This window comes from Lathamus discolor, chromosome 7 (genome assembly GCF_037157495.1).
Source record: "Lathamus discolor isolate bLatDis1 chromosome 7, bLatDis1.hap1, whole genome shotgun sequence".
In the NCBI taxonomy this organism is placed as follows: Eukaryota; Metazoa; Chordata; class Aves; order Psittaciformes; family Psittacidae; genus Lathamus; species Lathamus discolor.
The window spans coordinates 20,023,972-20,168,150 of record NC_088890.1 but is presented as its reverse complement, the minus strand read 5'-3'; the positions used below and the strand labels follow the sequence as shown (position 1 = coordinate 20,168,150).

The 144,179-nt window shown below is 41.0% G+C and overlaps 1 protein-coding gene and 1 long non-coding RNA gene across 2 annotated transcripts; both read right to left on the bottom strand.

Moving 5' to 3' along the window:
• Positions 1 to 27,570: 27,570 nt before the first annotated feature.
• On the bottom strand, positions 27,571 to 123,214 carry SLC6A11 (solute carrier family 6 member 11). Its single transcript, XM_065687004.1, has 16 exons — positions 123,149 to 123,214; positions 121,892 to 122,066; positions 121,206 to 121,436; positions 117,288 to 117,422; positions 116,985 to 117,125; positions 115,417 to 115,507; positions 93,581 to 93,713; positions 72,613 to 72,747; positions 40,211 to 40,314; positions 37,031 to 37,155; positions 35,832 to 35,944; positions 34,337 to 34,474; positions 32,577 to 32,679; positions 31,696 to 31,796; positions 30,215 to 30,385; positions 27,571 to 28,438 (listed from the first exon to the last, which is right to left on the bottom strand). The coding sequence occupies exons 3-16, from the start codon at positions 121,423 to 121,425 to the stop codon at positions 28,286 to 28,288; spliced, it is 1,863 nt and encodes a 620-aa protein (XP_065543076.1). The 5' UTR covers positions 121,426 to 121,436; positions 121,892 to 122,066; positions 123,149 to 123,214; the 3' UTR covers positions 27,571 to 28,285.
• A 7,248-nt stretch (positions 123,215 to 130,462) lies between these two features.
• Positions 130,463 to 143,625, bottom strand: LOC136018098 (uncharacterized). The gene is made up of 3 exons (XR_010614236.1): positions 143,393 to 143,625; positions 134,678 to 134,754; positions 130,463 to 130,737 (listed from the first exon to the last, which is right to left on the bottom strand). It is a non-coding gene; the product is annotated as an uncharacterized LOC136018098 (long non-coding RNA).
• Positions 143,626 to 144,179: the final 554 nt, after the last annotated feature.

Genomic DNA, 144,179 nt, shown 5'->3' with positions numbered 1-144,179 from the left:
GCGTATGAATGTAGCTTAAAAATAAACTCTATCCCATTAAACCATTTAATTCAGTCATACGTTATAGTCATACACAGTCATACACTGAGACAAATTCTATAGAATCATAGAATCATAGAATAGTTAGGGTTGGAAAGGACCTCAAGATCATCTAGTTCCAACCCCCCTGCCATGGACAGGGTCACCTCTCACTAAACCATCCCACACAAGGCTTCATCCAACCTGGCCTTGAACACCGCCAGTGATGGAGCACTCACAACCTCCCTGGGCAACCGATTCCAGTGCCTCACCACCCTAACAGGAAAGAATTTCCTCCTTATATCCAATCTAAACTTCCCCTGTTTAAGTTTTAACCCATTACCCCTTGTCTATGTATTTGATTTTCACTCTGTTCATATAATAAAAATCAGTGAGGCAGTATCAGTTATCCTGCTGCCACTCCAGAGCAGTTTCAAGCACCAGGAAACGTTTGAGATGATTTATTGTAGCTGCATGGCTCATACAAGTTCAGTTCCTGGCCACATGATCTCCACGTCAAAATCTTTTTATAACTAGTCTTCGTAAAAACTGGACAGGAAAGTACATCTCTGGATATGCCATTATACTGTGCTTGGCTATGCTGAAGACATGGAAGGTGGCCTCTGAGCCCAGCAGTGTGGGTTTCAGCAGCTGCAGCTATCTCACATTATCTTGATGCTGCCAGTATGTGAGTAACATACCCACCCCTGGTCACATCCCTTCCAATCAGCAGGGATGCTCAAAGAGCTACTTCCAACTTCAAAGCTACAAGTTGCTCTGAACAACAGGTTTATTCATATGAAAATCTAGAAAGGATTTTAGTATAGACCTGTTGTGGTTTACTTAAGGTTTCTTATATTGTTCTATCTTCAGTTACATGAATATGTGTGGGAGGCTGTTCTCATTTCACACACAGAACTCCCATATCCCACCTTATTAAAAATCTGATACCTAAATTGTCCCACTTGAAAAGCATAATGTCACTGAACCTTTTCCTTCAACAAGAGTGTCACTAGCATTTGCCATAGCCTTTCACAGTACATCACGCTGGCCTGCAGGATTCCTTGAGCCAACACCACTCATCTCTAATGATAATATGTGGTGTTGGGCATAAACCCACAACATACAGTGCAGTGTGCATGTCTGGGCCAGTCTGAGTGTCTGCCTGGCTCTTTAAAGCATGGCATGGGAGATTTGGTCTTTATTTCAAATTACTGAACTGAGACTTCTGCTAATTTTTCTGTTACATCAGAAAGTCAAAGAGAATTTCACATTGCAAATAATTCTCCGGGCTTACAGACTACAGCATACAAATATAGTCCACAGGGAAAAATCCTGCAGGGCAAAGCTGTCAAAAGCAGTGTCAATCCCCTGTTAGAAGCAGAGCCATGTACAGGGAATGCCAAGGGCATAGCTGGACCTCCATGTGCTACTAGGGAAATTTATCTGTTGCAATTAAAGCCAGGAAGAAAAGTGATGAAGGTCAGGAAACAAACATTAAATCTTGCTACCTAACAATGTACTTATCTTGTAAATAAATATTTCATGGCTGTCCTTAGGAAGCCTTACAGCTATGCTGTGTTTTGAAATGGGTTATGTTGGGAAGAGCAGCATAAATCAGCTAACAGTAACCCACTGACAAAGGGATTTTTCTTTATAGGTGATAAGGCAAGAGAAGAAACCACAGAAATTAAAGTGTGTAAGAGAAGAATCAAGTCCATGACATGGACTCTTATTTATTCTTTTATTTAAAGGAAATGCAGGGAAGACTCTAAGGTTACAAAAGGTGGGATGACTGTAGGCTTTTATAACAAACTGAGAGTTTTAATTCTAACATGTTCCTAGTAGCTGAAAATTCACTGCAGCAAAAGATGTCCAGCATTTTGCAGAAAAGTCTGCTTCAGTTAGGAGCAATCCTCCGTTCACACGTAAGATCAGTGCAGCAAATGGCACGAGGACTATCTCATTAAAGACTATCTCACTAAAGCTGGCTATGGACTCATGCCATGGCCTCTTGGCAGAGCAATTCCAAAGACTCACCAGCCCCAAATCTAAAGCATCATCCATAATACACAAAAGAAAAATAGATGCTCCTTTGATCACACTTTCCTTAAAAGAGTAAGAAATTAAGACAGAAATAGCTTCCAGTTGGTTTCTTAGGTTGGTGATGTGTATTGTCCCACTTCATTTGAGGGGGAACTATAAACTGCAATTGCCTCCTGAAATCATTTTCTATTCATGAATTGCCAGGTAGTGAACAAGATGTTAATTGTTCCAGCAACAGAAGCAGCCAGTGTGGAAGGTACTGTCTCCACAGAGGAAGGGAATGCACAACTACCCTGGGCCTATTCACAGAAGCAATGATGTTCAATCTTATTTGCAAACCCCTTCATGTTTCCTGATAAAAGAGTGCCTGTGTTGCAAATAGCGTTGAATTCAAAGAGTTGGGGTTAAAAGGATGAAGAAGAGAATAACTTAAGTATTCGCACATGCTGTTGCTCGTCATCTGACTTGAATCTTCTGGCTTGTCCACTGATCCAAGATTTCATCATGTGTGCCTAAAGGCTGACACAATCTTTTCTATATATTGCAGCAGGAAACCTATTTTATTACTGTTCCACAACAACAGTTCACAGAGCTTTTGTAAGTAGCTGAGGATGACATTTTTACAGGGTTAACAGTTCCAATAAAATACACCCCCAGCTCTGAAACTCAGTTTAGAGTACACCATAAAATGAGATGTGACAAAAGAAAACACGAGCTATTAAAAAGGTGAAGGGCTCTTAATTAACTTAGCTTCAACTTCACCCTCCCATAGTTCCATTAAATGTCAGCACGTCATGCCCAGGATGTAACGGGGAGTTACCCGGAAGGGCTAGGGACGGCAGGGTTGGACGAGGTATCAGTCAGTGCTCGGCTGGGGGGAGTGGGGTGAGTTATTGGTTGGCTGGTGCTGAGGTGTTGTATTCTCTTCCCTTGTTATTTACTTTATCATTATTATTATTGGTGGTAGCAGCAGTGATTTGTGTTATACCTTAGTTACTGAACTGTTCTTATCTCAACCCGTGGGAGTTGCATTCTTTTCGATTCTCCTCTCTGTCTCTCCAGGAGCAGGGGGAGGGCAAAAGGGGGAGAAGTGAGCAAACGAAGTTTGTGATTGGGTTTAAACCATGACAGTGGAGTATGTTACTGCTGTGTAAGTGGAAGGTAGGCTGCAGTCAGTATATTGCCTACAGATTAGTACAACTTGCTACAGTCAAAGGCTAAATCACAGTTTCACTGTGACCTAGCAGTGACTGGAATAAGCTCCTCTATGAAGAATGCGTCTAGCTACAAGTATGCAGCATGTACAGCTACTGTTTGTACATCACTCTTGTAAGAAGAGCATAGTGACTAATAATGTTCCGCCATGAAAGAGCTTCTGAAACATCTATTTGCGAAAGCAGCAGTGGTCTTGTTTTCAGTACTATTCAGAGGAGGGCACATCAAGGGCCACACGCCATCTCTTCCGTGAAATTATTCTATCTGAACACAGAAACAGTTATGTTTCTTTCCAAGCCTTGTGTTTAGCTGCAGTACACATTAGATCAGCCTCCTTACCCCTCTCCCACAAACCACCAAACATGTTCATTACGATTTTTTCCTGAAGAAAGCAGCAACTCTGATTTCTATCCCAATCATGTCACAGTACAAGTGCCTTAAAGCTAATGTGAAGGGTTGCTTAGCAACTGCACTAAGCCTGATGGGATCATCCTGCTACTGATTTTTGCATTGATATTTTGGTTCTCAAGGATGCTTTGTAATAATGAAAGATAATATTAACCCTGTTTTCTTACCTCAGAATTTAATTGATGCTTTTTCTGGAGTGAGTACAACTGCTTTCCAAAATGTCTGTTTTGTCAGCTCCTTTAGGGTATTCAGGAACAACATATGGCAATGGGTCCATCAGAAACACAGGTTTTAAACAAACAGCATCTGAAGAGCTTACTGATCCTCTTAAATCTACACAGAAGTCTCTGTTTGTGATGGAACTATTGCTGGCTATGACTTATGAGTTCACAGAACAACAGCAATTGCATGGAATCTCTGCTGGTGACTTTTGGAAGGTCTGTGTCAATCATCACCACACATAATAATTGTGTTCTACACTGATTAGTTAAAAAGAAAGCTGTTAGAGAAAGAATTATCACATCCTGCAGTATCCAAAATCAAACAAAAAAGAAGCTGGATGAATTTAACACCAAACAATACACTTATAAGGGAGGACTACATATTAGCAAGCAGTTCGATTTAAGGGGATTGCTCCAAGGACACCTAAACTCAATTATGTCTTTTATCAATACAGCTCCACAGTAACAACAGTCTTACACTCATTGTAAGGCCCAGGAATTTCTGTCTTTAAGAAAGCAGATTATTATTGCTGGGCTAAGAAGTGACAAATTCATGTTCCATCCTGCCTCAGCCCTCATGTAGGATCATCTCAAAGATACTAACACCCTATTCAAAAGCCATTGCTGAGTTGAGTGGCTGACTTTATTCCTCTTTGTTTCTGCTGGACTTAGTAGAAAAGTCATAGTTGTTAAGACAATAAGTATTTTTCTACTGTCACTCTTAAAATGCAAAACATGCACAAACGTTCTAGTGCTGTCAGCTCCCATGGCCAACACAGAATCAATGGGACTCAGGCAGAGACAGGTAAGTTATAGAACTGCACTCTTTAATCAAGAAGGAATTTGAAGCTCCCTATAACTGGCAGCAGGCACTTGAATAGATGCACAGATAGTGCCTAAGCACTAGACATCATATCTGAAAAGAGATATAATAATAAGATTACTCTTGCTGGAGCTTCAGCGCAGTGAGCCAAAGGTGCAGTTCACATTACTTCATGCTACCCTGTCAGATGCAGTTCCTGGCTACCATGCTTCTGATCCTACACTAAGGCTAGGGATAGAAAGTTGCCAACATGCACCTCTACAAGCTGGTGTTAGATTGTATTATTTAGAATAAAGAGTATTCTAACCAAAAAGTCCCAAAGTTCCATTCAGGTTGACTTTGCAGGAGCAGTGGCATGAGTATTGTGTGATGGGAAGTAGAATTAAGCCACCCACTAATTCCACATGGTAATCAATTAGTTCCTGTGGAAAATGGCTAGCCATCCATGACCTTAAATTACGGGCACTGAAGAAGTGATTTCCACAGCTCTCCACACAGATCTTAGGTTCCCTCTCCTCAGATTCTGAGCAGGTTCTCCTTGCTGCCCTTGCACGTGGCCTGTGGGCACGCTGTTATGGACCTCACCCGGAGCTTGAGATCTCTCAGGTTGTAACCTGCAGCCCAAGGAAATCAATTGGCACCATTCCCTCTATTTTGATAGCAGAAGCAGCCCTCCTTAACAAATCAGTTCTAAACAGAACAAGCTGTTTGACAATTACCATCTTCAACAAATATTTCCAGCCATCCTCAAAACACCATGGCAAAAAAAAAGCAAAATTTCAATCAACAGAAAATAGATGATTGTTCTAAAATGACAGCTTTCGTGCTGTTTATCCCAAAGGATCCTCAGAGCTTATGGAGTGTGAAATAAATTTGCCACTGGTTAAAAATGTAAATTCTTTAAATACATAAAACCCTAATGAAAAGGCTTGTAACATTTCCCTTTTCCTGATTCCCACTTTTCTCTTTTTATCTTCTTACAAGACACTGATTATAATTACAGTGGAGACTAAAATGTAGGCTTGATTTTGTGTTTAACAATTATTTGGAAAGTAAAATGGGCTCTTCATGCATGCATGTGACTGGGCATGTGCATGCGCTTCTACACATAAATGCATATATGAATTGTTCCATGGCTTTAAAAGAATTCTAAATGCACTGAGTGCATTTCATATTTAAATGCACGTAATTTGTAGCAACCACACAGAAGAATGAGTCTGCCTATGGAGATGAGCGAGAAAAGCTGCCTTGAGATTCCATCACCTCCTTAATTCTTTCAAGATGCATAGTAATGCAAAACGAAGGGCCTGACTCTGCCTTCCTGGAGAGGCAATGAGGGCTCCAGGATCAGTGCCACCACCTGTCACTTTCTGCTCATGGTTAGTAGGAGCTTGTGATCATCCCCTGCAGGGTTGGCTGTTGTCAAGTCAGAGCACGCTACAGCTCATGCTTACTCTGCACTGCCCTGCAGGCACAGGATGCAAGCTCAGGGCTGAAAGAACACACTGTAGCCCAAGACTCAGGCTTTCAGCAGGAGCAAGTGTTTGCTAGTTTAGTGGGCTGATTTCAGGTGCTTATTCTCTTTTAAGTAGGATTTCCCATTTATCGTATTGTGAAGAACTAAAAAGTGAAATTAATAGTTTGCCTGAGTCAGAGCTAGGTGAAAAGGAAGCAGTTTGGACCCTCATCTGTCAGTCCTCTACATACAAATGCAAACAAGACCAACTCCCTACTTCAAATCGCAGAGTGTCTGCTTCTGCACAGGTGTGGCTTTGGTGGGTGCTGGATTAGGTTTAGAAGTGCTTGGTAATCCTTGCTTTACAATGATTCGCTCCTTAGGAATGTTACCAGCACAGATCCTGTGAACAGGCTCCCCAAGTCCTTTAACAGCCACTGCACACATGCAAATCAAGTGTGCAGCAGAAAGCAGCGAGCCCAACAAGACTCTCGCAGGCGGAGTAGTGGGTGCAAAGTGCTGGACTTAGGACATACACACCACCGAGTCATACATACACAAGCACAGCAGAACCAGAACACAGGGTCATACACTGCATTTAAGCAGAAGCCTGGCACAGTCAGGACACATCAGCCTTGCTCACATATTGGACAACAAAGGTGGGATCCTGCCTGCTTTGGTAATCCCAGTGTTATACCATCGACTTTACAAGGGGCCCTAAAATTATGTCTGTTTCTACCCCAGCACATTATGATGATCTTTAGACTACTAGAACTCTGCTGCACAGACTCTTGGATCAGAGAGCTGATGATCCAGGCCCTAGTCCCATCACTCCTGCTCACCTGCTGTGTGTACAGCTGTGTGAATAGTAGCTTGCATCTCATTCTTCCTTGAGAAAATGAAAACATCCTTCTCTCATGCCAAGCTTTCCTTCTCACACTTACTTAGGTCGCATTCTCTTGTAGTGTATCTCTAAAGGCTTCTGGGTGTCAGATTGTTTGAGATTAAGTACTCCAAGCAAGGTAGGGACTGTATCCAGACTACTGGAATAGCTTCTGGAGAAGAACTCTCCTATGGTCTGTACCTGGGTCTCCTTTTGAATGGCAGCACCAAGTTCATAGCAGATGGAATGCCAGGAGGAAACTAGCAAGCATTTAACACTGGCAATCAGTTCTAGGGACCAGGGCTTGCCGCTACTCTGGAAGCTCAGCTCAGAGTGGTAATTTGTTTTAGGTAAAGAAGGAAGATTAGAAGGAAAAATTTCCTTCTGGATCCTTTTCTAGTGGCAAAATGTAGCAGCAATGACTAGTTAGCTTTATAGTGCAGAAGCTGTAGTTGCACTGAACTCTCAGAGTCAATACATAGGCTATGTTCTTGTTCCTGCCCCATTTTGTAATTATTCACAATTCATGCTGGAAAAAGCCAATGATGAGAGAAAGTTATTATCCTTTTCATTTTATAATTAATGCTCTCTATCCTCATCAGCAGGTGTCTATTGTTTCCTCTACTTTGCATTGCCCTGAAGAGAAAGATGCCAAATTGGATAAACAACTGTTCTGCTCCAGTATGGATAATCCTACAGTGATGCAGATGTGTGAAGCTTGTGTGAATGCACAACCAGTAGCTGAATGACATCAGAAATTTGCAATACATTTTGAATGACTATCTGTGCAGAAGGTATTACTGTAAAGGGTACAGGGTACTCTTCTTTGGAGCAAGGCAGGTGCACAAAGACCCAGGTCCAGTGATCCCTTTATTATGGAGGAGCCCAAGTTTTGCTTTGGAGTTAGCAACCTAGAATCATAGAATCACAGAACGATTTGGGTTGGAAAGGACCTTAAGATCATCCAGTTCCAACCCTCTGCCATGGGCAGGGATGCCCCATGCTAGACTTGTCTGGCCTCTATTTTTATAAAAAACAATGTTCTTGTTAGGCTGATGTCACTGGTGATGTCTTGCACACATTTTCTGTCTCTTTCTAAAAGATGACTCGTTTCTGCAGTCCAATGGACAAGCACCAGCATTACCAACATTAGAAAAGAATTGTACCATCGTCTTAGTTTAGAGATGACAGACACAGGAGTACGGAAGGAACTTGAACGTTCAAATGGGAGTTTAATTCAAATTTGAACTGTGTTTTACATAAACTTTAGACAACCGTCTCCTTTTATAATTTCTTCATGTGTGAGGTTTGACTTACTTGGTTGTCTAAACTTGCTTTGTGCATGTGATTCACACTGACTCTGAGACTATAAATCTTGCAAACAAACTAAAGCCTCAGTCAGACCCTGCCCAAGGAGCCTGCTATGGAAAAAACAAAGTGCTTGACAATGCAAAACCAAACTTGCATTTCAGTACTAGATAGGACTGCATTAATGACAAAGGAATCTGAAAAAGTGTAAAACAATTTGAACCAAACCAGACAATTTGTTGCCCAGTCCATGTTTGTGTGTATTGGAACTAGATATGGTAAGGAGCTTCTACCCCTAAAATGATTTATTTAAGTAAAGAATAAGAAGGAAATGTTATTCAGTGGAACAAAGATCCACATTCTTCTACGAATACTATTGTGTGGAATGAAAATGGGGGTAAATGAACATCAAAAGACCTGTTTCAGAGATGATAACAATTCTACGGATGTTATTTCCAAAGAGTTCATTTCAGGGTTGGCTTCTTTGCTGCCACAAAAGGATTCAAGAGTTTCTCATGGCTAGAAGTTTTTAATACCTTTCCTCTATATCCAGTCCTTATGTCAAAACATTCAGTACAGCTTTTAACTTTGTGAGGAAATAGATTACATTCTCTAAAAATAGCATCTTTGATAAGTTGGCTCTTCTCTCCTTGGCTACTTATTATCAGGAACCTGATAGGAATGCAGCATCTTAAGCCCTTTTTTCCTGTGTCGTATCTGTGTGAACTTTACCAAGTACAAAGACTTCTGGGGGCATGATGAGAAAATGAGTATCAAAGCCTTATAAGATGCCTTTCCTTAGGAACCCAAGATGAAGATAAATAAGTTCTCAGACATTTTTTAGATAAACCTCTGGTTGGAGAGCTCAGGAGGATACAACTTTGCAGGCTTGCCTCTGGACTCAGCAGGGAGCAGTTGATGCAGAGTTTCTCAGGCTCTTTCTCCTCTTCCCACATCTCATTGTTTCCATGCCAAAATAAAAGAAGTAAATCTATTTTTATAGTAGGTCGTTCTAGCTAAATACATCCATCATCTTCTGGAGATATGTGAGTTAACATTCTCTTTTCATTCTAAACCAGGCTATATTTTGCAAATACAATTAGCAGTTCAGGCATAGACCAGCAAACCTGCTTGGAAGACTCTGCATGATAGATTTGTCCAAGTTATTTCTGTTGAAAGCACCTATAAATAGCTCATATAACACCTCAAGTGTTTTATGGAATTACTGGGAGTTTTGCTTGATTAGAAGAAATAAGAAGTAAAAGCTCTGAGAAGGGAGCTCAGGACTTTACATAGTAATAAAGAACAGTAATCGAAGGGCTGTGGGTCTATTTGTGTGCTTAAGCTGCAGCACATAGTCAAGAATTTTGCTCAGCTGGAGATATTTTGCTTGAAAAATAATTGTTCCTTGTTTTCCCAATACAATAACCACAAAAGGCTTCAGCTCAAACAATGCGTGTTTGATCAGAACTTTGTTACTATTAATTCATTTATTCACCGGTGTTCTCATACAAGTCTTATTTATTCAGTGTGGGCTCCCTTTCTTTCCTTTGCATACCCAAGATCTGGAAGCAACTTCTCATATATAGATGTCTAGAGAAAAAAGAAAAGGGAATTGTATGCTAGAAAATAGACTACAGCATCCTTGGAGCAAATGGCAGCTTACAGATTGCATATGCTTCTGTGCCTAATTGTCTGAATGTGCATACCAGGGTTTTGAGGAGCACTGCAGGGACAGCTCCTGTTGTTAGCTATTAAACAAAAAATGCAGCTAAACACCAGTCAGTACAGGGTTTTGAAGGGCAAGGAGATAACAATAGGAAGTATCACTCTTGCTATAGTTAAACATGATCTTTAGTAGCTAATGCAAGTGAGAATGAATTACAGCTTTATTGGAAATTGCTTCCATGTTCACATCATGAGCTAGGGAATGCTCCATGTCTCTTCTGGAGCATGGAAATAGAGCAGTCATCTTGCTCAAGTTAGTAATGTCCACCCTTCACAATGCTTTCTTGTGGATTCATTTAAAAAACTGTTTTCCCATCTCTTCACTCAGGTAGCTAACAGCATGCTGTCTTTGGAGCAGTTTGATTGCATCCTTGCCTGACTGCAGCCAATAGACAATACTCCTTTACACTGATTCCAGTGGAATTTACATTAGGCCTAAAGAATCACAGAGCATTCACCAGTGGAATTTACAGGTGAGGCAAGAAGGATATGTTCATAGCATCTTATGCATACCTTATTCCTAAATGTGGATCCATTTACTACAGTAGTAGACAGATTAGCTCTTCTGCCGGTCTACCACATCAAAGCTGTTTCTCTCACATGTCAAACGTGATGAGATGCTGGATGAAGTGTTTCACTAAACTGACTCTAGGAATAGCTGTCTCTACACTGCAAAGAGTATGTGTACTGTTCCCTGTACATGGTATTTATAATGAGCATTTATTTTCAAGGGGTTTGTAATAGGACAGCAGACCTGCAAAGCTCAGTGTTGGTTTTCTTCCAGAGCTGTAGGTGGCTGATTGTTCATTTGGTGGACATATGCTTAGGGGTGGACTCATTGCATGTCTTTGAAAATCTCTTAGAATTTTTTTTTACCCAGCACAGAGTTAAAGCTCCTTTCATTCCTCCTTTTCAGCTGTGTCTGATTCACGCATCTGAGTGGTGCTGCAGGATGAAATTTCAATCTGAGATAAAAGGATTAGATGAATCTTGCTTCTTTTTATTATTTTTTTTTTCCACAATACCCCACGGTCTTTAATTCTCTTTTGCTGCAAAGTCACTGCAACAGAAGCAGCTTTTATCACCATGGGTAGCGAGCTGCTGTTCTACTTGGGATCTAAATTATACTGGGTTTTGTTAAGATGGCTACCTGCTGGAATAGCTTCAGAGGTTACAGCTTTGCATTCATATACCACAAACCCAGCAAGTTCTCAGTTAAGTTTTCTGCTGAAACCCATAGACTTTCATTACCTTTTGTAATTGGGACTCTCAGGAAGAGATAACCTAATGCCCCCTAATATCACTGAATGATACCTATGGCCTTCAATGGATTTGAAGCCATTCGGTGAATTTGACTAGCAATTGCAGAGGTGCCCCACAAAGATGGAGAGATGCCAGCTCAATCACACTGATGAAGGAAACTCTTATCATACACTATGGATAAAGGCATGAGAAATGAGAAGTTTTTCATACAGCTAAAGACATTACAAATGATAGTTAATCTAATCCTATGGGGAGCAGAATGCACAAGCACCGACCTCCCCTGCAGAAGAACTGCTTCCCTCCCATGGAGGTAAACATCATGTTTTCCTGGTGCAGTTGCTTAGTTTCAACATAAACTACGCACTATATACAATAACTTAAACACATTGATTTATATATATATATATATATATATATATATATACACACAACTTTTCATTTTCAGAGCAGTAGGCTTTGGCTTTCCTCGCTATGAAAGCCTTGCAAAAGGCTGTCCAAGGACACCATACACAGTCAGCAGTTTCCTTCAGCCAGACAATCAAGCTGCTTCCAGTCACTAAAGAGCTGAACATCTGTTACTTGGCAACTGGGGAGGCAATTTGGGAGTATATACCACCCTTGCCACACTCTTCTTGCAAACCTGTCACAGCCCCAGCTACTTCACACAAGTAATCCTTTCCATAAATATGGAAGGCTAATGTAACAAGATTATACATTCCCAGAAATAAATACTTTAGTTCAACACTTCTCTAAACTATAGCTAAGGAATATTTAGTACATCATTTCCTACACAACCACTGGATACTTAATGCAACAACTGATCAGTCAAAAACTTTCTAGGTGAGAGACGCAGCTTGGGTAAAACATTTTAGTACACATGAATTCAGCAACATTGATCAACAATAAGCTGCTTGCTTTTACGGTTCACATAGACCACATATCTGCATGAGGCTTTTGCTCTGAGAAACTGCCAATAATCAAAAAAGCCTGAAGCTATTCATATACACACACTACATAGAATCTCCGTGTTAGATACTGATGAATTTAATTTAAGGATTGTCTCTGCTTTACCGTTTCTAGATACAACAGGTTGTTATGATCTTATGCTAATTTCTGTATTTAATTTACTTTTGTTGCTTTGTTGTCAGTTTCCTTCGTCCTTAGTCTTATGTATTTTGAATGGCACCTTTCTTAGTCCTCAGCTCGTTATTTCTAGTGATTAGTTAGCATTGCAGTTGAAGACCCTACAAACAAAAATCACAACTGGTTTGGCTCTCTTGCAAAAAATTGCTTTGCACTGTGCAATTTTGATGCCTTTTCATGTGAAGAGGCACTGGAGATGTTCAGTCATTCAGGTGGACTGGTTTTGATAGTCTTAACAGCTACAACTTGTTTTATACTTTCTTTTATTCTAGTTTTTGTGACAGTTATTGTTCTGAAAGCAAAACATATTTTGCTGACATTTTTAGATGGCATTTTTGAAGCTTTCCTACGACTTGCCCAAGTAGGACAGTTATACACACTGAGGAGAGGTTTAAACCTCTTGAACATGTTCCCAGATGAAGCTTTTTAAAATAGCAACCTTTTTAAAATACATTGCTTTGTCTTCAATGCCATCAGTCAAAAACATCAACATGCTTCCTTGGAGTTCCATGATTCCTCATACTAACAGCTGCTTCCTGTGTGACTAACAGTTTGGCACATTCAGACATTCAGATGTTGACTTGATAGGCAGGACAACTCACAGCCTTTCTTTTCCAAGTAGGACAGCTAGGTTTACATACTCTCTTCATCATCTACTTGGGTAGAAAGATAATTATGTTCCCTTTCTATAGAAGAAAAAAGTATAACCAAATAAGCAATGACAATAAAGAGCAAGACAAAACCCAAAGTATCTGCTCAACTGTCAGGAATTTGAACAATATATTTAACAACACATTTTAACTCTATGGAAGGCTAACACAAGCAGACAAGTTTACTTTGAAAATATGTATGTGCAGCTTTGAGGTATCAGTGCACCAAATTGCTGAACAATTGCTGCGTAGGTAATCAGCTTGGGAAAGAGAAGAACCAGGAAACACGGAGCCAACCCTAGTGACTTAGGTGGTTTTAGTATTCTTCTGACTTTACTGCTATGAAACTATTCTGACTACAGGGTCAGACAGGTAAGCTACTAAATCTAGTGCTATTTTGGCTTGAAATGAGTAAGAATGCAAAACTATTTCCCATTTAAGTAACATGTGTAACGGACCACATTTGCCACTGGCGCCTGCAGGCTGCTGCTACACACCTCCCCTCAGTTTTCCAGCATTCATGCTCACTGTGTCTGGAATTTACATCTGCCTTCAACTGTATTCCCCAGCTGCAACTGAGAAGTATGGTCTTAGGTTGCATTTCTTCCAAGCAGACTTTGGGCCCAGGTGCTTAAAGCATTTCTGAGACTCCCTGTCACAGACAAAGCAGTACATTTGCAATCCTACTTTCACATGTGAATCTGAAATTTGTACTTTGTGTTTAGTGTGAGGGGGGAAAAGAGGTGTCTGTGGTCTGCACTAAATTGGGTGTAGAAATTAACCTGCCCATTGCGGTGCAGTGCTGGTACGCTCTACATTTGCAGTCTAGGCTCAGTTATCTAACACTACATTCAGGATAACTATTACATCTCCTTCCAACTCTCTCCAGCCAAGACTGTTGCTGTTAAGGGAGAGTGGTTTACTAAACAACATTCACATTGTTAAAAATTCATAGACTATCCAACACAAACTCCCAAATGCTTCTGTGATACAGGCAGCTCTTGTTACTGTGGTAGCTCAGGATTTAACTTCAGGTTGCAGTGGAGATGCTCTGCAGAAAGAAGTGCAAGTATCAACAGAGGCAGTAAGTATTCCTCTGACAAATGTTAGCTTGTTTCCTTCAGTCTTCAGAAATTCATCCCTTCCATTTTGGAAATGGAATCTTTCTAACTAAAAACCAGTGGTAACAACTGGTAAAATGAAAGCAAATCAGGATTACAAAAGTGTTTTCTCAGTTTCCTGCTGTCACCTTGAATCTTATTGCATAATTCCTTAAAGCCTTGTCTAGCATGTAAATGAATCTGGGGGACGATGGTTCACCATCAGTAATGCTTTGAGTCTTCTAAACACTTTATTAACAGTTAATGATTTCTAATTATGGTTTCTGTAGCAATTAAATTATTGGCTTCTTTTCAAGTATTAAGTTAGGATTTTTTTGCTTCTGTTCTCTATGCTGACACGCATTTGGCATATTGTTAGGTAGCCTGAGTAGTGTAGTGGTGGCATTTCTACATACAGAATGACTCCTGTAACCCAGCTGGGATGTCCTGTTGCAATGAAAGTATTAATTTCTGGAAAATGATCAGTGTTGGCTTCATGAAAGACCTGCCACAAAGCAGGTCATTTAATGTGAAGTCAATTGCAATTTAAAATCTCAATGATTTTTAAAAAAATCAATACTTCAAATAACAAAGAAATCTTGTTTGAGGATGTGGAAGAGCTATAAATGCTCCTTCCTATAATTAGTGTTGTGAGATGCAGCCACAACCACATTACTTTACACTTTCAGATTATAAAAGAGTAATCAGCTGTTAGAATACCTTAGCAATACACACATTATCACTGGGGCCTTTACATCAGGCTCCTCATCTTCCTGAAGCATGCACTGCAAGTTATTAGACTTACTGCAGCATTTGCTGTATGAAATACCAGCGGGAATTACAAGATGTCTGAAAGCTGATGGCACTGTGGTCGATACGCTGGACAGAGACCAAGTGAACAAAGGCTCTTGGGGTCATCAGACAAGTGAGCTGTCATTGATCAAGTACCCTTCTACCTAAGCAGAACTTGCATCATGCATGTCATCTTACAAAGGAGACTGGCTAACCCTCTTCTGATATCACTTCATTTTCAACAGCTCAGTGTGCCAAGGCATGAAGAGATGTCTTTATGTTGAGCTTAAAGGCCTGATTCTCAGGCAGCATGATCAGCCTACAGGAACTTTGGTTAAAGCCTCCAGTTAAAGTTACAGGTTGGTATGGCCTTCAGACAGCAAGCAGAAGTAAACTAAGGATCTAAATTGTACCAGGATGAACAATCAAATTTCTTTGGTAGGTTTCCACTAAAGAAGTTTTAGAGAAGGAGAAAAGGTTGCTACAGTCTGTTCCTTTATATCAAGAGAAGCAGCTCTAGTTTGAAGTGTTACAATACAATATGCTTTACAAAAAAGCCAATATTTGTGCTCTGGAAGAGCACAGTGTGCTATCTCTGATTGCCAGCCTCTTGCTGATAAGAGCTACATGAAATGTTTATCTAAACCCACAAATAGCTAGAAACTTGTAATAAAGTAAAAGAATCGGGCTAAATTCTCTCTGAACTGAGAGACCTGGACTTGCACAGGTTTCAGATTAGACTTCATGCTCCATAAACTCATAGTTACTGTGGTGCTTCCTATGTATTGCATCAGTGATAGAACAATTAGATATGAGCAAGCCATTTCAACCAAACAAGAAACCAGCCGAAACCTTGCACCTACATTTAAGCTTCTGATATTCAGAAAGATTTTAGAAGGACAGTGTATTTTTCTATAGGTGTACAAGGCAAGGACCTAGAAATAGGTCATTTCTGTTTCTAATGCCTAACATTTTCTGCTTTTCACTGGAAATGAGATATCTAAACAGAGCAGTGCTGTCCTAAGTCAGATGTGAACCAACTCAGAAAAGGTCCATTGAGTTCTTGAAGTGGTCATCACTTGTGGGTTCACTGACCCTAGGATACTCCAGAGCACACTCAGAAATCACTCTGGATACAGAGCAGATCTCACCCAAATGGGAGTGAGAAGCCATCAGTATCAAAGCCTAAGGCAGCAAATGCTAAGTTGGGGTTTTTTTTGAAGAACAATAAAAGAGACAAAGCAAGCAGGAGCATGAGATGTTTTATCCTGGCACCATTTAACAGAAACCAAGTATGGATAGAAAATGACCACCTTTCCACCCAGCACATATGCTTACACATATGGCCACCTTTCCATGTACACTCACATACCTATACATATCCATCCACATAAATACCATGAGGTACAGTAAAAGAACCTTTTCAAAGCCCTAGGGAGGAATTTTCCAAAGTGAGGCAAAGTATGACTGAGGCCAGCATTATCTAGTGAATCAAACAGGACGCCTCAGTGGTGTTGAGACAGTCAAGGATCCACTGCAAAAAAAGATATGGACCATGTCACTACTGACTCACAAAAACTTGCATTTCCACCACCAAACCCCCAGCAGTAGAGCGCTTGGATGGGACTATCATAGAGCCCTGAGCAAAGCGTCACTGGTACTTGAGTACTCTGAGGAGTTTGCCAGCAGCCTTGCATTCTTCCCAGGTTAACTGGTTGCCTCTCTCCCCACTGGGGCCAGGAGGTGATACCACATCAAAGTCACAAAGCACATTTCTGCTCAAGTCACAGGACTGCAACATGAGCATCGTGCTCTGTTCTCAGCATCCCTTTCTTACCACATTCACTTGCAAACCTAAATTTTAGACTGAGTCCAACACATCCAGGCCTCCTAAATGTGTGTAAGTAATGGGGGTTTTGTAGACAATACCACATCAGTCCAGTTAGCTTCTTTAAGGGGCATCTCATGCCCTTGAGCTGACAGCATCTTAGCAGTGATAAATCATATTAAATCTCAGTGGGAATACTTTCAGAACTGGATCACAGCCATCACACATGCAATGGGGAGAGAAGGGGTTGTATCTTGCACCTTGTATTGATGAGGTTTTGGGAACCTGGAAATGTCTGAGTACTCTATAATTCATTTAAATGGGCAGAAAAATAAAGAGGCACTTGGGGGAAATGAAGGCCCCTTCCTGACACATATTAGAAGGGCTGAGCTTTTTATGTATCACCAGGGAAACATTCATTGATTTCACAGAGATGAGCTGGGTAATAGAATTCTGAGCTTTTCAGTTGCAGCCACTAAGTCAACTGCAGGTCATTAATGTCAAAAAGAATCTTTCTGTTGCACTTGGACAGAGTACGTGAAGCTTCCTTCACTACTGCAGGTCTCATTTTGTATCACCTCTTCAAAAAGAGCCAAACTACAATCTTCAGGATGGTCCCTCTAAGATTTGTACTGGTATCACAATTTATGAGGACCCCACCTAAAGCTATACCAGGAAATAGTTTGCTACAGGCCAAAGCCATCTATAGCAGCGCTCAAGTTAAAGGAGAAAGAGTTGTGCGACTCAGCTAATGATGTAAGTAACATCTTACACTGCCTTGACATCCTGTTCTGCCACATGAGAGCCATCCAGCTTGCTATAGCAAGTACATGTTTTAGTGTTACTTGCTGGATTTTCTAGCTGTCTGTGTATTTGGTATTAGACATACTTTAGGAGAAATTAGTAAGTCTACCTAAATTTTAAGAAGTTCTTTCCTGTTCGGGTGGTGAGGCACTGGAATGGGTTGCCCAGGGAAGGTTTGAATGCTCCATCCCTGGCAGTGTTCAAGGCCAGGTTGGATGAAGCCTTGTGTGGGATGGTTTAGTGTGAGGTGTCCCTGCCCATGGCAGGGGGTTGGAACTGGATGATTTTAAGGTCCTTTCCAACCCAAACTATTCTATGATTCTATGATTCTAAGTGGCTGGAGCCTCCATGCAAGCATTTCAGGACTTATTTTATATCAAGAGTAGAAGGACAGGGACAGATAACTACTTTGCCCCTACAGTGGAAGAGGTAGGGAGAACTAGTCTAATCTGACTGCGAGTGAGCATAGTCAGTGATTTATGCAGGTTATCCAGAATGTAAAGGGTGGCAAAATCTTAGGAAGTGCGTTCAGCAGAGATCAGAACGTCTCTGTGCCTTGAGGAGGGACCAGCTGTACCTGCATAATCTAAGAAGATATCATCCAAGTTATTCTTAGTTTTGCAGCCATGGTCATTGTCTGCAGGTGATCTGCAGTGCTTTTCACCCTCCCTGGCATCTTGAGAGAATGCTCATGTTCAGAGCGTCCAACCTCACCTTATAGCTTCTCCCGACTTGTGACTCAAGTTGTCCATGCAGCTGCTTAACCCAATTACTTATTGTTCTGTCTTCAGATGAGTCCTTTCTCTACTGAGACACTTTATACATGAAGCTCATAACAGCAGTAATCTCTGTCCCTGAGGCGAGTTATCCTTTGGCAGATTACAGACCTGTAATTTCTTGTCATTCTTCTCGAATGGAAAGCTGAGGAGAGGGTTAAATTGTATTGACTTTTAAGTGGACTTGAATACACGGATTCCATGCTCTCCACCGGAATTCTCAAACATGAACAGACATGGCACAAAACCAATCAGCCTTGCCATTTGCCTTGCTTCTAAGCCTGAAACAACCCATGCTACAAGGTAAGGTTCTAGAGAAGAAATCCTAGAAAATTCAAGCTGATTAGATTCAATGTTGATTTGTCATCCCTAATGGTTTATTGAATAAAAATAACCACAGCTGTCTTTTCTGCCCTGTGTAACATCTGAGATGTCAATGGCTTCCTGATGGGACAGCAAATAGGGCAACTTCTTTATTATTTCACCCTCTTCTTGCAGAGAAATCCATTTTAACAGGCTGTACACTCTTTTACAATGAACATGTAAATATTTGCACTGCCAAAGCACTTTGAGCTTTGTTAGAGTGACATCCAGTGGCATATAAAGTGCTCTTGCTTGCTGCAGCACACAGGTAAATCTCTGTCAATGTACTACAGCTTTAGGAACATCTCTGCTCATGATCACCTCAGTAACAGGCAGCAGAAGGAAAAGCAGCAGCTGAAGTCTCCAGCCTGGGGTGCCTGCAGCAGGCTGTGTAAATGGATTTCTAACAGCTCTGTGCGAGTGACCTGCTGGTACTGAGAAAAGCAGAACACTCCCCTTGGTTATGGGGTTTGTGCATGGCTCAAACGCCCAGATCTGGGTCCCACCTCTGAGAATCCCAGTGGGTTGGGTTCAAAGGCCCCTTTAAGACAAAGCTCCCACAAGGTTCCCAGCTGTCTGCATGTCTGAAACAAGTGCTGGGAACTCAGAATTAACACCTGAGAAAACATTGTCTCTTTTGGCACAGCTCTTTTAATCCAGCTGCTCTGACATAAAAGACATCAGAACCTCAAAGATAGATCCCTGGACACATCTTTTCCCAAGTCATGCCCAAAGGGACCCAACAGGGAAGTCAAGGGTAGACTTGAAGGATAGTTCCACATCACAGGAAAACCTGATGGGGATCGCAGTCCAAGCCAGTATTTACTGGAGGAAGACAAATCCAAGGTAGGAAGCACATGTCAGAAAGGAAGCATCATCCGAACTTGGACATGTTTTGCCAGTCCAATTACAGCCTGTACCACTGCCCACTTCTTCTGTGTGCTCATGTTTAAGATTTATTCATTGCTTTACTTAGCATATCTGAACAGATATGCCCCATCTCTCTGCCAGTTTCAACACCTGATCATGTTTAAGCATCCTCTGTACAGCAGGATGGCAGAGCCATGCTCTGTCCAGCAGATATTCCATATCTGAAACACACGCTGCATTGACATGGAGAATACACTCCCACCCAAGTCCAGACCCCTGGTGTAAACTGGTGGCCCAAAGAGCAACAAGAGGACAGCAAAGGAGTATCTGGCTCAGTATGTGAGACTGGCAGAGGTGACCTCATGTTCATCTATTGCCAACTCTTCTGATCTTGGTAACTGACTTCTCCCATTGGGAAGGTATCAAATCACAGAGGAAACTACATCCTTCCTAGGCTCAGGGGGACATTTTCCTCCTAGCTTGGTCTCCAAACGCTCTGAAAGCATTTTTGCCAGGCAGCTGGAGAAACCAAGACGAGTCCTGTACCTCAGGGGCCAGGGCCAAGGTCACGCTAGAAAATGAGATGAAACAAATCCAATTGCACCTTGGCAGCAGCTGGAGACTCAGTCTACCATAGCAGAGGGCTGACACATGGCTGAACTGTGTGGTGCTACTGAGGAGCTGATTCCTAATGCAACTAATTCTGTGGGGAGGAGAGGAGAAGTGTGCACGAGGTGAGCCCTGGGCCAAGCGAGTGCGTGTCAGCCCGGAGGGAACTGGTGCATTTTGAACATCAGCTTTTCCAAGAAAGAAGCCTCTGGAGTGGAAATAGTTTGTGCCAGAAGTGGCAAGGCAAAACCCTGAGAAACAACAGATTAACAGGCCAATGCATTTCTCTCCTTCCTCCTTCACCACACTGTTACGGGCACAATGGGATCGGGGGACGTAGAAAAGCTATTGGGTGGCTGATAGAACTATGATAGGGTCATTTAGGTTGGAAAAGACTTTTAAGATCATCAAGTCCTGTCACTTGTTATTTGGGAGCAGAGCCCAGCCCCCTCCTGCCTCCATCCTCCTGTCGGGCAGTTGTAGGGAGCGATAAGGTCACCCCTGAGCTTTCTCTTCTCCAGACTGAACCCCCCAGGTCCCTCAGCCGTTCCCCATCACCGCTGTGCTCCAGGCTCTGCACCAGCTCCATTGCCCTTCTCTGGCCCTGCTCCAGCACATCAATGTCTCTCTTGCAGTGAGGGGGCCAGAACTGAACCCAGGATTCAAGACGCTTGGAAGCATCCCAGAACCTTTGGGGCAAACCCGGGGGCCCCGGCTCAGTTTTTGATCAGGTGTTTCAAAGAGCTCATAAGTTACCGTTGAAGGCCCTCCATGGAGCACCAGTTGCACAGCTGCTTAAATGAGAAACCTCCACAAGATTCTGTGGTCTCAGTTGGAGCTGGTCCTTGCTTGAATTTAGGCCATGCCCTGCCCAACATCAGCTGCCTTTTTTCCTCTCAGACAGCTGCTTTCCAGGTCTGTTCTCAAAGAGTAGGTAGAGATACTGAAGGCTTTGCTTTACATGCCTACACATGCACACACAATTCAATGCATATCGGCACCTTGCTGCCTGTCACTTATCGAGCACATCTCATCACCTCCCATCTGTACACAACACTGTGCTTACAGCTACTAATTACACCTTCTTCTAATTTAATAGGAGGTTTGCTTCAACCTCCCATTCCTGGAGTTCTCCAATTCCCAGGCACTCCGTGAAGCATCCATGAATCAGCCGCGGCTGAGCATTAGCTGACAGTGGGGACATTTCAGTGGTGTAGGCGGTATGTGCCGAGATCTTCAGAACTATTTGGCAGGATTCGAACAGAGAACAAATAACGTGAGGGCTAAACCAGTCAGATTCGGAACGAAGCTGTCTTTTCTGGGCAAAATGGCTGTTGGGGGCTGAGGGTGGTACTCTGTGGGTTGCCGTTATTATGCCACACAGTATTTCCCATCATTTAAAACATCTCAACCATGGAAATCTCACTGACAACTCTAACACCACAATGGCAGCTTCAGCAGGAACCTCCGGGGATATTTCATAACAACTCACAGCTTCTCTGTAAAGACTATAAATACGTTCTTCACATGAGAAGTTGGGTCTAAAACCTCTCGACTCCATGTTCCCCGGCTTAGATGCTGAGCCGTGGGGACGAACTGATTTTACTGGCATGTGCTGCCATCTAATGATGCAGGAACCGGGTCTCTTGACAAAGAGAATCCGAACTGCGCCAAAGAAGGTGGTACTGCAGAAAGGACTCGCGAACACAATCACCTCCAGAAGTGCGTGTCAAATACACGTGAAGAGCTCGGAAAAGGTGGTGAAAGACTTGGCCACTGCTCGCCTGCTGCAGACAGCAGCAGCGCAGGGGCTTTGCTACAGAAAGCCACGGGTTCACCGGTTCATCGGCTTTAGGCCGATTCTGCCAAAAGATGTCCCCACTGCCCCACAGAAACGCTGTTAGAAGGCGTGTTCCAAGAGCACCAGCAGCCAAGGAGGATGCAGTTACCTACACGGAGCCCCACACACCCCGAGAAAGGAAACCTTCCCCAGGGAAGGCCTCCACGCCACTGCGCAGCCCAGCAGGGACTGCAAGGAGCGCCAGCTGCTTGCTCTGGTTTCAGAAAGGGAAGGTTCAGCTGGGGGAAACTCGATTTTTAAGTCAGATTTCAGTATTTTATCCCTTAATTCAAGCTTAACGGGGAGCAATAGCATTTCTGTTTAAGGTAACGGCACGTCAACGAAGAAAAGCAGCTGCTGCAAGAAGTCAGCATTCCAGTGAGCAAAGAGCACTGTATTCACTGGGCTCTAGCACTCCTCAGACACTTCCATTAGTCCATGGAGTTACCACAGTAGCTGCTACTCAGTAACTCATCCAGAGGTGCAGTATAAAACTTGCTGCCCCTAATGCTGCATCCTCACTCCATCCCATCTGCCTGTTGTTTCAACACACAGCTAACAGCACAGCTTCTGGCACAGAACTGACTTTTACAGCTTTGATATTTTCATACAAAACCCCAAAACTCTGTAAAAATACAGGTAAATTAAACTCCTTCAGCTGAATAGATGAAGCATGCATTGGCTTACAACAGGACCACACCAGAACCCATGCTACAGTTCACAATGAGAACATTTGCTGAAAAAATGCTTTCATTCCAAATGATTTTAAACTATCTGACTTGAATGATCTAAATAGTGAGGACTTTTAACTACCAACAGCGCTGCCATGCATGGAGCAGCCTCACAACCTAAGCTGGCCCTGGGTTACTTTAAGTCCTCCAACAACTTTGCCAACTCAGATCATAACACACAAAGGCCTCCAGCACAATCCAGCAATACACGAAACCCACAAATTCCAGAAGTTACAGTGCTAGAAACCTAGTTCAGACAGAACTCCATCATCCACCCCACTCTTCACGCTCCCTACCTGCTGTGTGCTTGAGGCAGGTAGCAGAGGCCACTACATTCAGGGGATAACTCCATGAGAAAGCCAACACCATCCAGGAACATTCCCACAAGGCTTCCTTCCAGCTTCTCCCTACCTTCCCTTATATCCCATCCCATCACAGCACTTTCCTTCCCCACCCATGGTCACCATGTGCTGTCACTTACATTTAATGAATCCAACCAACCAATAGCCTCCGTCACCACTGCTCTCTCACTCTGCAGGAGCAGGGCCTGTGTAGTGACTTGTGCTGAGGAGGAAGTGCAGGCGGGGAGGGAGAAGTGGTACCTACACAAGCAGTAGGCCCAAAAGCTTGGGGGAAGTCTGTGCTACAATAACCCAACAAGATGGCTGTGAAGGCTGAGCCAAAAGCTTGACAAAAAAGCAGAGACCTTTAAACATAACCCGGGCTAGTTTTCTGGAAAGAATACCTAAAAATAAGCTACGTAACTGTCACTTACAATATATTGTGTTTTCATCCCTGCAGACAACACAGAGTAGGTGTCCTTTGCTTCTCTTAGTTGCCTGTGCTTCTATTTCTGCTTACGACTAGCTTGTCTGGGGAGCCTGTGCCAGCTCCTCACCACCTTCACAGGGAGGAACTAAGAGCCTAAGAGCTCATCTCAATCTCCCCTCTGTCAGTTTAAAACCATTCCCCCTTGTCCTCTCCATACCTGTTCTTGTCCCAAGCCCCTCTCCAGGTTCCCTGCAGCCCCTTTAGGCCCTGGAGCTGCTCTCAGGTCTCCCCTTCAGGAGCCTTCTCTTCTCCAGGCTGCCCCAGCCCAGCTCTCTCAGCCTGGCTCCAGAGCAGAGCTGCTCCAGCCCTCGCAGCATCCCCGTGGCCTCCTCTTTGCGACCTCATGGGCGATTCCACCTCTCACGTGTTGCGTGTGGGTGCCGGGGCTGCTGATCAGCCCTGATCAGAGCACAGCTCAACACAGCACTGCCGGCACCCAACTTGGCCCTCGAGGTGTCTGCCTGAGTAGCTGCAGTCTGCCCTTTTGAACATGGCATGCCTTAACTGCAGACAGTCTTTAGCCCTTTGGGAAGAGGAGAGGAATGATTCATCTGTGTATACTATGATAAATAAGCGGGTGTTTTAATTTAAGTGAAAAGAGATCAGCCGGAATTCTTGGTGTTCCTTATGGGATGTTTTACTATAACATTAAAGAGAAGCTGCTCTGCCTCTTCTGTAGTAAGTGCCAGGAGTGGGTAGTGGAGTTGGCTGATGGACTATATGAGCAGCAAGCTGACAGAAATAGAAAGCATACCCTGATATTTTGTCACTAGCCATTTATAGCAAGGAACTCTTGGCTATCCTTAGCTTCTCTTGTTTAACTGGAATACCTCACTGAAGAGTAAGGACTCTCGTTTTAAAAGCCATGGACCTCATCACGGTAGAGAAGGACCCACTCCATCAGGTGACAGTAGCATCTTGTGAGAAACAGGGGCCTGGCTGAGGCTTCCAGCGTGTGTTTAGTGGCATCAGAAACAATTGCTGGGAAGACGTTTGCCAGAGAGCAGAGACTGACAGATGGAGGAACTGATCCTTTAGAAACCAGAGTGCGTACGGAAAGGGGTGTGCAAGTGTTCCCAGTCAGCACACCACAGCCAGGCGCGGGGCGGGCAGGGGGAGGAGGGGGCGGCAGGGCTGGCTCTTCCATGGAGACATGGATTTGTATTACCTAACAGTGACACGAAGCTGTGAGATCAGGAAACTTCCTTTTGTTTCAGCCCCAGATTTACTGGACAAGCTCAAAGAAGTTGATGAATCTTCTCCTAAGTTCCCCATTTAAAGCCACACGTCTGCCCCAACAGGGTGCTTGTATTTCATCTGTTAGATGAGGGTCACGTAAAATACATAAACTAAAATACACAGACGGGGGTTTGCCCATTTCCTTTAATCTTTGAAAATAAGTAAGTAGATGAAATCTTGTGCCCTTCAAAACAGAACCTTTCTTGATGTAAAGCGTTACATAAACCTTAGTGGTTGTTCATTTTATTGTACTATTTGTCATAATACTGCAGATAGTTCAGAAAAGGGCAATGCTGCTTCTAACTGCATAAAAAAAATCACGATATAGTTGGGGTTTGCATTTTCCCCTTCACATTGCTCCCCAGCCCCGCAGTGAGCCACCGATGCTATCAGATGTCCCCTCCCACCCCTCCCCACAAAAGAAAAATCAGGTTTTAAAAATCAGTACGGTGTTAAACAAGGCAGATCGATATTAAATGGACACATTTACAAGCACAGCACATTAGTAATACTGTGTAATAGCTGAGACCATGCCAAACCATATGTATGTGTATAAAGCTACAGGTGAGATGGTTCATAGCAGCAGAAGAGGAAGCATGTTCCACACAAAGCACGTAGCTCCTGGGGAGATCCTTGGATGAGCACAGCAGTTCACAGCGCACTGATAAGCTGACATGCACGAGCCCCAGCTCTGCGTGTGGAGTCAAAGGGCAAGGTTGACCTGTCTGGGACTTTGATTTTGTGCCTGATGGATGGCCAGGAGCGGTGTGGGTGCCACCTCCGGGCACACTGTACTGCACACGGTCATGATGTGAGTCCTGATGGCTGAGGGTAACTGCACCGAGATCAAGGCCCAGTGTAACCTGACAGTGCATCTACATCCACACAGCCTTCGCTGCTAAGAAAACATGTTGGGGGGGAACATAACCCATCCCAAGCTCCATAGGTGGCTTTGGGGCCTCAGTACTGCAACACAGATGGGTGGAGACAGAGACCAGAAAGGGACACTGGGTCAGAAATGCTTGCAACTTCTTAGGGCTTCCAAAACTGTTAATTTCTGGGTTTCGGAGCAGGCATGGAGTCAATGTCAACATGCAGCTTTCAGTTGCTTCGTTGTATAAAACTCAATCTGTGGTTTCAATTCTGGGAACACTTCTCTTCCAGCAGTCCCATTTGCCAGTGGGACTGTGGTACCCCCAGCTGCGGATCCCCGGCTGCAGGCTCCCTCTGAGGGAGGCCAGCAGTCCCAGGTGACAGCTCGGTACCTTCACAAAGGCAGGCTCCTTCAAAGTGTCCTTTCCGAAACACGCAAGGATGGAGCATGCCAAGGTGAGCAGGACTTAAAACATTTCAAGTTGAATCCTGGTAGAGAAGTTCAGTCTGAGACCTCCACCTTAGCACACAACAAATACAGAGAAGATAAAATAAAATTAGATAGATCGATGAGTTTTAATGATGTGATTTGAGACAAAGCGATTCTATGAAAACGCCTTTTTAAGACATAAAATGTCAGAGAAGTGCTGACCACATGTACAGTTCTGGGCAATCCTGGGACATCCTTAGTGACTTGTAGTGAAGCAGTTTCCTCTGCCAGGGGCCAGCAGCCACTTCTCTTCCTAATAATTCCAGGTGATGGTATCTGAGCTTTGCTGGTTTGGAACTGCAGAGAAGACAGCAGCCTGCATGTCACTGCTTCTGAGTTAGGCTGTTGCTTTTCTCTCCCCGGCAGGTACTGGGCAGGGTAGTACAGTGCTCCTCCACAGGTTCTCACACAACCATTACACAAAAAGCCACAAGGAAAAGAGGTTGTCCAGAACAAATAACACTGTTTGGAGTATAGGCAAGGGAAAAATAACCAACCCAAGAGACGGAGATTTTGACACTGGGACTAGCATGTGCATACCGCATGGTAACCACCATCCATCAGCTACATTCACATACAAAATCTGTTTTAAATCAGAGGGAGCCAGTTCATACAACTGATAGAATAAAAAGACCTGATACCACAAACCCAATCCTGCTCCCTCTGCGAAACAGAGGTCGCAACATCCCTGTCTTCATTCCTTCATCTGCACCATAGATAAATTACCCCCTGGAATCCTTGTAGAGATTAAGGACCAGATTTCAGCAGCCTTCTACCAATTACGCTCCCATCCTGAGCCGGTGCAAGCCTCAATACCACGTGGGGTAGAATAATCAGTGCCCAATCTGAGAGGATCTAGAAAGTACCTTGAAGATGAGAAAAGCTGTGTAGCGCTGCACACTGCCACTACAGCACTCTTGGTTTCATGAGGGGAATGAGCAGATGTCCAGGCAGACAGACTGGCAAACTACAGATGAAGAGAGACAAAGGCTCTAAACCTGCTCTTTTTTTTTCCTCAGCACATCTCCACACGTATCTCCTCTTGTACAAGCACAGACAGACACATTGCTCTTCCGCAGATGGGAAGCGTCAGCCAAAATGAAGTCCTGGTACCCAGACACAAAGGCAAATGCAAAGTTTCAGAGGTCTCCTGGAGCAGTACACATCATCCCAGAGACCTTACAAGAGCAGCAAAATTCGTATCTCCTAAGAAATACTCTATCCAATCTCCAGAAATAACGGTGACTCGGAAGTGGGCCCATTCCATCACAGTTTTAGACCTGCTGAAGCACATGGAGGGCGGAGGGAAGGCCGGAAGAGCAGCTGAGGTGTTGCTTCCTACTGGCTTCCCAACGCTGACCCTGGAAGCAGAGCTGTGGTAGCTGCGAATGTGCCTTCCCAGCCCAGGGAGCAGCAGCTGAACCCACACAGCCTGACACCCCTGCACTGGAGAGGCTCCCTCTGACTCCCATGGGTGCAGCCTGCCTCCAGACAGCAACATCGACACCAGCTACAAGTCATCCTGCACCCCCTCATGGTTGGTTCCAGTATAAACCCAAGGACATCCTGTCCACTTTATATACATACATGAACAGCTGAAATGGTCTGGAATGCTCAAAGGTTAGAATGCACAGATCTACACAATATTACACCTGCCAGAAATCAACGTAAAAAACTTGTACAGCACATGATACAGTCCCTCTAGCTGCCAAAAAACATTAACTGCAATCACCATATTACAAGAAGTCATCACTAACATACTGAGAACTATTTCTTTTTCTTTTACATCATCATTACTTATACAGTCATTTAAAAAACTCATTTTTAAACAAGTATACAGTTTTCACTTTATAATTAACTGGTTAATAAAATTCTGTGCAAAACAAGCCAGCCTCTAGAATTAAGTGAATTTATTTATCCATTTATTTATACAAAAAACCCAAAAAAACAAACAACTCAAAAAAAAAGAGAGTTCTTTCAGAAATGTGTCTCCTTTTCTGTAATGGTTGAAATGGCTCCATCTCCTTTCAGTTTGGCATCGCAGTCGTTTATTGCTGCAATGTAGGCTCCTCCTCCAAGCTTCCCTCTCATTTTCAGATCTGAGCTGGGTGTAATCAGCTTCCTGAATTTCTAGAAAATTGGAGAAGATGGGAGCCATTATTTTTGCCTTGATGACAGACAGACATTTCTTAAACAGACTGACTATAACCCCCTTTCTCTCGTATTTCCACTTCTCATTTCCCTGTTCCAGGTACATCCAGAACACTGCATGCTCCCCAATTCTTTACAGATCACACCAGACCGAATGCTAGAGGATGAAGGTGAAGTGAATTTTCATGCTGATTCAGAGTGTCATCCCCTGCCGTAAAGAAGCTCAGCTCCGTGCTCTGGGTAAGGCCTGATCTGTGGGTGCATTATGTCTCTCATGGTATAGTCAAAGGATATACACTGAAAAGATACACAAGAGACCACCGAAGTGTATCAAGCTACGGTAAAGAGCAAAAAGATGGGTGTTCATATGAGAACTTCCTCATTTCTAGCAACGTTGCTGCTCTCAGCTCGGGGGCAGAGCTGCTGCAGGAAGTTGGCTTACTGAGAAGTTTGCAGCTGTGACTAAAACCCCCTCCCGTGTTCAGGTATGGAAAAGCGAACAACCTGTCTGCCGTGCTTCAGACTAAATGGACTTCAGACAAAGTCTATTTACTTGCAGAGACAGGGAAAGGTTGATGCATTAAGGAAACCATGTTGAGGTTTGTGCAAAACTTCCTTTTTGACATGCTAAGACAATTATATTGCAGACAATTAATTTTGTGGTTATATACCCATAGCAAAGGTTTCCTAGGTACTCTCCAGGCCATATTTAATCGGCCTAATGGTGTCATTTCAACATGGACTGCCATGTTGGATGCCTTTTCCATTCAGGAATGCAGTACCTATTGCAACGAGAGGTACTCGGATACATTTAGATGTCATACCCTTTGGCTCTGAATGGAGGATTATCTTGGCAGTGTGGGTACACACTGAGACAGACCTTTCCAAAGTGCTGGGTAAATTAAGGAGCCCCAGGCACCCCAGACACAGAACTTCCTACAGCCTTGTTCATCCTGTTGGCATGATCCATGAGAATATCAGAGAGACAGAGAAAGCACAAAAGGGGCTGAATAAAGGCCCTTCCATACATGTGTCGAGATAGGAGGAGGCAATACAGAGTTACCTCCTTCCACTGACTAGAATGTAAGGGGCTCCAGACAACAGAACTAGGCTTTTCTGCAACATGAGAAATCCCAAATGGGGGCATAAGGCTTATATTCTTGTTTCTTCCATTACAGATAGTCATCTTCGCTGTCCTTCTTTGAAGAAAAAGTCATAAATTTAATAATCTTAACCTCAGCCTGGACCTGAGCTAACCTGATACCAAATGTTAGTAAACAGCACTGAATATTTCTTTCTGCCTGTATTTCTCACTCAGATAACTGTAATCAGGAAAACTGTATACAAGGCGTATGTGAGGTTTGCAACCCAGCTCCCAGAGGAAAATCCTGCCAGCACAAACATTAGTCACCGAAGCCATGAAAGAAGACAGCTGACCAGAATGAATGGCTGGTATAACCTTCTTGAGGGATTTAGCTGATGTTACAGACATTTTAAGCTACAAACTGAGCAGGAACTGAGCTCCTTAAAGCCATAGTATTGTTTAGTTTGCCACAGACCACACATTCAGAAGAAAACAGAGAAAATTCATATCCCTCTTTCTACCAGTGACTGAGAGGCCTAACCCGAGTTGCCACCAGAAACCACAAGTGGTATTTATTCTTCTATTAAACTGTGCTTAGTCTCCTGAGGTGGGGGCTCACACTCCAGTCCCATTCCTTCTTTTGGTATTACCAATCTGAAAATGTATCTTACCCCTATGAAAGTGCCTTCTGTCTTCCACAGCTTAATGCACATCCACAGGGGGATACAGATCATGGACGAGAGTGCCATCATCCACCCTATGCCGTAGCCCCAGTCAGGGTATATATACACATTGTTGTATTTCAGAGGCTTGTATTTCACCAGAAAAAAGATGAAGATTCCCTGAAAGGAGCAGAGAAATGTATTAGTGGCATTTGACAAAACACTGCCTGTGGAACAAGAAAATGATTGGTTAGGCAAGGCCTAACCAACCTAAAGATGGAAAGAAGAGGGAAGCTTTTCAGTCAGAGAAACAAAACAACCAGCAGTGTCTGCTTTTATGGACAGCTTAAATAACACGTCTCAGTAGCTTCCACAGAAACGAACAACCTTTAAAGTTTAAATCCTATTTACCTCTCGATGACAATAAAACCTGCACTTTGATAGCAAACAGTACCTCGGCAGGAAAGCCTAAGTTTTGCTCCCACGAAGCAGCTGTGATTAAGTAACACAAGCTGTGTTCTCTCCAACCTGTCACAGTGATAAAGGAAAGCCAACATTTTCAGAGTTGCCCTAATCCGCTGTCTGTGTTTGCAGCTCTGCAGGCCAGAATCCTCACAGAAGGATAATACAGCTGTCTAAATCCAGCAGGCGTCTTATCAAGCAGTTTGGACCATTTAAGTTTATGAAATATAGAAAAGCTACTGTGGACTTTCTCCAAAGTGGTGAAAAGGGTGTACAAGAGCAAGAGATACTGAGTTCATTTATGGGTTGGTGAAAATGAGTCAGAAAGGTACCCAAGTTTGTGAATGAACTGGCAGAGCTCAAGGGAACCCCACTGGTGCCCCAGCATCTGTGGGTTTGCAGCCGCTATCATTTATGTGTTGGACAACTGGAAGGTTTTAGCATCTAAAGCTCAAGCACTTGTAGATCAAATGTATGTGCAAACTGGTCATGCTCCTTTTGTACTTTTGACCCTGTTGTGCAGCCACAGCAGACCACCAGAGCTGGCACCGGCACTGCTACCTTGTGGCAGGGCAAATTCCTTCCCCTTCTTCACGCATATCAGATATGCTTTTGGCCACTACTTTTGCCAGAAGAAAGAAACTGTCCTGTCTGAAAAAAGGTCTACTTACCCAAAGAGAGAGAAGGAACAAGGCTGGAGCAGCCAGGAAACCATCATGAGTCTGGAGGAGCTTGAGTTATGTGGGGTAGACACTGGGTGTAGCAGAGATGCAGTGATGGAGTGAAAAAAAGCCTCCATTGTACTGGCAGATGTTCATGTAGGGCCCTGCTTCTTCCTATTATTGTGTATACTAAGAGTTCTCACAACTCACATATCTGGCAGATCCTACGGGGTGTTTTTTAACTAGGACATAAGCTACGAATCAGGAGATGTTTTTTCTGAACTAGCAGCAGCAGCAACATTCTGGAAGTAAGCACAGAAAATCCTCTTTGTGTTTAACCAAGTTCCTTGGATGCTCTGTACTTACTGCGCAAATCCCGGGAGTTAGAACCATCCAGCACCATTTGATCAGCGACAGTGGTCTGTACCCAATCATGTCTTCAATGTTTTCATAAAAGCGATTGCTGCCTACCCCAGGAAACAAATGAAAACCAGAGGTAGAATGGACGTGGAAGAGGTTGCATTGGTCAGTATTCAAAACATGAAGAGAACAACAGTGTTTCTGACAGAGCAACAAGGGCTGCTCTGTCTTTCCCTGAGGCTGTGTCTTTCCCTGACACTTACATCTCTGTCATCTGCTCCATACTTGCCAGAGAGATTGCTGCCCACATCTGGATCTGACCATTGTGAGCAATGAAGTGGTCAAGCTGTCAAACAGAAATGGCTTCTGGGCACTAACAGCCTGAGCAAAGGCGGTTAAAGTGTATCTATATGCTACAAGCTTGTGTGTGAATCCCTCAATAGCTGGGACTGAAGGTCATACTGATAGTCTTGTGGGTGCAAAAACTGCTGGACCACGTAACCGTGAACATCCGTGGTGGTTCGCTTTTGGCTTTGCTGACAGACAAGCAGCAGAGGGAGGGACGCTGCTATGTCCCTCCCTGTGGTAATGAGGCAGGAACTCCAGCTCCCCTGGATATACCTGTGACTGTCAGCAGTGGGAGGGAACATGCCCCGAGGAAGGAAGGTGCAGGTCAGTCCTAACAAGGACTAAGGGGAAAATAAATAAATACATCTATTTCACTATCTCTGTTATTTAGAGTGGGGAAAAAAGGCATTACTGACTTATGGCAGGGCATGGGAATGTGGAGAGCCCCATTCCATAAGCGTACAAGGCTCACACATTGCTTTTATGCAAATAGAAAACTTCCATAAAACCTGAAACCACAGCAGTTTTCAGCAACTCACCGTAAACCCAGCCTATACAGACACATTCAAATATGGCAACAAAGAGAAGGCACATGCCACTAGCTGCATAAGAGTCAAATAACTGAAAGACGTACATCCCACCCTGGAAGACAAAACCAGATAAAGGAATAAAGCTATTGTGTTGGCACCAGTAGCAGTATTTCATAGCAAATATGGCTTTAATTACACAGTCCATCTGTTGGTTCCCTGGCAATCTTCCTAGTAAAGTTGGTTCCTTCCTGAACAAAGTACATTAATTTCTCACTGATTTCTTACTGTGAAAGATTTTTGCTTCCACTTGAGGTTATTCCCTTGACTGGCAGTAGACATTTGCTTTAAGGTAGTAAATGCTGGAGTGAACAACATTTGACTTGATTCCAAGATGCTCTCCCACTTCCCTGCCTTTTTTCAACTTCATTTGTTAACACATCAAGCTGTAGACATCTACAGGTGCTTTTGAACTCCAGATCACTGCACATGAAGAAGCAGGTTCTTGGTTTTGTGTCTGTGCTATTCAAGTGCAAAGGAATTAGTTAAAATATGGGGAAAGAAGGCAAAATCTGTAGCTACTAGAATCACTTTCCAATGGCATAGGGACTGTAAAATGAGTAAATCAACCTATGAAGTTTGGGTGTAGCTCACAGCCTTTAAGCCACATTACTGAGTCATTATTTGACACCCCCCCAAAAAACCCCCCCGAGAATCACCCTGACTCCAACAGGTCTTTAAAACATGCTTTCCTACCAAGTTAAAAGTTGTTCTCCAAATGGCTTTACAACAGCAACCTCTGCCCTTCGAGAAAGGAGAGCAGGCCCAAGCTTTGCCCTGCACCAGCAAAACATCCCTGCACCACGCACACTGCGCTGTCAGCGTCCTGCCACCCTCTGCAATCAGTAGTGCCACAATACCAACCAGCAGACACACGGTGGCCCTTGGCCATTAAAGCGGCCAGGATGAACGTTCAGTTTAGGAAGCTGTTTTCTCTGCCTCGCCCCCTGATACAGTGAGGCTCCAATGGTCCAGCAAGCAATATGGGCAGAGGAGGGTGGGGACTCTGCCCCTCTCTCTTGAGGCCTTGAGAGGAAAACTGCTGATACAAGTCATGCTGTAAAGCAACCACTAAACTCCTACCAAGTACCAAAGGGTCCCAGAGTCCTCCCCCAACCTGGTACCACACGCAGAAGTAGCAGAGGTGTTGTATCATGAACTGCTGGATGGGCTGACACGCTCAGAATTTCTAGTTTAGAGCATCCCAAAGCAAACCCCCTGCTTTGGAATAAAAGATTTATTTCCTTTATTTTGTTTTCCTGTCACTCTCCCTGAAGCAGTTGCTGCTCAGAGATTGGCTGCATTGACTGACCTGGCCTGGTGACATACAAATCAAAGATGTCTTTGTTTCCTGTTTTCACTCTACTCCATCTTCTTGACTGATCTATTAATCCAAATAGGTCTGCCCATAGTAAGCAAGCAGAAACCATAGTCAATAGAGATGGCTGGTGCAAAGCAGATGGAATTTCCTTGGCTACGTAAATTGGATTAAAGTACTTCCTAAGCCCAGCTGAAGAACTGAGGATACATTCCCCATTTCAGCTGTTCCACAGTAGTTGAGAGTAGTTGAGGAGAGCGTCTCAAGTATTTTGTAGTCACATTCCTGACAGCGAAACGTATATATGGCAAACATTCTTGCATTTTACCTGTTACAATTATAAACAGAAGCCCGTTCCCTTTTCTCTGCAGCAGTACAACAAAGCACATCTTACCTCAGTTAACATTATTAGGCCGATGAAGTAGGACACAATGGAAAGGCCAAGAATCAACAGTTCTCTTCGGTAGCCCCTTCGGAAGATTTTTGGGTACATATCTACAACAGCTGTCACCAGGCTTTCAACACACACGAACTGCAACGAATGATAGGAAAGCACAACTGAAGTATGAGTCTCATCTGGGACTTGGATTTGCTACAGAAACACTTCAAATATCTTCTATGTTCCCATCACAGAGACTGAATGATCCCTGAGGACATTCTGTAAGCAGAAGCTCAAACTGAGAGAAACACCATTTCAGAATTAAAAAGACCAAAGCTATATATTTCCAGTCCATAATATTATCCCAGAATACATTTGCCCTGCAGCAGAGGGATTACATACATTAACTCTTTCAAATGTGTCTTGAATGGGACTTAAATAGTGTACAAACCACCCACTGGATTGCAGCAGAACTGCACTCTGAGCACCCTGCACTTGTTATCACTCACAGGAGCAGCTGCAGTGCTCTGCACCTTCAAACACTGCCACAGGAGCTGCAGGGGTTTTGGAGAAGTTCTCTTCATTTTACAGAAGAAAGAAGCTCCACAAAGCTATTAAGCGCCCAAGCCAAGCAGAGCTAGTGAGGGAGGGGAGGAACGTTCTTATTAACTTTGAAACTCAGCAGAAAGCAAGAGGCTTGAGTTCTGACTCAGGGCTCTGGAGAAGGTTTCTAAAATAGGCACCCAAACGAACGGCCAGAGGTAGGCAGTGCAAAGCCTGCCTCACTGCAGCAGTCACCAGCAGAATTCAGGAAATGACCATTTTAAAAGACTTTGAAAAGAATTGTTTGATCAGGAAGAAGAGTAGTTACAAAAACATTCAGTTTAATGTCATGCAAAACAAGCAGTGAAAGGTATATACTTTAGAATATACTTATTCTACAGCATACGGTCATAAACTTTCTGCACCAAGTCATGCTGAGAGCTGAGCTGCATGCTAAAACTGCCACCTTGTTCATCAAACACCTTTCATAATTTTGATGGTCACACAGGAAGAACAACTTCTATGCTGTCACTTTGCTGCAGAATATGACTACACATTCCTTGCTATGGTATCTTGAAGTATAAATACACCCTAGAAACTTACACTATCACTGATACTCAGTTTCAAAATTCATTGCAAAGTGCTTTAAAAATGGGGAAAAAAGGCACACTGGTATTTACTGACCTGTGAATTTTAATCACCCATACTTAAGTTCAAGCTAATGGCGGTGTTCATAATGAAAGCTGATTCAGTGAATCAGGCTGAATCAGTGTCACAGGAAATCGTAAAATAATCCGCATCCACAAGATTTGAAAGATTTAAAATAAGGAACTTGAATGACGGTTTTATGCATGGAATTAAGCTAGGGTTCATCCTTTCATCAGATGAGATGCTGTTTCCATCATGGATGCTGCCATACACATGCTAGGGGATCTGACAAATTATTTAAACAGCATTTGTTTCATACCTGACTATCTAATCCAAGGAATATGAGCATCATAAAGAACAGAGCTGCCCACAGAGGAGAAAGAGGCATCATGGTAACAGCTTTAGGGTAAGCAATGAATGCAAGTCCTGGTCCTGAAAAGGAAGAAAGGAAACAGTTTACACTTGTGTACTGGGTCTGGCTGAGATGAAGTCAAATTCCTGCACTGCAGCCTGTGGAGAACTGTGCTGAGGGTCTGTGGGTAGAACAGCACTGCCAACAGCAGCCTTAGGGCTGCCACAGCACCCTTTATTAACCTGTCTTTATCTCCAGGCACCAGTGCTCTCCCTTTTTCTCTTCTTGCCCCCCGTCCCATCCCACCAGGGTGGGTTAGTGACAACAGTGTGGACGCTCAGCTGCTGGCAGAGGTCAACCCACCACAACTTAACTGTTCTTTTATGGCAGAGAGAAGCTAAATACAGTATTGACCAATTTGACAAACGCTACATCTCCAGTAGTCTAAATATTTGGTGATAAGGCTAATCAGTAATGAAGACTTGCTTGGCACATCAACTCTGCCTACATCCTGTCCAAACGTTTGAAGGTCAAGAGGAGTACCTCTGCGCTCCTGCTGCAGTAACTTCAGCAAAGACCTGTCAGCACACTCCAGCTGTTGCACTGAACAGTATTTACAAGCTCCTATAATTTCCAGAGTTGCTGCAGTCCTTTAGCCTTTCCCTATATAGTTTCTATAATAGTACAAAGCCAATTGTCTTGAGGGCAGTTTTCCTGCTAACCTTGACTAACTTCCTGAGAGCCGTTTCTCCTCTCAACAGTTCAGCATTATACTGCTTTCCTTTCTGGTGGTCCTCCTTCTTGTTCTGTCCAGTTTTAAGTGATGCTTAAAGATGTGACATCCACAAAGGTGTTAAAAAACTCTTAACTTCCATTGGATGCCTAACTCCAAGGGATGGTAACGAACATTAGGTGGTTCATTAAAAGCCTTTGTGCCTTTCTGGACTCAAAACAAGAACTTTTATACTTAATCAACCAGAGTGTCTCAGTGTATGTCCCTGGGAGAAAAACTTAGTGACATTACGAGATGGCATTAGCCATGTGACTGTTAAGAGATCTCTGTCTGGATAGGACACATTAAGCAAGACTTTGTGGCACAGACCCAGTGTTCTGACAGCAACCTCTGGCATTTTTTAACAACTCTGAAAACTGCTTTTGGAACTTACCTGATTCTGCAACCTCTGCAATGGGCACGCCTTGCTCATAAGCCATAAATCCAAGAACTGAAAAGATAGCAAAACCAGCAACAAAGCTTGTGCCACTGTTCAAGCAGCAGAGCATGATGCAGTCTCTGAAAATATAAATAAGAAACATTTGTACAGTTGATCTCCAGAGCCTGGCTTGCTTCCGTCTACTGAGCTGCAGGACTTAGAGCACCTCATGCTGCAGGACATTAAGTTGCTCATTAAGACTAAGCTCCCAACTAATATTATCAGTCAAGTATAACTATTTGCAGGAAGAAACCATCACTATACCCTTGTGTGTTTTAACTGGTTGAATTACAAACCTGCTGCTATTCACTACTGTTCTTTGATAGATGCTTTAAAAATGTGTAAAAATGCTGTAAGAATGGTACTAAAAATAAAGTCTCAATGGTAGTTGCAATAATGCGTTCCAGAGGATATGAACTCATTTATAAACTCTATAAAGTTGGTATTAATTTGTTTCCTGGAAAAAAAACCCTATAGTCAGATCTTAGCTAATCCTATTCCAGTTACAGTATATTGGCAATATCTTTTCATACAAAATACAACTCCAATTTGGTTTACAGACTTTTTGTAAGAAGCTGTTGTAACAAAAACCACCAAACATAGTCCAGGAAGTACGTATACGCCTAAAAAAGTGCCTGACAAGCAGGCAAAGACGGTGCAGGGACGCTGATCTCTCACACCTGGGTATCCTACACATCAAACAATGGCAGTTACAAGGCCAAGGTGAAGAAATATTTCTTTCCCAGATTGGAAATGTCACAGTAGTAAATCACTGTGAAGAAAGGGAAAATGGTCCTGCAGCAAGGTGCAATCTTTCCCCAGAGCCCAGTGAAATATCCTTGTTCATCCTGCTTTCAGACAGCACTTGAGGTGTGACAGCAATGAGCTGGGAATGATTTATCCTGACAGTCAGCCTTTTAGGAGTGTTTGCTGCGAGAGCTGTGTACTTGAGAAAGTAATAATCTAACCTACATGCCTGAACGTACATGAGGATGCCAAACCTGAAACAATATCCAAACTGAAACCCAAGGCAGACCTGTAGTTCTGTTGAGCCTATACCTTAGTCTGCTTTATTCCCATCCTAAATCTGAAGCAAATTTTTGTGCAAGTTGTTTATGAGAAGAAAATACCCTGTAAAATCTAACAGCTTCTGAATCCACATCTTCAGTGTAAAGTCCTATCTTTGTCATAGATTGGTAGTGACAGTAAGAGGCAGTTCATATTCTGGAAGTCCTGGCACACATTCCAAGCAAAACCCCTTGGCAGTCTGTGTAATTTTTGATCCTTTGGTGGAGGGTGGGGAGAGCTCCTGCTTCAGAGGGATGGATCTGGCTGCTCACTGGTTGTACAATGCCTCCCATTTGAAACAGTGCGTTTTCTGCAGGTAAGATTTATTTTAGACAATTCCCAGGCTTCAGATGCAGCCCAAAAAGGAAGATTTTTCTTTTTATCAGGTGAAGGTTGGGGCACTTCATATTCTTCCAAACTAATGTCTTGCCAATCACCTGAATAATTCAAGACATGCATTCCTTATCCTGTCCCTGGCCTGGCAGCCACGATACTGCTGAAAAATTATTCTGCCTTCCTTAAGGAGCTTCTTAGAAGAGCCCACAGGGCCTTTTCATCCCTCCGGTTACTTCCTTACCCTCATGGATACCCTCAAGACCAAATCCCATTCCTCTTCTCCTTTTGATAAAGGCCACATCTTTGTTTCTGAACAGTTTTGTCCATTTGTTGGCAGCCTGAGAAATGACTTCTTTGTCTTCTGCACCCCAGTGGCAATCTGCCGTACTTAGGCTCACACACAGCTCTTGTCCCACCACAGTGTCAGGCTCCAGGACACAGGAACGGTGCTAGAATGAGACCAACCGGTGCTTCCCCTGGTGGGGGCGGGGGGAGCTGTGCAGTGTGCTGCAGGGAGCTGGATCCACTCTGCAAACCCAGAGCCGCATGAAGCAGAAACAGGAAGATTGTCCTCTCCTATCTGCTGGGGCTGTCTGACTCTACTTACACCACTTTAGGCAGTAGAACATTTGGAATTTGGGCTGTCAGAGCCAAGCAAAGTCCAATTTAAGTTGCTGCTAAGTTACTTCGCATGTTTAGATGGCAAAGTACCTGTACCTGCCACTGGGTCGCTTTGCAGACGTTCAGCAGGTGGATGCATCTGTGTCTCTGTGGTTTCCAGTATCCCAGTTCCCTCTCTGTTTGGAGGGTCCTGCTGTTTGCTGTTTCTCTGACAGAAGCACAAATTATTGCCAAGATACCGAAAGAAGGTGTTTGCTAAAACTGTCTTCTGAACTCTTCAAGTAAACCTGTAATGTAGAATGTACACACTCACCCTGTGGGGGATGAGGGCTCTGTTTGGGGTTCTTTCGCTTTTGGATTGTAACTGTTCCTTTATGGAAAAATCAAATTTTAATTCTCTGTCTGGAGGTCAGAATGGACTCAGCATAATCAAACTCTCATTTACTGCCTTCTCTTAGAAGCTGTTGAATAGTAGAAAAACTGATTCCGTAACTACTGACGACAGAAGGAAAAAAGTAGTGGTTGTGTTCTTGCCGATGCTGGTAGAATGGAATGGGGATTCTGTGTGTCACCTCCTTTTGACATTGGTTCAGGAAACATTAAAATCTGTTGAAGTCATTAGCAATTTCCTTACTGATTTCTATAAAGATAAGCAATTAAATGCTCTCCATTTCTCCTGTGCCCGAGTGAGGAGCCAGTCGATTGTGGCAGAAAGGGACATTCAGACCAAACTCAGGTGACTTTTAATAATAATCTTTTGTAGGATTTTTTTTTAAAGCAGATATTCATTATACAATCAAATATTGTACGTACATGCAACTGTACATATATTTACTTCTGTATATTATAGATGCAATTGTGTATGCCTGTGTCTACTGAGTGGCTTGTGGCTGTGCAAGGGTCAGGCATGATCAAAAGGGATGAAAACACCAGATTTCGGAAAAGAGTTCCTCTGAAACAATTATATGAAACATTATAGATCTCTGTTCTACAAGAACTTGAGCATGTGCTCATCTGCAAATAGCTAAAGGAAAAGGAAAAGTACTTCTGAGTGATGTATGTGGATGTTTCCATCACCAAAACTAAATGTAGAAGTGTGGAAGGTATTACCTGTAGCAGTTGTTATTATAGTTGTTGTAGCTTCCCAGAGCTGTCAAGCATCCCAAGCAGATCGCATAAGAGAAAAATATCTGTGTTCCAGCATCCACCCACACCTGGAGACAGAAACGAACCAAATGGCGAAAACAGGTCAGGAAGGAATCACCTTCATGCGTGTCCCGTCTGCAAACCTGCAGAGGCAACTGCAGGGAAACAGTGTCCGGCAAACCTGTTATACATCACAGCCTCAAAACAAGTATGCCATGGGTTACATTGCTGTCTCTTTCCCAGTGGCACAACCAAGGAGTAACTCAGCTGGTCTTCACAGGTTCAACCTAACCTACGTAGAAGGAGACACAGAATTTCTGGAGAAAGAACCTCACCCAGTGTAAGTTCTTTAATGGATTTATTAACACTACAGGGTGTTAGTAACAGCAACTGGATCACAATCTTCTGCATTTATCTCATTCTTACTTCATAATTATTTATTCAAATTTAAAAATGTAGTGTTAAAAAAACACTCTGAAGACAAAAGCTGCCATTCATAGATGACATTCAGATTAAGCTGGGGAAAGAGAAGGGACAACTTCTCCAGGGAAAGGGTTTTTAGCAGTACTTAATGGCCCCAGTTAGGCACTAGGATCTGGTTGTTCTGGTCACTGTACAATTAGTGAATAAAGGTTCTATAAAGCTTAACAAGTAAATGGCTTTATAATAGCATTATGGCAACATTTATATCCTGACATGATGCAAATACTAAATTCTAAATCAGAAAATTAAAAACCAAACCAGGAGGCATGAGCTGACCCAGTGCAATTATTCTTCTCACAGTAAGCTCAGAACATTAATATAACATGCCATTTTGTTGACTTCATAAAGACTCCAACAAACCAGTTCATTTCATTTGACTACAGGCTGGGTGTGTTATTACTGGAAGTGAATATACTCTTTTCACTCCTGATCTTGCCACGAGAGCAATGTGGAGAACCCACATCAACACAGCTGCACTATTATTTCCAATCCAATAAATTCTGACTCCTGGTTTCCTGGGATAAGAACTCTGTAAGGCTGGGTTTTTTAAAGCAGAGCAACCAAAGTGCTTTTCAGAGGAGTAATAAAATAGTGGCTGATAACCTGGGGCAATAGCTGTGTAGCCATTAGCTACTGTAAGTTTGAGACAGGAAAGAGGTAATGCAGGTAATGATTTCATGAATAATAATAGTAATCAAATACTCGTATGAAGGGGATGTATTTGTTTTACATGTGATCAAGCGGGACCTTGGTCTCTGGATTTATTAAGAGTGTTTCTGTTTAGGAATAACATTAGGATCACATTTGATTTGCATCAGTGGCTTAAATGGTTTCCTTGCTGTCATACCAAATAAGACACAGCTGGTTACATCTCAAAGTTTCACCACTTGGTAAGGAAAAAACTGCCCAGAGAAAGCCTTTTGACAGACAGGCTCTTTAACGAGAACAGAAGCTCCCAAGAAAGCTGTAAGTAGCATAGGTCAACCGCGAATGCACAGTCCTCTTAAACAGAAACAAAAGCTAGGGAACTGGATCAGCACGGGGAGAATCTACGCTTCCCTTCCACCTCAAGTTCGGCAGAAGCCATTGTGGCAGTGCATTGTCCAGCACTTAGATGAGCAAGAGCCTTTCCTGCTGGCATTTGCCAGCTCCACACAAGTCTGATTATTCCTTGGACAGCAAGTCCTCTGGAAACGGGGGCAAAGAAAAATTGTACTCTGAAGTGAGAACCTTCAGAGCTGCTGGAGAGAACAGGAACAGAGAGCACACTCCTCTGGAGGTCCTGTGTACCTGCCTAGAGAACGACAGAATTCTGGCCATAAGAGATGCTATTTCTGTCAAAGTAAGAAAGTCTTCTCTAAAGACCATGACATCTGACTGTGATTAAACATAAAAAGTGGCAAATACCTTATGAGAAACATGTTCTGTAACCAAACGTTCGCATATTCTATAGAGGTTGAATCAGATTGAAAAGCCCTTTGGTCCTTTGTGCACTATATGACATCAATCCAGAAATCCCAGTGTAACTTAAGGGCCAATGTTCAAACATGAAGAAGTCATTTTATTTACTGAATGGAATAACAGAACCAGTGTAGGCTTTCTTGGGTTGCACACTCAGAGAATCAGTAATGCTGAATTTGTGATGACCATTAATGTTCCAATTTCAGGTTTCTGAAATGGCAAAAACATCTACAGCTGATCGAGGAAATGGGGAATAGGGAAAGAAATTTAGAAACCACAGGTAGATTTTGGCTGGCAAAACATGCGCTGGACTAACTTGTATTTCTGTCTCAAGCCTAGACATGTCAATGTTTTAAAACCATGCAGTTGATATTACAGATCAGTACTTCACCTCCTTGCCCCAGCAGCTAGTGCCCATTTGACATTTAGCATTTAGCATTGGAATGCAGTACTCATTTATGGCTGGAGAATTCCTTGAGGTGGATGAATTGTTATCAGTTTAAGTTCATATCCAGCCTCAGTCATTCACAGACTGTACCTCAGAGCAAGTTGTTCTCATTGGAACTTCCAGTGGGTACAGATGGGCTGCTGTAGATACCGCTCACAAATCCAGGTGTCACCGTCTGGCTCCCAGCAACAAAAGTGTTGTCAGTTATTTCTGAGTGCTCAATTAGCACTGCCTGGCTTACGCTGGAGGTTGAACCATTTTCCAAGTACACGGAATGAATGTAGCACAATTCTGCAGAACAATGGAATTCTGAAGGACAGAGACAAAACGCTGCCAGGAAGCTGCAAACCAAGAGATCTGGAGCCAGCACTGGTGAGAGCCCGGGACAAAAAGGATGTTTCTTTCTGAAATGAGACGGGGCTTGATAGGTTTCTGGCATGAGTAAATTCCAGAGGAAAGGACCTGTACCAGAGAACACCGTGTTCATGCTCTATAAACCTTTTACCTAGAAGACCCTTTGGTCAGTGGTAATTAAGCCAATTCATAAATTTGGGCATTGACAATGTGTTATAGTCTTGTATTAGCTTGTACTTCAAAAGATGAAGGTGTTTCTTATTACTGATTTTCATCTCAAATTTAAAATGTTTCCATGCCAAAACATTACAATTAGAGCAAAAATGCTCTGTTTATTATATCCAAATGCCAAAGGACAGAATCTTTATTTCGACTGTGTTTCCATGTTTTGCGCCCATGGTACAGCCACTTTCCGGACGTGCTGGGCCCAGCAGTACGTTAGCAATAGCATGGGCAAACAAGAGGAACACAAAGGCCAGCTCAGAGTACAATAGCACAGCTACTGCTCTGACTCCTGCACAGAAATGATTCCTGCTGGCTGGGAAGAAGGAGCTGAGACAGTGCCATGAAGCTCTGTTCCCAAAGGGAGAAGGCAAGGTAAACAAGGCTCACCTCTGCAGCACTGCCTGCTTTCCCCGAGGAGAAATGAGGCATAACAGTGAGGCTGCGAGTCTCTCCGCTTCCCATTGCTTGAGTGGGAAGGCGAACAGCAGAGCTGTCTGTGTCCTGATACCCATGTCGGGGCTTTCCCACACTTCACTTTGCAGCTTTCCTGATTCACCCTGTTAGTCACCAGCAGCAGTCTCAGCTCTATCCTGCTCATAACTAATGCTGGTACAAACACAATTCCACACAACAGAATAAACATGAACATCTTTTGCTACAAATGGAAAGCCCTGTTTTGTAAAGTCCAGCTCCCAAAAGCCAGCAACGCCCAGATATTAAGTCTGCCTGGGTAATCTTAATTTGGCCTTCTTGGGTGCAGGTCTAGGACACAGTCTTCATTTACATGACTATTCTCTCTCTGCCCAGGGAGATGAATTGAGCTAGTCAAACAGAGGATCCTGTTGTCTGGAGGACCCCTTGCCTCTTTCATTGCCATGACTGTAGCACATGTAATGAATGAAGGATAAAGAAGGAAGAAGGGGGATGTGCTGTAGTGAAACCAGCAAAATACTGCTCTAGAGAATTAGATTCTCTTCATGTCTCTGCTGTAAAGCTTCTGTGTGATGTTACATCCATAAATCACTCAAACCAGCCCTTTCTCAAAAGTTCATTAGCTGGGCAACCCTAATTTAATAGGTGTCCAAAGTTAGCAATAGCATGTGTCCAAAGGGAAGAACAAAATTACTGAGCATTCACTGCTGCAACTAAGATGCATAAAAGCCATGTTTGGAATAAGTAAAAAAACCTAAAAAGCACCGAAACTCTCCACAGTATAAAAACACAGGTCTATGGCTTCAAACTGAAAATCCCCAACAGACTGATGGCCTCTCATTTTAGTCTCACTATGTATCTCTCTAAATGAGTAAGATGGGGTCATGCCATACGCTGAAAACAGAGTAACTGATGTTTATGCAGTATATGCACAGTGCAGAAAGGGCTCTGTGATGCCCAAGGTCTGGATGATGTGCTGTGTATCTACAGGGCCAAGCAATGTGGAAAAAGTATAAGCCAAAATCCTGCATCCCTGTCCTGAAATGGGCTCAGCTGCCGCTGTACTTGGATAAAGCAGAGACCCTGGGGAAACCTGCTATGTGTTGACATCAGCTGTTTCCCTAATTCACGGAATAAAGATGAACATTGCTCACCTGAAGGGCTATTGTGAAGTTGCAGGTTTTTCTTTAATTTGTACCTTCCCTTTACTTTCAATACTCTTTGTATGTCTTTTCTATATACAGCCATTATGGAACCTTCCCATGACTGCAGGAAACATCTCCAAGGATAAACTGACTGTAACTGGGACTTCCACAGACTTTTAGAGCCATGCCAAACAGCTAAATGTAACTCAAAAAGTAGAAAATCATTTCATGTCTGGGGAACGTGGGATAATTAAGCAGTTATTTTCAGTCTGGAAAGCTTCATTTTACACCTGATCTAGGAAGCTATGAACGAAATGGCACTGTTCTGTCTCACTGTGCATGTCTCTGCGTATTAGTCTCTAGGAATGATGCGAGATGGCCAAAATGCATGTTGAGGACATTTGTGAGCAGAAGTTGGGGGGTTTGTTAAAAATGTGATACTTGGAAATCCTCTTTGTGGCAGGTTCTACGTTCACATGCAGAGCCAGGCACCCCATGCCTCTGTGATGGGCCCCGGAGGCAGACAGGACCTGGCCAGGTATCCTGCCTGTGCCTGGGGACATCTTGGCTATGGGATGGGTAGGGAAGCTCTTGGGATAAACACCAGTTTATGGCTTAATTTTTCAGTCTGTTGTTCAAATAATGTCAAAAATAGGACAAACAAATCACCTCAACCACTTCCTATACTTCAAATGCCTGTCTCTGCCTCTGTTGTGTGCATGCATCCCCACAAGCCCCCTGCACATGGGGACAGCAGACTTCTAACTGTTGATCCACATCTGCTGTGGTTGGGGGGTGATTTTTTAACTCTGCTCTAAGCCATCAATGAGAATAACGACTGTGCAGCACTAGTGCTGTTGTTACTGTGGCACTAAGTAGGAAAGACCATGCACAGGCCTGAAAGGATGAAATTTATACCAGAGAAGCCCAGAAAACCTCTAAAGAGCAAGCAGTGTGTAGATGATCAAGTATATGCCTAATTACACACAAGGAGAAGTAGCAGGAATGAACAAAGCTGCTATAGAGCAAGCTCACAGCTTTATACCAAACACAAAAGCCGTGTTGAGGATGTCATTGCAACTGCCTCTGACCTGTGGCAGGAGAGATATCAAAGATCTCCTCCCCTGGTACTGCTCTCTGAACTCCCAGAACCAACACAGATGCTAAGGCAGTAGCTGTTCTTGATACTAATCTGGACTTAAATGCAGGCTTTAGGTGGCCATGTATTACAGATTCAGGCCTTGTGTATGCAGAGAAACCCACAGGTTACCTGTTCTCTTTCTGTAATCTTCTAAATTGTATTTGCCAGATTTCTTAATGGTACCAAACCATTGGGGTGCTTTAGTTCAGATGACAGCTTAGAGTTCTCAATGTAAGTGCTGATCTTGAACATCTGCAGCATCCATATTTCTCCAACCATATCTAGAACAACAGTCGAGCACTCTGAGGATTCTTCCATTAAGCAAAACGTGTCCATTGAGTATCTGTCTTTCCATGACCTTTCCTATAGTCTATAGTTAACAGATCTGCTGGAAATGATAAACATGCGAGTGCTGCTGCAATTTGTACCCCACACTTAAGTTTGCTTCCTTGAGTATTTCTATCAAAATCAGGGAATTAATTTCCCATTGGTGTCTGAGTACTGGCTAAAATATGCATCCCAGTGGGGTAGCTGCATAAATATGCACACTGATTTTCACTCTTAACAGGAAGACTGAACACCCACTTCAGCTGCAAAGCTCAAAGCACCCTTAATTAGAGTGGTTAATGACGATTATAATGAAGCACTCTGAGAACATGGGAGATCTTACAGGCCAGTTAAATGAGGCTCTCGCTCTTTAAAACATGATGTTCCAAATGTTGATAGTCATTTATTTCCCATTCTGTTATCAGAGAATAAGAAATCACTTTGGAGTTTTCTTTCCATTTAAATTATTCACTACTTTTGATGAATCTCAGCAGTGTTTGTATTTGAAAAAGCAGTTTTCCTTTGGTTTCAAATAAGAATTTGAAAAAAAAAAAAAAAAGCCTTTGCTGTCAGGATTTAATAAATGAAATGTCAAGGTAGAGGCATAGAACACTTGCAGATTGTTATGACAGTAAGAATGCTTGAATAAAACAACCTGTTGCCAAATAGAATTCAATATGAACATTACTGCAGTTTCAGTCTTACATGTCCTGAAAGGTTTAATGTTCACGTGCCAGTGTCTCTCTCAGTGTCTGGGGAGTGTGTGGAAAATGGCAAAAGCTCATGTCAGTTATGGAATATCTCTGCCTGTGCCAGAGCACAAGGTTCAGCATCTTCAAGTTGGCTTCTAAAGCACAGGCTTGTAAATCTATAGTCACAAAGTACGGTTTGCACCAAGCCACCCAGCATGAAAAAAAAGAGAGATGGACAGCAGAGACTGAAAGCCAGTCATGGACCTCACACAGGCTCGCCAAGATAGAATCATAGAATAGAACAGAATAGTTAAGGTTGGAAAGGACCTCAAGATCATCTAAGTTCCAACCCCGTTGCCATGGGCAGGGACACCTCACACTAAGCTATGTCACACAAGGCTCTGTCCAACCTGGCCTTGAGCACTGCCAGGGATGGAGCATTCACAACTTCCTTGGGCAACCCATTCCAGTGCCTCACCGCCCTCACAGTAAAGAACTTCTTTCTTATATCCAATCTAAACTTCCCCTGTTTCACTTTGAACCCATTACCCCTTGTCCTATCACTACAGTCCCTAATGAAGAGTTCCTCCTCAGCATCCTTACAAGCCCCTTTCATATACTGGAAGGCTATGAGGTCTCCACGCAGCTTCTCTTCTCCAGGCTGAACAGCCCCAACTTCCTCAGTCTGTCTTCATATGGGAGGTGCTCCAGTCCCCTGATCATCCTCGTGGCCTCCTCTGGACTTGTTCCAGCAGTTCCATGTCCTTTTTATGTTGAGGACACCAGAACTGCACACAATGCTCCAGGTGAGGTCTCAGGAGAGCAGAGTAGAGGGGCAGGATCACCTCCTTCGCCCTGCTGGTCACGCTCCTTTTGATGCAGCCCAGGATACGGTTGGCTTTCTGTGCTGCGAGCGCACACTGCCGGCTCATGTTCATTTTCTTATCAACCAGCACCCCAAAGTCCTTCTCTGCAGGGCTGCTCTGAATCTCTTCTTTGCCCAACCTGTAGCTGTGCCTGGGATTGCTCTGACCCAGGTGTAGGACCTTGCACTTGTCATGGTTAAACTTCATGAGGTTGGCATCAGCCCACCTCACAAGTGTGTCAAGGTCCCTCTGGATGGCATCCCTTCCCTCCAGCGTATCAACCGAACCACACAGCTTGGTGTCATCGGCAAACTTGCTGAGGGCGCGCATCTTCATGCATGGAAGCCTTTCCAGTGTAAAAAAGTGCTCTCAGAAATACTGTAACAACTTCCTGAGGTCAGGAAGCTGAGGAACTCATCCAGGTCGGCTTGCCGTAACCCAGATCAATAACCATTGTTGTCACTAGATAAGCAGTGGCGTATCTTTTTTCCCCTTGTAACAGTAACAGCTTCTTTTCTGCATCCTCATTAATAATTTTGGACAAGACCAACTCCTCAGTTTTCTTAAGGGTTCTCTTGATGAAGATAAGAGTATTACTTTAGCTAAAGACACAAGTTAAAGCTGAGAACTTAGGTGACAAAGATAAAGATCTTAGCTTCCACTTCTGTACATTCTTTCATTATCATGTATGTTTAGACATGACAGGACTGTAAGGAGCTATGTTAGTTCTCAATCTTGAAGTAGTACCCATACTTGAAGAGTACCCCAATAGATATGAGGGAATTAACAACATGTTTAATTATGAACACTAACAGAAGCTGCTGGAGAATCAAACCATTTCAAAGGAATCTGCCAGCTATCACCCTAACCTTGGCTTCTGTCTTGCCAACAAGAGTTACACGAGAGAGTTTAAGGGACCGCTGCCAACTAGAGCTCCAAGCGTTGCTACAACAGGTCAGAACTGCTCTAATAATTTGACATAAATCTGTAGGAAGACCTAAAATTTACAATGAGCAAAATATGATTAAAAAATGCAGTCTCTAAGGACCCTGGGAAAAAGCCAGTCTCTATTTCACCTTGTCCTTTCATCTCAGGTAGTCTGCATAAGTCTTTTCTACCATTTCACCATTAAAGACTGCTTTCAGTTACTAGCTAATGTAACTGACTGAGTAGGAGCTGCAGTGGAAAACCAAGCTGCCCTTCCTGCTGTAACCCCACAGAAAATGGTAGCCTGAAGTTTCCAAGGCAGAGAGCTTTACCAGTTTTTATTTACAAGACTCTTTCTTCCATTCTCAGATCCCACATCTCTTAAACAAACGACAATATTATCACTGAGATGAACTTTTGAAAGCACCAGGAAACTACTGAAGTGTGCCTACACAGTATAGGTTAATGTGCAACTATGACAGGAATTCCCAGAATGTTTCTTACATTGCTATTAGATTCCTCTGCTACAAGTTACATTTTTATGCATATAGGAATGTGTCTTCTAAGAAAAAATAGACAATAGGCAGTGGTGGACACTGAGCATTTTACCTTTGATCTTGTTCCAATTCAAGTAATTTTTTTCTGGTTTTCTCATTATGAAAAACATTCAACTACATCTCAAACTATTACACTTGGCATGGTGTAGCATACGTGAGAATAGCAGGAGAGAACAGGATAACTAATCTATTGTGTGATGTCTGGATATAGATACACTGGAGGGAAAGCAGCAGGTATACGTGTGGCAGCTTCTTTTTTGACACTTCACAGAATCCCAAGGGTTGGAAGGGACCTCAAAAGATCATCTAGTCCAACCCCCCCACAAGAGCAGGGTAACCTACAGTACATCACACAGGAACTTGTCCAGGCGGGCCTTGAATATCTCCAGTGTAGGAGACTCCACAACCCCCCTGGGCAACCTGTTCCAGTGCTCTGTCACTCTTACAGTAAAGAAGTTCTTCCTGATGTTAACGTGGAACTTCCTATGTTCCAGTTTACACCCATTGCCCCTTGTCCTATCACTGGATATCACTGAAAAAAGCCTAGCTCCATCATCCTGACACCCACCCTTTACATATTTGTAAACATTGATGAGGTCACCCCTCAGTCTCCTCTTCTCCAAGCTAAAGAGACCCAGCTCCCTCAGCCTCTCCTCATAAGGGAGATGTTCCACTCCCTTAATCATCTTTGTGGCTCTGCGCTGGACTCCTTCAAGCAATTCCCTGTCCTTCTTGAACAGAGGGGCCCAGAACTGGACGCAATATTCCAGATGCGGCCTCACCAAGGCTGAGTAGAGGGGGAGGAGAACCTCTCTTGACCTACTAACCACACCCTAGGATGCCATTGGCCTTTTTGGCCGCAAGAGCACATTGCTGGCTCATGGTCATCCTCCTATCCACCAGGACCCCCAGGTCCCTTTCTCGTTCACTACTTTCCAGCAGGTCAACCCCCAACCTGTACTGGTACATGGGGTTGTTCTTCCCCAGATGCAAGACTCTACACTTGCCCTTGTTGAATTTCATCAAGTTTCTCCCCGCCCAACTCTCCAGCCTGTCCAGGTCTCGCTGAATGGCAGCACAGTCCTCTGGTGTGTCAGCCACTCCTCCCAGTTTTGTGTCATCAGCAAACTTGCTGAGGGTGCACTCAGTTCCCTCATCCAGGTCATTGATGAAAATATTAAACAGCACCGGTCCCAGCACCGACCCCTGAGGAACTCCACTAGTCACAGACCTCCAGCTAGATTCTGCCCCATTGACCACAACTCTCTGCCTTCTTCCCTTCAACCAGCTCTTGATCCACCTCACTACTTGATCGTCAAGCCCACACTTCCTTAGCTTATCTATGAGGATGCTGTGGGAGACAGTATCAAATGTCCTACTGAAATCAAGAAAAACCACATCTACTGCTCTACCATCATCCCTCCACCTAGTCACTTCCTCATAGAAGGCTATAAGGTTGGTCAAACATGACTTCCCCTTGATAAAACCATGTTGGCTGTTCTTAATGACCCCCTCATCCTTGATATGTCTAGAGATGGTGTCAAGAATAAGTTGTTCCATCACCTTTCCAGGGATGGAGGTAAGGCTGATGGGTCTATAATCACCCGGGTCCTCCTTCTTGCCCTTCTTATAGACTGGCGTGACACTTGCTATCCTCCAATCCTCAGGCACCTCTCCTTTTTCCCACGTCTTACCAAAGATGATGGAGAGTGGCCGAGCAATGACCTCTGCAAGCTCCCTCAGCACCCGCGGGTGTATGCCATCCGGACCTACAGATTTATAGGAGTCCAGACTGCTTAACTGATCCCTAACCCAATCCTCATCTACCAAAGGAAACTCCTCCTTTGTCCTGACTCCTTCTGGGGCTACAGGAATCTTGTTCCTCTGGGGAGAGTCTGCAGGAGTAAAGACAGAGGCAAAGAAGGCATTCAGCACCTCTGCCTTCTTTATATCCTCTGTCTCCAGGACACCCACCTCGTTCAACAGTGGGCCTATATTGCCTCTTGTGTTAGTTTTATCCACTATGCATTTGAAAAAGACACTTCCTGTGTTCCTCCCTCGCTAAGCAGGATGCAGAATGCTATACATTCACACAACACCTGACCTAAAAGACAGATTCATTTTGGACATTTTCAGTTTCAATGTGGAATGCTTTGTCAAATAGATGGAGAAGAGGCCAAAGCATCTCTATCAGCCCTGGAGGCCTTTGTGAGCAGGATTATGCGGTGCCTAGATCCTGGTGCAAAAAGTGCTTCTTTACACTCTGGACCTGCCCTCAACTGAAATCTCTGTTCAAAGGCATGAAACCCAGAATTAAACAGATTTAATTTATTCTCTAGTCACTCTCTGGCAATCAACTGAGTTTCTTTCTTCAATAGCTGCTAACATCAATATCAGCTGAACATCCGTGCTATGCAACTGCACAAAATAGAGTTCAGTTCAAAGTACCAGTCTAGTCTCAAAACCAACCCAAACACTCAAAGATGCAGACGTTTGAAGTATATAAATCCATTCCTTGCATTCATTTTGCTCTTTCTTTTGACTATACATATCTTATTCCTATGAATCCTGCAGACAAAATCATACAGGGAGGAATAGCTAATTATTTGAATTTTCCCACATCACACACAGTTATTACAATTGCTCAGTTTTTTTGTGTTTGGCTATAACATAGTAAAAAAGACGGATTTTCTGATCTTGGCATATGGTTAGTTTTTAAAAGTATCGACACAGTTAATTAAAAAAGACACATCTATTCAGAGATCAGACGAAAAGATGTTTCACAAAATTAAACTAGTTAATCCCAGGGGTCACAATGAAAAGCTTTTTGCTGACTAGGAGAGTCCAGCTTCCCACTTGGAAGTGAAATCTTGGCACAACCAATGAGCAAAACAGACTGCCCAAATGCGACTTTAAAGTAGAGTATTACTTTAGCTAAAGACACAAGTTAAAGCTGAGAACTTAGGTGACAACCCTCATGATAAACCATTCTGAAGGACACTGCCTTGACAAATATACTTTCAATAGTAGTTCAACATACTTTTGGTATACTTCTATTCCATTAAATATGCTCCTTTAAAAGAAAACTACCAATGTCCAAAGTTATCCAATCTAAATTTATTGAACCTATGCTAGAAGTGTGATGTAGAAAAATCAGGATATAAAGCCGACTGTCCACTGAAAATGTCCATGTCCTCAGGCTGCTTGAAAGTGGCAACTGTTTAGACACTCATCAATGTAAATGAGAGCTTAGCATGATGTTTTACAAGGGAAGCACAACTCCTCCAGCCTTATCCAGATGGAAAGAGTAGTGCTGCAATATCCCACTGTTATCTCCATGTGGCCTCAGTCAACTCCAAGTAATCATGGCTGAGGGCAAACCTGGGGTCCTTTGTTCAGGAAAGTGAAGTAAAAACCCTGCTGGATCCAAGCACGCTGGCACCAACTGTGTTACCTAAAGTAAACAAGCTCTTTATCCCCTGCCCTGTCCCCAGATGCCTTCTTGGGAAAAAAAGAAGAATAAAAAAAAATAGAAAAAAGAAGAAAGAACAGAAAATAAAATCACCATGTTACCCACTCAACATAATGGTAATGTCATTAAATGGAAACCAAAACAAAACAAAATATGAACTTTGTATTGTGGAGAAGCAGCAAAAAAAATGGTGAGTTTTGGATACAGGGCTTAGTTTGTGTCTGAAGTTTACTACCCAGGGGTTTTGAAACAACACAGCTTCTGAAAGCACAGCCTTCATTAGAGCAGGAAAACACAACTTAAACGGCCAGGCAGAAAATGGCTGAATTAAGCTCTTTTTTCCCCGCTCTTTAATGGTAGTGATTCTCAAATGATTAAAAGTAGGTTAGGCGAATAACAAACCAGCTATGTTTCTAGTGTCTACCTGACAACAGCTTTTGTGGAAGTGAATAATTACATGAAAATCACTTCCCTTCCACCTCTCTTTGGGATCTCTGTGGGTTGCTAGGCAGTCTCTCTCCTACCTTCTGCTAATGTTACTTACAGACGGGATGAATACAGTATATTCATTATGAGAATGGTGAGCTGAGGGGGAGAAGGACCTAAATACTTGAAGGTTTGTTTATTCATTGCTGCCTTTGGAGACCAACACCATAGCTCGGATTACTTTACACATATTTAAATGCTAATTTTCCGAGGCATAATTGTTAGCCAAGTACCACCCTGTTCAAATGGAACGGGACCTTCCTCAATACAGGAGCCACACTAGTAGTATGTTTCTGTGTTGCCAGCCAATGTTGAAAGTCAGGTGCTGGAGCAAAGCATACTGAGGTTCCTTCTGGGACTTGGAGAAAGAATTCTTTCACTCACTCTGACTGCTTTTCATGACTGAAATAATGTTTGTTAGGAGACTGGTTTACTTTCCTGACCTCCTTAACCCAAAACTTGGGAGATGCCTTGATTGCTCTGGCATGATTCCAAAACTAGCAGCCACAAAGTACTGTTGTATTTCCCTAACATTCCAACTCTGCCAAAGGAAAAATTCCATCTACAGTGGTATTTATGAGCCCAAGAACTTCTCCGAACTATCTTTATGATAAAACTTTCAAGTCTGCATTTACAGCCAATAGTCACAACAGTTGCCTAGAACACATGTAAGGAGAGAGTTGTCTCATAACATAGAATTTTCCCTGGAAATATATACAAGTTTTCCATTACTTTAGTTCTGGAGCATAAGGTAAGGAGAGGGCTGACAGGGTAAGATACACAAAACATTCAAGAGATATTACTCATCTAAAAATATTTATGTCCCTATTGATAAACATGATTTTGGGGAGGGGAGGAGGGAAAGTCACTGAGTAGCTGGAACAGTTCTTTTGTGTCTGAATGATAAGACATGAAAATGGTCTTCACCGGTAACTTCACTGGTAGCTTAAATCTGGGAATCTGGCAAGTGGGAAACCTTTTAAAAAGGTATTGATAAGAGGCAAAAATACTAAGTCCCAATATCTTGGGTGCAGCATTTACTTTTCTCACTGACACACTCCCTGTCACTGCATACCAAGTATACATGGAGTTTATGTCAGCAGGATGGGCTGCATCCTGCCTCTGTGACCAACCCTGCTTGTACTGACCGCTCTTGCTGAGTGAAAACTGTCCAGCATCCTGGGAAGGTGAAGCCATTGACTGCTGGAGCATCCATATGCTCCAGCAGTGCGGTGCAACTCTCTTGCAGCACGCCTTAAAAGCATCAAGAGTTTTGCCTTCTTCTACACTCACACTACACAAAGCTTCAGGCTTTTGGAAACATTAACTTGTTCTTTCATTTTATACATGACATGAAAATGGACCAAAAAGCAGCCACTGCCTTTTGTTCTCATTTCAATAGCAGGTTTTCTGTCTCCTAGAGGCACTAGGCTTTACCAGGTCCTTTTGGGGGCTGCTTGGGAGTTGGGACATGCTTAGTGTAATTTCTATGAATGCTAAAGAGAGATGCGAATGGAGGAAGTGCAGGTCACTAGTTCTAAACTGAGGGTATTGATTAGTGCCTCTCTTTACTAAGACACCATCACCAAAAGCTATCAGAATGAGATATTTGGCTGCTCCCACATACACTATATGGACAGTCAGAGCAGTTTCAAAGTATTTACACTGCCTTGCATAGAGGGATTGATGAGAGAGGGCACCCTGACTGATTTCCAGAGTATTCTGAATCCAAACCAACATGTTTTTAAGGTCGTTTTTTCTTCAAATACTTGATTTACACTAAATTTGAAAAAAAAAAAATAATAAAAAAATGCAGAAAACAGGGCTCTGGAGCTGGTTTGGGAGTTAGGTTTTCAGGGGGAGGGAGAGGCAAGAGTTTAAGCAAGTGTGGTAGGTCCCCATATCCTCTCATTCTGAGAACACCTAATTGCTATTACAGAGCTGCTTGACTGCAGTATCAGTGATAAAACAAATCCTTCTCTGACAGCTTTTTTGTTGACTGCTGTTACTTCTTTAAGATTCTCATTCAGCACCCTTAAAGCCTGAGGAACAATGCAGGTATTAACCATACTATGCAGCCCTGATTGCAAATATTTAAAACAGGGTAAATGTTTTTGTCCTGAATTATTATCCAAAGAATACACTTCATTTAGAAATAAACTACACTTCTGGTAAATAACTTGAGGTTAAATGCTATTTAATCTAACTTCATTACAATTAATAATTCTCAGGAATTCTTTTTGAGCAGTCTTCTTAGGAATACTTACCTTTGAAACAGAAGAGAATACATTTACCAAAGCATGACAATTATTTGAACTTAAATTCTTGCTTTTACTGAAAACAGCTTAACCGTGACACTAAAGGGGATTTCCATTCATTTCTGCAATTTAGACACTGTCCGAGTGCCCAGTGATGAATGCTAAAATGATACATAATCCCTGACTGAAACAAAGGTTGACTGGGAAGGAGGATACTGTGTACTGTATATGTGACATTACTTAAAGAGTTGTTACTATAAAATGCTGATGCAAAGGTTTCAGATGTATTGAAGTAACTTAGTGCCATATATTATTCATAAGTAGTAGTAACTAGAACACACATTAAAAATTAGTAAAAATAACTGACATATTGAACTGCATACAAACCACTCTTAAAATAGAGGCTAGATTTCTTGAAAGAAGTGTTTCCTCATTCTTGAATACTCTACTAAGCAACAGTTAGTACAGTAACTGGTGTGTGTAAACCTGCAACTCAGAGGCAGGCAGACTGTAAAATCAGGCAGAAGTGGGCCTCCCGTGGTACTTGAGACCATGGCAGTAGCATACTTGTAGCAACCTCTTTTTCAGCGACTACAGGCAGCAGGTGATTGTGCTGAAAATGGTGTGTCTCTATTGACTTTTCATGGAAAGCAGAGTAGCAGTCATAAAAGCACAGCTTCCTACCCCCCAGCATTGCCCTTCTCCAGCCACTGCCAGAAACATAAAAGCCCAAAGACAAATGAGGCAGAAGTCTGCCATGTTGACTTGCCCAGAGGTGAAGAATATATTTCCCCTTCTCAACTACTCTGGCACAGTGCCGCAGGTGGGCACCTCAACATTGGATTCTGGCCCAGCTGCTGGAATTGTGCCACTGGCAGCTGCACTTCCAAAATTAAGAAACCAATGAATTTTCTGTAGCATTACCAGCACAGAATTTATCTCTGCTTCCAGAGCCTGTTCCCTCTGCCACTTCTGTTCCTTCTATACTTGGCATTCAAAACATGAAAGAAGCTGCTGGTGAAGCTTAGAAACTGCAGAATCAACTTCAATCAAGAGGTTATTGCTCCTTGTCATGGTTTATCCCCAGCCCAACTAAGTCGCAGGCAGCTTCTAGCTCACTCCCCTCACTGCCCCAGTGGGGTGGGAGAATTGGGGAAAAAAGGTAAAATCCCATGGGCTAAGATAAGAACAGCTTAATAATTGAAATAAAGTAAAATATGGTAACAACAAAACCGATACTAATAAAAGGAAATCAAGAGAGAGAGGAACAAGCTCCAAGACAGATAGGTGATGCACAAGATCTCCCCAACCACTGACCAATGCCCAGGCCATCCCCAAGCAGTGACTGCTGCCCCCAGCCATCCCACAGCATCTATACTGAGTCTGTGGTCTGGAATACCCCTCTGGCCAGTTCATATATATGTGTCTATACTGTCATCCCCCAGTGTCTATACTGAGCCTGAGACACTGAAACGTCCTTCGTTAAGTCAGCTCTGCTGAGCAACAACTAAAACATCAGTGTTTTATCAATTCTATTCTCAGACTAAATCTAAGCCATAGCACTGTTCCAGCTAGTAGGAAGAAAATTAACTCTATCCCAGCCAAAACCAGGACATTCCTACCTGTTTTGGAAGTGGTCAGCACCCATGTGGTTGAAGGTGATGTAAGTCTATTCAGATTTTCAAATGCATTTTGGAAAAATCTGTCACCAAAAGCTCTTTAGGAAACTAAGCATCTGTGGTTTGAGAAAGAAAGTCATTGCTCGTAAAAGGAATTATAAGATAGGAAACATCAGATCAGAGTAAAGGAATAATTCTTATGCTGGAGGGAGGTCACCAACAGAATACTACAACCAACAACCTGTGCCTTTGCTGGCACAGCAAAGGTGACACAAAAGCTGGTCAGAGTAGTAAAGATGATCGTTAAAAAAGAAGTACATCCATACAGAGTAGGGGACGGCCTGCTGCAAGGTGCGAGGGGAAAAGGTGACCATGAGCCTACAGTGTGCCCTTGGGGCAAAGAAAACCAACAGCATGCTGGGCTAAGCATGAGGAAGAGTGTTACCAGCATGTCCAGGGAGGTGGGTGATTCTTTTTCTCTGCCAAGTACTGTCGAGACAGGTCTATATCACTGTGTCCAGTGCTGGAGTCCCAGTTCGCGAGACACACAGACTTCCTGGAGTTAGTCCAGTGAAAGACTACAAATACGATTAAAGGGACTGTTGCATTTAACATGCGAGGAGTGATTGAGAGAGCTGGGACTGCTCAGACTAGAGAAGACTCCAGCGATTGTAATATGTTACAAGAGAGGGAACCAGTGTCTTCTCTTCATCCTTGGAGATGTTGGATGTGGTCTTTGGTGGACTTGGCAGTGTTGGGTTTACAGTTAGACTAAATGATCTTAAATGTCTTTTCCAACCTAAATGATTCTATGATCCTGAGCTTTAGGAAGTGAGGTTGGACTAGGAGATCTCCTAAGGTGCCTGCCAGCCTCAACTACACTGTGATTCTGTATGAGAACAGATTGAGTGGCCTAGGACTTCTTCAGCTGAGGAGACATGTCAGTGCAGTTTAACAAGTCATGAATGAGAAGTTAAATAAGAGTAAGAACACTTTGTTCACTGTTACTTCCAGTGCAGGAACTTTTGAATAATCAGATGAATTTTCTAGGGATCCAGTTCCAAAGGAATGAAAGGATGTAGCTCCTCCTGACACAATTCACAGACCTGTGAAACTTGTTGCCAAGAGATGCTGGGGATACTGTAAGCCTTCATGGGCTCTAGAGATCAGAAAACTACACAGAAGGGAAATTCATTGAGGATTTCTGAACATAAAAAGCCATGCAGACCTCAGGAAATCACCAGAGCTGAAAATACCTGTCTGCCCAAAGAGTTCAAGAGACAAATATCATCATGGGTCCATTGCAGGAGACAGCATAACGGGCTACATCAACTTTGTTCAAGGAAAGCTTTTATGTAAAGGATTATCTTATATACTTTCAAGCAAATAACATAGTTCGATGCTTACTATAATGCTTACTGTTCTGCAGCAAAAAACACTCATGGCGACTTGACCGTGCATTCCACAAACTAATATTTAGTAGTTATTTTCTTACAATCATTTCTATAATTCTCTTAAACTCTCACCTGATAATACCAGTACCCAAACAAGGACTGTTATGTTTCCATGCCTATACAACTTCTGGCACAACCTTCCCTACCGATCCATGCCCAGGATAATGAAAATGATGAATAATTGCTATCAAAGGATTATAGACATAAATTAAACTGTGAATCTGCAGCAGTCAGGCACAAACATGTCATTTTCCATTCAAATAAGCATATTCAAATAAGTTCTGACTAGCTGGCATATATTTAATCTTATTTTATAGTAGGGACACAGGAGACAGTACCTGCAGGGTAGACACCCCAGGGCAGGGAACTTGCCAGTAGAAGCTGGATGGAAATCCTCCAGCAGAAACAAGTTGGAACCACAGGTTATATGTGAACTTGTGTTTAACAGTTCACAACTGACCTATCCATCATTAATGGAATTAATTTATACTTTCGGCCTCCCACATCCTCCAGCAGTGAGTTCCACCATTCAGTTATTCATTGTGTGAAATAACACATTCTTTTGTATTTCTCTAAGCCAACTACATCTCCATTTTTATAGCCTTTTGCAAACCCAAGGGTTTCAGTACGACCTCCTGAGTTACTGGCTGAGAGCCACACAAACAGGGAATGGTGCCTTGGCTGCAGAACTACAAGGGCTCTGCTCCAGTTTCAGGTCTGACAGTGTGTAAAAGGCTTTTGGTTTGGGGTTTTTTTTTGCCTTTTCACAAAAAAAAAAAAAAACAACCAACCCACAAGTGACTGACTGCTGGCTGTACACTACCCTGTAGAGCTACCTCTGCTAGGTACTGGGAAGATCAGGATCCTAAGGAACATCACAGAAATGATACAGTTCTCTGAAATGCTACTCTAGCTACTTGTCTACAATACCATCAAAACTGTGGTCCAGGTTCCAACTGGGACCCATGGAGTACCTCTACTACAGTTTATTTATTTGAAAAATATTTATCGCCTAAAGACCCAAAGGAAAATTTTTAAAACATTCTTCACTTTAACAAGAATGTCTCTCGAAAAATCCCTCAACTGAAACCAGTATTTAATAAACCAAAGGAATGTTCCAAGTCACAATGCATTACCTATCATTCTGTTATACAATTACATGGTTAAATGCAGACAGCATTGATTTCACGCTGCCTACATAATAATCCAAGTATTGCACTTCACAACCGTAGTCAAACCTGAATGCTGAGGCAAAATAAAGAATAAAGGCACAATTGAAAGTTAATCATCTTTTGCAAACGGTAACGTCAAAACAGAACTTAAATCTTGTGCCACATACACCTTCAGGTATTGATACTGACAATATAGGTCAACAGTCCAAAGTGACAGACAAGAAAGTATATTATATTATTATAATTTAACCTCATTTTAGTCACTCAACAAAGCCACAGATATGGATAATTCCATCCTAACTCAGCAAAAATTGCCTCAGAAAACTAAGAAAAGACATATAGTTAATCTAGAGCACTAAGCACTTTACTAAAAGATCTTAAATCCTCTTTCCATTTCAGAACTGTCATTTTCTGTTTCATATAACTTAAGACAACAGAATAGAAAGGATTCAAATTACTAGCAAGACAATCAAACACAAATATTTTTTCACTTCAGCTACTTCTGTGCAGAGGAAACATACTGGGATAAAAATACAGAACAGAGGTATGGCTACATTCAATCAGTGCTACCGCCAGCCCACTGTCTTTTAATTGCCGCCCAAACCGGATGCTCAGGAAAAGACTACAGCAAACATTTCCCAAGCCAGTAAATTCCAATTTCAATCTAATTGATTAAACTGTATCAAAGCATTTTATGATTTTATATTTTCAAATGACTTGAGTACAAGGCAAAGGAAACGCTCTCCAAAGGGGGCTTTCCTATTTGCATTGTCCTCGCAAGAAGCCTGCGAGACCCACCACCTCCCTTACTCCTGCCACAGACACAGGTAACCAACAGGCTTCACACTGCATCACTTTGATCCAGGAGTTCTCAGAGAAACAATCAGGGCCAGAGCATCTTGGCCCTTGCCTTTGGTACAGCCTCGGTGTTTGGTGCCGTACTTTGTGCCATTTTTTGCAATCACATTACAACTACAAACAATTGCTTTTATTCAGTTGTTTTAATGCAGAGAACAAGTAGCAGGAATGAGTCAAGGATATATAGAACTGTCTATGACAGCCCAAGGAGGCACAAAGAAATGAAAACCAATAAATGTCTTTAAGCAACGATTAAGTCTAAATGAATGTGCCCCCACTGTGTACAGCAAACCCAAATGAGTCTTACTCAGCCAAAACAGAACAGCAATTGTAGGAGCAAAAGTAAGACTCCATTAAGATTACCTCACAACTAAACCTTCAGAATACCAGTTCTGTGGCAGCAATTCCAAGTAGTAAAGTGTTTCAGTGCGGATTCCTCCTCAAGGAGTGTATGGCACAAACCCAGATGTATTTATTCACTGCAGTCTCGATGGATCCATATTCACAAACAGAAACTCTATTTCCCCATTCTGTAATCTCTTCTTCCTTGTATTTCATCAAAGATTAAGTCCTGACCTAGGAACAGTCATTAACTAAGGCATTTTATAGAATCCTAGAATAACAAACTTAAGCTTTAAATTAATTTTTCCCCATACTCTTGATTTGCATGCAAGTCAGAAGCCTCCAATCCTGAATATGATGGCCAGCTAGGGGTGGGAAGTCTTGCAGCATCTGTAGCAGTCGGCAAGCACTGCCATTATGGGTGGCAACCAAGACTCCCAGGAAAGAATTTGTTCTGGTACATAAGGGCAGGTAGACAAACCACTGACTTGTTCTGTGGACTTGGACCAACCTGATTCTGTGGATGACGAAGCATGGCCATAGCTCTGCAACTGGCAGGGTACCATGACATTGCTGCAATGATGATAACGTGGTAAATACCATCTGACTATGTGTCTCAGAGTTAATTACTAGTGAATGGTAGCTGGAATTTGCTTGGAATCAGACCAAGAGCTTGGCACCTACCCCAGGTTATGTGCCAAGAATCTCAGATTCCTCTAGCGAGCTTAGAACCACAATTTATCCAATTATCTCACATCTGAAGATTTTTACTTTTTGGGGGTTTTCTGGTTGTTCTCAGTTCCAAGTCATTGAGACTCCACCTGCCTGTTTAAAGAAGCTCACATCACCAGGTAAGGACCTACTAATGACATCCAGCTTCATAAGCGGCTCAACAGATAGAAAAAATCAGAATGAGTTCCCTTAATAATCTTTATAAATAAAGGCAAAGTTATAAACCAGATTTGTTTCAAACCTTCAGGCATAAACTTGTCATCTCTTCCCTGTGACGGATTTGTCTTGGAGAAGTTAATTTTGGAAACAAACTGATAGGCTAGGTTTACTTACAATGCTCATCTGAAACATTCAAAGAGCTGATATGCCGGTAGGTGTTTTTCCTAATACCCAGCTGGGAACATGGACTGATGTTCCAGCCAAAACATCTTTGATGCTGTGTCTTTCCCTCAGAATCACCCCCTCCATGTTCCCCCTCCATGCGAAGGACAATTTGCTCCAGTCTGACACCTCCAATCTACAATACTCAGTGCAATAGGATGGAAAAAGGACAAAAAGGGATTGTGGTTTTGTTTACTTCTTCCTCTTTCCCACTTGCTGACAACCATTTAGCCACGTGTTCTTCAATTCTTTTTTGTAATAAACATTCAGTTCTTACTTCTATTTGCACCTATGACTGCAACTACAGTAACAATTTAAGCCAGTGGATAAAAAGACCAAACACACACCTCCCTCGGACCTAAAGACAGAGCGCTATGAATATTTCACTTTTTGGAGTTGTGTTTGACAGATGGGGTTCCTTAACAACTGCCTTGTTCAGTGACTATATGTTGTGACCTAAACTACTTATATATCTGCAGGTAAATGGAGTTACAAAAATACAGTTATCAGTCCTATACCAGTACTGAAAATCATTCATTGCCTGATTAGTCTCAAAATACCCAGGACAGTCAATTAGCCCCTATGTTATTTACCTCTGCCTCATTCACTGGAGCTGAGGTAGCTGCGTCTGCTCTGACTGTAAGACTGCGCTCATTCCAAGTGCCCTACACAATTAGTTCAAAAAGGCACTTATAGGACTGATGCAAATGGTGAGTGACTGAGCTACACTTCCAAAACACCTTCCCCTCTCCACTAACGACAAAGGCAGCCGTCTACAAAGTCGGAAACTTGCTTACACATGCCATAATTACACATTCTATATGTAATGTTGAATATGACGACTCCGGACCACCTTATCCACTTTGTTGTGAAGTTCAAGGTACAGAACAGACCATTTTAGTTTGTAATCTCACATCATGCACCACATTTTCTGCCTTCCTGCATAAAACAGAAGCTCACTGAGGGCTAGTGCCCCAACTGTACTTTTTTCAGTGCTTTAACTACTGCAGTCATTTTCCACCTATGTTCTGCTCACCTTCATGGATAGATAAACAAGTTCCTTTAGACCTGCAGGCTGGGAATGTACCAGCTTTCACTACACCTGTTTGTGAGCATCCCTCAGAGTCACCATGCTGTTTTATTATTTTACACAGAGGATTTAGAGGATCTGAAAAGCAGGGGTTGTTTTTGGAGTGGCAGGAACTGTATACCCAACTGGCAAATTCTAGTAAACAAGCCACTCAAGTTTCACTCAAATTCTCTGTGAGCCTAGTCCTTTTTAAAGAGAGCTGGGCAATGAAAAACCTTTCTTTTATGCCACAGAGCTGGCAGAAACTTCAAGTAAAACCAAGTTCAGGATGGAAAAAGCAATAGAATAAAAAATCCCATAAATGCCATTTAGGAATTGTATTCAGGGCCTGCAGCTCTTTACACTAAGGGCGCTACTGAAAATATTGGCGTAGAACAAATGCTTAATTTCACAGATTCAGTTTAATTTACACCATTTGTAAAATGGTGTCAAACAGTCAAGGTGTTTGGTCAAAACCAGGAAGGTTATTTTGGAAGTCAAATGTTGTTTTTCTCATTTTCTGCTTAAATGAAGCAGTCGAATTTTGATTCCTAAATGAGAGTTTGTTTCAAAGTGTAACAGTAATAGTAAAAAGAATTAAGCAAAACACCTCTTTAAAATAAAACCACTTTTTAAACTGCTGGTCTGCTTGAAATGCTTTGTATTTGTTCTGCTAAAATATCAATATGTGAGCACAGAACTGAAGTGCAAATGCACCAGGAACCAGGTTCTGCCTCCCATTCTTCCCAAATCCAGCTGCACTTTCTTGATACAGCCATTCTCTGACAGCTCACAAGGGCTGACAATAAGGAAACAGATGAAAGACCGGTGAACCCAGATGCCAAAGAGCAACATCTGATCGTTTCCTGCCAAGTTTGTAACAAATTTACTCAATGCACTTTCTGGCCTCTTCTCTTTGTGATTCTTTCCTCGTCTTTATTTACAGTCTTAAATTGGAGGAGTAGTGTTTGGTTTGCTCTCATGTAACAAAACACATGATATTACCTCTGTGCTCTGATGGCATCTTCTTGCAGCCATGATTCTGGTGCAAATGGTCACAGAATGCTCAGTTCATTTGAGCCTCAGTGTTTAAAGTAGCTGTCTATAAACATCCATATGGGAAAATGTGTTAAAATACGGAAATCTAAGACTGTGGACACAGTTAAGTAAGGTATCTTCAAAAATATTAATGACCTTTACAGGAATTCCTGTACTACAAAATTTTCTGGAATTTAACATTAACACAGGAGTAAATTTATGTCTTAAAAGACTGTTATTCCAGAGAAAAAGAATATGAACTCTATCCTCAAGTCACATAATGCACCACAGAAGAATCTAAAGTTATGAAACCCTGTTGACTATTCCATCCTATTATTCATCTCCATGGGCAATTCTGATGATATAACTTTAGTGTGCATATATGTTTGTGTGTTTAAACATATTGTAAACCATAAGGAACAAACAGTTATGCAGTGCTAAGTAAAGCAGTCAGCAATCAATCCAGCTTCAACTGCCAAAAACAAAAACTCTACTAATACAGTGGAGTTTCTCTATCCATAAGGAAGGAATAGTCAGCAACTGAGCATAGTCATTAAGAGGAGAGAGCATCAGAAAACCACAGCTGTCAATACACACATCTCATCTTCCCCATTTTGCTCTCCTGGATGTGGATCCTTGCTGTGAGCTGCCTGGCAGCTGGTGACAGTTTGTGACAGGGCAGACAGTGTGTTCTCCTACATTCATTGGGGCAGTGTGCCAGCAACTGTCACCAGTCACCACCCACCTTCTCGTCCCAGCTTCCCTCTCCTTACTTCCTATCACCTTATCCTCCCTTCCCCATACTGCCCTTGCAAATAAAGGACAGGTGTCTTACAAACTATACGCCAGCAGATACAAAAGGCATGGTAGGGAGAGGGGAGGGCAGAGTAAGGCATAAGTAGTTGTAAGACACCTACATAACCCATAGCTCTCTTACACCACCCTGGAGGAAGGCACCTTTTCTGCTCCTTTGTGCCTCCTCATTTTGAATTTCCATTAGTTCAGGGAATATCTTCAGGGGAGAACTTCAGTACCAATCTGTAGGCTACTTCTGAGGGAAAAACAGGTGAGCACCCAACTCCCTTCACTAGAAGCCTGAGGCAGAGAGTACTCCAGGCTGATGGTGAGGCCCTGTGCACAGCGCCTCTCCAGTGGGAGAGCTGGGGTGTACCCAAGGCGCTTCAGCCATTCCTACTTTTCTGCAGATGTTTGCCCAGCCTGCTTTTTCTTGGATTCTTTTGAGAATTCAACTGTTATTCCAGTTCTAGGATGGAAATAAAAAGAGTCTCAGAAATGTTTGGGGGCCTAGAAAGTGTCGTGGTTTAAACCCAACCACAAACCTCGTTCACTCACTCCCCCACCTTCTTTCCCTCCCTCTGCTCCTGGAGGGACAGAGAGGAGAATCGAAAAGAATGCAACTCCCACGGGTTGAGATAAGAACAGTTCAGTAACTAAGGTATAACACAAATCACTGCTGCTGCCACCAATGATAATAATGATAAAAGAAATAACAAGAGGAAAGAATACAACACCTCAACACCAGCCGACCAATAACTCGCCCCACTCCCCCCAGCCAAGCACCGACCGATACCTCCTCCAACCCTGCAGTCCCAACCCTTCCGGGTCACTCCCAGTTACATCCTGGGCATGCCGTGCTGTGGTATGGATACCTCTTTGGTCAGTTTGGGTCAGGTGTCCTGTCTCTGCTTCCTCCCAGCTTTCCCTCCTCCCTGGCAGAGCATGAGGCTCACAAAGTCCTTGGCCAGACCAAACATTTGAGCAGCAACTGAAAACATTGGCGTTATCAGCTCTCTTCCCAGGCCAAAAAATGAAAACACAGTGCTGCACCAGCTACTAAGAAGGAGAAACATGACTGCTACTGCTGAACCCAGGACAGAAAGCTTTTTTTGTTTTGTTGATTTATGCAGATCTTTAAAGAATAATCTTTAGGAGCACTGATTTATAAACAGTAAGTAACTGATTTTCTGCACATCATTCCACTAGTGCAGCAAATTTCTCTTTTTCTTTTTTCTCTCATTCCTTTGGGATATCAGGATTAACAAGAATCCTGTTGGCAATTCTTGAAACAACTATGTATTTCCAGTGCCTCTATTTATATGGCACCATATACCTACTTGTGACTGTCGCAGAAATAGCATGGAATATTTATTTGTTTCACTTACTACCCTCACTGTGCACAAGGTCCCTTATTATTATTTCCATACATCACTCAGTATTTCTTGTAACCATTTTTAATGTAATCTGAAAATACTGAATTTTCAACAGCAGCTTTTCTCCTGCTTGTAGACTTGACTTCTAGAGCAGCTGGCAGTCTGGAGTCATGGATAGCATTTGCAATTCCTTAGATGTTCCTGGGAATGTTAATCAGTTTATGCACAAAAAAGGCTTTTCAAGTTTATCTTTCAGCTGCCATCATTGTCAACAGTGAAAAATCTCTCCCTGTTATGCCGATACACTGAGCTAATATGTGGATCCTGTCTCCCTCCAGTGGCATATCGTATTAGCCATAAAGTCTAATATTAAAGTACAATTAGAACTTCCCTAGAGCTCAGATGATGTCTCTCCATTACTGAGGTTGCTAAGGGGTTGCAGGGATAGCTGGAAGAGATTTCATGTGGCCTAGAAGCCCCAGGGAAATTACAAAATGACCCCATTCTTTCAACAAGTCTCTTCTAACTGCCAAAATCTGCTGTTGCCTGCTCAGCTTGCTGTTGCTTGTGTAGCAATAGCAGGAAACATACGGAAAAACCACGGGGAGAAGCAAACTATTTGTTCAGGGCTTGAAATACATCTCCAAAGCAATAACCGCACTTCTGAAGTCACATTTGCTTATAAAAATTAATAGTCACAACATTATGCCATTGAAAAAACATAGAGTCATATATCGAAGCATAAAAAGGTATGTCACATTCTCCCACAGACACCAGTAGTTTTGCAATGATGTATTCAGTTTAGGTCGTGCCTTTCCCACAGCATACTTAAATATAGCTCAAATCTTTGCACAATGGAGTGACCTGTACAGTGAACAACTCCTAAGCTGTTCCATGCATTGCAGAGGGTAGATTTTTTGTCATAGCAGAAGACCCTGAATGGTTTCAGCCTTTTGAGGTATACCTGCCCAGTGACTGGAGTGCAGATTCACCATGACAGAACAGTGAGTGTTTCTTTGAGCAGGGAAATGAAGTTCTGATTTTGAGCATGGAAAATGTAATATGCGCCCAGACTTGCCTTCAGTCTTTGCAGAAATGGGAATAGCATCCATCCCTATGGAGCTTTGTTAAACACCTCTGCCCTTCCAGCAAGAGCACAGCATTACAGCAATGTGCTGGTTCTCCTATTTTTTGAGGCCACATAAACAATTTGCAATGCAAAAGTTGTAGTACACAGTAAAAGGAAATAGTTCCTCATTGTGGAGATTGTAAACTGCATTACAGGGCAAAATGTTTCTAAACATCACAGCAGTCTATACCCTGCACTTACCACTTAAAATCCCAGTAATTTGTAATGCTGGTGCAAACAGCAGACCTTAAGAATAAATTCTTTCTCAAGTTTAAACTTTAAAAGTTTGGGCAGTGGTTATTACTGAGCAGCAACATGAGAGCCCCACAAGGACGTTTTTCCTCTCATAGAAAGGACAGTTTGAAATTTAGTTTCTATATCAAGTGAACAAAGACCAATAGTTCAAAGATACATGTGTAAAGTCAGAGCTGTAGCTCTATAGATAGTAAATTCAGGTCAGGAATTTCAGACCTGTGGTCCTTGTACGTGTTTCTGGTATCTCACTCTTAGTTAAATTTACTGCAACACATGTGTGTGCATCACAACAGCCTGGTTCAGAAAGCAAATATCTCGTGAAGCAAACGATACAAAGAATGGGAGGAAATTCATAGGAAAAAGAAGAGTAACTGTTAACAGAACTGGACATCTCATTACCACAATTTTTTCCCTGTTAGTTGATATTTAAGAAATGGCTGTCCAAATTCTTCCGAAAACCACTCAAAACCGCAGAAAATTGCTGAGGGTGTTACTAGACATAGTGGTATAAAAAGGCTGGTGAGATCTAGGACACATGACCTATCTCTGAACCCTTTCTCCAAGCACTATGCTTAAAAACCGGGCTTATCACCCAGTATTGGGCATGTCTTCAAGAAGTACATTTCTCTTTAGACTGAAGCCTCTCACATTCCAAACAGATTAATGCATCAAAAGATTCTCCAGCAATCAGACATCACTTCATTGCCACCACAGGAAAATTCCTTTACATTTGAAGGCTCAGGATGCTTAGACTGATACATTACGGCTCTAAAGTCCACCACTTGGGAATCCATACAGTTCCCTTGATTTTCTGAGCACAAAATGAAAACACCAAAAATGAAAACAGTTTGTTTCAAAGCTAGGAGAGCATTTCTGTTCTCTTCTGCCTTTGAACACAGAGGTTTCCTTCTGCCTCAAGGTGGCAATACAACTGTGATAGCTGCTCACTTCCAGGGCTGCATGTACCAAAACTGAATCAGCCTGGGTTACTTCTCCTGCTGTTAAGCCATCAGCAAAACAACTCTGCAGTGTTACTGAACATAGGAAAGGAAAAGTTATGGGAAGGTAAATTCTCAAATACATTTCCAGTTTGGATTTTCAGAAAAGGATTTAAGAAAATATTCTCTCTACACCTCTGCAGTGTTCTCAAATGTGTCTCACATACCTGAATATTATAATTAGCCTAAATGGTTAGCAATTGTTGACATCTTTTCTTAAAAGTGTAATTTAAGGTACATGCTCCAACATACGAAGATGATGTTAAGGAAGGAGTGAGTAACTAGCAAAATAAACTCATGTTAAACTGAAAATTAAGGAGTATGTAATGAAAATTCCCCTGTATCTTTCAGATAATTTGCCCTGTCATTCATTTCTCATGCTTAATATGCACATGAGAGTGTATCAGAGATAAAGTACAACCTGTATTCATACAAATGTATTCTCATAGGATCATTTCAATTGGAAAAGACCCTTAAGACCGAGCACTGCCAAGTCCACCACTAAACAATGTCCCCAAGTGCCACATCTACACATCTTTTAAATACCTCCAGGGATGGTGACTTCACTGCTTCCCTGGGCAGTCTGCTCCAGGGCTTGACATCCCTTTCGAGGAAGAAACTTCTATGTACAATTCAGCTGCAAAACCCAGATTAATTGAATTTGTTCAAGATTTTGGTAAGCACCTCCTGTTGTGAGAAGAGTGCAATTCTGACTGTGTTGACAGGTTCACCCCCAGTAACTCAGGCAGTTAGTAACATGCAAACACACAATAAGAAAGAAGGAGAATCCACTGCTACAGCAGGGTTTTAATTTACACAGGTATGTTTTCCACGTCATGGACCATAATATTACTCCTTAAGCCATCAAACTGATACCTCTGCTGATCCCCAACTGATTTAACCTCTTCCATGCACAAATGTTTGGAAAAACCCATTATGAAGCAGCAAATATTTTCTCCCCAAAAGAGCAGTGAATAACACGCACAAACACAATTACATATCAAGGGACAACTAGAACCACACTCTGGGTCAGGCTTGCACACAAAAACCATAAGAATCCTATTTACTTTGCTAAATACTTCTTTTTGTGTGAGCTATAACTCAGGCAAGACTTCATATTTAAGCTCTAAACAGTACCTGTATCCTCCAGATTGGAGTAGAGAGATGTATTTCAATCCAATTTAAGCATGGAGGCTCTAGAGGCCTCACTGTTGATGAAACAAAGCATTTCTGAAGCTTAAATATGGTATTCCACTATTACAATGAAAAGTGATTGGTATGAGCTCTACAGATACATAGGACAAAGGATGGCATTTTCAGACCGGGAGGATTCAGTCTGCTGGAGAGATAGAATATAAAAATGAAATAGAGAACACAGCACTTGAAAGCTAAGAGGAACTGAAAAGACAGATGAATAGCTGCTTAGAAAGCTATAATGAACCATGGAATGCAAATTACACAAAGACAAAAGCTTCAAGAACTTCAAACTAAAGCAAGCCTTGAAGAGAAACTTAATTTATTTAACCCACAGTAAACACAGTTGGCGCTATGGTTCAAATACTGCTCCTCTAATACAGACATATTAGCCTCCCTGGAACATTATTTCAACAGGCCTCCAGCTCATACACATGCATTGTGCTATGATATTGTGAAGCAAATCCAAAGGAACAAGAGTAAAGATAAAAACTGAAAGCACCAATGGCAAGGTTAGTTCAGTTGTCCTATACATGCTTCTTGGCAAAAACCTCCAGAACAAATTGAGGAGAGGCTTATGGAATGGGCTTTTTTTGATAGAAAAATACATGGGTTTGAACATTATTAAGGCCTACAGTTCTATAAAAGGGAAAATGTCTATATATGTATCTTGTTACCACTAAAAGTTGCAATAAAGTTGAACCAATTCCTTTCCACCATTTTTTATTAAAATGCTGCCAAATTCAGTTTTAAACTTCTTTCAGACTTCCTTTATTCCTTGCAAACTGACCAGAAATCCTGCTAATAACTCAGAAATCTTTCTTCAAGAATTGATTAGTCTCAACAAAATATTTCATTTTTAAGGAAACTGCACTCTTTCCAACACAAAAATCATTCTCTACAACCATTTCATCACACATACTATGTTTAAATTACATACAGTAGTGTTCGAGATCTCTGTTCTAGTTCATTCTACTTCAGCTTTTTTCCTACAAAAAGCTGCTTAAAATCCTAAGGCAGGAGTATGGCAATATGTCAGTTAAAGTCCCAGTGAAATGCAGAATAAATTGGCTTGTTAAATCAATCCATTAAGCCTTCTGAAAAGACATCCCAGTATCAGCCAAGCTCTATGTGTGGGACAATCAGATACATCCACACGTGCCTTTTAAGGGCTCTGTACTTCACAGGCTGCTTAGGCTAATACCATGTGCTTTGGGAATTGTCATGGCAACAGTGTATTTCCTTACAAATGGATCAGTATAGTAAACAGGCATATAAAACCCCCTTGTAGCCTGACAATAATGTTGCTTAAGCTTGCATGCCCTCCCTCAGTGACACACAGAAGCAAGGGTGGTGGTGGCATGTGAAAAATCCACACACAAGGCAAAATCCTGTTAACAGGCATCTTGCACAGCACTGGGCGAGTGGACGGAGCAACGGCTTGGCAGCAGGGCTGCCTTCATACTGAGTCCACAGACTTCATGTGTGGAGGAATCATCGCTGTGTAGTACAAGAGTACTCAGTGAGCACTTGCTGTTAATCACAAGATGGCTTGTGTTGGAAGGGGCCTTAGGACTCATCCAGCTCCAACCCCTGCCACAGGCAGGGACACCTTCCACTGGAGCAGCTTGCTCCAAGCCCCTGTGTCCAACCTGGCCTTGAACACTGCCAGGGATGGGGCAGCCACAGCTTTTCTGGGCACCCTGTGCCAGGACCTTAGCACCCTCACAGGGAAGAGCTTCTGCCTAAGCTAGTTAAGGCAGTGAGTAACAAGCTGACAGAACCACACAGCAGGATGAAACACCAGTTAAAACTGGGCAAAATAAACAGATTGCCACCCATGTTCTTGGACAAACAAATTTCTTGTCTCTGCTAAAATAAGACACACAGGTGTATGTGACCCATGTAAATAATCACACATTTTCAGTAAACAGATTAAAAATCATGTTTTGGACAAATATTCCCAAACTTCCTTTCTATCTCCATCTCTGTATCCAGGTAATATTGTAACAGTCTTAGGAGTAACACTGTATAATATCTTTTACCTTGCCAAATCAGGTAAGCAACAGGCTGGCTGCAACCTGTCAGGTTTTCTAGAGCTTGTTCCATTTTGCCTCTTTGCTATCAGACAAATAATACATAATAACTGTTTCGTTGTACTCATCTGTCACTGAAAAAAAATCAGCTTAATGCTGTATTTCCATGTTCAACTCTACTTTGGAAACAATGAAAAAGAGTGTTCTTGGTTTCAGTACTTCATCCCTCCTTGATTGCACATACAGACTTCTGCTTCAAAGACAGCAATCATCTCAATGATTAATTTCTCTACTAATTTTGACTAAGATTTAGAGTTGGAATAAGCAAAGAACCATCAAATGGCTAAGTCTCAGTTAAAATCATTCCTGTTGAACGTCTGGCAATGATTTTGCCCCTCAGTAGCAGAAGCAGCAACTGCAGCTCAACACTGGAAAATTCTGAAAACCAAGGCACTTTTCTAGTAGAAGAATCGTATATTCCAGCACATGTAAGCAGCAATGGCTTTAAAGCACTAGCCACAATTCCAAATCTCTGACAGTGAACAACTACCCAGCAAGTGCCTCAAGTCAAACTTAAAAATCAAGAAACTTTTGCAGTTTTACCCAGTCAGAGAGGAAAATAAATAGATGGACCATGATCCTACCTGTGGGTCAGACAGTCGGGAAAGGTCAGGGTACAAGTAGAATTTTATCCCCTCAGAAGCGCCTGGTAACGTTACTCCACGAATCAGGAGAATCATCAACATGATATAGGGGAAGGTGGCTGTAACATACACAACCTAGCAAGAAAAAGGAAACATTAGAAAAATATTTTCTTCCAACTACAGAAAAACCCACCCAATTTCCACATCCATTTGCTGCTGGTTAAAAACTAAATCGTTTCTAGAAGGAAAGTGCTTTGGATGCCTTTGCTCATGTAGGTGAATTTTATCCTTCAATCTTCCCTTCTAAACTATGTCCTGTAGGAAAGGTCAACACATTTTTACAGAGAGATTGGGAAATTCTCCAAGTATATTATTTGCTCTCTTTTGGTAGTAGGTGACCAGACATTAGACTCTAGTGTACCTGAACACCCTTACCACCTTCTAGTTCAAATACAGATACAGAGGAGTTACCTCATAATAGCAAGTAATTAATTGCATTCTATATATTTCATAGCAACATATGCAAGGAGTTCTCAGTCACCTAGTAATTACTAAACTGTCATCTCACAGGATGGCTTTGCATGCCTGTGTTTGAGGAATAAACATTCTAGCTAGCCTAAAGGTTAATGCTCTGTACATCTATCTCCTTGCGATGTGCTGTAGCACCCTTATCATGCAAAGCACCTTCAGGAACACTTTCTGAAGTGCTCAAGCCCAGCAACTTCTGTTTCCTTGCATATGGCCACGCTTACTTTTTTCCAGAAATTGTTAGCTCAACTGAGCTTTTCTGGAAACCCGCAAGAAATCACACCTTTCAAAGACGAAGTTGAGCAGAATTGATCCCATTTTATGATTACAAACTGAGAACAGTATACAGCGATTGAAACTTGGAGATTGATTAAATTATAAATTCCATGTTTCTATAAGTATTTCCTTTAAATAATAACACAAATTACCTATAGCCATTTCCACCTGTGCAGAGTAGGTATAAAATATCCTCGTGAGGGGATAGTCTTATACATCTGCCTCGCACAAGTCAAAATCACTTAACAAGTTGCAAGAATGGGGAAAATCCTCCAGTAAAAAATACAACCTGTAGAGCCCTCCAAAAATATACGTTTAAAATTCAAAAGTTCGTTATCTCTCTCATGCCTATGTAAATGAGAGGCATCAGAAAATGCACCCATGAAAGGATTTTCAAACACATTTTCATTCCTAATGAAATCTGATTTCATAAACTGAAATCTGATTTGCAGGTGGTGCTGAGCATTTAACCCCAAACACGAAATCACCTCATGTGCGCTCAGCTGGTACACTCAGAAGTGAAGGAACTTAAAATCATATGGCAGATCTTCAAATAAGTCCAGCTGCCCAAGACATACTCAGACACTGCCCTCTCACTGACCTACATTTCTAATATAGGTAAGCACCTATATATCTTTCAGGTGTCTTAGCCCTTTTGAAAACACAAATCATGATTTTCCTAGGAAAAGGAGACAACCATTACATTCCCATAGGTCTCAGAAGCCTGAACTGATGAATTCATAGGTCAATAAGCTTTATCCTAATACTTACATTTATTGTAACTGACTCTGAGTGGAAATGTAAACTGATATGACTGGCTGTGTTTAAGTACACCTTGTCTCAAAGAGATTGTTCTCCACATTTCGGTTTCAAATGAAAATAGATCATCAGTTAAAAAGAAGCAAAACCAAAACACACAGAATGGATACGGTCCTGCTCTAAGCCTTATATTGGGTGGAAAAGATGGAGGAGCCAGCCTCTGGCTTTCATGCTTCTGTATTAAATTCTTTGCCAGCTATTTTTACTACTCCTTTTAAATCAATAATTGCTTTTAATAGAGGATATCAGCAGACACATACATTCGATGACATAGAAGGCATTGCACCTGAAAAGCTGTTACCACATTAAAGAACATTTCATTGCACCATGCTTTATTAACTCTACTGGCTTGCAGCCTGCGATCTAGCACAACTCGCTGCTGCCTTCAAATATTTTTCATCAGTAAACAGACTGCGACTTTGTACAGGCAGATTTCTTCCCAGGTTCCTTTGGATGTGTATCTTCACTCAGCTTCACCCAGGAAGACCTGAAATCACTCCTTTATGCCAAAGAAAGATCAGATAGAGGTACCCCTGAAAAGGAGTCTGTAATCCTGCAGCAGCCATCTAGGCTTGTAGAGATATACTTCAGGATTTTCTGTTTGCTTTTCACATGTCTTCCATGGCTTATCCATGCCTATTATTAACACTATTGCATGTACTAGAACCACAACCTCTAGTGGATGTTTTGATCATGAGGGCAGTTGTGCTTTAGAGGAATGTGGACTCGCCTTCCTTTCTGGTTACCATGCAGAAAGAGGATATATATAGAGTGCAACTGGCTCAGTATTTCTGGCAGTAAAAACTAATGCAGTTATTCAGAACAACAAAAGAGATACCAAGGAAGCATGTGTGGGGAAGATACAATTTTCCCGAGCCAACTGGCATTTTTGACAATTTATTGGTGTTGGTGCTCATGCAGGTCAGGAGGTTGCTAGAACTGCACGCTTCTCCTGTACTGCAAGAGGTCTGCAGTGTGCTCAAAGAGGGAAGAGTGGCCACCCCTTGTAGGTTGAGCCTACAAGGCTCACCATTGCTTTCAGTGCATCAGTTGCTCATTTTATTATGCTTCTCAAGAGCTCAGGAGGTGAGGGAGGATGGGGCATTGTAGAAATCAGATGCCATTATTAGTATCATCATCACATCTGTAGGCATTAAAAGTTTCCTGAATTGTTTTCTTTCAACACATCAAACCTCTCTGAATATAAATGTGAACACAACTGTTTCTAATTACACTGCATCCTGTTTTAATTGACTTTAATTGCTTGGTATGTTAATTTGCATTCCAATGCTCAAAATGCTTTTTTTAAACCCTTGTCAGGGCGATGCCAGTGTTTAAGCAGTTGGAAACAAAATACAAATTTCTGGCATGCTAGATTTTGCATCAAGTTCTGCTATTACAATATCATTGAAAGACAAACTTACAGAGATATTTAGACATATAAGTATGTAAAGAGGAATCTACTGGGACATCTTACAGCTCTTAAGCATACTTAGGTGCTTAGCTGAAAGTACATGAAGACCAAAGACTTGAGAACAGATACGTCATTGACTGCCATAATCTTTAAGTACTGAAGTATTCAAAGTTAGTTAAGACCAAGTACTGGAACCTTAAATAGCAAAATCTTAAGAGACTTACCAAGGTGAGTTATAAAGATACTTAGGAATCTATGCAATGGTTTCAGAGCAAGGCACCATAAAGGTGTTGAGAACTGAACTAGCTGCCAGTTTGCACCTTTTCATATTTCAGTACCTTTAAAGCACAAATACGGTGCATAGTTCAAAGTTGGCTACTGGGCCTGTTGAAATTCTTGCCTAAATGAAAGGGCTGTTTTATGAACATTCTGGCCAGATCATGCTGCAGAGGTTCAAGTGAAGGTGACCTGGCTTGTGAGAAAATGTAGGAGAAATATGTGATAAAGCTGTTGAGAATAAGGAAGAAGCCCTGCATGCAATGAATTGAGCCATAAACCCACAGACTTCTCCAACTACAGCTGCTACAGACCCCACCAGCCTGATGTTCAGACACTACCTCACAGCAGCTTTGTAGTCGGGTGAGCCAGAAAGCAGTGAACTTTAATCCTTTGCTTGGCTCTTGCTAAGAACAAAACAGAACTTGAATTCAATGAACAAAACTTCACTTTCTGAGCCTAGGAAGCTAAAGGAATTCTTTCCTGCCAGCTGGGATGTTCAAGCTTGTTTGCACTATAATCAACCAATTGCATTTTATGAATTGAAGTGTTTAGTTTCACTTGATCCTTCAGAAAATGACTGTCTTGCTAATCCCCTCCCCATAAAGCCTTCTATTGCCCCAGCTGAGTTTTAGAAGAGTTATACGGAAAACAAAGCCTGAACCCCTGCTCTGCCTATCATTACCTTGCATTTACTGTTTCTAGCCTATTGCTTGGCATTTAGCCTATTTATGCAGTTGGCACTGTGACCACAGAGAATTAGACTGACACCACCACATCCTTCTTTCAGGGGAGACTGCTGAGCAGTCTTCAGATGTCTGTGACATACAAGGTTTGCCTACACAGGACAAAGAGAAGCAAATTTTGCACACGCTGCAGTGTGGAGAATCACCTTGGGAACCAAAATTTCACTACTTAAGTGATGTGACAGGGAAGAGTAATTTTTATCCTGCTTTACAGTGTTGCTGCAGAAGGGCATGTTAGTACAACTATGGAAATCCAGTTATCTTACCGCTCTGGCAGCTCTGACGGTGATGTAGAGACATCCACATATTGACAATTTGGGCATCATTTCCATCAAGATTTGAAGAAAACATAAGGAAAAGCTCTCCATGCCACAACTAACCCAGGCGTCCTGACTCCACTAATCATTTCCCAGCTTCACAAATGCTAACTCCCTAGATGTCAACAGCAAATGATAACACTATAAAAGATTTTCTTTTTTTTTAACTACCATGGTAGATTGTGAAATTTTCTATACAGCATCGGCTGAAAAAGTCTTTTGCTGATTTGACTCTGCAGCATCTACAAATGACAACGGAAAAGAGACGTTTTGAACATTGATTGGATTTACGAGAAAAAAACGCATGGAACTGTGTAAAGCAATGACAGATGAATCAGAAAAGTATGCCAAAGGTGGGGGGGGGGGGGGGGGGAGGGGAATTCTAGATCTGTCTACATTTTAAAGTTTAATTTCATATGTAGAAAAAGAAACCAAATCAAAACCCCATCAGAATCCCAGATGAGTTGATTTGTATGATGTATGATTGGGATGGCAGGAGAGAGAGAAAAATCACAGAATCAGCTAGGCTGGAAAAGACCTTTAAGACCATCAAGCCCAACTGTTACCCCAGGAATGTCAAGCCCACCACTAAAAGATGTCCCTAAGGGCAAACTGATCTCCCCTCATGGCTGCCCCTTGCGATCTTCAGTCACAGCCATCCCCCCAGTGGCCCACACTGTATAGCTGCCACCACTACCCCTCATGGCCACCCCTCATCTCCCCTCAAGATATCCCCTCATGGCTGCCCATGGCTGCCCCTGCTCTCCCCTCATCATCTCCCCTCACCCCTCATGGCTGTCTCCCCTTATCACCTCACAATCTTCTCTCATCCCTCATGGCTGCCCTTCTCCCCCTCCCGCCAACTGATGCCCCTGACATGCCACAGTACTGTCTGGAGCCAGCAAAAAGGCTGATTTTCCTCTTTTCTCTGTGTGTTTCATACACTTTATCCAGCACCATCTTCAGTTTACGTCATTTGTTTATCCACAGAAGAAAATTTGCTCCAGAATCATCTTGTGAACCACCCTTACACAGCTCACAAACTGCAACAGTTCGTCTAAGCTACCAATGAATCACATGTGAGTGCAGAGTTTCACCTGAAGTAGAGAGGAGTTCCAAAACCAACAGGCAAGAAAACTGAATGAGATTTAAGAGATAAGAAATAAGAATCAAAGAGGAAAACTTCACTGGGCATGGAAGATGAGCTAGAAAATAGGGGGTGGGAGAAGATACTTAATGAAGGTATGCAAGAACCTTGTTAAATGCACAGTGATCACAGGAAGCAGGAGATTCTACATAACACAATAACAGAAAGGAATAAACTCTTCTAATACCACATCCCACTGAAGTCATTGGCTGGAACACAGGAAAATCTCTATCAAGCAGAGCTGTGCAAGTCCTTATTTTTATCCTCTTGGTGGTGAATGCAATGAATAAATAAGTAAATGATAGTCTGAGTCAAGCTGAAACAGTTTTCTCTATAATGAAATGAAAACTCAACTCCAATATTCATGTTGAGTCAATATGAACAAATTACATTCTATTCGGGTTTGGTTTGGCATTCTTTTTACTGTATGGGTGGAAAGGAGATCTCTTTCAAATGAAAAATGCTTTAACAAGCCAAAGTCATTATTTAAAAGCTTCAATATTAAAAAATGGGTGAAAAATGTGTTTTTCCTTTTTTTGTTAGCAAGACTTATTCTTTATATTGGGTGTGATTTTATCAGTTCTGCAGCACTTCCCAAATTCCATTTCAATAGCATATTCTGTGCTTGTAAAATTGCCTACTTGCTGTCAAAAGTTCCAAAAGGAGGGTAGGAGAAATGTGGTGGAAGTTTTGACTCAGTGCTGAGAACCCTAGTACTCTAATAGCCTCCACCAGGCCAATCCAGATTACAGCTAAAAGTACAAAGCAATGAAGTTCCACAGCAGACAACATGAATGCACTGCAGCAGCTCGCATCTCTGGCTGAAGTGAGCCAACAATTCACTTGGATGATGAGCTATTTCTCCACATAAATATTCCTTAAGCAGCATAAACTTTTCTAAAGATGTGTTATTTGAAATGATTTACCAGCTAATTACCACAGCTGGCTATGTTTCCAGACTGCCCAGGCCCATTAAGTCCTAGAGCAGTCATTTTTGCTATGATCACTCTTCAAGTCTGTTGGTTGTTTCGATGGCACATCCAAGCCTCATATTTAATCAATAAAATGTACTGCCTAGATCAAATGATTTCCATGTATTTGGGTAAAAATGCCCTAATTTAACAGATACTGCTGCTCCAAAATATTCATTAGACTACCAAGAGAAACCAGACAGAAATGTTCATAAGCACGGCCTGAGTGATTTCAAGACCTGTATCATGGAACGTAGTTGTATCTACACTTCAGAACTGGTGCACTTCACACTATACCCGCAGCAACGCTCCAGTTCCCTGGTTATCCTTACTTCTCAACTCTGTGTTCGAATACAATGAGAGGCTGCAAAATTTCCCACATCTCCTTCGCAAAGACACTTTGCTATATGAATAGAAGGGAGTTGCAGTGATGCTGCAGAGACTGCCCAATCCATCCGACTGGAAAGCACAGACCAACAAGTTTATTCTTGGAACAGAAGTTTTCCCCTGGACAGACATAATCAGTAAAGTCCAATCATAGGGACCAGAACACATAGAAGTGTTGATATAACATGTAGAAACAGCTAATTTTATTACATTATGGAAGTCCATTTTGTGAGCTGCATTTAAGCACTAAATAATCATAAATGCAGATAACCAGCTTCTTTCTTGAGCTGACCATATTCAAGCACAGCTTAATAATGATCTATTCCAAAGAACGAGCCAACAGCTTCTAAAAAAGTGGGACTGACCCTAACAGATGGCTTGGATCCTGAAAGTATGTCTTTAAAGCACAGTTCCATGTATTTCAAGAATCCATTCTAGTCTGAACAGACCTTGGTCAAAGTAATTGTAAAATTTGGTTCAGTATGATGAGAAGAGACTCAGTCTAGATTAGGGCTCATAGCAAAGGATTGCATGGTTCCCCTAAGTTTACACAGGTCCACAGTAGGTTCTGGAGACTCTGCTCTGCAGCGTACAGGAAGATTCAGTGGTGAATCTACACAGGGCTGACCTTGCTGACCTGCACAGTGACACAGCCTGAACTAGGGAACTGGGAGACAGTCATGCTGTTTCACCAATGCCACTGCATCTTTTTACTGTGATTAAGAGCCAAAGGAGGAGAGCAGGAAGACTTACTTCCTAGATAAATACCTATAGTAAATACAACCCAGAGAAATCTCAGAAACTCAGTGCAATAACTTGCATCCTCCCAGTGCTGCTGTTCCTCAGTCTCCAAAATAAGTGTACAAACTCAGCATTCACCCTACACTTACTAACTGCCTGATTGTCCTCAGAAGAGTTATGCTGATAAAAACAGTAAAGGAGTAACAGTTCTGAACACTAACATGCCTAGACTGTGCTATCCATGTCACATTGCTAATGTATAGTTAATACACTGCCAATGCAAAAATCCTTAACAGTTGTAAAAAAAAGAGCACTACCATTTGGCAAGCTGAAACAGTTCCACCAGTGTAAACACAAAAGAAGCAGTCCAGTGACAAAAGCAGGGTATTATTGCCACTAGTAACTATGGGGTGTGGTAGTGGTGGGTGTTTGGGGTGATTTTTTTTTACCCTGAAGAGGATATTGATTTAAATTCATTATTTTTTCTTCACCATAAAAGGGGCAGCCTCAAACCAGAATGACAAATGAAATACTGGTATCCTATAACTATGAATATCTAAAACAATAAGGTTAATGTATTGTTTTGGTTCACATTCAATGCACACAGAAGAAGACCTGTCCTGTGATTGTGGTCAGGGAGAGGAGGGATGATAGTGAGGAGGCAAACTTCAGCATCTTGGCTAAGCTCATTACTGCAAGCAAAGTGTTCATGTAGAGCTCCCATCAAATAGGGAATTTGCACAGCCACAAATATCTCTAAATCAAAGACTGCTATTTAATCAAGTAAAAGTTAACTTTAGAAATCAATCAGGAAGAATTTTAAATATAAATTAGGACTAATTAATCAACTGAGGGTTTGGTTGGTTTTTTGGGGTTTATTTTTTTCTTCATTTGAAAAGGTCTTTAAAAAGTTCAAGCTTTTCTAAATCAAAGCTGTTATTTTTCAGAACCTTCCAGGGTTTTCAAACTTCTGCATGCCATCTAGTTTGCCTTTATACACAACAAGCCAGATAATCAGATTAGTTACATATATGCAGAGAAACCGGAACATTACTTAAAAAACTTTTAATATGGGGTGACTGTACAGCCCCATTCCTATGAAAATAATTTAGAGCAGTTCAGAATGATCCCACACTGAATTCCCAGTTTTGTTACTGAGTTTAGTCAGGCACAAATGGGGGACGGATAAGGCACTAAATGAATTTGATTTCTTAGCTGCTCTAGACGCGCCTTTCAGCCCTCACTGAAGGCACCAGTCGTTAGGGTCTGACATATTCTAAAAATGCTTCACATGTAAAGCACAGAAAGATGCCAGGGTCAGAACAGGACAGGAAATTATCTTTCCTGTCACACAAACATTTGTGAGACCTTAATTCTGCATGGGAATAGACACAAAATTTTTGGTCAACCCATTCCTCTGTTCTAGTGAACAGTAAATATCTGGTTTGTCCTCTGACTGATTTGTGAAGAACATCTACCTGTGTTTTCCAGAGGAGCGTTGTCCTTATGTAATTACTAGGTGCTCTGAATCCCAGACTGGTTTGGGTTGGAAGGGACCTTAAGTCTGATCCAGTTCCAACCCCCTGTCATGGGCAAGAACACCTTGGACCAGGTTGTCCAAGGCCCTATCCAGCCTGACTTTGAACATTGCCAGGGATGGAGCATTCACAACTTCCTTGGGCAAATAACAACTAGTTTCAGTGAATCAACATTTTCCAGTGAAATAGAGCTTTACCAGAATAATTCTTATCTCCAGCTTAAATTGCTGCTTGTCCTGTTTCATTTTCCTCACCTGTCTTTAAAAAACACATACCAACACCACACACCCCACCACTCCCAAATGAACACCACCACTATGTCAAAAAAAGGTCAACATGCAGTCTGGAAAGTGGATAAAATGCTATCTACCAAAAGGATTAATAGGTGAAGTTTTCTAACTAGAACTCTTCCTCCTTCAAGGCAGCCACAAGAGGTAGAAGATTCCAGTCAGCAAAGGTGGATATAGCAACCAGAGTAACCTGTCTGCCTTGACTGCGAAGGGGGTAAGCAGCAAATCAGTTCCTGCAGCCACCATATGAGAAGTCATCAAGTCAACGCATGACTACTTTAGAAATTTTAAAGACTTGCAAACATCAAAACAAGGAAACATCAATACAAGAGGAACAGGAAACATCAATACAATAGGAATTAGGAATTTCCCTAGAACTTTGCACCAGAACTAGTTACAAATGCACCTCTTTTTGCTATGTAGGCTATCAATCTTCCAAGCACGCAATCAGATGCATTAGTGGCCATCCCTAAATGATTTATCAGTCAACTCTTCACAGTTTTCTGAAAGTACTGCAGCATTATGGAATCTTGTGCAATAGATGGGGGGGTGGTGGGGTGGGAAGTGATTTGTAAATGAGGAAAAGGACATCCCACTAGCTCTCATACCTCTTCTTTTTTTGGATAACTTTTGTTATCATGAAACTGTCCTGTGTATTATACTTGTAGATGACATTCAAAGGTCTCTTCCAACCAAAAACACCACTCTATGATTCTATTGGGAGGTTCAGGACATTTCTAGGATAATAAAAAGCTTGTAATTTATTATTGAAAATTGTAAAATATTATTGAAAAAAAGGTGTGTGTTTGTCTACAGACAAATTTCTATCATCCACTGAGGAATTTAAGCCCTTATCACCATGGTGACAGCTGAGCAATGTATTCACCATAAAGCATTTTCATTACTACTTGTGTATTAAGTATAATAATTACAATACTAACGTAATAAATAGACTTAACACCTAAACTAATAAGTATCCTTATCATTCAGACCCTAATTCTCCACATTTTCATTCCCTATGGCTACTGCATTTATTATAATGCAGTTAGTCATATCTTTATTTTACTTAAAGGCTTATTGCACTGTAACTTCCCTACTAAGCAGCCTCTAAATCTAGCCCCTAAATCACCTCTAGGCTGACTTGTAGGACACTGATCTGACAGCCTGCTGCAATTTAATCGTGGTTTTGAGCCGAGTGTCAACCTGAGAAGAGGTGACATGATGCATAGGAAAAATGAGAGGAATCACATGATAAAGGCATTGGGCTGGAAGACTGATTTCAGAGTATGCTACTGCTACAGACTTATTTTTGTGTCTTAGACAAATGCTTTGATCTCTCTGCTCTCCCTTCATCCCTTGAGTTCAATGGAGATCTCTGACTGTCTGCTATGTGGGTGTAAAGGCAAACTCTTTGGGGAATAGAGGCATCACGCTGTGTTCATCCAAGCCTTAGTACACTGAGATTCTAACCTCAGAAAGGCACTTCAGGAACAAGTAAACTAAACCGCAGAAATACTTCCTGACCTAGACTATGGCTAGTTATTTCAGATAGCAGTGAACACAACTTACACCCACAGGAAATAACTAAGCTTTTATTACTGTCAAATCTCTGTGTCAGGCTGTTACAGCAGTGCCTTACACTCCCTACATGACACAATCAAACTTAAACAGGATGTTTTGAGGTTTCTTCTCTCTTTTAACCACACCACTTTTTCAACTGTCCAACAGCAGAAGTGAATAGTAGGAGCAGCAGCCAACTCGCTTCTCAGCGATGTGTTCTAGTTACCAACACAGCACCAGCAGCTGCCTGAAGCCACTTTTGATGTTCATACAGCAATTTATTTCATTAAGCTTTCCCATTCTTAAGTCTGAAAGTCTGAGTCTGGGTCCAATCTGTGTCAATTGACACTGGGGTGGGATACCGAATTAAAGTTTGTAAATCTCACAAGAACAGCCTTGTAAACAAAACTTGTACTTCACAGACATCTTTGCATTCTAGATAAAGCCAAAAATCTGGCCTATACTGACTACAGAAACTAAGACTGTCTTTCCACTGGCAGGGATTTGCTATAATACTAACCTTTGTGGATGGATACTTATAAACTGGTTTGTAAATTGCAAAGAATGAGCCAGTCTTGAAGCTATATAGATTAACACTAGCTGAGGACAAACTATCTGTGTGAGAACAGGGGCTTCTACCTGTTCTACTTCAGCTGAAGAGACACAAAACCAAGGCGTCATTAAGAGAGTCACTGTTCAAATGGATACCAGCTCTCAGGGTTCTGTACTTGAGTTGAGGGACCAAGGAGATACTTTGTATGCTCTTGCTGAAGAAGTTTATGTATTCCAAATACATAAACTAAAATCTAACAGATACAATATCCATAGTGATTTCTGTGTACACATAAAGAGACAAGGACATGGGCGACCACACAACCATTTCTGTAACATGAAGCCTCAACAGCTACAAATCGCAGTCACAAGCAGTTCATCATGCACCTGGAAGAATAATGTTTTAGCCCTGACACATGTGCATCAACAATGATCACAGTAAAAAGAACTTATACTTTGGCTCCTGGTTTATGTTCTTCTGTATGGTATTTATGTTTTTTTTGGGGGGGATAAGACAATTAGTAAGGAAGGGCAATTTTTGTGAAAGGAGAAATGAAACATGAAGAGGTCACCTAGGGACGAGTGACTGAAACTACTGCATTGCTGAAGTATTTTTTCATTGGGTCAATGTATTTATCTTTGATAATGGGCTAAAAGTGTCTGGTAAACTCAATGGAAAAAAAAATAAACCTGTATGTGGCACCTTTAGGCAATCAATGCATTTCTCCTATACAGTGTCTCAATGTTAAGCTGTGCCTTTTGGCACACAGTGTGCCTTCAATATTCTAGCAAATGTCACTGCATTACTGCTGCAAACATGACAGTAGGCTTCCACTGCCCTCCCCATACATTAGGTTGGCAGATCAGGTGATTTCTCAGCCCAAAACCTCTTCCATCTGCTGTGCCTGAGTTGTGTTTCAGTGCACTGAAACACACTTTTGACTTGCTTGGGCTGTGGACCAGGGCTTAGCTCCAGTCTAAGTAAGTATTCATACAAAAGTGGACCACTCCTGTTAAGATAAGGCTGGGAAGGAATGAAATCGCGAAGGCAGGATTCTGATTTAGGTTTACTATTCGGTACTTCCCCCAGATGCCAAACAGAAGTTTAGCAAAACCACTGAGAGGCACAAAAAAATCTCCTTCCTTTTTTTCTAAAGAAATCTGAGGTGTCCTTACATGCTCAGTGCACAGGAGAGTGGAAAAAATATTGCAGTAGCTGTTTTAAAACCTCACACAGAGGAGGCGGAGAGCAGGAACTCTGCATGCATCTCATGAATGTTCTACTTTCCCCCTTTGAATACAGAGATCAGTCTTGGACAGAGTGTTAAAGCCTTGCCATGAAGGGCTATTCTTTGCTGTTACTTCAGGCTAAAACAAAAGACACTTCAGGAGATACAATCATTGCTGCCTATTTCCTTTTCCTGGGCTCCTACAATGGGCCCCAGTTCTTTTTTTTTTTTTTTTTTGTTTTGTTTCCTTCCACACATCTTTCTCTTATTTTTTTCTTCTGTCCTTTTACTCTTTCTTTCTGCCTCATTGAATCCATTAAGGCCTTTATATAGTCTGCTATTGAGGAATAAATTTTTTGGGGGACTAGTGACTGAGTTTTAACTGCTGGCAAGTGCGGCTTAACTCCTGATGGGAGGGCAGAGAAAATAATGAGTAAAAAGTATGAAAAGTCCATCTCTGAATTTGGGGTCTCTTAGCACAGTGGATACCTTGCAGTGACTTGCTGGTAATCAGCTCACAGAAAAGGAATATCCTAATCCTAGCCATTTTTCCACCTCTTTCATGCATTAGTCTTGATACACTGTGTTATCTTTCTGCTCATGTTTCCAACCAGATCAATATACTCTTTTCCAATATCTTCCTTGGTTTAGGTCCACATGCCAGTCTTTTATGCACAACTGTAAGTTAGAAGACACCCTGACACCAAGACGGATGTACTGCTATGAGAGATGTAAAACTGGGTCCTCTCTCAATTACTACAAAATTATCCACAGTCAGAAATGTAAGCAGTGTTCAGGTCTGCAAACAGTGTGATAAACTATTTCAAAGACACTAAAGCTAGACTCAAATGAACGCACTGCAGTTTACCCCAGAACCAGAACAGACCTGCAAGAAAACTGAAAAGCCTTCTGCTCTGGGGTGGCAAACCAGGTTTTATAGAGGTGTGCAATGCAAGATAAGCAAGGGAGCCGCAGAGGGGCCAAGCAGAAACCCATCTGAGGAGAGAGGAAGAAAATAAACCCATGACCCTATTGAGCCTAAGGAAAGAGGTCTGTGTACAAACAGGCTAGCTTAAGAAGGTGTACATAGGCTGGCAGAGAGGCTACTGGCCCTCCCTGCCTTGTGGTGGGAAGCTCTGTGGAGTCAGGTTTTTGCCATGGGGATCGATTCTATCAGTGATGGCTTTGGCAGATGTATTGCAAAATCTAAGACTTGGAATGAAGGGGAAAAGCCTTCAAATCTTGAAGTTCTGAGTTGCTGCTACATAAAATTAAAACATCTCAACTATCTGAGAAACTGATAAGTCATTCACAGAATAAAGAATGAGCTGGGGGGGGGAGGTGGAGTGTTTGAGAATAATTTACTATTAATGTGCCCTCTTGTTTCCAGCCGGGATAATGAAGTTATCTGGGAGATGAACAAGGAAACATCCATAAATCATCCATCATGCAGGTGGAGGAGGAAGCAAGCCTATGAAAAGCAAGGGAAGGGGGGAACATGTAGAGTTCAACAGTGAGAGATGACACTGCACTCAGGCAGCAAGAGCCTGAGAGCTTTCATGTTCCATTTTAAACTGTTCGTACAAATTCTGGGGTTTTCCTCAACAGAAAAGTGAAAAATAAAGTGTAACCAACAGTTAAACACATTTACAGCCTTATTTTATTCTTTGTTTTCTAGTAATGCATAGCAAAGAATTTGATTTGTTGGAATAAATTCTCAACAGCTCGGATGTCTATTTTGTACTGAACTATGCAGGCTATTAGAATTGCAGCTTGGGCCAGAAGGTCTTCAGCAGCAATACAAAGTGAGAAAAGCATGGCTCTACACCTTCAGTTCAACTCTGCTAACATAGGGATGCTAATTAAATATATTGTAGTACATTTCATTGGCCATTTTATTTATTCATTATGAATGGCCTTATCGTTTTCAGCGATTGTCTCCTGCCCACCACGTTCACAGATTAACAATAATGCCAAAACTACTTACCAAGCCACTTTTCTAATACTGTTAATAGCCTCATGTCAAGATGCCCCAGTCAAACAGGCTGTTTTCTCTCATCTCTGGTCTTTTAACACATAGAATAAATATAGCCTTCTGCACACAATTTCTTGACACTTCAATGGCTTTTCATTGCTCTCAGCTCAGCAAATCAAACTGATCAGTGGAACCAATTCAGAAGTAAGGAACAGTGCAGCATTGCAAAGGACAACAGCTATGCAGTTACACAGTGAATTTCAAAGTCCAGCTTATGACCCTCATATAGCTCACAGCTATAAAATGCACTTAGCAGCATTTACATGAGTCTTGTTGAAGTCTTACATGTAAAGCTTAAATAAAACACTCAAACCAGAAAAAAACTGGGAGCCCATATGGAATCTAACCATGTTTACCAAACATAACATGTAGAATTACACAGGCTGCTATCAGAACCCTTAAGCAGAAAAGAACTATGGAGAACATTACAGGTTACAACACTGTACACATACACAGGAAAAATAAAACATTGAGTAGCATAAGAGCAAAATAACAAGTTATGCCATTACTTACACTAATTCAACCCAATATCCTGCTTACTTGTGGTAGGCAAAACAGTACTGCTGCTCCTTTCCAGAAAATAAAGTTCTCCACTTCACTAAGGTGTTTATAACTTTTCCAATCATATCACGGTAGAAAGGAAAATATTTGAATAAATATTGAACGTGACAAGCAAAAAACCCAAGAAAAATAGAACTCCGAGTGCCTCATACTTTGATGTTTATGCCTAATAACGACATCACCCAGAAATCTTGCAAGGTCATTCCTAATGGTTTACAATGAGGACCTGCAAATTATTTTCTTAACCGAACAGTATCCTTTTTAGAGATGCAATAGATGGTATAGGGCTATCCAATGGTAAATTAGGAGTAAAGTCATAAATATTTCATGAGGAGCTACTGTGTAATCATTAATCTATTATTTTCTGACTTGTAAGACTATTTAATCAAGCATCTTTGACAACTCATGTTTATGTAGAGAGGGTAGCTATATCAGTACTTTTTCTTGTGTAGCACTTCAACAGATGTGAGCACAGCAATACTTTTCAGCAATGCTTTCTGTGCTATGGTTAACACCGTATCTAGGTAGTGAAAAGAAGTAGCAAGTGATAAACAGAACCATATTAATGTTTTCTAGCATGTTTTCAAGTCAAAATTTGATGAGACAGCATGCAAGACATTTTCAAAGTTGATTATGATCGGAAAAGCCAAGCAAATTTGGTTTAGAGCAACATCCACAGGTTTTTACAGGGGACACAGCCTCTTAGCTCTAGGTCTACTCTAGACTGTTTTGTAGACACTTGATACATATGAGGAGTTAATGGTTTTTGCATGTTCCTGTGCCAAGTCAGGACCACACTCCTGACCTTGCTTTTCATCAGTGTCTACTTTTATTGGCCTCTCCTTCTGTCATAGCTTTAAGGCATACCAAGTGGAGAGAGAGCATAAAGTTAACACAGTAAGAACAGGATGATGTTGGACTTCAAGAAACTCAACAGAGAGTAGGAAGAGATCAAAAGATTCAGAAGTCGGAATCAGACAGAAAAATATTCAGTGATTACTGAGTATTTAGTGCACACTGAAGCCTATCTCTGTGATACTTAAATTAGCTCCAGAAAATTTTGAAGAATGGACTTCAAATCTTATATGAGATTTGTCCCTCTTCTAGATGATCCTGAAACAAAGTCAGAAAGATTTCTGACCACATACTGGCCAGCACTAATGAAGAAGTACAAATACACTGTGGAAGAACTACTTGGGGTTTGGCTCTGGCAAAAAAAGAAGTTGGAGAAAAAAGTTAGCCAGTTCAGGCAGCCTAGAACCTCTGCAGTAGACACTGCAGTGTTACCTAAGAAGTCTTTCTAATACTAATAAGAACTTTTTCAAAAAGACCCAAAATATATGAGTGTTGGTCTTAGCGATCACAGAAGCAGTGCGGTATTCTAATACTAAATAATACAAAAATCCTGAAGGTACACAACAATATTGTTTTAACACCTGATAACCAGAAAACACTGACTCTGTGTTGAGTCATAAAATGACAAAACTTGATCTACAACCCCCTCCAACCTGCACAGTTTTGTGATTATGTAAATCCACAAACCTGACAGGGTTCCAAACTAACAATATAGGCACCAGACAGGGATATGTTAATGCATTCAAAAGTAAGCAAGACGCTTGAAAAGGAATGGACTGAACAAGACAGAGACTACCATAATGCCTTTATGTAACTCTTGAAGTCTACCAGCCTCCTCACTTAAAAAAGAATCGTGCAGAAGTTGCTACAAGTGAGGAGTCACCACGAGCTCTAAGAAGGGATAAGTATCTGAAACAACTCCCATACTCTCATAAAAGCAAGAAAAAGAGAAAATGAAAACATTAGGATTACTTCCTTCACCAATTTAAGAAAAACAGATTAGGAACTTCAGGTGTCTCTTTCCCAAACTTGAAAGCAGAAGGGCATTTAGTCAAATTAATAAACGGACAGTCAAGATACAAAGAAGACCCTGCTTCCCTGGTACCTGAAGATTTCATGCATGTTACATAAAGATCAAAAGACTCAGCAGCTATGTAGGTATATACATTATAGAAACAATTATTGTAATAAGCAATCAAAAATATTTTTGATAAGTAAGATAAGCCCTAACATTGAGAGTCTAGAACGATGCTCTAAATGTGTAGAAAATTCTTTTTGTTCCAGTCTTTTACATAATTCTTACCTCATCTGTGGAAGCATTTGAGGCTAGCTACTGAAAATACTTCTGCATAAGGTGGATATCAGAAATCATCAAGCTCAGCAAGTTGCAATACACAGATAACATTATGATAGCATTACTTAGCCATATTTTTCCTCCTTTTGCTTTTGAATTTCTCATTCAAAGATCCTGCATTTGGTATATACGCTACATTTTAAACATGGAAACTAAGATACAAATAACTTCAGATCTAATACTGAATAATTAATGGCAAGAAGCTGGCACAAATGTGTTTCTCCTGAAAACCACCAAAACCACCTAAAAGTCTTGGAATGGAAAACTAAAATGTTTTGTGAGAAAGTGATTAATTTCAAGAACAGTAACGGGAAAGTTTGAAGCATCTCGTTAACAGTGTCACAAGCACTTAATTTGGAGTTAAACTTTATGTTAGATTTAATGTATTTAATAACTTAAAATATTAAATATTCATAATATGAGCAGATGAGTTCTGTTGTAGTGCTACTTGGAGAATGATGGGCTTATCTGATGACAGCTTTTTTTTTTCCACCATGCATTAGGATGCAGAGTAAAAACAGGAAAAGAGTAAACCAACCTCTTGAATATTTCACAGAACACAGCTGTGTGAAGATGGTAAGTCTCTCCCACCCCTTCTTCATTTTGTCTCTCTCTGTTTCCCCTCTCTGCTTTCCCTCTAGCTATTCAGACATCTTCCTTTGAAAACATTTCCATTTTTAAGGTTCCCATCACCATTCCAAGGTGATAAATTTGTTATTTCATTGAAATTATTCAATCCAGTTAAAGTGTATAGCAAATTTAACAGGCTAAGTCCACTTTTAATACTATGATAAAAATCTCAACATCAATTTTAGATGTTTCCTGGAAATCCGCATATAATAAATTCAACCTAGTGCGAAGGGCTACAATTGCATTGAGCTTAAATATGAACTTTCTAAGTGCCAGTAAATTAAAATTGGAAACTCCAGCCCAGAAGACTGCTCTGTCATCTGTATTTCAGAGCATTTTATTCCTTTGTAGCATCCAGCATGCCTGACTAGTACATCTTTGTTTAGCTGGTCTGGGAAGGCAGTGATATAGCACAGGTTTCCAGTGGCTTTGGCTGTAAGAAGTGGCAAGTGTAAGAATATTAAAATTCTTAAATACCTCTAAACAGTGAACTTATATTCAGGAAAAAAATAAGAATAAAATAATGTAGCATTGGAAACCAATTGCAATGTCACATATTCAGCTAGTAAAAAGCTTTCCTTACTAATTCCAGGAACAGAACTGGAAGAAGAAATGATCAGTACTGGCTATGAAAGATCCTTACAGCATGATTCCTGAGAAGCAGTGGAGCCAGAACTCCTGCCCATGGTACACCACTATAGAGTGTAAATATACAATAATCTACTTCTTACTGACCCTCATCTAATTTTTTCAAGCAACCTATTAAGCTGAATATTGGGTATTAATTCCATTTTCTGTGCAGTTCTGTTGTATGACCACTAGTTATTTCTGCTTAGTTGAAAAGCTTATCATCTCGTTTCAAAGGGGCAAAGCAAGTATCTCTCTCTCAGGCTGATTCACCTAACCTCATCAAAAAGGTGGTTATTAAAATCACACTGAAATGAAATAAAATCAGATTTATTCCACCCAGCAGTAAGCTGAGGTTTTAGCTAAGCTACCAGGAAAAACAGACAAAAAGGAGTCAAACAGCTCAGTTTCACTTTAATGACTTCCAAAACGCAAAACTTGTTTCTGGGGAAATGGTATAAGCTGAAGGAATCTCATGTAACTGTATATGAAGAACAATAAAAAGCTGTATGTAAACCACAGAAACGTAAAATATACCCTTCCCACAATCACCAGCCCCTCTTCCTGTCAGCAAATGATTTCTACCAAGGCTGTTTTTCTGGAGTACAGGGCAGTTTTGCACAACTTTGCACGCACACAGGCATGTGCATTCACAGTACATGGTTTTTCCTCCACCCTTGGGTCAGATTATACTATGGTAGAATAAATCTCCATCTTCAGACGTTCTTTCTGATGGAAAAAAGAAAATTGGTTTTGCTCAGATTCATTTCTTCACTGCCAGCTGTAGCTCCTCAGAAAACTCTAAACCACTTTCGTACCTCCCTGGAGTGCATGCTTCAAAGGCATGTGGACATTTATCTTGTCATTCCCTTATATCACCTTTGCTTTTCTTTATTTCTCTCTTTAGGATTTGTTGGGTTGGTTTTTTTTTTTTCCTTTCTTTCCTCTAAACTATTCATGCCTATATGTATCCCTAGACAGTCTGTTTCAGCGGTTCTCCTGCAATGACTTGATGAAAGTAGGACCGCATAAATGTGTGTGTGCAAATACCCACATGAAAAGCACAGCACCAGATTGACTGACACAGTTGGCAAATACAGACAGAATTCAGCAAATAGTTGCAGCCAAAGTTTTGATAGGAGGAAGGATGTGTGTCATTGAGGGAGCTGAAAAAAGCACTCTGACATTTTCTAAATTAAAATGAACTCTGTTTCAAACAGTTCATTTCTAAATGTACACAACTAAACCAGACACAAACAAAAAAACCCAACCCTGCTTCTAAACTAAAGAATTAATAATTGACAATTAAATGCACAAGATGTTTCAGTCCCCCAGTTTTTTTTTCCTTGTCTTCTTTGGTTCCATCAAGAGAAACCAGTGCTTTTTTTAGACACAACACCCCTCCAGAGCTATGGCTCTTTCCCACTCTCTGCTGAGTTGATTAATCAGATATTCCACCAGAACTGCTGCTACTCCAGGGGCAACCTCTCCATTATCCTGCAACTCACTTAGGCTATGAAGTTGTGCCTCTCTCCTGGATATCCCATATGGAATGGCATTCGCTCAGAGAGTTACAAAAGTACTAAATATTTTTCTTTTTTTTTCCCTAATATGTCCATCTTTCTATCTTGTATTTTTTGTCATTATTTCAGCTTTTGCTGTTCTATTAGCATTTGTTGTAAGTTGTTTATAAGCCTAAATTCTCTCTTCTTATGTGTGTAATTTATTTGAGGCACTGAGAGCTTCAACTCCTGTCAGTTTGGGAGAAGATTCGGATTTTGGATACCTCACGCACAGTAATTAACAGGATTCAGTATTGATTTCAGGTTCAAGGACTGGCTAGTAGTGTGTAGTCTGTAACATTAACAAAACCAACTAGCCACATCCAACAAAATTAGGGGGAAAAACAAACCATGAAAGCCAAAAAGAACAAAACAATGCAAAGTATGACTGATTCTGAATTGCCTACTATTACAATGTATATACCCCCAAGTATATTTGCTTACAGCAACACGATGCATGTGAGATTCTGATTTAAGTAACTAGAAACAACATCACAGGTGTGGAGCATAAGAGAGTCATAAATACAGCTTATGCACAGAATTTTAACCTTACCTTTCCAGTAGACTTTGTTCCTTTCCAAATGCAAAAATAGCAGATAGTCCAAGCAGCAAGGAGGCACAGTGCAAGTTCCCAGCGCAGATTCCCAATGTCTTCAATTCCATCAGATATAGCAAGTACCCTTCGTCTTCGGGGGAAAAGGGAAGAGGAAAAAAAGATAACAACATTGAAGCAAAACAGCACTACATATAAAACACTGGCCTAAAATCAAATCAGCTTCAACCAAGGAGTTTCCTAGTCACTGCCTGTTGAAAATGCACTACAGAGTCATAGAACAGTTAGGGTTGGAAAAGACTGAAGGAAAAACTAGAATGTTCTTGGTGGATTTTACACCTACTTAAAAATGAACAAATGGGTAATTTTTCCAGGTCAGTGACAAAATATAAAGAGATTTTAGAATAGTTTTTGTATAAAGTAAAAGTCAAAGAAAAAAACTGAAAATGCCTTTGAATAGATAACCGACAAATAAAAGCCCAAAAAAACCCACTTTATCTTAAACTTGTAGCATTTATTTTAATGAATTTCCTTTTGTAACAGAGACTATAACTGTAAAACATTTCTCTTCAAAACTGTCAAAGATCACAACTTTTTCCAGGTGGATTTTCTTTAGGAAATGCTAACATTCAAACATTAAGATTGCAAAAACAAAGAAACAACCTTTTAATGTGAAAAGTGTACAGCAAAACAATGTATTTAATTTACTATTTCAAAATAGGGTATTTGAAATCCTAGCAACAGTATATTTGAGGAGCACCCCTCACAGCTCACAATCTGGAGCCAAAATATTTACTGACTTAGTAAACAGGATAAAAAGAAGTGGAAAGGGAGATTTTGGTTGGTTGGTTTTGTTTGTTGGGGTTTTTAAGCAAGAATTTGGGAACAGAAAAAATCCCTTGACTTGCTAGTACTCCTACAAGAAACCTGCAGAACCAGCCTTCAGTGCAGGCTTCCAGATTTCTGAGCTAGCATTTTATCCACGAGAATGATTTTTAAGAAAGCTTCTCTTATCTGGGAGCCACATGCTCCTTCTATGCCCTTTAATTTTTCCTTTAAAAAAACTCTGAGGTTAAATGAAATGTAAATTATTTACCAGCCCATAAATAAAACATGGATGCTCCTGGCTGTATGGATGAAGAGGTTAAGAGCAAGAACAAAAATTTATTCCTATAATACTTAATGATCTCATAATTCTCTTGAGCTTCTTCATTTGCTCTTAAGGCTGAAAGAAACCCTATAGATAATTAAAGACTTTTTTCAGGAATCTCTATTTTCCAGGACAATGAAGTACGATTTAACTGGTATGTGATAGCAAAAGCTGATACGGATTTAAATTTCATGCACTCCAAGATTTAGAAATACCTCATCATTTTCAAGCAAGCCATTAGTAATTTACTAGTTATATACACAGAATGATTTATTTCAGTCATTCATGTCTTTTATCAGCTTAACCAAATCTCCATAGGGACTGGTCATGCCTCAATCCATTTGTGTTTCCATGAACATACTTGCACATCCGTACACACACACGGACGTCCAACAATCAAGTTTACATAAATTATCCTGAGCAAAGTTTTTTCTGAAGTGTGTATTACATGTTCTCTTACAACCACAGGGTCCCTAAACTTACACTGCCCTCTCCCCTCTTAGACAGTCAAAACACTGAATTTCATAAGTACTCTGATATAATTAAAAGCCCTATAAAAAAAATCACTATTTGTAGATATAATTAATGTGCACATAGTTATACAGGTAATTAATTACAACAAAATATATATAGCTTAAGAGCTGATTATTAAGTTTTATACTCCAACTTACAATTACCCGTATGAAACAATTCTTCCTTTTGTGTTTGATTCAGTTATCGGCTGAAGCAATCAGCTCAGGGAGTACAAATTCAAGGCTATGCCTAAAATAAATCAGTGTTGGGGAGCAATATACGTGGTTCTTCCTGCTCTCACCAGCAGTAGTCGAGGATGAAGTGAAGTTCTTTCACCTGCCTCTAATAATGAAGAATAAGGATGGAGATATCATCAACTGGTGGTATGGTGGGAAACTGCAAAGACCTAACTACTGGTGAGTCTTTCAAATGGCCATAAAGATGTTGCAGATCCTACTCAGTCTCTCACACATCCCAAGAGCTGCACCTACTGCTCCTGCTGCAGCCCTGCGGTGCAGCTATTTACAACACATACTAGAAGTTTACTGCTTAGGTAAGGTAGGACAAAATTTAACAGTTTAAAGAAACAAAACGCACACACAAACCCTAAAGCCTTCCTTTGTCTTCTTATTTTCCGATGAATACAGAGGTAGAAGATCTTTCAGCTAAAAAGAAAAAAAAAGTAAAGAGTGGGGAGGGAGGTTAAATGAATTTTTTGCAATAGAATGTAATGTGCTTCTATGTAAAACCACTGTGACTTCATCCACATTTCCTCCTCATCCTGCAGCTAGCTGTATTCTGCAAAGCTTCTGCCATCATCTAGTTAGGGAAAAGAGTGATCTGCAAAGAACCTAAAGAACCATCATCAAAATACATTCAGAAATGAGGAAAGGTACATTTAATGAAGGAGATATTTTAATCAAGGGGAAGCACACATATTCAGTCTAGAATTGAAAATAACATCACTGAGCCTTAATTATACAGAAAGGCTGATGAAATAGACACTTAAAATTTAAGTTCTTTAAGCAATTTGATGGATGATATCATGTGGAATTTGACGTCCAACCTCTATACAAATTCTCATTCAAAAAGCAAAATAAATCCTTCAATTCTTGACTGACCTTGAATATTAGTGTTACTTGCAAGAGAACCAAGACAAAAAGGTTTATAACATGGTTAAAGAGGGTCTAGGCAATAAAAGGCCAATGAGTGTGTACTGACAACAGGCTATGAATAATCATGTTGAAAGACATGCTAGGAGTGTGTCATTAGAAACCTAATGACAAAGCACAGAACAGGTATTTGCAAAGAGACCTATTTTGATTGCTGGTACTAAAAGGTTTCTTTTTAACCAAAAACCATTTTATAAATGGCCTAAGAGGCCTCAAACTATAAATTACTGTCATGAAAAAGAACAAGCTAGTAAGCATCTTGATGTTCCTCATTTGACCACAAGTGTTTCCATGCAGAACCTGCCAACAGCAACCTTAACCCAGCAATTCAGATTTCTGATCTGTCAGAATCACGGAGGAACAGCTTTGTTTCCTTGACATTAGCAGCCTCATTTGTCATTGTAGAGTGAACACTGTGACCTTTAACAAGCCTACAGAAAGAAAGCAGCATGTCGACAGCCTGTAGCATGACATACAGTCAGCCCATCTACACAGTATACCAGCACTATGGAAATCACATCATTTTGTTGTGAGACTACACAGATCCAGCCTTTCCACAGTGACACATACATGTACATTACTTATAATTTCCAGTTTATAGCTGCAATTGATTGGGGTTTTTTTAGCAGTATTAGTATACCGACCTAAAGATTGAGGCTGGCAAGAGATTGGTCCAAGCTCATTTTAAACTTCACAATTCGCTTAAGTGAGCCTAGTAAGACAAGCAGGAGCAGCCTAAAGATTCCTAACTGTTGTTTTGCTTAGAAAGGTTCTAACTTTTACCTTCAAGTGGCATACTACATTTTATAATTAATAGTTTTGGTTTTAAGATGAAAAAGGAAAAGGAACCAAGAGAACATACAATCACAAAACTTGAAATGGAATGTTTGTGTTTGGGCCACGTGAGTTGTGAAATGGAAACTTTTTTATTTTGCTTTATTTTCACTGAGAAAATAATAATGAACAAGTTTCTTTTTATTTAAATCAAACCATTTTTTTTTTCCTGGCTATTTAGATATTTATGTACATGTGCACTTAAACATCAGTAGCGTTTCTTTTCCCAAATGCAGAGGTGTGGACACATGTAAGATGGCTGCAGTATTGCCATTCAATGCTATGGACACATTTGTAAGCTTACTCAGTTATGGGATGCCACAAAACCATGCTAATACAGCACTCTGCCTGGGGGAAGTCATACAAGTAGTAGTTACTTGCTTGTAACACGTATACCGTGGGTATAGCTGTGCTGCTTTTGTACAGGAGCTAGCCAGTTTAGGCAGCCTGGAACCTCTGCAGTAGACACTGTAGTATCACCTAAATAGGAACTTCATGACAAAACCTGCTACAGGACAAACCCCCAGCTACAGGAGTGTCTCCTGGAGCATTGGTAAACTGATTTAAGAGAAGCTTGCAACTTCCTCACTTGAAGATTTGTGCACATCTATATGGGTGATGAACTGCCTCACACCAGTCACTCATGCCCATGAATGGCACCTGCCCAGTCTCACGGTACTTCTCACTACTCTTGTCCTGCTAACATGCATGGGGCTATAATCACTCCTAGTTTTCCAGACCCATGAATGTGTTAAGTGAGATATCAACCTTTGGTCATCTCTCTTGCAGTGTGCTTGCAGAACTGCATGCTGTGGGAAATAGACATGGAAAGTTTTTAATAATTCCACAGTACTGCCACCACACTGCAAAATGGTGAACATGATGGAAATACATCACCTGATACATTGGCATACTCAGGGCCTAAAGAGAGCTTACAAAATTACTTTAGACTCACACTGTAATCCACATCCCACTGCCAAAGTAATCCATTTCAGCTGCCAGTCACTTGAATCATTATGCTATACATCCCTAACTGCTTAACACCTTCTTAATAAATAAATGTTACTAGTCTCTCTATGCCCCAGCTTTGGCTGGGATAGAGTTTATGTTCTTCTTAGTAGCTGGGGCAGGGCTGTGTTTTGGCTTTAGTCTGAGAATAATGTTGAGCTTAATAAAGTTAGGGTTAGGTTGCTGCATGGTACTTAGTTGCTGGCTGGGGTTAAAGCATAGCACTCTTTCATGGTCTGGAAGTTTCAAATACCAAAAGACAATCTTGTCTTAAGAACAGAATTCTCTGAAGATTTGAGGTGAGGAGTTTTGAAAGCAACCAGCTTCTGGATGCTGTCTGCAGAAAGTCATTGTTCAGTCTGTCCTGACTGCTCTGTGAGAAGTCTCAAAGAGCAGACACCTACGTTACTCATACAACATTTTTGGCCTGATTCTTTTGTAAAGAGTGTCATAGAAAGTAAACAGCAAATTAATGGCCTCGACACAATTATCCCTGTTGCTCCCATTTTAAAAAGACAGCTAATGCAAATCAACTTGAACTGTTAATGCCATAATGAATATTTAAATATATTGAAATGCTGTAAATCGGTTGTATTTTCTTTGTTCAAGCAGAACAATGGCTTGGGGTTTCCTTTAGAAAGTAAACAGCAACAAGTCCAGAACATATAATTAAACTCTAACATACAATGTGTGCAACGAATAGATCCAAGGAAGAGAAAGTCTTGCTTAGAGACTAGCAGTGATTTCCTCAGTAGGCACACTGCAGCTCTTCCTAATACCAGGGCCTTAACTCTCCTGCTGAAATCATCTGGACCAGCAGCAGCAGATGCAGGTTTTGCAAGGAGGTGGCATTCAGCACATGAAATTCCTCTCAGAAAGCTTCAGTTCAATCTCACTGTAGATACCTTTCTATCTGCTCTTTTTCTTTTATTATTCAACTTTAATAAAACAAAAAGGCAGAGCTTTTTAAAAATACATGATCCTCTGCACCCAAAAAGTAAGACTGATGTATTCAGGGGTCAGAAGATGACAGAGTTGATCACACCCTCGTGCTCAGCAGTTCAGCATCCATCTAAAAGCTGCAATAACCTTGCATAAATCACACAGACAACAAGAACAGGTTGTGTAGCTTTCACTGTGCCTTCATTTTCTCTTACCACTGCAAGTCCCCTACACTACCCTGGTCTACTCACTTCTCAATGCAGAGAAAGATAGAGAAGGAACAAGAGCAGTAAAATCAGCACTGAAAAAGATACTCTGTTTTGAAATAACAAGCATTTGAACGTCGAAAGCATTTGAACGTTGAAAGTTCTATAGCGAGTTCTGTAGTTTAGCTGGTTTGGTGCATACTTACATTAAAAAAGTAAAATCGTTTTTCCTTACCTATATCAAGACTTACTAAAGCTGAGAATCTTTATGACAAGTCCCCCAAAATTAAATGAGGAGAAATATCTTAACAGACATTTCACGTTGGAACGTCTTGAAGTCTTATCACTAGAATTCACTACGCCACTGCCCTAAGGCCTGAATATACTTACCTTCAAAGAAATACTGCAAACTCATCTACCTTGCAGGGTACTTAGGGGAAAGGGTGCTGGGTTCAGGCAGGCTATTGAATGTTCTCCTGACAAATGAAAGTTTCCAGAAATCAGCACACATTTTTAAAAGTTTAAACAATTAAAAAAGAAATAAATCAACAACAACCCGACTAGGAAAAAGCCCAAGAACTCAGAGGAGCACTAAAGCTGCCAGTAAAACGACAAACTGGAGGTAGCTGTACATAACCATTTGAATTACTACAGAATGTAAGATCTCCTGTCAGTACAAGTCATTTTAATCAGAGTAACTTTGAGTATAGTGAGTTTGCTGCCAACAACTTCAGACTATGTGAAACTTTGCTGTAGAAAAGATCTATCTCGCACCCAGACCTGAAGATACAAAACATTAACTATTTTTGGATCTCATTGAAAACAAGAATTGTTGAGAGACTGAAGTTTTAGTGCAGGTATGGAGTTTTGTGATTGTGCTTGTTAGCGTTTTTTTGTTGTTGTTATTGTTTAAGAATATGCAGCAGTTCAGTTTGTTGAACTAACCAATAGCCTGGGAAGGAAGCCAGGGGCCTGGTGGCATTTGGGCACGTTGAACAGAATATAGAAGGGAACAAGCTCGCTCGGTATTGGGGTTAATTTAGAACACAAGGTTAACTCAATCCAGAGTAAGGCTTTTAATTCAGTAGTAGCAAACTATTAATTTCACATAGGATATTTTGCTTGTAAACGGAAAAGTGAATTTAAATCAGAGTGAATTTGTAACATGTCTCATGCCTAAACACAGACGATCTTTGAAGGTTTCACTACCTCTAGTCACACATATAAAGCTTGACTAAATGTTACTGAGGGAAGATTTTTACTTTGCTTCCTACACATAGCACAGAAGAAAAATTATAAAAATTGCAAGAATCTAATGAATGAAAGATAAATTTATGTGGAATAAAAAGGCATATTCCTGAAGGGTGGCATTCTTTATGCTTCAGAAATGCTGATGTTTGGTCACAAGAGTATTTACAACTAGACTGAATAAAATCATGACATTATTGCTACAGTGCAGATTTATTCTTGTTACAGCATACAGTAATAAATATTGTGAGCCTATTTAAAGCTTACAGTTTGAGTCAAAATACAGGTGTGGATAAAAACAAATTAACATGGATAGAGTCAGGAAGAGAGAACAGAGCCAAACTCAGCAAGAAACTAGACAGCAGACAGTGACCTTTTGCTACACACATTCAAGTGACATACTGTTGCCAATGGTTACCTCTACTCTTTCAAGTAACATAATTGCATGCATATGCCCTGCAAAACATAAAAAAATAAAATCCCACATGGATTTAATATTCAAAAAGTATTATATAATTACTTAAAATGTTTTTAATGTGTTTAAGAATGTACTAAAACATGTTTCAACTTGCTCACTACATTGGAAAGAAAGAAGGGCCCCTCTGGTTTTGGAATTGCTAGAAAGGGGCATATGATGACGTAATTGCTACTTCTGGCTACTCACAGCTGAAAAGTAATCTCTCCAGCCAAACCTGAAAGCTCAAGACACTACATTATTGCCCGGGAGAACACTGCATTTCCCTGGGAAAGAGCATCTTAAAGCGTTCCAATGTGCAGAGCTGTACCAGGCTCTTTCTATTCGAGAGGATTAACTGCTGCCAACACATTGTTGAAAGGAATGTACGGGGGTACTTATTGCATTATTTCATGATTTGAACAGATTCAGTCTACTTGAGGCAGGTCCCTTCATGTTCCCTCCCTGGTGCAGTGCAGTTTCCAAGACATCTTTCTTTAAAAAATGAAAATGCAACAAAAACCACCCAAACAGAGGAGGCAGCCTCTTGAGGTCACTTCTCCATCTGCATCTGTTCAGCCAGGAACAGAGGTGGCAGTGCTGCTTTTTATTCAGGGCCAGACTCTATCCTCAGAGTATTCTGTGGGGTATGAAAGGAGAACAAAGTGAAGCCATTAAGCAGTAGTAGTGCTACCATGCAGCGGCCTTTCTTATTACAGATTTTGATACGCTCCTTTCATCCCTGCAGAGTTTTCAGACCCAGTCCATATTTACCTTGTGAATCTTGTTCCCGAGCTTCTTGTACAGAAAGCGTAACACACCTGAGTGCCAATTCTGCAGAGGTTTCCCTGTGCAGCAGTTTAGTAGAAAAGTATTTGTATCTTTTCAGACATCCTCAGTTCTTGTGTTTAAGTAAGTTTAAATTTCTATCCAAAGACGTGTCTCATCTTCCTTTCTCTCACTGCACTTTATGCAGTTCTAATTATTTTATTTTTTTCTGAAAATGTATTGGTTTGAGTGTTTCCCACCCAGATGTATGAAGTATGGTGTACAAGTATGCAGTTCTGACATAACTGAAACTCCGGCAGATACTAACTTAATTCTGAAAATGATGGAATTCAGATTCCATGTATCAGAATCCACCATGAATGCTTGAACTTCTAGGCCAGACAGCTACCATCATCCAAGGTTCTGGTAAACACCTGTATGAAGACAATCACACTTTGGATTGTTCCACTGTCAGATGCTTATTCAATTGGTTAGCAGCCATAAAGTCAGCCTCATTTGTGAGACCATAATGACTTCAGCACTTTCAGACACACTGAGGGCTGAGATGTCGGCCAGGGACACACAAAAAAGTAAAAAGTGACACTCTTTTTGTCACAGAGATCAGAGGCAGCTGCTTATCTAATGTCTGTGACATTATTTACTGATCAGAGTGTGGCCAACCATACAACTACAGGAATTTTGAGTTATTTTACCACCAGCAGCATTTGTTCTCTCTTGTCTGAATCACTGCAGTTTTCTCACTATCTGACAAGAGAATCTTAGAAACTGAATGCTGAGGTTCATTTGGCCCGGCACCCTTCCTAGGTACCAATGCTATGAGTTCTTGCTCAAATCAGTGCTTCCTCAACTCTTAAAATTGCAAGCAGCTTTAAAGGCTCTCTCAGGTAGTGAAATTGCTCCTTTCATTCTATTAAAACACCAAGCACTGCCGAGCAGCACAGAAGCTTACTTGTACTGAAATATCTTTCAGGAAGCTGTGACATTTCCCTGTGGCTGGCTAATGTGTGCTAATTGTTGTCTAATTTGGAAGAGATGCTGATCCGGACTGCATAACTCAAAGCTGGAAAAGAAACCACTTAGAAGGAACAAAATCTTCTGAAAGAATGCTTTGATTAGTAATAACACATAAACATACAAGCAGCGATACTTCAGAGAAGGCTCCATTGCTTCAGTCAGTAATCCCCAGTTTACAGACCAGACACACTAAAGCTCTCATAAATGAGTAACAGCTAAGAGAAGGTGAAATCACCAAAATTACATGCTTCCTACTTCTCTTCGAATACAGAGTGGTTTTCTCCCAGAGAGTAAGAAAGCAGTATCACACAGAGTACACAAGAAGCTACAGATTTGAGATAGTATTCTCCACTGCCTTATATACTGATATAATAAATTTTAATAATAGTACTCATATGATAAACTTACAAAATCTATGCTGACTGCTAAAGGATATAAAACTCTGAAACCGAAAGGGCAGCAGTTACTTTGTAAACCTCTCAGGACTTCTCACTAAGTACATACATTATTATAGGACAAAAACTATCCTTCAATAAAATGAACCTCAAAAGACTCTTCTCATTACTTGCCTAGTCAATTGATTACCGTATTTATTACTCATACTGTTTTCAAGGTTTTTCTTCTTTGGCATGGGTCATTAAGTAATTTTACTTTTAAGTAAAGTAAAAGAGACTTAAAGCTAAAGAAAACAGACTACGGATAATGTAGGCCTTCTCCGGAAGGTACTGGAAGAACTGGCTACCCTGGATTTGGAGAAGGCTGAGGTTCTGAATGACTTCTTTGCCTTGGTCTTCACTGGCAAAGGCTCTGACAGCACCACCCAAGTCTTGGAAGGCAAATGCAGGGACTGTGAGAATGAAGAACTTGGGCCCACTGTAGGAGAGGATCTGGTTTGAGACCATCTTAAAAATCTGAACGTGCACAAGTCCATGGGACCTGATGAAATCCATCTGTGGGTCCTGAAGGAGCTGGTGAATGAAGTTGCTCAGCCACTGCCCTTGTGAGACCTCACTTGGGAGTACTGTGTGCAGTTCTGGTGTCCTCAACATAAAAAGGACATGGAACTGCTGGAACAAGTCCAGAGAAGGGCCACGAGGATGATCAGGGGACTGGAGCACCTCCCGTATGAAGACAGGCTGAGGAAGTTGGGGCTGTTCAGCCTGGAGAAGAGAAGGCTGCGTGGAGACCTCAGAGCAGCCTTCCAGTACCTGAAGGGGGCCTGTAGGGATGCTGGGGAGGGACTCTTCATCAGGGACTGTAGTGACAGGACAAGGGGTAATGGGTTAAAACTGAAACAGGGGAAGTTTAGGTTGGATATAAGGAGGAAGTTCTTTCCTGTTAGGGTGGTGAGGCACTGGAATGGGTTGCCCAGGGAGGTTGTGAGTGCTCCATCCCTGGCAGTGTTCAAGGCCTGGTTGGACAGAGCCTTGGGTGGCATGGTTTAGTGTGAGGCGTCCCTGCTCATGGCAGGGGGGTTGGAACTGGATGATCTTAAGGTCCTTTCCAACCCAAGCTATCCTATGATTCTATGATTCTAAAAGAGACTTTCTTCCTGGGGAGGCTTTATGGCAGCCTTCCAATATCTAAAGGGGGCCTACAAGAAATTCATACAGTAGGGATATGTCTTCAGAAAGAGAATGCCTTAAAAATAAAGGATTCCTTTCAGACTAACTTTTTTCCCCTTTAGATGCTAACATTTAGGAAAATAAAAATGGGCTGGTTGTCAGTTGGATTTTTTCCAGTGCAGCAGCGTGGTAATTACCAAAACACCTCCTGAACAAGCACAGATAAAACTATAAAGTTGAGCACGGTGCATTTGTAGCAGATTTAGTCACTAAAAGTGTATGCTCTTTGAAGTGAACAGTGAGCATGGGTGAGAACTGGACATGACATCAACATGGGCTGACACTTGCACTTTTCTAAAAATTATATATCCAGAAGTGACCAGGGATACAGAATCTGTGTACTGCACAAACCTCTCCTGCAAGGTTTTATATAAGCTCTGAAATAGGAAATATAGCATATCCACAGGTTTCCAAATAACTCTTGCCAGAAAGTGCTGGATATTCATTTGCAGTCTCCAACTACCACTGCTCAATTATTAGAAAGATGTGTTTCAGCTTTTAGAAGCTATTCTACAGATTACAGATTAAAGAATCTGTAATAAAATTCTCTCAAACTGTAAGAATTCTCTTCTGGAAATCCACTTAATTCCATAGTTGGCATTTTTTTAAAGCAATAGACAGACACTTCCCAGTGGTCACATTAGCAAGAATCCCTCAGCTACAGCTTTATGCACAGCTCTAAAATCCTGACCTTTTAGTGTATTCTCTGTGACCTACACCCATCAGAATGAGTTATTCCTAGTTGAGCCACATTTGCTGTTGTTAAGCTTAGTTCTTTCTTCTTCAAGTCCAGGTAGAATTGAATGTTGCTCCATTCATCATCCATTTTTAAACTTATTGAATTAAAAGGTAAGATTAAACTCTCCTCAGCAGACTTTTCTCTAAAATGACTAGTACTGCTTGCAAATAATGATTCCTACTTCTTGTGTCAACTCCTGCCTCATGAAAGTCAGTACTTAAGTTACCTGAATGTAATATAACATTGCTTAGCAGCTGCTGATTATAGACATATATTGCTTTTTTCATTTTTCTATGTATGTGTTTGTATTTGAGACAGTAATGGATAAACACAGAATACCTCACTTCTCCTCTAGGCTTTCCTGACCTACTTTCCTTCAACCTCTTTCACTGAAGTCATGGCAACTTCTCAACCAAGTCTGAGAGTTTAATCCTGTCAAATAACTTTTTTGTACTGTTCCACTCACCTCTGCTCTACAGTTTCTTGCTACTGGCTGAATATATCCAACAGTTCCTTTAGTCTTTTTGCAGTTTCACCCCTGCTCGGATCTGAAGAAATCACGCAGTGACAAAATTCTCCTTTTTATTCACCTTCTGAGGGACAGAGATTAGTTTAGCAAATGGCAGCAGCTGTAAACTGAAAGCACCTAGAAGAAATGTAAGTCAATCTGACTTTCCCTTCAGCCTTTTAGTCTGTGGACTTGAACTTGGTTGTTCACCCTTAATTAAATATTCATAAAATGAGAACTGCAGACCACAAAAGATTATGAACTCTTCTGTGATATGGTAAAATAGTCCATAGTGAGCTCTTGGCTACAAACTCATGTAGCAAATGAGTGATGCTAAGCTCTTAACTCTTCCACACAGGACAGGGCAATATAAAACAATTACCTGACTGCATCCCCAAAAACAAATTACCTTTCAACACATTTGTCATACTCACTGGCCCTGTACTAAATTGTAGATACAAAAAAAAAACCCTAAGAAGTGAAACTACAAAGGAGCAGGGACACATGGCAGTAAAGAATAAAAAGGCTCCTGTACGTTTGCAGCTCTTTCAGGAGGTCACAAGTCCTTTGTCCACATTTACATCTACTGGGACTTCCTTGTTGCTAAACTGGACAGACATCAATTTGACGGACTGACATCTGGTGAATAAAGAACCGGCTGGATGGCTGCACGTGAAGAGTTGTGGTCAATGGCTCAATATCCATCTGGAGACTGGTAACAAGTGGAGGCTGAGAAAGCTGGGACTGCTCAGCCTGGAGAAGTGAAGCTGTGTGGAGACCACAGAGCAGCTTCCAGCACCTGAAGGGAGCCTACAAGGATGCTGGAGAGAGACTCTTCATCAGGGACTGTAGCGATAGGACAAGGGGCGATGGGTTCAAATGGAAACAGGGGGAGTTCAGGTTAGATACAAGGAAGAAGTTCTTTACTGTGAGAGTGGTGAGGCGCTGGCACAGACTGCCCAGAGAAGTGGTGAACGCTTCATTCCTGGCAGTGTTCAAGGCCAGGTTGGACAGAGTCTTGGGTGACATGGTCTAGTGTGAGGCATTCCTGCCCATGGCAGGGGGGTGGAACTGGATGATTTTAAGGTCCTTTCCAACCCTAACTATTCTATGATTCAGTGATTCCTAAAATACCAATCTCCTGTAGTATTTGCAGCTACCAGTATGATCCTTAAGTTCAAGTGAATTAAAAAGAGTAAATAAAAAGTTTTTCATTTGTAAGCCAAAACCAAGAGTCAGCAGAGTTGAATTCTTTAAAAAATAGCTGTTGAAGGGCCTTTGGGTCATTTTCCTTTCCACAGAGGACAACTTCCTGCTGCACTGTTTCAAGGCCTGCACCTATTGATATTTGGTAACGTTTATAGAAATTCCATAGCAACAGTCAATGAATCTCCTCAGGAAGTCCTCCTGACGCTGCAAATCAATTTCCTTGCTGCCATATATGCATATAGAGGAATAAAGTGATACATTTACCAAAAAGCTGCTCAGATTTGCACCCATCTTCTCCCCACCCCCCAGTCTGTGTTCACTATATTTTTTGGCACAGCAAGAACATCTCTCCTTTGCACATTTAACTTGACTAAACAAACCCAGGCAGGCACCCTTTCTGCTAATACCCTGGATCTACAAGGGCACACTTGGGAAATACTCTTAAGAAAAGAGTCTAAACATTTATTTATTTTTTTTACCCCCTCTTTGTGGTGATAAGTTTTTCAAGAGCCAAAAATAGATGCAGGCTTGCTTAATTGCATGGAACTATTTGCTCTGCTCAGTAATCATGCTGAGATAACCAACAAGCAGATCGATGGAACTGCTGTTTGATGTCGTTTTCAGTTACTTGGGTATCTCTAAAACCCCTTGCAATGAGTCCTTAAGATTCTTCATTTCAAGACAGTGAGCAAATGCAATGGACACATTCTTGGGCAGTTGCAAAGGACAGTCTGTTATTTACAAAGCCACATGCATACTTAAAGGATTCCAGAGGCACTGAAAAATGTGTCTTGGAAGAGTTACATGCTATTTGCTGCATATCTAGTCTTGCAGATCCAATTCCTATGGTAAACTGGTGGAGAAAATCCTTACTGGAGTGGGTAGCCTTGTAAAACATGAATGGAACACTGCTCTACTTAAGGGAAGCAACGGAAGGGAACTAATTGGTTTCAGGCAGCAATAGTCACCAAGCATATCTCACTTTCAGTTTTCTAGGAGATTAAAGGTTTGCCTAGGTACAGGTGTAGGAGGTTGTATGTGCTAAGTCTTAGAGAAGGGGATGAGCTCACCTTTGTATTTGCACAAAGCCAGGCATAACTGGAAGGAAGCCTTTCAGTAGAGGTCTTCTCCCATAGAAGTAACAGCAACAACAAAATCAGTGAGAAACCAAGAAAAACCCTGGTGAAGCCAGAAAAAGCATGGCATGTTCTGCAATTGCCTGATTTGGCCAAGCTTGTCACAGCACAACTAAGGTTTTGGTATTTTAGATCTTCTGTCCCCTTCTTTTCCCTTTTTTAATTTCCCTGCAAACTGTGCTTCTCTCCAATATTTCTTCTTCTACAATATCAAAAAGGGCACACGTAGATATGCATGTATAGATACATGTGTCTTTAAACACAGACTCCTACATTAACAACAGTAATGAAAAAGCCCTGAAAGTTACTGATTCTTAAAGAAAAATCAGCATTCCTCAGCAAAACTGGATACCTGAGCAACAGCTTCTAAACATCTCTGCTTTTTAAGCACGTCACTCAGATCCTGTGCTACCATTTGTAGGTAATATTATTATTGCTAGAACATTGACAGTTGTGTAATTACAGGGTATTTAACTAGCTCATGTATGATCTTTGCTATAAACCACAAATTCTGTTTTTGCCAAGACTGCAGGGCAAAACTTTTCCGTATTTTATCATAAGAACAAACCAAATGCTACAAATTTCCAAAGATATTTTAAGTACTAAATAGTGAAATGAATGATTTATAAACTATATCTGAAATAATGGCATCATTCTAAATCAGTAGAAAAATAAAAGATACGATTTGTTCATGGTACTATCACAATCAAAGAAAAGTTTACTATTCCTTTAAGTACGTACAACTACTGAAAAGGAGTTTATAACACTTTAAAGTTACTTTTCCAAAACATAAAGGAGCATCTCATAACACTAAGTTCTTATTATTTAAAGCTTTTCATTACAAAATCTTGGCTTTGGATATAAATTATGTTTATTCAGACTCCTACTGTTGAATCAAAGGTTTTTACAATAATCAGCTTAAAAATGTTAATCACAGTTTGTGGCTGCACCTAAAACACAGGCATAGGAAAAAATATTTGTTGTGATAAACTGACAGCCTTAGCATTAAATTAAAAAAGAAAAGCACATACTGCCAACAGGTTTCAGAATAGAATCGTAGAATAGTTAGGTTTGGAAAGGACCTTAAGATCCAACCCTGTCCCATGGGCAGGCATGCCTCACACTAGATCAGGTTGCCCAAGGCTCTGTCCAACCTGGCCTTGAACACTGTCAGGGATGGGGCATTTACCATTTCTTTGGGCAACCTGTTTCAGTGCCTCACCACCCTCACTTCTTTCTTATATCTAACCTGAAACTTCCCCTGTTTCAGTTTGAACCCATCACCCCTTGCTCTATTGCTACAGTCCCTGACGAAGAGTCCCTCTCAGTATCCTTAGGCCCCAAGAGATCAGTCGCCCTAGATTTCTCCTTCAAAAATGCTCTAATGCTGCATAATAGCTTTGCACAAGTTGCAGAACATCATGAGTAAACAAACCACCTGGAGGCCTGGGAGTTAGGGAGACTTGATCTTAAACTGAGCTGAGACTTGCCAAGGAGGCCAGTCTTTCTCACACTAATATGCAGGCATGGGGACAGGAATGAAGCAATAAGCAGAAGGAAGGGCACTCTGCATTTTGCTGGCCAATGGATTTCAGAAGATGAAAAATGTTTAGGAAGTTAAGACTGAAGACTATGGAGCGGCCATCTGAGCCTAGATGCACATTTGGAGAGTGGATGACACTGGAGGAAATGACTGGGACTAGCAGGCTGGAGGTGGGAAGCAGTAATACACCTGATTTAGAGACAAGTCAGAGACCAATTTGAACTTCCTAGGAAAAGAGACAAAGCAGTTGAAGAGACAGCAGTGGGAAAAGCATGTGGGAATGGCAGGATTAGAGGCAATCCTAGGGAAGGAAGCGAAACTGGGTGGTTGTGGTGGGGATGCCAGGCAGGCACCAGCATATACCCTGGAGTAACAAGTCAACTGAGGAATTAAGGTAAAAACTGAGGTAGGTTCACAGTGTCCCAGAAGCATGTTAAGATTTTGATTTCCTCTGAAGAGACTTTTCAAAGTGTCCAGAACTGAGATCAGAAACATGGGGGATGAAGAGCAAATTTGCATAAACAAAGAGGCTAGGATAGGGAGCAATCAATCAAAATCTCACTCATCATGCTGGAAACCCGTATTCATAGCCCTCTTTCACCTGATAAAGCTTATAAGGCTTTCTACCAAAAAAACTCCCTGGCTGCCAAGCTTCCTGCTATTCTGCAGTAGATGAATTCAGACGAAGCTTTCACTTTCTCCTGTTAGTACTATGTATAAACAATCAAATATTTATTGGCACGAAGACCCAAACTGGATGTTCTCACTATTAACCTGTAAAGTAGCAGAATAGTCTCCCTCAATCTTCCTTGTCCTGAAGTATACACTTTGACCTAAAGCAACTAAGTAAGTACCAAGATAGCAGAAAAATGATCCTGTAAGCTTCTGGCCAAGGCAACCACCTGAGAAGCAAGACTTCAGCATGCCAGTCTGTACTCCATCAATATTTGACTTTTGTACAAAGCAGAGCACGTTCAAGTGAAGATGCTAAAATTCAGACCCCATCCAGAACACATTCAAGGGAGTGGAACATACGTATGCCACTTCTTGCAAGCAAAATGGAATGAAAAGAGACTGAGTCATTAGAGCAAAGATGATAAAAAGTAAAAATCCCCCTTAAAGTTTCATGCAAGTGTACAACTTACAGTGTCAAATAGCAATGACCCCATTGCAAACAGAAGTTATGGTGTCTTGAGTTAACAAACTTTTTGGATCTGTATCTCTGGACAAAGTTGACTTGCATACATTTTCTTGTTTCTTTATTGAAATTAATAATAAATAATTGCACAACCCTAATGCTAAATAGTATGAAAAATTGTCTTGGGCTTCTCATACTTGGCACTTTACACTCTCTCTCTCTCCAGTTCAGATCCCCTTCTGTAAAATGGGAATAATCTGACCTTATCAAGATTTTGTAGAGATAAATGAACATGTACATAATCAAGAAAGTTATGATTGTGAAGCCACCGGCACCATGAGCACCCCAGGAAGCCTTGATTAAATTAATAACTCTGTCAGCAGAGCAGGAACCTAATAGTGATGCGAATACAAAACATACAAAAATTAACAAAGAGAAGAACAACAAAATAGTGAAAGCTGCACAGATTTTGTTCCCTATCCATCCTCCAGTAAGATCTACTAAAAAGTATGAGGCAGTTCTTCAGATGGTCATATTCATGAAAGAGATGAACTTAAATTGCACCTTATTTCTAGTCTTTCCTAATATCCAAATACTTTACTTGGCAACCTTCAAGTTTGTATTTTGTCCATAGTAAAAATGTTATGAACAATGTTATGTACGTTCAAGACAAAAATCAAAACACATGGAAGTTCATCTGCCTGGTTTAGGGTAACATTAATCCCTCAGTTTTAAGAAACAGGCTTAGCATTTTGACACCTATCCCATTTACTTCTTTCAACCAAATCCAGGCAAAGTCACTGGTATTGAGGCAAAATCAGATGAAGGGCTCGCATGACCCCAAACAAAAAGCAGTTTTCACATGGCCTCTTATGAACTGAACAGAAACAAGCAAGTCTGGCACAACTCAGTGTTCTACAAGAGATGCACAAAGGGCCTAGTTCTGAGAGGTGCTGAAGGTCTCTGGCTACTGAGCACCACAGGATCAGGCACAACTTGCTAATGACTTTTCATAGGGTAGTGGGGATTAACCACAATGTGACTCTTGCAGTCATTTGCAGCCTGAATGAAACAGGAACAACTTTTTGACTTTGTGAGGGAAGGGTTTGTGCCTTTCCCTTTTTGCTGAGAACGGCCCCTTTTCTTTTCTCTAGACAAAATAATGTTTTTTCTCACTAGGCTTTACTTGGAAATGCTAAAGATGTGTCACCCTGTCTGCAGAATGACAGGCCAACAACTAGACTTTCTTTAACAGAGGACTACGTTGTTGTTATACAGCCAATAAGAAACTATTGAGGTGGAATCAACCACAAAACCATGAGTCCACTGTCTGTCCAACTCCCTTCCCAGGCACTAAAAACCTCAAATTCCTGACCCTAGTGACAAATTGGAGTAGCAGCCAAAAGAGCTGTCCCCTCTACCTGCCAGACAATTTCCTCTCCTAGAAAAGCATGCAGAACAACAGAATAGAGTATCTTATCCTCTCTGTGCTTTCACAGGCTTATCCATGGCCACAGCTCTCTTTCATGGGACTGCTTCAACATATCCAAAATTATCAATGCCTCACTTATTACTGCTGCTACCACTATTAACTGTTCAAAGCATGGACACTAAAAATTCCATGTACTGTACCTTGACATTCTGATTATTATTTTTTCTTAGAAACCCCTGAAGCTATATGATTAAGATAAGAGAAATGCCATGAATGGTGGTTAACTGTACAGTCGCTGAATGCTGGGCACCAGTATAAAATGAAAATTGAAGTCTTTCATTGGAACATAGCATTGGAGTGTTTGAAGAATAAAGAGTGGATTTTGATTGATTTTGCTGCTTACCTTAAAAAGCCCTGTACACCAGATGGAATGTGAAACTTCTCACGGCTATAGCTTGCAAGGTCTTTTTAAGTAAGGTAAGAAATCCTTTAATCTCCTGATTTTTCAGAGAGGTGTCAACAGTGATATCTGTAGTCAGCAGCAAGCCTGCTAATTTAAATGAAACCTTAAAACATCAACAGGAATAGACACTTCTAAGCAGGAAAACAAGTAAAGAGAGTCCAAACTCACAGATTTTGCCTACTGCTGCTCCAGCAGGATCACACCATTTTCACTGTGTAGCTACAGATAAGTAGCTATCAGCTACAGGCTCACTAAAATACTTTAAGTTTTGAGATCCTGGCATGTAGAATGAGATTCTTCTGAGTGTACCTAAGAAAGCACCTAGGACCTACTGCAGTACTTAATAGAAAGAAGTCTTTTTCACTTATTTTTAACAAACAAAATTCCATCCAAAACAATAAATAGGCCTTCCTAAATAATAAATAGGCCCTCTGCGCGACCCAGCTATTAAAGCTGTTAAAGAATGCTGAATTACCAGACTAAGTGAGTCTATACCTGCTTGCTGGTAAGCAAGGAAACAGTATCCTCTGTACAGACCTGAGGAAGGGTAACTACATAGTCTCCTCGCCAGAAAAGCTTCATAGTACTGCAAGGGATCCTCTCTCTTAGTCATCACTGCACTTGGGTGAGTTGCTGTTTGACTTCAGGAATAGCTTTAGAAGTAGCCAAGGCCACAGAAGCAAGCACTAGAAATATTTCAGCAGAGAGGTTGAAGTCTTTATTTGCAATCCTCAAATTAGCTGAGGATTTGGATTTGCTTCCAGTCACAAAGGGTTGAGCCTTCAAGCCCAGATGATGGAAAAAACCTAGTAGTAACCAGTTAAATAGGGGTAAAGACAGTTCTAATGTCAATGAGATCACATGCAGCAAACAAATAGGATCCCTATTCACAATAATTACCACTCTAATTCACAGATTATCTCAAGAGCAAATGGTAACAGAAAGACAAAAAAAGAAAAAACCCAACCTCCAAACTGTTCTTCCCCTCAGCAGACCCTTTACACAATAAATTGGCTTTATGTGGCCACAACTTAGAGGAATTTCAATTGCAGGCTTGACATGGCAGAGAGCAAAGTGTGAAAGTTGTGAATGGTGTGTTTTTTCAGAAGAAACCTAGAGACTCTGCCTTCCCTTCACAGACATCAACTTAAGGCATTGTAAGGAACCTGGTTATGCAAATAGATTCAGTCCTGTGATTGGTTATTGCAGCAATGAGGATTCTCACACACTATCCAAATGAGCTCTGAAAATAGCAACAAGCATCTGCTCTGTACAGTCTACTTCATCAACTTTCCTTTTACTATTTGTTTCAAAAAGAGTCTCTCAAATTTATGGTTCCTTATGCCAGGACTTATAAAGGAGTAAAGCAAAATCATGTGAAAAAGACCTCTGGCTAAGCAAAATAGCATTTCTGGTAACACTCATCTACATACTGTAAGATGATTTGCCAGATAAATTAAGTAGTCTAGTAATGTATTTGCTTCAATCCTCTGTGATCTACACTACACATTTACACACAAAGACCTCTACTGAGCATTTATGTCTGATATATTACACCTTAATTATAAACTTCCGTTCATCCAAGTTATTTCAATACAAAATTAGCTCTGATCTTTCATAAAGCTCTTTCTTTCACTTGTAAACTAGTTTGTCATGTTTATTTTAAATTTGGAAGCCATGCAACATCACTGACAATTTTAAGCAGAGAACGTATGTATTTTCATGCCTTCTTCAGGTTTAATTTGGTTTGTTCTTTTTTATTTTAAAATAAAATAGAATTGTTTACTGAAGCAACAACTACCACCCATGAAGATGAAGGTAACTACTCTAGCAAGACATAGTGGTTCAGAGATAAGGACAATAGCTTATACTAATGTTCAAGAAAATTACGTCAATGTGGAGTTCTCCCTTCAAGGATAGTTTTAATTTATGGTCCTTTCAAAATGTAGCTGTTGCTGTCCTGAACATAAAAGAGAGCTCTGAATGTACAGCCTCAAAATAAGGCCTTATCTTAATAATAAAATTAATGAGATTAGAACTGGCCATCAAGAAATTTTAGTAAATCAGAAATTTTTAACACACTTAAAATTATGAGATGACTTAGTATTAAATAACTAAGCATTTATGGTAAGAAGAAATACATGTCATAATAAAAGCAGATCATGCTTTGTAAAGACATAATTCTCTTCTATTACTAGAAATCAGTACCAAGGAGACACAAGAGAGTTAAACTCCCCATTATTCTAGCTGCATAACTAACACTAACTTTAAAAAATGAGATACAGAAGCCAAAATATTAGTTAGCTTAAACAAAGATGAAGATGCAGCTCTCAGACTCTTGAGAGAAGAAACATCCTGGGGAAACAAACAAACCAACCAACCAACCAAGAAATATTTAAAATCATCCTTTCTTTCACCTCTGCCTCCTCATTAGTATGGGTTTGAGGTTCTTTCCTCCAGCAGCAGGAGCCAAGCTCCCAAGCAAGTGGCACACTTTGTTCTATGTTCTTTCAGGATATGGAATTCTTTTCCTTGTATCCTCTAAAAAAAGAAGTTAAACTCTCATCCTGACTCTCTTCGCCTGTATGAGAAAATTTCCAGCTGCACTCACATTATTGTTACAGGGTTAGAAGGTATTTAATTTTGTGTAAATGATTAAAATATCAGAAGATAACGAAGATTCTGATCAAACATAAAGTTGATGTGCACTTACTCCCAGAATTCCATCACTGGTGAAGTGGCATTTTGTAAGGAGAATTGACTGCAGTTGCTCATGTTAAGTTTTTGGAATTCCACACAGTTTTCTATAAAAGAACAAAAAAACAAGTTTGCTATATTGACATGTAAGTACATTTCTTCTTGTGCATCTGCTAATTTATGCATCCTTTAAAGTCATCATTTTATAATACATTTTCTGTAAGTGGTTAAAGGATTTCTAGGGACACTAAAATGCCATAGCTGCTACTTCTGCCACACTGGATTTTGACCACCATGCTACAGGCCTATCTGAAAAAAACATCCATGCAGTATGATATATTCTCCACACTCCAGTGCTTTCCAAAGGCACAGTTCCAATGGCATGGGGCAGTAAAACATCTGAGGCAGAAGAATAATACTTTGAGAAGCTGATGCAATTGATTGGGAATTACAACATACCCCAGCTGCTGCTGGTTCAACGGCAAAAGGTAACAATTGGCTTAGGAAAAACCACCAGCAACAGGTTTCCACTTTGCCTTAACATGGCAGCTGAATAGTCACTCTGGCTTATTGTTATCTCTAGTACAGAGAAAGGAGATCAAAGCAGCTCAGCATTGTTGAGCTGACACTTAGTATTTGAACAGTGATCAACATTGGCTAAGCTCCTTTTCAGAGTTGCCAAAACTGACACTGAAGCCTTCCACATCTATTGGGCCCAAGACTAGTTTTCTAACATAAATAACCTAAACTGCAAGATTTCAGGTAGTTTTAGGTGTGTTCAAGGAACACGGTAACAACCAATAAATAAAACTCCTGACAGACAGTACAACTGATACATGACTTGAAATGGAATAGTACTACAAGGAATAAACACAAAAACTTCAGGAAGATGGAAATAAGGGTCATTGGTATGTATTCCTCACCTAGATGTTTGTGATCTTCATGTGCAATAAGTAGAGCACTCCAGATAAAAATACCAATGACCAGACAGATGCAAAGCCCTATACTGCAAACCCTCACAAATACACACCTCATCTTTCAAGTAAGAGGCTACTTTGCATGCAGCAAGGGTTATTTATGTGACTAAATTATTACTGTAGCTTGATGGACATTATCCCTCAACAGCTGGCATTATAAAGAACAAATCCAAAGTTCCACATTTAATATTTTCGTCTCCATTCAAACTCCTCCTGATTTCATTAGAGTGAAAGAGCAAGACTGTAACCTGTCATCAGGTCATCAGCTCTTCAGCAGAATTCACTTACTGCATTCAGGAGAATAGATATGATTGCAAATGAGAGTCTTGGGATTTTGCTGGAATATCTTATAGAATTAACAAAATCTAAAGTTGTCTTCTGCCACCTGTCAACATATTCTGCAGGAATAAACACTTATACAATGGCCTAAACCAAAAAGATGTAGATAAGTCTTGACTCCGGGATGCGTGTTGTCATAGTGCGGTGTGATGTGACTGGCTCATTTCCACAGACTTTTCTACAAGAATAGTTTTGTTCCTGACATTTTAATATATTAATCAATTACTTGGAAGTAACTGCATAGCAATAATCTCTGCTGAGGTCGTACCTGTATTCCAATCATGCCCACAGGTAGCCCAAGGAAGCTCTGTAGTAAAGCAGTTAAACAAATAGAAGATAGCCCATGCTAAAATGATGATGTAATATACATTTAGGTGTGCCTCTATAACTTGGGTAGCATATCCAATGCCTAGAGACAGAAAAGTGAAACACAAGAGAAAAACTTACTTTACAGGTAAATTAAAAACAAATGCTTATCACTTTAAGTATATCTTAAGTTTTGATACAACTTATTTCACTTTACTTCAAATTCAATACATTCTTCTGCAGTAGAACACAAACTGTTTGTTACCTTCAAATAGAGGGCAAACTTTTCTCCAGCATGTAATACCTCCTTCACTAGTAAACTGTCCCAAGGCTGTCTCCAAGAAGAATACTGGTATTCCACAGCAAATAAAAAAAACCACATATGGGATGAGGAAAGCACCTACAAGCAAACATTGAGGGAGTGGGTTGTTATAATGAACACAGTTCCTTGACAGCATAGTGAGAAATTAACTTTCTTAATAAAGGATCAACTGTTATCCACCTCTCAGACAGCATACTTCAAGTGCACAAAGTGTTTACTCCTGGTCCCCAATATCAGCAGTGAACCTGCAGGCTAATGTCATGGACTAATAAAGACCAGACAGCAGTTCCCCAGTACAGAACATATGTGTCTCACGTGTCTCTCAAACACAGAAAAGACCAGAGTCTTGCTTAGCCACACAGCTCTGCTCTGACTGCCATCATGTCAGCTTACATCACCTTCTCTTCCTTTCCTCAGGACAGCAGGGATGAGGAAAAGTTATGGAAATTAAATTCAGGAAGTCCTTTGTATGTTATTTGGATATGCCTGATGATAAGAATCGTGAAAAAGGAATGATGAAATAAATTTTAAAACTACTTACACTACTTTAACTACTTTAAAACTACTAAGAACAGGAAAGCAGGGCTTGGCCTTATGAGCCAGAAAGATTAATAGGAAACTGCAGTAAAATAAGAAAGCATCAACATTTCTGTCAGCTGCTGAGAGTAAACTATTAGACATCGATAACGAAGAGTACAATTCAATCCTAAAGTGTCATATTCATTAACAATAATAAAATATTCTCATATGAAGTAACACATAGCATAAGTATTGTATTATTTCACGATTGATCCTGTTATTAGGTATGGCACCTAAAAAACACGGCTGTGAAGTATGCCAAAGCAAAAAAAATGAGAGAAGATACATGTTAGGCATAATGTCACTTGCTAATGATGTAGATTTTAGGTATCCTATTTAGAACTGAGCCTAAATAATGAGGAATAAAATACAGCCTTTTTAGTTTGTAGAGGATCTGTCAATATATAAGGTATAAAGAATATTTCTTTCTCATTCACAGACTTTTTGATGAGTTAAAGGATGAGGTAAAAAGCAAGTGACTATATTGGTTTAGACTGAAACAAGGCCAGAAGGGAACAAGTATTGAGAAGCAAGCACAAAGTAACTGATTCTGCCATTTTTACTTACACCAAGAAAGTTTTACTGGTTTAACCAGGCAGACAAGTGCAGCAAAGTACTGCACAGAATAATTTATCTGACATGGTAAGAAAATCACAAAACATTAACTGCCTAATTAAGTTATGAAAATAAACTTTAGCACAACATACATAATGCCTTGTATTCAGGCCTCAACTTGCTCCCAAACAAATAACCCCACAACACTAATGAACTTCACTTGAAGCTCCCGTTAAATGATGTAAGCATCCCATAATTCAGTTCATTTCAAATCAACACAAGATACACTGTGTATCAATACAAAAGCTATGGTGGATGTGGTCTTCCCGAGGAAGAAGTGGTTTACAGTGCTGTCCATCACTGCATATATTCCTCAGCTCTACAGAGCACTAGCAATAGTAGCATTTTCTCTCTTCAGTGAGAGGCCTGAAAATCAATTGATATTTAATAAACAGTACCTTAATAGCTACGTCTCTGATACTAAATCTGTCAGAATATTAAGAATAAACAAAATGTTTCTGACTATACTTCAGGAAAATTTCTACAGCTACAAGGCAAATGGATGGGATAGGTACCCATACATTATCTTAAAAAAGAACCCAAACAACAAAAAACCCACAAACCCCAAATTCCACAACACCCCCGTCATCTGCAACATTTGTTATACTTGAGTCATTTAGATTGGGCAACTAAATACAGATGCTTTGGCTTGCAGTTTCTTTCTTCAGACCCAGCACATCAAGAGAGATCTGCTCATGAGCAGCTGCCTGTAATTCAATCTCAGCTGCATCTCAAGCAACACATGTGGCTTTCCCAAAGAATGGAATCCTTGCAACTGAAACATGGTTTCTCTATCTCAACTACTGTGAAAATGGTTTGAACAAAATCCTTATAGGCCAGCTAAACTGCTGGCCGCTATCAAATCCAGCTTGACCCACTCATAATGCACTATCATGGTACATTTGACATGGCAATTTCTTTAAAGTATTGGCTTTGACTCTCTTTTCTAACGTTGTTCTGCAACAGGTATACATCAAGAAAAAAAAGATGATGTCAGGTTTCCAGCTTGCAAACAGATCACATTCCAAGAAATATCTAATTCCAAACATGCAGAGAAAATAATTTTCCTTTAAAAACACACTAAATATTCCTAAGAACAAACTAAAATTATAGAAGCTTACGCCTACACTACATGTTATGACTTAGATGTAGTACAACAGAGAGGTCAGACATCAGATATTCCATACTACTGCTTCTAGAGTCATTCTGTATCTAGCAAGTTATGAAACAACTAGCTCATTTATCTTACCAGGATGCACTTACTACCACTAAGTAGTTTTCAGTATTTACATCTGATGCATCAAGTAAGTCCAACTCTGGTCTAATTTCAGCAGGGCATTCCAGAGGGTTACAAAAACACAGGTCATAGTCCAAGTCCTCATTGAATAAAATTGAAGTCAATGACAAATTTCCTATGGTGCCAGGACATGACCGATTAAACCACACACATTAATTTTACACTTTAAGAACAGAGTAGTGATTCAAGTATGGTGTTGAAGAAATTAGTTTTTCACCAAGTCACCCAAAACATAATTAGAATTTTTTCTACCTAATGTTACAGCCTTAAAAATGATCTTCTCACATTTTGACAAGCTGGCATATACATAGAAATGGGCACATAAAAGTTACAGATCTATAAAGAAAGGAGCTACAATCATGGACACATCTTCCACAGCAGTATTAGACTTACAGAAATAGCAGACAAAATGGGCCCTGAGTTCAGACAACTGTGCCTGGGTTTCGAGGGACAAGGGAAAGAAATTTGGCATAGCGTTGTTAGCAAACAAACCCATTAAATAATAGATCCCTGCATGTCAGCACTTAACACATTTTTCTCCCAGCCTATACTCTTATGCTAACACTGATTAAGGTTTTAAGTGGGGAGAAATTGAATCCAGTCCACAAAATTCCAAACTCCGTTTTTAATTTACTTTTTCCCCCCAACTGCTTTGCAACTCATAGGTGACATGCTTATTCTTAAATGTCACATATCTTACATAGCTTATACTTGACTACTACCAATAGACGCCACATGTTACACTTTTGTAGAAGTCTGTTTTCTCTCAAATAACATTCTGATTCTAAATTTTATAGGGTTTGTTCTCTTCTTTAATGTAACAGGCACCTTTTACATCTTCTCCTATCATCATGTAGTGCTTTGGGAAGTAATGAGAAACAGTAGTATGGCTCAGTTACAGAAATTTTCACATGACAAAGAAAAAAGTAACCTTTGTAGCATTATCAAACCCAATATTTACCCTCTTCAAAGTACATTGTTGTGAAAAATAAACTGCTACATTCATTTCTACAGCAGGTAAACTTAGCTATGCTTGGGTCTGTATTCACATGCGTAAGAAACCACAGTGTACTACTATAACAGAACACTGTCTTCTTCTGCATTAAAAATCTTACAGGAAAAAAATATCAATTCACTAATACAAAAGCAACTTGTGCAAGTAAACCACACAATAGCTGGGGAAGAGAAGGAAAGAGAAACACAGTGATCTTTTTCTTACTTGTCAGATGTTTAATACTCCCCTATCCACACATACACCAAAATCCTGACTACTTCTCTCTTAGTGCAAAAAATCACTGTAAAACACTCTTAACTATTTATTTCTCACATGCTTATGGAAAGCTGTAAATCAACATATGAAGCCATCTTACCTCCTCCATTCTTGTAGCAAAGATATGGGAATCTCCATACATTTCCCAACCCAATAATCTCCCCTGCCACAGAAAGCACAAATTCAACCTTATTGTTCCAGTGACCTCTTTCATGAACTTTCTTATCATTGATGTGGACGAGGTTGGTGCTTGAGGCTTCTGGGTCCAAAGCATCTTCTGGCTTTCCATTAATTATAGGAATAGTCTTTTCAGCTGTCATGACTGTTCAGCCTAGGGGAGAATGAGAGAGAAACATATAGATATATTGAATTGCTTGTCAGTAATAACCTTCAATGACTAAAGAATTTCCTTAGCATATCATTGGCTTCTTATTAGCTGCATAAATTTTCAAGTGAAAGTGAAACAGGCAACTCTGTAAGGCTGGAAAAGTTGTAAAGAAGGAAAAAAGGAAAAGGAAGGAGAAGACAGCAAAACACCCAAAGCAGCTCATGTACAAGGGAAGATATTCAAATTGAGACAGACAACTTAATAGTACAATATTGGTCTAATGTGCAGACAGTAAAGCCTTTCAAAAATCCCTCCCCAAGCAAGGATCCCAACTTAACTAACCTACCAGAGAACAGATCTCTCTCCACCTTCCAGGCACCAACGAAAGGGATGTGGAGAACGGAGCCTGAACGTATCTGGCCTGCCTGGAGGAATAAAGGAGCTCCCGGACTACTCACCCAGGGCTCTGCCTGTGCCTGCGCTGCAGGGGGAGAGACAGGGTCTCTAGCTAGGAGCTCGGCTCCCCGCTGAACTCCGCGGACCGCCGCTCGGTTGCACGGGAGGCGCGGGGCGGGGATAGCGCTGGCGGCGTTAGGATAACCAGGAGCCGGGAAGCCTCGTCCTGCTCTGCGGCTGCCACCCGGCGGGAATAAGATAGGATATGATATGATGCACCCCGCGCTCTGGAGCCGGAATTTGCAAATGCTCAGCCTTCCCCGGAGGGATGGTATAACACCCGCCTCCCCCCTCCGCCCACCTCAGGCTGTCCCGCCAGCCCCCCCGCTCCCTTCTCCCTCCTTCTCCCGGCATCACCACCCGAGCATCCCCAGCCCCTCACTCCCCCGCCCCGCGCAAAGCCACCGGAGCCAAGCACCGCGCATCCCCACTGTGCGAGAGGACGCTGCCGGCGTCAGGCCCGCGGCCGCGGCTCCCTGCGCACCTGCGGCGCTGCCCGCGGACGGCTGGGCCGGGCAGGGGCAGGGCCTGGCAGCTTAAAAAAGGGGACCCGTCGAAACCGGATGACAATGACATTAACTGCAAGCTGGGAAGGCGGAGAGGGATTTAAAAACGTGGGGGAAACATTTGGGAAGCGTGGAAAAAATGCAGGCATTTTCCAGTTACACTGGGAAAATGCAGAAACGGCCCACATGGGCATTTCTGACAGGTTTTGCTTAAAAATCAAACTCAACAGGGACAAAGAATACAAACTGGTTTGTTTTGGATTGAATTAAATATTTCAAATATATTTATGTTTTTCACTGAATTCCCCCTTCTCTCCCCCCCCCCTTTTTTTTTTTTGGTAGGTCAGTTATTTTCAGTCCCTGTTTCTCAACCCAAACTAAAGCTCTTCCATTATTTATCCCTGCAGCTTCTCCTTGTCCAATGGCAAGGCCCAGCTTGAGTTCTAGCTTCAAATCTTCTCTCAGATCCAAACTCGGGGTTGCTGCTGTAATCACCAGTGTTTTACTCTGTAGCTACAGGAGATGTGTTTTGAATGCTGCCTCTTATATCCTGGATTACACTTAAGTGTGCTAGAGAACAGTCCCGGAGACAGCATGCTCTTTCATGTCAATTCTCTCCCTTTCGCCCTCCAGCTCCACAGATTTTTCCCACTCCCAGGAAAACTGTTATCCACTGCTCACTGAAGACAATATAAAGATGCCCATGGACAGTTTTTACCTTAGCTGAATTTGGAATCTAGAGCCTGACCATACCTTATATACATGGAGACTCAGCAGGTTTCCACACAGAAACTCCTACTGTGGTTCCATCCTCTGACAACTGTATCTCACAGAAACAGGTGCACCAAACCTCGTAGTTTTCTTCCTGACACCAACATATAGAGCAGTAGCCAAACCTATATTGTGAAATGAGAAACTGCCACTGTGAAAACCATGGTAAAAGTGCAGAATTCTGATTTTATGTTTAAATCATTATTTAAAAGTATCCTCCACACAAATACCATTACCAGAGCTGGGGCTGGGTGGGTTTCATGTGGTTTGTTTTGGTTTTAATGCAGCTGGCATTCATTAACTGAGGATGGAATGGATCCATTTTTCCCAACCTGGCTTTGTACAAACCAAACTCAACTTTGAAGGTTTTCTGTTGTTTTAATTTCCCCCTTCTTCATCTAGTTTTCAGCAGGGATCGACACAGGTATTGTTTTTCTGTATTCCAGCCACGTTGAGCAGGCTTCACAGGATACACTTAAAACATCAAAGCTGAAACTGAATTCTCATTTCATTCCTGACAGCAATTCTGAAACTGGAGGGAAGCTAAGGGACAGTAAACATTTGACTGATGATTCAATACCAGACTCTTACAAACAGACTAATGATACCAAATCAAAGGGGCCTGCTCCAAAGAACAACCTGTGGGATGACTGGAAGATGCAAAACCTATTTAATCATTGCTGATTTGTTCAGTATTTGAAATGATTAATTCCTGGTGACAAGTATTTTATCCACTGCTGTATTCTTGCCCTTGATTTTCATGCAGCCTCCTACCAACTGAAAGGATTATGGAAGTAATTGCTAGCTGCTAATCTTTGTGAATTACTGAAGTGCAGCACAGTGTTTCCAAAAGAAAACTTCCCAAATTTTAAAATAGGTTGATAAGTCATTGATAACAGGCTGATAGAGCCTATTGCAATGAAAAGAATCTCTGGATTACAGGTTACAGGTTACATCTCAGTTCAGGCACAAACCTGTGCATCTCATGCTCCTCATCATGAATTCACGCCTGCTTCTCTCAGTCTGCTGGGATTGTTGCTGGGAGAGCAGCACCTGAAAAGCAATCAAAGCTCAACTTGGCAACTAGGATGAGAGGAAACCTTGCAACATGGCTGCACTGTAAGGCAAGAGACTGACTGTTACCAGTATCAGAAGGCTGCTATCAGTAAAACCAGTATCTACTACTAAAACATTCATTAATTAACTAAAATATTAGTAAATATTATGTAGAAGGGCCAGCAGCATCACACATCAAGTAAACTACTTAAGTCCAAGTAGATCTGTTCTGCACCCCATACCCCAGTTTAGCATCAGCTCTGAAGAAGCATTTAGAGCACTCAGTAGAAGTTTCCTGGCTATTCCTTTCGGGTCCCACATAAAAATGATGTGACCTAATAAAGCAATTCAAGTTCTGCCTTATTCAGGTTTATCTCCACATTCCCAAGGAAATAATTACAACTCTGTGCAGAAAGCAGACACAGTGGGGAGTGGAAATGAGACTTTTTGCTAGTCAAAGAAAGGTCCTGTGAAGTACCAAATGTTAGAATCATGGAATGGTTTGGGTTGGGAGGAACCTTAAAGATCCTCTAGTTCCAAACCCCTGCAGTAGGCAGGGACACCTTCCATGAGATCAGGTTGCTCAAAGCCCCATCCCAAAGCCCCTGGCCTTGGAGATTACATTATTTATAATTATAAACCAAAATTAATAAAGATGAGGAATTTATATTTAGGGTAACCTGAGAAAAGAACCTCCAAGAAAAAGCTGCATTCCCATAGGATTCTGCCAGGACACTGAAATGTCTTTGGTTACTGCCAGAATGCATATTCAGCCTATTTTTCCATTTATTCTGTTCTGGGACTTCTACATGGTCCATGCTTTGAAGACAAATACAGAGTGTTTAGACATAATCAACACATCTGGAGGATTAACTCTTTGGCTTCCAACCCATCCACAACATCCAAACTGCATGATACAGTCACATATTTTGCTTCTCATGCTTTTGATGGATACATTTCTTCGAACTTAGGATGCTTTGCTTATCCTGCACTTTGGATCCTTGTTAGGATGCCTCATTTTCTGTAACACTACAAGTAGACAATAGTGAGGTCTCTGCTACACTGTGTAATCTTTTGGCCCACATGTGCCTTCAGATTTTTGCATTTTTCCTGAATAAAACCAACAAAAGAGAGTCAATAAATAGCTGTCAAAAAACCAGTTTTCATTAGGATTAAAGCTACCATGAACAGAGCTAATTTTCTAATAGAGATATCAATGCAACGTTCATGCAAGTCGTTAATGTGAGCAAAAGTCGTATTATACAGCTTGAAATAGGAAATGAAAAGGCTTGGGCTTGATTCCATTTCTTCTGCTTTTAAACCACAATAACTCTGTTGATTTCTGTGATGTTTCAACAATATAGAACCCTGTGTCAGTGTAATTGAAGGGAGGAGGGAAAACCAATCCTCTGTACATCTAAAAGCTTTAGTTTAGATTTGCCATAAGCAAAATCTACACAAGCCTCATGTAAAGATTTCACAAAGTTGGGTAAACAGCTACACAAAAGAGAAGAAATGCATTAAGAATTTCATTAGTGATAGTGATCTGACACAATAGTTTGTATCAAAAGCCTAAGGGCATGAAGCATTCTGTTGGACAAGCAAGACACGTTTAGCTGTGCTATTACAAACTGGACTTAAGTCAAAAAGCAATAGGTTGTCTGGTTTGTGCCTAATCAGTTGTCTGCAGTGGTGGGGAGTGGGGGGGGGAGAAAAGAAAGGATTTTTTTTATGTCACAGATAACAACTTCAAGTTAAGCAACAGCTGCCTGCTAGGCTTCTATTTAGGAAGGCTTAACAGCTATCACTGTCAATCTCTCTCAAATTTGTTGCCCATGCCTCACAATGGTTGAGATGCTGAATTTAGAGTTAGTATTAAACCCACTTTTTCATCTATTAGTGTTGCCCTTTGGAGGCTTTTTCTTGTCCCTTGCTGTCAGCCCAAGAGCCACATTTTCTTTGTTATGCGCATTTTATCTTCCAGACTATCTTATCTTCTAAACAGGAAAGGGTGATATATTCCATAATATGGGTTTTCTGGTACAGACTCATGCTAACATGCCTTCATCTTTGAATCACCTCTGAGGCATCTGCTGTGAAAAGTTAATTTCAGAGCTTCCTAAACATGATTTTTTAACAGACAAACAGCACTTGGAAGGAGCCTCAATCACGAGGCTTATACAGAACTTCTAAGAGTTATCAGTCATCTATTCAAATTGAATAGAGGCCCTTTCTATGTCCTGTCAAGTCTTACCTATTTACTTAGCTAACAAAAGCACATTTTTACTTTTTCTATCACTTAGAGCAGCAAGAAAACAAACTAGCAGCACAAAGTTATTTCTATGAATAAATTATAGAATCACAGAATCAACCAGGCTGGAAAAGACCTTTAAGATCATCCTCATGCCTCTGACTGTAAACCTGGAGGCACTGTACTTCTGAATAAGATGAAGTACATTTCTACAGTAATTTAGTACATGTATGTGGCCAAAGGTGTCCAACAAGACAAAGAGTAAAATGCAGAGTTTTGTGAAGAGAGGAAAAAGTACTAGAAGAGAAGACACCTATGAAAAGATGTTATAATGTGACTTACAAATGAGACCAAATAAAAGAAATACCAAATGAAGACCTCAGCATTAGATACATAGTATAGATAACAACTATCTTACCACTAGCAGTTACTAGTCTGTCATTCTTCCAAATCGAAAACTGAACTTGCAGTCTTCAATGCAGTTATGCCACATTCATACTGATAAGTGCTACAATCTGGAAAAGGAATGAACTCTGAGGAAAGCTGGTGTTCAAATCCTCTGGACATATTTCCAACTATATAAAAATTTCAGAATTTGTATTATTAAAGGTACTCAGCGAATATTAAAACAAAGGCAGAATTTAATTCAGATCATAGATGCTCTCTACAGGCACCTAAAGTCCTTTAACTTATCCTCAACATTCTTCCTTGCTGTAGAAGGCAGTAGGGTAAAGAGCTGCTTTGTCACTGTACACTCCAGGCTAACGCGGGGAGACTGTTAGGATTTACAAAGTTAAAGAAACTAACAACTCTACACCTCAGGTGGGAAGGAGCGAACCCAGTAGGAAGAAGCATCTCCCCTAACCCCTAGGCAATGGTGCCATTGCCCTTCTTCTGCATGAACAGCCCATCCAGAGGCTCTGTTAATCCATGTATTTTATACAATGTAACTTGGCTTTCAGCTTTGGAAAGAGACTATAGAACAGTAAAAAAACATGAAATGTAAATAGCTTGCAATTATATCCCTTCATATATATTTTTTAAATGCCAAGGAACAGAAACGTTTCTTGATGAAAATTAACGTCTCCCATTCTGATTCAACAGCTTAGTATGTTCATCTATAGAAGTTCCCCAAAACTTCGTTTTATTCAAAGTAGCTGGTATGGAGCTGTGTTTTGGATTTGTGATCAAAATACTGTTGAGAACTCACTGATATTTTAGAGATCACCGAGCACTGATTACACAGCATCAAGGCCTTTTCTATTTGTCATGTTGTCCCATCAGTGAGGAGTCTAGAAGCAACATGACAAATGTTGGGGCATACAGGAATTTGGGAGGGGACAGAGCTGGGATCACTTGACCCAAGGGATATTCCATACCATACGGAATCACACTCAGCAATAAAACGGGGTGGGAAGAGGGAGGAAGGGAGGACACTGATTTTAGTTATGGCATTTGTATTCCCAAGTAACAGTCACACACGATGAAGCCCTGCTGTCCTGAAAATGGCTAAACATCTGCCCACTAATGGGAAACTGAATTAATTCCTTATTTTGCTTTGCTTGCACATGCAGCTTTGCTTTATCTATTAAATTGCCTTTATCTCAACCCATGAGTTTTCTCACTTTTCCCCTCCAGACTCTCTACCCTATTCTCCTGGGGGAGATAGTGACCAGCTGTGTACAGCTTAGCTGCCCATCAGGGTTAGACCACAGCACTTACACAGAAGCAAAAGACCCATGTTTAATCTTGTACATAAAGTAAATGTCCCTCACTAACATGGTAGCCAATGCAATATTGATGTTCAGTGAAGGGTGGCAGCAACACTGCATACAGTCTGCCAAATGTGGTTTGAAAACATGTAAGAATGAACAACTGTGAGTTACTATGAGGCATGCAGTCACAAGATGTGAATGAGGGAGTGGTTTGGTTCAATTTCACATGTGAAATAGGAGAAAAGCTCAGCTTTTAAAGAGGAAGATTTATTTTTCTCCATGATACAAAATAACCAGAAATATATACAAGTTACCTCAAAAGTCTGTTCAACTCAAAGACATGTTTTATTGTTGGTATTTTATATCTTTGAAAATGATCAAAGTGCAACATCAATATATTGCTTCAATATTGAAAACAAGAGGGCTCGTTTTCAGAACATTTCCTTTATTCAGTTCTTTTTGGCTGAAGCTACATGCTATTAAAACAAAGTAATCACTTGAAAAATTTTGATCAGCTGTTGTCAAACACACCCTGTCGTGTTCAGTATTTGCTTGCAGTGTTAAACCGTAAGCATTTAAGCACTGGAACATCTAGAGCTTTAGTGAAAATAGTACGTGTTAAGGTCTCTAAAGCAGAGCTAGTATATTCATACAGACACTATGCTCCTGCAACTGCTCTATCACATAAATTACATATGACAACTTGCACTAACTCAGCAAACCACACTTTCAGCTGTCTGCTGGCACATTACTAATTTACAATTGCCTTCAACAAGATTCCTGCAGAGCAGATGAGGTGATGCTGCAGATGTTTCAGCCAACTTGCATTTCTTTGCACCACTGAAGAACAGGTAGAGATTTTTTTACTGCTTTGCTTTGTGCCATGGTATTTTAAATCAGAAGTTTATTCCTTTTGTTAATTTTGGTGGGTTTAAGTTGTTACAGTACTTGTGTACTGAAGATTCTTACTCAAATATTTAACAGCTGATTTTTCACAGCTATTAACTGATATTTAGCCAATACCTGTAGATTCATGTTCTGTGCCTCAAAAGGGAACTTAGCTGGTAGACCAGAAAAACATACTGTTAAACACCATGATGACCAGCAACATCTCAGTGTTTAAAGACACAAAACACAGAATACTCGAATTTTATGATACTCACTACTTACTTACTTTTGCACAGCTCTAAGCCAGGCATGGTGCATGGACTTGTGCGTTTTTCACAGCTTAAAGCGGGAGTAATGTAGACTTTGTTCTAACCCACTGGAAAGGCAAATTGAGAAGATACAAGATGAGCAGATAGTACAAAATTTGCTATCTGCTGGACAATTATTTTCCCCAGTGACTTGCTACAAGTGAACAAACCAAGGTCAGATGAACCTTCCAGCAAAAAGGTATGCATCGCATTGTGTGCACAAAGCACTGTGTCTAGAGGAACAAAGAATAGTAAGTAGGTCCCTGCTTTGCTTTCATGGATTTTGGAAACCTGATAATGGGAATGGTGGGAGGGTGACAGAAGACATGTGGGAACTGCTGCTTCACTCTTTAAGAAATGGGTGGTATCTATTTGGGTGTTATGATTCAAGCACATGAGACAAAATGGGCAGATACTTAGGAGTGGGAAAAAGCTTTCCAGAAACTTTTAAGAAAGTCATGAAAGTGTTATTTTAACATTATGTTTAAAGCAGAGGTGTGAAGAACATTATTTAGATGATTCTAATAGTTCCTACTCTACCTCATCGTCTATTCCTATCATATCTTCAGGGAAGCTGAAACTGATCCTACACTGTTTGAGGACATTGAAAAGAGAAGCTTAAAATACACTTGCCTCAAATTCTTTTCCACATGTCTGGCACTGGGTAGAATCACGCTACCAGAAACAGTGAGCCTAATCCATAGAAAACCAAATGCATGAGAGAAGAAAAAAACTCTGCAGAAGGTCATTTTATGCATAACTTATACCAAAGGCTTATGTTTGACTTCCTTAACATCTTAGTGTTTATAGGACAAGTTATAGGCAACACACCACACAGAGAGGATGCATTCTGAGAGATATAGTTCTGGCTTCAGAACAGGAGGAAGAATGAGAACTTTGGCTCCTTTCTGTTTACAGTCTATAGTAAGAAAAGTGTTAGCAGAACTGCTCAGTATAAGGAAATAATCCGTTGGTATTCTGTTCTCCCACCATTAGTTTAGGCACAATGTCTGCTGAACGTAACCCCCAAAGTAGTCTCCTATTTCTTAAACTCCTCTAAACTGATTATCACTAAAAATACAGAGCCAAATGGACCTTTATTCATGATCTTTCATAGCACTTCTTACACTCTGAAAGCTCAGAAAAACATCATTATTTTCAAGGTGCCCAAGCTATAAATATAGGCCTGATTTAACAAGAAAGATTGAATCCTCACTGAAGCTATACGCATGCTTTACTCAGCATTTGAGATGCCATTATCTAGTAGGCAATACTGTGCAGAACACACTCGAGACCATCGTTGCCAGGAAGTGCTTTGTGTTGTTGAAATGGACAACAACCAGGTGTTGCTTTCTGGAATGAGAGAACAATGTCAATGTTAGAATTAAATATTCTAAGTATTATTCTGATTTATTAAATCCAGGAAATCTTTAAGAATAAGAAAGTCAAGGAACAGATTGACATTTTAAATACTTCATACATAAAAGGTTAAAAGTTTGGAATTTCTCCTGGCACGAAAAGGACTGATGTCTTGCTAGTTTGTAGTTCATTCTGGGCTACAATCTAATTCTAACCCATAAGCGTGGGTTACCGCTACCGTACCTTGTTTCTGCTTTGTCTGAACTCAGGGACCTTGAATCTATTTCTTTTATCAGTCAGGATTCTTACAAAGGGATGCCCTCTATCCACAGGCAGGTAGAGCACACCAATAAAGCTATAGGAGGGCTCCACGTAGGGCTGACTGCATTGCGTGAAAACTATAGGGGGCCTCCACATGGGGCTGACTGCATTGTGTTCACTGTGGGTTGCTGTCAAGTGCCAGGCGACCACTGAAGCCTTGTGCTACTAAAATTGGAACCTGACATACCCACCTCTCCAAACTCTATATAGCAGAACCTTACTCAAATGGAAAGGTCTTTCAGACAATCATAGTAGAGAGAAAATATAACATGCATTGGTTTATTTAAGGATTTAGGGGGTGAGGTGTTCAAAAAGCAGCTCCTGATATAATTCCCTTTCAAAAACAGTAACAGTCTTTCTCACTGATGCATCCCTAAAGTATGGAAAAAAACTAATGTTTGCAAACTCCATTCCAGTTCAAAGTATGACACTGAAAACTAGTAATAGTAGGGCATCATGGCCATTTAAAAAACATCCAAAAACTGCAGTCTTAGTGCACTGCAGTCCCTATTGACATAAGAAAACAGGTGATGCATTTCCCAAGATCTTCTACAGCAAAAACCTTGCACCACTAAAACTCACATGACAAATTAAGGCCCACCTTTCTTTCACTTTGAATATTTCATACTTTTTTCATTTTTTTTCCCCAAGTAGTATCTTCTAATAAGGTTCAATTCATTATTTTGAACAAAATAGTGTGAATACTATGAAATTATTCATGGATGTATTAACATTAGAAAGCTAATGTTAATCAAAGACAAAGATGTCAAAAGTATCAGGACATTTAGATCTTCAGAAAACTTTCTAAAAGACTGAATTTCAAAAGCTGCATATAACAACCTCTGGAAAAAATAGGTCCTTTCAAGGGGCAGCAGTGTGAGTACACAAACCCACTGCTCATGCTTTGGCCTGATGATTTGGGCAGTCAGTTATCAACCCAAATATGGCAGCCAGTGCAGAGGCATTCATCCATTCTGTCTTAAACACACACATGCAGGTATTTTCACAAATTAAAAAAACAAAATACACACACAAAACTACAACTTTTGATGAATTTGACAGCAAATGTATTAGAATGTGATCTGACTGAATCAACAGTTAAAAGAAAATTTTTAAGTGGCTAAAACAGTATAATATTAGAGAGTATAATGCTAATGGCTAAGTCTTTTGTGTGTTTGGGGTTATAATTTTTTTTAGCTTGCTTTTTTATTTTGTTTTTTAAAACAGGCACAGTCAAAACTGCCACCATATTTAGCAGCAATGATAAGTAATGATCACTATGTCAGCTATCTCAGGCTAGATTGCCTTGTCAGCCTTTTACTGTCATTTCAGTTTATGCTTGAAAATGCCTCTCAGAACACAAGTGTTAATCTTTGTTTGCAAGGTCTAATTACTTGAATGTAACCAGATACATGTGTGCTCACAGACCAGAGCCCCCGTGTGCTGGGCTGAACCCCCAGAGCGTGAGCAGCAGGTCAGGAAGGGAATTCTGCCCCTCTGCTGCACTCTGGGGAGACACCCCCCCCACCCTCTCACGCCCCCCCCCCCCGGCAGTCCCGATCCAGATCTGCGGCAACAGCACAAGAGGGACGTGGAGCTGCTGGAGTGAGTCCAGAGGAGGCCACGGAGATGCTGCGAGGGCTGGAGCAGCTCTGCTCTGGAGCCAGGCTGAGAGAGCTGGGCTGGGGCAGCCTGGAGAAGAGAAGGCTCCTTAAGGGGAGACCTTAGAGCAGCTCCAGTGCCTAAAGGGGCTCCAGGAAACCTGGAGAAGGGCTTTGGACAAGGGTCTGTGGGGACAGGACAAGGGGAATGGCTTTAACCTGCCAGAGGGGAGATTGAGATGAACATTATCTTACACTATTACTTTTACTTATTATTTAACATTATTTAATATTTAATACATCCTTTAACATTAAAAATATTTTACTTCTAAATATAACCATTAAGCTAGTTTTTCTGCAATTTTAACACTAGCATTATAATTACATTCATGAAATTGTTCAAGTTAATTTCAAGGCTAAGGACCAAAACCTCTTACTTTGCATATTACTTTGCATATTGGTATGAAGGGACTACCCTTCCTGTTAAGTGGTTTGTATATGTTAGACTACTAAGATTAGGAAATATCTGAAATCTGCTCAAAAACTTGTACTTTTCCTTAGAAGAGCAGTAGTTCTCTCAGTCAGATAGATAATCACATTCCTACTGCAAATAGGGCAAAGCCAAATCCTGGAGAAATTAAATGAAAACTTGGATTTAAAATTCGCATTTACTTCCTTCACTCATTATTAGCTCAAAATACATTCACAAATACTAAAATATCCCTGTGTTTTATGGGCATTGGAAAGGAGTCTGTATAAAAGTTCTGCATCTAGACATGATTAATTCTGTAGCTTGTGGCTTAGAATGGACTTCCCATTTATACTGTCTTTTTCATTAGTAATGAATGATTTACTACAACATATTCTGTTTCAGGCACCACTTTCTAGATGTAACACGGAACTATTTGTATATGGAATATTTCTACATTTTTTCTACACTATACCACACTATTTCTACAGGTGTGTCATGGTTTAAACAAAGTCAGCCATAAATCACGCAGTCATTCACTCACTCCCCCCCTTCTTGCCCTCCCCCTACACCCAGAGGGACGGAGAAGGGAATCGAAACAATGCAACTCCCATGGGTTGAGATAAGACCAGTTTAGTAACTAAGGTATAACACAAACCACTACTGCTACCACCAATAATAATAATGCTAAAGGAAATAACAAGGGAAGAGAATACAACACCTCAGCACCAGCCAACCGATAACTCGCCCAACCCCACCCAACCGAGCACGGACCAATACCTAGTCTAACCCTGCAGTCCCTTAGCCCTTCCGGGTAACTCTCCGTTACATCCTGGGCATGACGTGCTGTGGTATGGAACACCTCTTTGGCTAGTTTGGGTCAGGTGTACTGTCTCTGCTTCCTCCTGGCTTCCCCTCCTCCCTGGCACAGCATGAGGCTCAGAAAGTCCTTGGTCAGCCTAAAACATTTGTGTTATCAGCGCTGTTCTCAGGCCAAAACTCAAAACACAGTGCTGCACCAGCTACTAAGAAGGAGAAAAATGACTGCTACTGCTGAATTCAGGACAAGGTGCTTTCTAAAGAAAACAAACATGCAAAGATAGGAAGTCCATACCTCATCAACAAAATTTTGCTAAGTTTATTTATGTTGTTGGCTTGAGAGCGCTATGGCTAAGTACTGTAAGGAATGATTCATAGAGTTGAACAAAATCTTGGCAGTTAAAAAAGAAACCAAGCCAAACTTGCTTGCTTTCATTACCAGCTATGAAGCCTCACCAGATGTGCTGTGATCTAATAAATCTTTTAAGGGAATCTGTACAGACAGGAAATTCTGTGTCAAAACCAGGCACACCTCAGTCACTGAAGCCAATTTTTTTGCTATCAGATATCAAAATTAAACTAACTTCAAAACTTCATATAGAAAACAATTGTGGAAGTAGAATTCCTACTTCATGGAAGTCAAACATGCAATAGATTAGTGAGAGAGGTAACAGCAAGGACGCACTCAGGAGAGAGAATTTCCCCACCCACAAGCATTGGTTACCTGGGTGAACAACAAGTGCCTCCACATTACTTCCCTGGTACCTTCTCTGAAGAGTCTGGTTAAATCTTCCACTGTCTCTAGAAACATTAGAAAATTTATTCTATGACTGTTCTCTCAGAGGGTTGAGATCTACAAATTACAGCTAAATCTTTGTTATGTGATTTATTTTCACAAAGAAAGGCCTCCTTTTGTCAAATTGGCATGTGTTGACAGAACAGAAAGGTATGCTTGGTTTTAAGTGTGTTTGCAGCAGGTACAGTTAACAGCTATAAAACCAGATTACAGCACTCCTGTTTCCCTGAAAACTTCTTGCTGCAGTATGAACAGATATCACAGAATGCTGGTAATGTAGCAGAATTTACTTGCTACATGCTGCTATTTAACACTGCTCCAGCAGTAGACTTCTTCAAATGGGAGCCTTCCTCCATGCCTTTCTGCACTTGAGTGCTCACTATTGTCCAGAAAATGGGTTTCTCAGCAGGAGGTGTATGACAACAAAATGGGCCCTTGGCTCAGCAACCCAATGTTGTCAGAGCTGAATATCTGGCTGGAACAGGACTTGATATTCCTTAAAATAAGTTCATTAACTGCTTGACCTTTTCTACTTCCTAGGAAGATAGAAGTACCAATGCCTTCCAAACACAACACCAGACCACCTAGGCTGCCACTACATCCATTTATAAAAAGAAGTGTGTGTAAAAGTAGAAAGAAGCCTCATCTTGCACACTGACCAGAAAGTACATCGCATGCAATTAAACCAAGTAAAAGTCATTAACATTCTCAAACACTTTTCTGGTAGGTACACTGCCACGGAAATACACTTTGTCTGCTGAGTTACAGTACAGACAGTCCCTTTGCCCAAACACCCCCACCTCCTGCTGAATTCCCAGGCTGACAAGTTGCTGCTATGTTTATCACTTTTACAAGTAACAACATTGATGGGAAACAGCAATAATTCTGCTTGTGCTCCAGTACTGCACATTTGTTGCTGTTGTTAATCTTGGCAACAGTCTGAACTGAGCAACGACATAATCATGGAGTCCATTAACTGGAATAATGCCAGACTTCCCAGTGCTTTATGTTCATAAAAACATCCTTCAACACATTTTCAGATCCAATTATACGACCGATAAATGAAGAAGAAAAAAAAAAGTATAAGAAATTACTTCCATCTTGACTGCTTGCTTGAATTTTCTAATGGCTTTTCATCAAGATCATAATGAATTTTTCAAGTACTCCAAAAACCAAGCAGCGGGACCGGTGTTAGTGTCTGCAGCAGAGCCAGGCCACCAGCTAACAGGTGGATATCATGTCCTACGTTACCAACCAACAGGAATTGTCTCCAATATGATCAACAGCTGGACATCCCCTTCTAAGGACCAATGAAAACCAAGTCAGGCCCACAGAAACCTCAGGGACAGCCACACACAACAGACAACAATGCAGCCAGTGCTTTGGAGGCTCACGAGTTCAAAAATGCAGCTTGAAAAAGGATATCCCTGCTCCCTGGCCATAGTGGGTTTCACACACAGCAAAGAGGCAAGACCAGCAGCAACCATCAGTTAGAGAAAACATCATTGTTGAAAATCAGGATGTGGCAGAGCCATTTAGTTTGATGTTTCTTCCTGCCAAAGGACAAAGGAGGAAAGAATTTTGTTTCTTGTAATCTTCCGGAACATGTACAATGCTAATCCTGCTAATGCTGAGTAGGACTTCAGGGGTATTTTCTTTCTAAATCCACACATTTGCTGCGATTTTCTCAGCCTATTGTATATTTGAGTAGCTTGATGAGGTTTAGGAGTCATTATTCCCTGCCCCAAACTGTATCAAGCTCAGTTCTCCATAGGAAAATAGGGGACGATGTTTGTACAATAACAGTAATTTGATCTATTTGTAGTTTCATGACTACATTTATCTACTCACACCACAGTTAAGATTATTTGTGATTACACTGAGTTCTGTTGCAATTTGATTACTTTGGAAACAGTCTTCTGAGTTACCAAAACTTATTTTTACACAGCACAATAACTTGATCCTTAAGAATACACTCAGACTTTTTTTAATATATTTATGTCACACATATACACACACATATGGACATATAAAGCTGAAAACACAGCAATATGTGCATAAAGTATGTTTAAAGAAGTGGAATTTGCCTTTCTTTTTTTCCCCTTTTCTAAACATGATTTAATTTAACTGTTCAGTGAGGATTCACTAGCAGTACTGTGGCTATTAGGACAGATTTTCCATCCATGTAACGTCTACCTGGTGGAGAAGTTACATCAAAACTCGCTGCTTAGAAAAATTTAGCTGAAGTATATTAAGCCAGTTGAATTGCATAGCTTGGATGATGAATACTTCATGAAAGACAGTGACCCTTGGCTATCTATAATAGAGCACAAACTAGATCTGTGGTACATCAGTTAAGCTGCATGAGAGATTTTTAATAATTTATCTGTAGTTTCATATCACTACAAAAATATTTTTAAATTCTGTTGCTGGCTACAAAGAAAAATGCTACAACCAACATCATAATATTCTTTCCAAGTTTTGATTTTCCTTACAGCTAATAAATAGTGGCTGCAATAAGTAGTAGGTCATTGGAAGACAGAGCGAAATCTTTGGGTGGAGATGCAGTAAACTGTAATAAGAAAAAATAACCACCACAAAAATACAGAGGAACATCACAAGATATTATAAACCAAATCACGAATAAATATTTGCAGAATGGAGGGAACTGGCAGCCTCACTTCTTACTATCTCCTGAACATGTAACATGTACTCTATTCTAAAATATTCAGCACATTATGATTTTACCTGCATCTTCTGCTGTGAATCCCAAATAACTCAGACCTCAACCTGGGTTTGAGTGAGCTGCTTTTTTGTTCCATATATTAATTGGCTCTATAAATGATTAGACACAATTAGAGGCATCTATTCAATGCCCCAGAATAAAGCTTGCATTGCATTGTTCATAACTTCCAGACTTGTTCCCAGGCTGGTCAACAGCCTGTTTTATAGAGATGAGATGCAGAAAGTAATTTTCATTACTTGCATTCATTTAATTAAAAATCAATTGAGCTACAGAGCTCATAAATACCTGTTACAAAGTTAAATACCTTGAAGGACACAGACTGAAGTTAAACAAAGTCATTCTTTACCAAATATTTGCAGCTGTATCTTTTTAAATCGTTCTTCTTCCCCACATCTCTCTCTTCTAAAAAGAAATGGAGAAATGGAGTGGCTTTATAGGGAGCCAGTACATCATGTTACTATGTTTCACAGTTAGGTCTTGGAAAAAAAAGAAATCACTGGCTACCTGATGTGGTTATTTTTAGAAGCTGAACATACCATCAGAAAAGTCTGTTCTGCATTCCCAGAGCCAAGACAATGTGCCACACTCAGATTGGATGAGTTTCTGAAGCCTGCCGGCAGGAATCCACTAGTGACAGTGCATATCAGCACTGAAACTAAACAGGAGGCCTATAGTGCAAACTACAAAATTACTTCAGGCAGCCAGAAAACATACAGGAGAAAAGATGATGTTGAAATGGCTTTCTTTGAATTCATTCTTATACCTCTTACCGAGAAAGGCAGAATGGGAATACCTTACTAGTAGCTAGACAGCTAGGATAAAAGCAGAGAAGCTTAATGTGGTTTATTACAGGAATGGAAGCTTAAAAACCAGTTTGTCCTGTTAGCAGGAAGCAAAGCCATCATCTAGAGGACAGGCAGATAGCATCATTGAAAGGCATTAAAATAAAAGAAAATTAATTGTGCCCACTGGAGGACCTTGCATTCGCATTACAAGTCAGGCCCTCAGAATGGTGCCCAGTGTGCAATTTCAATCTTGGTTCCAGAAGGAGTAGGACTGCTTCAGGTGGAACAATAATGCATGTGAGTTCTACAACCAAGACACTGATTATAGCTTCAGGCTATATATTTGCACCTCAAACACCCCTCTGAAACACTGACTTGCTAATTTAAACACACATGTAAGAACATTTGGAAAATGACCTTCTTTGCTCACCCTGAGATTTTTGCTCTGGATCTCACTCCTGTTATGAACAAATGCTTTCCATTCTGGCTGAAATGGTTTGCTTTGCAGCCCCACCAAGGCAGCTGTTTTTGAAGAAGAATCATCTCACTCTCCTAGCAAAGGGTGGAAGATGAGGCTATATGAATATGAATCTGGTGCAACTGTCTTTGAACAGCAAACTGGAAACAAACATACTAACATTGTATCATTTGTTGCAAGATGAAAATAAGAAGCATAAGTGTCTCAGTGTAAAATACTGATATTTAACAATAATTGATCTTGGCACTAATGGATGTGAAGAGAAATTGCTCAATTCCCTGTTCTACCCACACTACTAGCAGTCTTAGATAAGATGCTCTGGAATTGCTTATTTATTAAAATAATCCTTATATAACTGGTCATGCAAATATATGGAGAAATTATTCACGTCAAGTGTTATATCAATTGCTATAGCCGTGTAAGAAGGATTAGGATGGAAGTAGAGGGACAGTGTCATTCCATCAACTCTAACATGAACCAAAGCTAAAATGTACCGATAAATACAGTAGTATGTCAATATATCATAGTATTAGGATAATTATGGAACAATAAAGAGGACCTGATCTCAGAAAAATTAGTGATATTATCAGAGGGTACAAATGACTAGGACTTGGTATGATTTGACAAAGAGATAAAAATTCCAAACTTTATCTACTTGATTTTTTTTAAATAGGCAATTGTGTAAGTAAAGTAAGTAAAAATCAAACCAGCACAGAATTAAAAGCTCATTAGAAAAATGGATGCAATGATAGGAATTGAGTGCATTTCATTGTATTTCTGGAACCTAAGCTGTGAAAAAAGCTGCCACTGGGAGAAAACACACACACACACATAGAGTGAGTGAAATACAACACATTCTGTAACAACTGAAACTCAGGAGGCTTTAAAGTCAGCATGCCTGGGAAACTTTACTCAGGAGTTTTAAAAACTTTAAATGCAAAATTTCAATAACTGCAAAAGACAGGAAATGTCTGTATGGCTTGGAAAAAAAGCTGTGCTAATGTTTTTTGAAGAATAAATAGAGAACAACTGTAGAAATAGTAGCCAGCAGTCATTTCCAGTCAGAATAACCGAACAGCTCATACCAGAACACAATGTAAAAGAACTACAGAATGCAAAAATAATAGAATTGAGTTTATGGAAAAGAGAGACTGGAAAAGAGTATCTTTGATACTCTTATGGCTGTGGGCAACAGTGGCAATATCGTTATTGCAGTGTATCAGTAAGGCAAAACTCTGCGGACTTAATATAGGAGCATGTTTCTTTATACATGACCACCACAACCCTCATCATATTTTTATGTCCTGTTACTTACTTCCTTCATGTAAAATAATATCCACATCATTCCTGTAAAAACCAGCCCCTTCAGATGACTGTACGTCTGCACCAACCATGCTTCTTCTTCCTCCTAAAATCCTCACTCAAACTCTGCATCAGTGTTTCTAGTCCCTCAGCACTAGTATTTCAACATTCTAATTTAACATATACAGGCTGGATTTTCTTAGGTTGATCTCACCACTGTAATGATCAATATTATCACTTTTCCCTACCGAGTCTACCATGCCTTCAGTGATACGAATATCCTCCATGTTCTAATTTCAGTTTTTATCACATCTTTGTCCAGGTCACACAAGCTTTTCTAAATGTTATCTTTCCATTTCTTTGCTGCTAGTTTCTAGCATACGATTAATTAATGGACTCTTAGTTTCTGTCTCTGATCAAGACACTTTTAAGTGCAGTTAATGTCTGTAACTTATACACTAGCAGGTTTGTTGTTTTCATACCAGCAGCAAGAATGTCCCATCCCCTCACCTCTGTGATTCACACCCACACAGAGGTGTGCAGCTCTATATGACATTCTAGCTTTTGCTCTTCCAATTGTTTTCAAGATTTACAAAAGCACAGTAATATAGCTTTTAACCTCAAAGTTAAATTTGCTTGAATTTCGTAAAATAGTTTAAAATTATTGAGAAAATGATTGACAGGCAGGCTCATACCCGACACGATCTAACTCCTGCTCTCCTTTGTGTGAGAGGTAATAAAGGGTTAATAAAATTTTGCTTTCACCAAGCATATGTGGCCTGCCCAAGATAAAAGCTTATCAAACATGACCATCCTGTGATGTAACACCAGTGAGAGAAACTGAAGGAACTAACACCCACAGGACTGGTCAGAACTGGCTCAAGACCCAAGGTGAAAAGTTCACCTTAGAGGAAGATGTCTTACTTAATCCCCAAAGACCCCTGAGACGATCACCAGGAGGCAGAGAGCATGCGCCAAAAGGAGGAGACCAGGGCGGACTTATGGAAATACTTTCGGAGAAGCAATTGTAATAATTCCTCCCTGTTCTCGGGACAACTATGAATATGTATTCGGCTGATGCAATATGGAATGGATAAAAAGCTTGTGTACAGGTATAATGGTGCGTCCCTGGCTATGGTCATGCGCCCAGCACTGTTTTCTTTGATCCACTGACTTCATCCCTAATAATTTTTTTTTAAAAGTGAGCACGTTTCTCACATTTGGAAACATGTCTGAAAAGCTACCAAGATCATAATGCCCCTCCAGCAGCAGCTGCCAAGTTGCTGCTCTTCCTTCATTGCAGCTACTTGTAGTATGCTGTTTGTTTGCTGTGGACTGCTCTTCATATACACAGGTAGACACAGAAGCTTCAAAGGAATTCATTCTGGAAGTCATTGCAGGCTTCCCAAAGGAAGCAGTGTAAAAGGAAACAAAGCATACACAGGGAGAAGCACTACCTCTGTGCTAGTGTTGCACAAGCACAGACAGCTGGAGGACTAGAAAGGAGCATGTCTTCAGACTGCAAGATCAGAGATTGTGAGGATTATTGGACTGTACAGTGCTCCTCCATTCCCCTGATTTTAGCATCAGAGCCCCCTGATACAGATTAAATATCTGCAGGGTTGAAGCAAAGCAGAGTAACTAAAGAGGAGTTATTGACGGAGTAAAAGTAGGACTATAAAATGCAGACCCATTTATTGAAGCCAACCCATACGTAAGGACAGTACTATCCTATTCAGATAGCGTAGCAAAGAATAACAGAAAAGATGAGTAAAGATCAGCAAAAAATAATTTTCTGGCTGGCCTCTAAATTAGGGTCATTTAAAGAATCACTTTATGCTGACAGGAACACTTCCTCTTGTCCCTTCTGTCTCTAGGTCAGTAACTCATGCACAGCATAATTGCCAGCATCTTAAAAAACCCACAAAGTTTAAAATGAACAATTACACCACTACAGTTTCAACTATCAGTGGGTTTTGTTAAGTGCCTGTGACATTTTAGATCTCAATTATTGACCTATTTATTATGCAGCCTTGATGGACAGGATCATCTCGCGTTTTATACCTCAGAAATGAAGGCCAAACCACTTGTCAGAGGTACTGTGCATTTCTGAATGATCAGACTCTCAAATTCAAAAAATGTCATGAAGAACAAAAGACCTCTCTCTCACTCACAAAAAGATAGGCAGTCCTTAGCAGTCTTTGCCATCATTTAGGGCAGCAGCAGAATTCCAGTGACCATGCTTAGAAAACTGCACGCTGAATTTAGCATGGTGTTCAGGCATTATTTAAAGCTACTACAAAAACCGAAGGATTTATTAGCCTCACTAATACACGCAGTAAAATCTCTGTGGGTCTTCAGAAAATTTTACCTGAACTTCAGCAGCATAAAGTGGTCAGCATTACCCCCGCATCCTTCCCGTCATCTGCAGCGGGGCATCAACCTGAGAGTCAGCATTTCCACAGTGATGACCCACTGTTTATCTGGTCAGATGAGGACCTTTGTTTGGTTTTGATGAATTACATAATGACTATAATAAAAAGTTGGGGATATTTCACAGAGAAGAAAGCACTGGCGAAAAGCTTTTGTGGAGCAGTAAGTGCTGGTAATTAAGTATCAGCCATTCTTCTTCTTCCCTTTATTTGGCAAAGCTGCACACAGAATATCAATCGAAATTCCCAAATTACCACCACAGGATCCAGTTCAACCAAGCTGACCTAATTTGACTCTCCTCTCAGCACAGCTCTACCCACATAACCTCAACAGCACAATCAAAACTATCCCACAAACGGGAGACAGAGAGCCTGTATGTTCACATGGGAAGGCACACCAACCCCAAACATACCTTTTTTTCCAACTGGTTTAGAGAACAAGCTTACTTACACGGCTCAAAGTCGCATTTGCTGGTCAAGGCAACCGTGCCCGGGCAGCTGCTTGCCAAAGGCAGAACCGAGCAGAGCTGTGGAAGCCCTGCTCCCCCCGTTTCCTCCCGCGCAGAGCGCACCGCTCCCCCGCCGCACCTCAGGTGAGGCGCGCTGAGGTGAAACAGCCTGGCGGGCCTAGCCGCGGGCACCTCAGCCGGCTGGGACTGAGCTCACCCCGGGACGCGCCATGTTTACCACACTGAGGTGCGAGACATGCCGCGCGGGTGGGTGCCGCCGCGACGGACAGCCTGGAGCGTCTGGGAGGGGAGCGCGGACGCCTCGGGCGAGGCCACATCGAAGAGAGAAAACGCAAGCTCTCAGGAGAGCATGGTGCAGGTAAGCCTGGTACAGAACATCACAGGGGGAAAACCGGCTTGTACTGGAGCCACGCCGGGACAAAACGCTCACCTCGGGGCTCTGGACACCCTCGTGCCACCTTGCAGGTTAATTTCCCCAGTGCAAAATCCAGAGGTAGTTTCCTGGGAAGAGGAACGTTTCCTTGTGCCTGAAAAAGGGTTACAGGTGTTTCTTTGTGGTACAACTTTCTGTTAGCGACTTCCGTCCTCTTGGTGGCTGCCTCGCTGCAAACCCGCTCCCCTCAGGCATGGCTGGGGGAAGAACAGCGAGCAGCAATTCCAGCTCTCCCCTCCACAGTGCTTTGGCTTTCAAGGCTATGAGGTATGCTTTAAGTATAGTGAGGAGTATGTGTTAATGTGATGATAAGGGCCATGTGCTTTCATTCTATGATCCCTGCTGGTGCTCCATTATGAAGCCTGATTGCAATTACACTGGTTAGCCTAGGGAATGGAGGGAAAGGGTGAAGGGTCAGTGGGTTTGGATTTAGCTCTCCTGAAGCCATGATGTACAAACTGTGGTAATCTATAATATTTGAGATTTTCTTCTGTATTTTGGGGATCTTATAATAATAACTGCTAGTGCTGAACCAAGGACAGTGGTATTGACCAACCTTGTTGTATGGTAGACAAACAGTGGATCACGAATGAGATACACTCTTTAAAAGGGCTTTTGAGTGCAACCTCTTTTGCTGTAGTTTTTATTAAATATAACCTGTGCCCTGGCCATATTGAGGCTATTCCTGCAGTGCATTCTTTCCCTTTATCCAAGTGATGCCTTGGGAAAGCATGTGAGGGGGAGAAGATTTCCCAAATCCTTTCTGGCAGTGGAACAGTGCAGT

What these genes read in the sequence shown, in the direction of transcription:
- SLC6A11 (XM_065687004.1), bottom strand. Translation starts at nt 121,425, where the DNA reads ATGACAGCTGAAAAGACTATTCCTATAATTAATGGAAAGCCAGAAGAT. An exon ending in CTGTATAGGCTGGGTTTACG is followed by an intron (nt 31,797 to 32,576) that starts GTGAGTTGCTGA and finishes TTCCTGGGGTAG; the next exon opens with GCAGCAATCGCTTTTATGAA. An exon ending in CAGAAGGCACTTTCATAGGG is followed by an intron (nt 28,439 to 30,214) that starts GTAAGATACATT and finishes CCAATTTTCTAG; the next exon opens with AAATTCAGGAAGCTGATTAC.